Source organism: Aethalodelphis obliquidens, unplaced genomic scaffold, assembly GCF_003676395.1.
Source record: "Aethalodelphis obliquidens isolate GAN/ISIS:26980383/991018 unplaced genomic scaffold, ASM367639v1 scaffold35, whole genome shotgun sequence".
Classification (NCBI taxonomy): domain Eukaryota; kingdom Metazoa; phylum Chordata; class Mammalia; order Artiodactyla; family Delphinidae; genus Aethalodelphis; species Aethalodelphis obliquidens.
The window spans coordinates 4,631,254-4,762,835 of record NW_020837979.1 but is presented as its reverse complement, the minus strand read 5'-3'; the positions used below and the strand labels follow the sequence as shown (position 1 = coordinate 4,762,835).

At 42.8% G+C, this 131,582-nt stretch overlaps 1 protein-coding gene, 1 long non-coding RNA gene, 1 other non-coding gene and 1 pseudogene across 8 annotated transcripts; 2 read left to right on the top strand and 2 right to left on the bottom strand.

Annotated features, from left to right (window-relative positions):
* Window positions 1-36,864: 36,864 nt before the first annotated feature.
* IL1R1 (interleukin 1 receptor type 1) lies at window positions 36,865-124,046 on the top strand. 6 transcript variants are annotated; one of them, XM_027128743.1, is made up of 13 exons: window positions 36,878-37,138; window positions 90,398-90,548; window positions 93,113-93,216; window positions 96,515-96,581; window positions 103,655-103,889; window positions 103,987-104,176; window positions 104,947-105,115; window positions 106,997-107,062; window positions 111,046-111,163; window positions 111,879-112,030; window positions 120,311-120,454; window positions 121,186-121,353; window positions 121,866-124,046. In XM_027128743.1, the coding sequence occupies exons 4-13, from the start codon at window positions 96,521-96,523 to the stop codon at window positions 122,282-122,284; spliced, it is 1,722 nt and encodes a 573-aa protein (XP_026984544.1). In that variant the 5' UTR covers window positions 36,878-37,138; window positions 90,398-90,548; window positions 93,113-93,216; window positions 96,515-96,520; the 3' UTR covers window positions 122,285-124,046. The 6 variants fall into 6 exon arrangements, with proteins under 6 accessions (XP_026984548.1, XP_026984547.1, XP_026984546.1 ...); XM_027128746.1 differs by lacking the exon at window positions 93,113-93,216 and having other exon boundaries at window positions 36,872-37,138; window positions 121,186-121,373; window positions 121,866-122,021; XM_027128741.1 differs by lacking the exon at window positions 93,113-93,216 and having other exon boundaries at window positions 36,879-37,138.
* LOC113632219 (small nucleolar RNA SNORD86) lies at window positions 40,868-40,953 on the bottom strand. Its single transcript, XR_003437738.1, has one exon. It is a non-coding gene; the product is annotated as a small nucleolar RNA SNORD86 (small nucleolar RNA).
* LOC113632017 (uncharacterized) lies at window positions 56,945-63,055 on the bottom strand. Its single transcript, XR_003437618.1, has 3 exons — window positions 62,720-63,055; window positions 59,493-59,753; window positions 56,945-58,910 (listed from the first exon to the last, which is right to left on the bottom strand). It is a non-coding gene; the product is annotated as an uncharacterized LOC113632017 (long non-coding RNA).
* Window positions 67,525-68,967, top strand: LOC113632016 (protein LSM14 homolog B pseudogene; annotated as a pseudogene).
* Window positions 124,047-131,582: the final 7,536 nt, after the last annotated feature.

Below are 131,582 nucleotides of genomic sequence, written 5' to 3'. Positions count from 1 at the left end.
GTGTGTGTGTGTGTGTGTGTGTGTGTGTGTGTGTGTGTGTGTGTGTGTAATATTCCTCATTTCAGAGCTGTGGGCTGCGATGGCAGGAGGCCCCAAAGCAGGGCTCAGAGCTCTGAGCTGCAGGCATGGGGGGGACTGCAGCCCTGGCTGGCCCTGTTTCTCTCTCCCCTCCAAAGAAGGGAACTTAGCCCAGAGCCTCCTGGGGAATGTGGCCCAAGACCTCACTCGCTGGCAGCTCCTCACTTGCATTTTTTCATGTTGAAAATGGGGGGGTGACGTCCAGTTTAAGGAAAATTCCAAGAGATTTGTCTTCATTAATCATCTGAAAAATGAGTAGGGCAGCCAGCTTGTTTTTCCAAAGCTTCTTATCAGCTGGCTGGGTAATGAGGCCCTTACAGGGCCTTCCTGGTTTCCTTGGGGCGTTCACGGCCGTGTCATTTCCAGGATAGGAGGCCCAGCATGGCCCCTGAGCTGGACTCAGGGAATGGCTGTTGCTTCCAGGGCGTTTGAAGAAATGTAATGTCAGAAGAGGGTTCACTGACCTCTAAGCAAAAACAGATTTCAGGAAGGGCTCCCTTCCCTCCGAGAAAATTAAATAACAGTCAGAACTACCATTGATCGGTCATTTCGTGCCAGACCCTGTGAGATGGTTTTTATTTTTATTACTTTTAGCGATCAAGACACACATTCTATTTCAAGACAGACAAGAAACTGGAGGAAGTGATCAAAGGCTAAGTAAGCATCAGGTTATGCAAATTGATCTTATGTAGAAAACTGAGATATCTGGAGACTATGGCATTAAAATCTGCTTTTAAAATCTCTGTTTAAAGATCTGTTTTTAGTATTGTAATTGAAAAATGATGTTACCTAGAGCACTTCAGAGTTCCCAAACTGAAATATATATTTATGCATATATATATATATATATATATTAAAAGTAACACATACTTATTGCTAAACCCTTAAGAACTCAGAAGTGTACACAGGTAGAAAGAAAAGCTTCCTGTTCCTCTATGATTCTAATTTCTATCTCTATCTAGAGCTCAATTTACTTTTTTCACTGAACGGTTGATACCACGTATGAGTCCCCGCCATTTTCCTGATTAACAATACCTGATGCCTGACACTGCGTATGCGGCAACTTTGACTTTGTATCACGTGCACAGTATTTTACTATATGGCTGTGTCATAATTTATTTAACCAGTTCTCTACTGATGGCTATATCAGGAGACATTTGGCTGCAAGTATCCGAAAGTGACTCAGTTGGGCTTCGTAAAGAAAAGTATTGGCCTTTGTGGGACTTCCCTGGGGGTCCAGTGGTGAAGACTCTGTGCTTCCAATGCAGGGGGCATGGGTTTGATCCCTGGTCTGGGAAATTGGATCCCACATGCTGCGTGGTGCAGACAAAAACTTAAAAAAAAAAAGAAAAGAAAGAGTAAAAAATAAAGTGTTGGCCTTTGTAACTGAAGTCATAGAAATGGCGGCTTCAGGGTGAACTTAATCCAGTGGTTCTAGCTCCATTGGTTGCTATTTTATCATTGGCTTTTCCCTCTGATGTGCCCTCCTCTGCATGTTGGCTTTTTTTGTAGAAGGTTCTTCCCTTGTTGGTGGCAAAATAGTTATTACAGCAACACCAGGCTTTACAGTTTCATATCAGGGTTACAGAGGAGGAGAGGAAAACGCTGCCCCTCACGTGGTGAGCAAGAATTGTGCAATTCACCCTGGTCGGACCCCTTGGTGCACATGTCCCTTTTTTTTTTTAGTTTTTATTTTTTTAAATATTTATTTATTTATTTGGTTGCACCGGGTCTTAGTTGTGGCAGGCGGGCGCTCCTTAGTTGCAGCTTGTGGGCTCCTTAGTTGCGGCAGGCAGGCTCCTTAGTTGCGGCTCGCCAGCTCCTTTGTTGCGGCATGTGGGCAAGTTGTGGCATGTGATATCTTAGTTGCAGCATGCATGTGGGATCTAGTTCCCTGACCAGGGATCACACCCGGGCCTCCTGCATTGGGAGCGTGGAGTCTTATCCACTGCACAACCAGAGAAGTCTCCCACGTCCCCTTCTTTTTTTTTTTCTTTTGCGGTACGCGGGCCTCTCACTGTTGTGGCCTCTCCCATTGTGGAGCAGAGGCTCCGGACGCACAGGCTCAGCGGCCATGGCTCACGGGCCCAGATGCTCCGCGGCATGTGGGATCTTCCCAGACTGGGGCACGAACCCGTGTCCCCTGCATCGTCAGGCAGACTCTCAACCACTGCGCCACCAGGGAAGCCCTCCCATGTCCCCTTCTTGACCAATGACTGGTCAAGGGTCATCTTCCATGGAAGAGTCTGGGCCATACATCCTCCGCAATGGACCCCTAGACTCAGTCCAAATCCTTCAAAATTGCAGATGCTGTTTAAAAAACCAGCCTTGTACTGTACACACAGAGCTGTTTATTTGTGCAATGACCAGTCTGGGATAAACTCCGAGCTATAAAATTGCTGGGCAAATGGAGGGCAAGCTTTAAATTTTGCTTGCTGCTGACACTTTGTCCTCCAAAAAAGATGTCAGCAATTTACTCTTATAAGAGCTATGCCTGATTCCTTCTACCTCACTTACTTGGATATTAGGAATCTTTTAGTCTCTACCAAAACACATTCTTTTTGTATTATGCTGAGTTATATTTCTTTGGTTATTAGTAATCTTCAACATATTTTTCATGTTCATTGGCCGTCTTTCTTCTTCTGTGAACTGTTTATTCATATCCTTTGCCCAGTTTGGGCTTGGACTTGTGGATACTTGTTAATTTAGTATGAGCATTAACCCTCTGTTGGTAGTACATGTTGCAAACCTTTTCCCTAAGTTTTCATTTGTTTGTTAAACTTTATTTTTTTCCCTACGTCCCCAGGTTTTCACTTTCATGTAGCTGACGTTTTAAGTTGTTTTCCTTTACAGCCTCTGAGTTTTATATCACGCCGAGAAGTTCTTCCATTGAGGGTTATGAAAATGTCCTTCTAGATCTTCTCTCTTTTTTTTTTTTTTTTTTCATTTCAATCTCTGATTTATCTAAAATGCATTTGTTGTTAAGGGTGAGCTTAGAAGTTGGGTTTGCATCCTGGCCTGCATGACTCTCCAGCCACACTGTCCTCCCTGTCCTGGCTCCTCAGGCATACGGTTCCCCTGTTTCCCGCCTTTGCAGACCTGGCCTTCACACAGGAGTGTAACGCCAGGGACACGGACACACACACACACACACACACACTCACTCTCTCCCTCCCTCCCTCCCTCCCTCCCTCCCTCCCTCCCTCCCTCCCTCTCTCTCTCTCTCTCTCTGTCTCTTTCTCTTTCTCTCTCTCTCTCTCTCCCTCTCCCTCTCCCTCTCCCTCTCCCTCTCTCTCCCCCCGCCCCCTCACCCCAGGGCTTCACATGTCAGGACAAGACCAGGGCTTGTGTCAAAGAGCTGCTGGGAGGCTGTTTTCCCAGCCCAGGGACTGGGCAGCTCCCTTCCTGGCCAGACCTCAGCTTGAGCCAAAGGGGCTGATTGGTCTGTTTGGAAACAGCTCCTGGGACGGTGGGTCTAAAACTCCCTTTCTCCTTGGGTCTGGAATGTCATGATACCTTTTCCCTCTTGTTGTTTTTTCTAAATGTTCGTGTCTGATCCAGGCAAGCTCTGATGGGTCTCAATCTTAAGAGTGCATGAAAATCAAGCACTTGGAAAACTTAGTAAGACGCAGATTCCCGAGGCCCCATTCCTGGTGCAGTGGGTCTGCGGCCAAAGTGTAGAGACTGCATTTATTCAGTGCTGTGGTTCCCTGCACCCACCCCCCACCCCGTCCCACCAATTCACATGCTGAAATCCTAACTCCCAGAGATGCTGGTATTAGTAGGTGGGGACAGGGAAACAATTAGGTCATGAGGTGCAGGCTTCATGAATAGGATTAGTGCTCATATAAAAGAGGCCTCACAGAGCCCCCTATCCTCTTCCACAGAACCTTGGGGAAATGGCTTAAAATACTGTGCACATGAGAACAACCTTTGGGGCCCTTTCTTGGATGTCAGATGGATAAAATATTACCTCTTCAATAACCAAGGTCTGGCATCCTCTTGTCTTTCCAAGATAGGAGACAACAGTGTTCTCTTTTAAAAGCCACTGTTTGTGATCAGCAAATCTCTAAGCTCAAAGAAAAGAGGCAAAAAGCAACCCTACTTACCAGTAAAAAGCATCTTCCTGTACAGGGTTTCGTCTGCCCTTTCTCAGAAGCCCCGGAAATTGACATCAGCGATGCCCCTATTTTACGATGAGAGGATGGAGGAACAAATAGGTCGAGTGACTTATTCTTGAGGTTAAACAGCTCCTAAGTAGCTCAGTCAGTTCTTGTACCTGGTTGTACCACTTCAAACCCACATTCTTTTCGCTTCATCAGTGATGACCAGCATGTGGTCTGCAGCTTTGCGACTTAACTTCAGATTTCATTCTTGGATTTAGTTTTGACGCTTCGCAAAGAAGTTCACATCTGAAGATTTTTGCTAGCTGTCTTAGTTATCTACTGCTTTGTCATCACACCTACCCACTCGCCCCTTGCCCTGAAATCCATAAAACAACAACCGTGTTCTCTTCTGTCGTGATTTTGTGGGTTGGCTGGGATCAGGTTGGCATTCCTTTTGCTCCACGTGACATCAGCTGGGGCCATGGTCACGTGAGGGCTTCACTGGGCCGGCTGGGTTCAATATGGTCCCCTCCCATGGCTGGCATCTCAGCGAGGGCAGCTTGAAGGCGAGGGCTCACGTGGCACGCTGTGATGACAGAGTCTACCTCTGTCACCATCATCTCAGAGTCTCTCCATGTGGTCTTTCTCGCACATTCTCTCCAGCAGGGTGGCCTGTTTCTTACACAGTAACGTAGAACTCTCCAAAGTACAGAAGTGGAAGCTGCTGGATGTTTGTGAGGCACCGGCCCAGAGCTGGCACGGCATCACTTCCTGCCTCCTAGGAGTAAAGCACTCATGCCAGATGCAAGGGGAAGGAAAACAGCCACCCTTCTCGAAGGGGACAGTGACAGAGAATTTGCAGCCTTGTTTAATCCATGGCAATATCTAACAAGGAGGGACCATTTTTTCCTAGCTATTCTGCCAAGTGAAAAGGTGGGACTGGTTTTCACCATGGCTCTCGATCAAGTAAAGCCACAAAGGAAGGGATTTATCATGGAAAACATGGCCTGCTCCAGATGGTGGAATTTTTGATGTTTTTTATTTTCTTCTTTCTAAACATTTCTACATCTCATGAAGTTTTTCAATGCATCATTTTTATAATCAGAAAAAAATGCCATTTGCCATTGTATGTATGTATCTATGAATATATGTCACGATGTGCATATCCTTCATACATTTCTTTTACTCCTTTTCTGATTTGGACCTTGGCAAAGTCGGTAGTCAACGTGGATTACCTTGCACTGTCCTTAACCATGTCATGTGACCTTGCCCAAGCCCCCAGCCTCCCCAGGACTTGCAAATAAAACATGGCGGTGATAGTGGGAGTTGGACTAGATGACCTCTAACGACCCTTCCAGCTGACATAGCTTCAACTCTTTGACCTCATCCAATCCAGACAAAAACTTCTTTACTAAATCTTCTCTGTTCATCAGTTACACAAGCAAATATGTGTTCATTCAAGAAAGAGGTATGATGAGCATGTCATGACACTGGCTTTGTCCTAGACATGGTTGGCGCTGAGAGGGTCTTGGTACAGGGATCCTACACCTAGGAGCCTGTGAGTTGGTAAGGGAGATGCGGTGACACACAAAATTGTAACAGATTTTGAAAAGCACATCGATAAAGGGAGATGCAGATTTAAATGCTGCAGAAAAACCAGAGGTGAGCACCGTCTGCTTGAAGAGAAAAGACAAATTTTACCTCATTCCAAGGAGACTAGATTTCTTTGTTTTTGAAATTATTTTCTTGAAACACAACATTGTAAATCAACTCTACTTCAATAAAATTTAAAAATTGTGTTTTATTGATTTAGAGTTGATTTACAATGTGTTAATTTCTGCTGCACAGCAAAGTGATTCATTTATACGTAAATATACATTCTTGTTCATATTCTTTTCCATGATGGTTTATCACAGGATATTGAATATTGTTCCCTGTGCTCTACAGTAGACCTTGTTGTTTATCCATTCTATATATAATAGTTTGCATCTGCTAGTCCCAAATTCCCACTCCATCCCTCGCCCACCTCCCCTCCCCCTTGGCAACCACAAGTCTGTCAAGGGGACTAGATTTCTACCTGTAGGGAGCTTGTCATCTAATATATTTATGTGTGTGTACGTGTGTGTGTATATTTATATACGTATGATTTCCGAGTCCTTGATTTCAGGACACCACTAAAGCACGAATACAAACATACAAATATTACATGCAACTGGTTTGCGGAAATCACAGAACTCTAGGGTCAGAGCTGTCTGTAAAAAGAAAGATTTAATACGTACATTAGCAGAGGACTACTCAGTGTTGAACAGTTTAACTTGGATCCCTTTCCTTCTTAGCAACGTTCTCAGGGAACGCACTGACAGCGTATTCCCTGAAGAGGTCGCTAGGAAGGAGAAGGAAGTTTGTTGTCCTTGTTTTTAAACTTGCTTCTGTCACCTCTCCCACTTTCATATCTCCTCTGTTTTTCCCCTTGCCTTGAGGCTGTGACGCCACTCGCTCTGTGAGGTCGGTAGCTCCGCGTGAGTGGAGCACCTGCTGCCCCACTGTGCCTCCGGACCCACAGGCACCCCGAACCTTGCAGTCCCCCGGCGCCTGCCTGGACGCTGCTGACGGCCAGTGTGACGGGAGGCTCTGACGGTGCTTTGGGCCGGTCACTGTGACCAACCTTGTACCCTCAGTGTGTTTCTTCCAGGCATTCGATTCCAGTCTCATCCTCAGCTTCCCTTTTTTGGCTGGACTTCTGTTCAGGTTGTGGGAAGACTTAGGTCTCTCTTCTGCTTTGGCTACAGCCTGTAGGAACAGCCAGGGAACTGTCATTTCGCTATTTGGGTTTGTAGCTTCTTTTCCAAACAGTGTGCCCAACTGCATTCTCTAGTGAAGCAATTCCTTCCCTGTTACAAACCTTTGTGTTTCTATACCAAGGCGGGCTCAGCTGTCATCCAGACATTTGGGCATAAACCCCCTTTACCTGCAGTTTTCCTCTGTCTTTCCCAAATGAACGTAGCCAGTAGGGCCTGGGGCTTTTGACTGAATCCCTCTTAGGACTCAGTACGTGTGGTTGTCATAACTATAGAAAAGATGCCAACAGACTCCGAGACCGTAACGTTCCTTTAATAGAAAAGGATACGCAAATTAAAGGAGAAAATTCTATAAAGAAGGAACTAACACAGATGACTCCAAATACAGTTCTCAAGTCCTCAGCTGACCTGAGGAGATGTTCAACTGCACGTATTAATTCCAGGGTAATGTGAGGATTCTGCCAGACATGAGGAGCTCTTTGCCATTCACAAGAAGGTTTACACCCTCCTGGATCTCCTCTCACATGATGGTTGGAGACTCACTACATGCCTACCCACTCACCAGCTGCACATTTCTGGTGCAAAACCACCCTGAACATCCCTGATTGTTTACTGCAGTCCCCAGAAGTATCTTAAAGAGGTCCAGATGCCAGAGGTTCATTTTTTCACAAGGTGTGTAGAGGGTATCTTGACAGATAAGGATGGAAAGGCAGGTTAAAGACTTCAGATTTTATTGGGGAAGGCTACAGGAACCATCTACCTTTCAAGCAGCAAAGCGTGGTACCACTGGCTTTCAGAAGACCAATCTATGGGCACTGTGGACAGTGTATGACAGAGGTTCCCAACCGTGTCAGCCACGATCTGCGCCATGAAGGGATTTATCAAGCACGTCTGAAATTTAGTGTAATCTGCAGTCGTCTCTCATATCCATGAGGGATTGGTTCCAGGACCCGCCGTGGATACCAAAATTCGAGGACGCCCAGGTCCATTGGTCGGCCCTGCAGTTGCTCATCTGTGGATCCAGCCAGGCGCAGATTGTGTAGTACTGTATGTACAGTCGGCCCTCGAACAACATGAGTTTGCACTGCGCCAGTCCACTTAACACATGGATTTTTTCCAGTAAATACAACACTACATGGCCTGCAGTTGGTTGAATCCATTCATGCTGAGCCCTGGATATGGAGGGCCGACTATGGGACTTGAGTATCTGTGGTCCATGTCTGGGTCCTGGAACCAATCCCCCACATATACTGAGGGACAACTATGCTTATTAAAAAAAAATCCATGTGTATGTGGACCCGACCAGTTCAAACCCATGCTATTCAAGGGCCAAATGTAATTTCAAGTGATGTTATACTACTTTACGTATAGTATAGGAACCTTATAACACTTTTCATTTCTACCATTCTGACCTTTATACTATTAGCATCACACATTTTTTTTCCTACATGTTATAGGCCTCACAATACATTGCTATTATTTTGGCTTCAAACAATTATCTTTTAAAGAGATTTAAATAATAAAAATATTTATGTACATGGAGTAGCCATTTCTGCTGCTTTTCATTCCTTTGAGTAGTTTCAAGATTTTATTTGGTATCATTTTCCTTTTGCCTGGAGCACTTCCTTGAACACTTCATGTTCTGTAGGTCAGCTGGTGATGAATTCTTTTAGCTTCCATGTGTCTGAAAACTTCATTTCCATTTCCTTTTGGAAAGCTATTTTTGCTGAATAAAGAATTTTAGGTTGACAGTTATTTCTTTTAGTGCTTAAAACATACTGATCCAAGGTCTTCTACCCTGCATCCTTTCTAATAAGAAATCTGCTGACATGCTTATCTTTGTTCCTCTGTTCTCTGAATAGCTTTTAAAGTTTCCTCTTTAACATGGATTTTAAATAATTTTATTATGATGTGCCTTGGTGTGGTCTTTTTCATGTTTCTTGTGCTAGGGGTTTGTTGCATTTCTTGGATCTGTGGGTCTACAGTTTCCATTATATTTGGGAAATTTGGGGCCATTATTTCTTCAAATATTTTTTCTATTACCCACACTTCCACCCCTGCCCTCCCGCTTTGGCGACTACAATTACATGTGTATCTGGATGCTTTAGGTTGTTCCACAATTCATCAATGCTCTGTTCATTTTAATCCATCTTTTTCTCCCTGTTTCATTTTGGATAGTTTCTATTGTTATGTCTTAAAGTTTACCAATCTTTTTTTTTTTGCCGTGTTGAATCTGCCATTAATGCCATCCATTAAAAAAAAATAAATCTCAGATATAGTAGTTTTTAATCTCATTAAATGTGATTTGGATCTTTAAAAAGATCTTTTTTTATGTCTCTACTCAAGATGTTTGATATTTATGCAATGTAGTCATAATGATTTTTAATGTCCTGTTTATTAATTCTATAATCTGTGTTATTTCTAGGTCAGTTTTGATTGATTGGGTTTTTTCTTATTATGGGTTATATTCTCCTGCTTCTTTACATGCTTGGCAGTTTTTGATTGGATGGTAGAGATTGTGAATTTTACATTGGTGGTTAGACCTAATAGACATATATGGAATACTCAACCAAACTACAGCAAAATATACATTCTTCTCAACAGCACATGGAACATTCTCCAGGGTAGACCATATGTTAGGTCAATATATTTAAAAGGATTGAATACATACAAAGCATGTTAAAATTAAAAATCAATAAGAGAAAGAAATTTAGGAAATTCACAAATGTGTAGAATTAAACAACACACTCCTAAATAACAAATGGATCAAAGAAGAAATTAAAGGATAAATTAGAAAATACTTTAAGATAAAATGAAGACACAATATATCAAACTTAAGGGATGCAATGAAAGCAGTACATGGAAGGAAATTTAGAGATGTAAATGACTATATTTTAAAATATCCCAAATGAATAAGAGACTAGCAAAGAAGAGAAAACTAGACCTATGGCAAGCAGAAGGAAGTACATAATAAAGATTAGCATGGAAATAGATGAAATAGAAAATAGGAAAAAATCAACAAAACCAAAAGTTAGTTTCCTGAAAAGATAAACAAAATAGGTAAAACTTTAGTTAGGTTGACCAAGAAAGAGAGAAGACTTACTTTGTTAAAATCAGGAATGAAAAAGGGAACTTTACTAGTGACCCCATAGACGTAAAAAGTATTACAATATAATATTATCAACAATTCTATGCCAACAATGGTATACAATTGCCATTTGATGAAATGGGCAAATTCCTAGAAAGACATTACCAAAACTGACTCAAAAAGAAATAGACAATGAATAGGCCTATAACAAATATAGAAATTGAATTAGTAATAAAAGAACCTTCCTATGAAGCAAAGCCCAGGCCCAGATGGCATTCTACTTCCAGCAAATATTCACTTCTAGCAAACAGTTAAAAAGTAGTTAATATCAATATTTTAAAAAACTTTCCCAAAAAATAGAAAAGGAAGGAACACTTGACAATTCATTCTATGAAGCCACTATTACCCTGATACTAAAACTAGACAAAGGCATGATAAGAAAAGTAAAATAAAAATCAATATCCCTTATATGTATAGTTACAAAAATCCTCAGCAAAATACCAGAAAACCAATAGAGCAACATATAAATGGATTATATACCATGACCAAATGGGATTTATCCTAAGAACGCAAGGTTGTGTCAACATCCAAAAATCAGTCAATATAACATAACATATTAATGGAATAAAGGACAAAACCACATGGTCATCTCTATAGATGCAGACAAAGCATTTGACAAAATCCAACACCCTTTCATGATAAAATGAAAATCAACAGACTAGGAATAGAAGGGAATATCTTTAACATGAACATGTGCATCCATGAAAAGAATCACAGCTAATGTTATACTTGATGGTAAACAATGAATAGTTTTCCCCTAAGATAAGGAACAAGAGAAGGATATCTGTTATTACCACTTCTGTTCAACATTGTATTGGAGGTGCTAGCCAGAGCAATAAGATCAGACAAAGAAATAAAAGCCATTCGTGTTGGAAAGGAAAAGTAAAACTATCTATTAACAGATAACATGTTTTTGTATATAAAAATTTTTAGAGAATCCACAACAATATTAAAACTAATAAGCAAGTTCATCAAGGTTGTAAGAAACAAGATCATTATACACAATTAATTGTATTTTTATACATTAGCCATGAAAAATCTGAAGATGAAATTAAGAAACAATTCCATTTACAATAGTATCAAAAAAGAATACAATACTTAGTAACATTTAAAAGAAGTGCAAGATTGTACACTAAAATATAAAACATGGCTAAAAGAAATGTATGAAAACCTCAATAAATTGAAAGACATTTCATATTCATGGATCAGAAGAGTTAATATTTTTAAGAAGGCAATACTTACCAAAGCAATCTACAGATTTATCACAGTCCCTATGAAAATCCAAGTTGCCTTTGGTGCAGAAATTGAGAAGTTGATCATAAAATCCATATGGAAATGCAAGGTATCCAGAGTATCCGAAACAATCTTGGAACAAAAATACAAAGTTTAATGACTTACACTTCCCAATTTCAAAAGTTAGTACAAAGCTACAGTATTTGAGACAGTGTGGTGGTATCATAAGTCTAAACATAAAAATCAATGAAATAGAATTGAGTCCAGAAATAAGCACTTAAATTCATGGTCAATCAATTTCTACAAGAGTGCCGAGACAATCCAACAGGAAAAGGATAGTCTTCTCAACAAATGGTGCTGGGACATATGGATATCCACAAGCAAATAAAAAATGTGCACATCTACCTCACACCATATCCAAAAATCAACTCAAAAGGGATCGTAGACCTAAATGTATGGGCTAGAACTATCAAACTCCTGGAGCAAAGCATAGGTGTAAATATTTGTGGTCTTGGATTGGGCAATAGTTTCTTAGATATGACACCTAAAGCACAAGCAAAAAGAGGAAAATTGCACTTCATCAGTTGTTCTGAGGCACACTCTTTTTTTTTTTCCAGTGTCTGTGGACTTCTAAAAAAATTTTAATTTATTTTTTATATAGTAGGCTCTTATTAGTTATCTATTTTGTACATATTAGTGTATCTATGTCAATCCCAATCTCCCAATTCATCCCACCACCACCACACCACTCCCCGATGCACACTCTTAATAAAGTGAAAATAGAACCCATGGAATGGGATAAAATATTTGCAAATTATATGTCTGATAAGAAACTTGTAGCATAATATATTTTTAACTTCTTATAAGTTAGCATTATAACCCAGTTAAACAATGGGCACAGGATTTGAACTGCCATTTCTCCAAAGAAAGATATATGAATGACCAATAAGCACAGGAAAAGGTGCTCAACATTATTAGTCATTAGGGAATGTAAACCAAAATATAATAAGATACCACCTCACATCCTCTGGGATAAATAAAATAAAAAAGACAGGTAATAACAAATGTTAATGAGGAGATGGAGAAATTGGAACACGCGTTCATTGTTGGCAGAAATATAAAACGGTGCGGCCACTTTGCAAAATAGTTTGGCAGCTCTCCAAAATGTTCCACATACGGTTACCATATGACTCAGCAGCTCTACTCCCAGGTACATACTGAACAAAATTAACAACACAAAAGCCTGTACACCAGTATTCATAGCAATGTCATTCATGGTAGCTAAGAAGTGGAAACAACCCAAATGTCCGTGAACTGATGAATGGACAAACAAAATATGGTATATCCACACAGTGGAATACTACTGGGCCACTAAAAGAAATGAAGTACTATCAACACATATTACAGCATGGATGACCTTTGAAATCATTATGCTAAGTAAAAGAAGTTGGCCACAAAAGGCTGTGTATTGCATGGAATTTATATGGAATGTCTACAAAAAAAAATCCACAGAAACAAAGTAGTTTAGTGGTTACCAAGGGCTGGGGAAAAGGGGGATGGAGCGTGACGGTTAATGCACATGAGGTTTCTTTTTGGGGTGATGAAAATGATCTGAAACTGGACAGCGGTGATGGACGCCCACCTCTATGCATATACTAAAACTCACTGAATTGTACACTTTTAAAAGGAAGAATTTTATGGTGCATGAATTATCTCTCACTAAAGTTTTCTTAAAAATAGGACTGTATGAGAGTACCTGTTTCTAAATGCAGAGGCTTAAAAAACTCCTATAGAAATATGCCGAATTAGCTGAAACTGGTTGAGGTTGGGGGAGTTGGAACCACACCCAGTGGCCTACCTGGCAATCTCCCAAGAACCAAAGATGAAGTCTTCAACCCTGCAACACACCAGAGCATCTATCCATCTGGCTCCACAATGGTTTCAGCCATTTCCCTAGAGATGATCAAGTGTTCATAATAGAATAAGGATGAGGATTGAGTTAGACTAATTGTACCCAAGGACAGGAAATAACAACTCCTGCCCATTCTCGGGTCAGGGGTTTGGGAAGCACCTCAGCTCCCAGTGCGTAACCCAGCTTCCTGCCAAGGAAGAAGCCAGAGATCCTGCCACCCCTGATTAGAAGATCAGGGCTAATTAGACATGGGTGGCAACTTGGTGCTTGTGGGAAAATCACGGTGAACATGCAGGGGACTGCTACCCCGATGTTGCAATGGCCTCAGGTGGTCGTGGAATTGGGCTCACTGGCCGGGTGGCCCAGGGGTTCCTCTCTTGGTTATCTCAGTGGCTGTAACACAACTTCCCTGCCAGTCACTCATCGTTATTAACGGCCCATTTGCCTGCGACATTGGGAGTCTTCAAAACAGAGAAAGTGTAGTACCGTCTTTTTTCTTTCTTTCTTTTCTTTTTTTTTTTTTGGCCGTGCTTTGCAGCATGCGGGATCTTATTTCCCTGACCAGGGATGGAACCTAAGCCCCCTGCATGGAGTGCACGGAGTCTTAACCACTGGACCACCATCTTTAAAGAAGCGGAGATGTGGGTCACAGATTGCTCCAATCAGTGATTCTCACACTCGAGCCTGCCTCAGAGACACTGGCAGGCACAGAATGCTAGGGCCCGCCTCCGGGGTTTCTGAATTAGTAGATGTGGGACAGACACCTTACCACTTTGCCAGCCACGCACACACCTTTTTCTTTCCCTTCCTCCCTTTTCTTCTTTAAATTTCCTTCCATTTCTTTTTGGCTTTATAACTGATCTTTGTCTCCATTTCCCCATCGTGCACGTTGCCTTCGCGACCTTTTAAATCGAATCCTTTCATTTAAATGTTACTTCTGGAAAATGTCTTTTTATGTGGCCCATTTTGCGCACAAGAGAGGAAAATATTAATCGTATCTTCTCAAAAATGATCGTCTTGTTTGTCCTGAAGCCAAGGACACATAGTGCATCTCGGGGTGCTCGGGACCAAAGGATGTTCTTTTCCCAGACATCGTTTATTTACCTGATATAAAAACTTTGGAATCAGAGTAAAGTAAAAGCAGTTTCTTGGAAATGATGCCACGATTATTCCGCACACTCAGCTAAAGTTAAGTGATAACAAGGGTGTTGGTTTTCCTGCTTTTTCCTGTTCAGACTGCTAGGACAAAAAGAACCTCTGGGAGTTTGGGGGAGAATGGATACACGCGTATACACAGCTGAGTCGCTTTGCTGTGCACCTGAAACTATCACAACATTGTTAGTCGGCTATACTCCAGTATAAAATAAAAAGTTTTTTTTAAAAAAGATGTATATTACGATAGGAAACATGAGGGCTAAGGGCCCTATTGCAGTAACCCTTTGGCCTGAATGAAATAGAGCTTGCTAATAATACCTGTACTATGCGAATCCTGAGAAAAATCTTTTGATAAATTCAATCATCACCCCCGATATATCTTTTTTTAAACAAACTTTTCATACACTAAATTAGTAAACGTACATATATGTTAAGATCCACTTAAAAAACATTCAAAAGTAATTTGGCTTTTCCCACCCAACTTAGAAATTTTTATCTCAAGAACTTTTAAAACTTCAGCTTTTTACGAAATCAACACTTTAGATTCTACATGTGTATCTCTAGTACACTATAGAGATGTTTAGGGGAAAAATAATTATCTGACAATATTAATTGTTGAAATCTATAAACACTTGTGCTTTGTTATAATACAGAGTCAAGTAGCATCTAAAGAGATTAAATATTGCTGTTTCTCTAAAAAAAAAAAAATAGAGCCTCTGGGGACAGAGTCCTAGACTTCCTTGTAAAGTTGTGGCATGGTTTTTCTCTTTCTTTCTCTTTAAATGCTTCAAGTGAGCATGCCATCAATGGGGCCTACTTCAGAGAAAGATTTAGTGCTGGGAGATGTTGCTTATAGCTGCCTGGTCAGTGCAAGTGAGAGCTAAGAGTCCGGGCTGTACGATCGACTGGGTACCTTCAGAGATGGTTAGAGTTTGTCAGTGTTTTCTAACAACTCACCACGTGTTGAAAGTGGGGCTCTGCTCGTGAAGAGCCACTTCCTCCCAGGAACTGCAGTTGAGGTTGGGGTTTGGACCTGTGCCAGTTTTGTGAGAGCACAGGAATGATGTCAGGGCACAGGAGCCCTGGGGGGCCCCTCCCCTGGGACCATGAGCTTCTGCAAGGGCCAGCACATGTCGGCTCAGGGTAGCAATTGCCGACTGTGTCTGAGGACATCTCGTCCTGCTCTGGACTCCACGATTTCTGACTACTGCATCAGGAGAGTAAGCTTCATACGCTGACTCATTTCCACACTTTTGAGAACACTTTCTTTGAGTGGGTGTTTGGAAAGAAAATGCAAATAGATGTAAGTTTCCTAGCCGTCAGCTGCTGACTCGGACTGACAGTACCTAGAATAGAATCTGTTCTTTTGGGGAGTCACCTTCTCCTCAAATGGATGCTTTGTTCCCCAAAGTGCTGGTGTATGCATACCTGGATGGAGTGACATCACCTTGTGTATAATCCTACTAGTTCCTTTTTTATAAAACAGCTGGAAGGTCTGAGTGGTCAAGGGTAACCCCTGAGTGAATCTTGACACCAGTAGGTATGGACTCTTCCATCCCAGGCTGCTCTGGTTCAGTGTCTGATGCAAGTATCAGAACAGTTCAAAAGATCTGAGCACGGTTGATGATTCATTTAAGGCCTTTCCTCAAGCACCTAAAACTATAGTTACCAGTTATCTAAAAAATCTGCAATATAGGCTAGTGCTTTGTAGAAATGGAAATATGAATATGTACTTTAGCCAAATATGAATATATTAAATTAATATAATGTTAATTACATATAATTGTATATATAATGTTATATATAATATATATATAATTATATAAATTATATATATATATATGTGTATATATATATATGAATATTTTGTTTTGACCTTACTACTTAGCTCTGTGGCCTTGGCCCAGGTCTCCTTGAGACTCTCTCAGTTTCCTTGTTGGCAAAACTAAGATTTAGTAGCTGTAACGTGAGGCTCAAATGAGAAACCTGAGCTGAAAAGCCCATTTAAATGAAGCCCAATTAAATTAAACCCAGTCTATTGATGTTACAGAAAAGTGAACTTATTACAGACAACTCAATGAGTTTTCACAAAATCAGGTTTTGGGAGTATGCTGAGATTTATTTGTCCAGGGTACTGCTGATGGGCACAGGTCATTTCTGGTTTGGGGCTACTATGTGTAGAGCTGCTCTGCGTATCTTGTCTTGTAATGAACATTACTACACTCTTCCATCGGTCATAAGCCCAGGAGTGAAATTCCTGGGTCGGAGGATATGCATATGTTTCTGGGTGGTAGCTAGTAGTAGATACTGCCTCACTGTTTCTCAAAGTGGTTTTACTCCTCTGTACTCCCAGCAGGAATGTTGGAGAGCTCCATTTGCTTGAGATCTTTATAATATTTGGTATTTTCTCTCTTTTCCACTATTCTGGTATTTTCTCTCTTTTTCACTATTCCGGTAGGTGTGTCCTTGTATCTCATTCTGGCTTAAACTGCATTTCCCTGATGGCTAATGAAGTCGAACATTTAAAAAACATATTTATTGCCATTTAAATATTCTCTTTTGTCGAGTATCTGTTCAATCGTTTGTTTGTATTTCTATTGTCATTTGTATTTTTCTTATTGACTTGCAGAGGTTTTTGATACGTTCCGGATAAGAATGCTTTGTCAGATATGTCGACTGCAAATCCGTTCTCCAGCTCTGTGGACTGGCTTTTCACTCTCCTAATGGAATGGATGAACTGATCTTGACTTATGAATATCATTTATCAATATTGTTTCTTTTTTGGTTCAAGTATTTTCTGTCGTGTTTAATGAATCTTTGTCTACTCCCAAGTCATGAAGATTTTCTTCTATGTTTTCCTTAAAAGGCTTTCTTGTTTTACCTTTCACATTTAGATCAGCAGTCTGTCTATAAATGATTTTTGCTACGGTGTTAGGTGGTGGTTTGAGGTCTGATCTTAATTTTTCCATTTGATTTGTTGAAACGATTCATTTGTAGAAAAGAACGCCGTTTTCCCACTTGACTTCAGTGTCCTGTTTGGCATAATCTAGTAACTGTGTGTGAAGGAGTCTCTTTCTGGACTGCTCGTTCTGTTGCATTGGTCAGCTTATCTACCCTTGCACTGATACAATACTGTCCTAATTGCTCTAGCGTTAAAATAAGATGATACCTAGTAGGGTAAATCCTCCAGATTTATTCTTCTTTAAGATTGTCATGGCTACCCTTTGTACTTTATATTTTCATATGAATTTTAGAATAACCTGTCAATTCTTACAAAAACCCTACAGTTTGACTAGGATTGCATTGAATTTATAAATACATTTGGGAAGAGCTGACATATTTTACATTACTGGCATATCTCATTTTATTGCACTTTGCTTTATCATGCTTCACAGATTCTGTCGTTTTTGTTTGTTTGTTTGTTTTTTTACAAATTGATGGTTTGTGGCAATTCTGCAATGAGCTAGTCTATTGGCACCATTTTTCTAACAGCGTTTGCTCACTTTGCGTCTCTGGGTCACATTTTGGTAATTATCACATTTCCAAATTTTTCCTTATTATTATATTTGTCCTGCTGATTTGTGATCAGCGATCTTTGATTACTATTGTAATTGTTTTCAGGTGCCAGTAACCGTGACCAGTTAAGCCAGTGAGCTTAATTGATAAATGTGTGTGTTCTGATTGCTCCACCGACTGGTTATTCCCACATCTCTCTCCCTCTACCCAGGCCTCCCTGTTCCCTGAGACACAGCAGTATTGAAATTAGACCGATTAATAACCCTGTATTGGCCTCTAAATGTTCAAATGAAAGGAAGACTCGCATATTTCTCACTTTAAACTATAAGCTAAACATGATTAAGCTTAACAAGGAAGGCATGTCTGAAATCTCGGCTTCTTGCGCCAGACAGCCAAGCTGTGAACGCAAAGGAAAAGTTCTTGAAGGAAAATAAAAGTGCTACTTCAGTGAACACACAAATGATAAGAAAGTGACACAGCCTTATTGCTGATACGGAGAAAGTTTTAGTGGTCCGGATAGAAGCCAGCCACAACGTTGCCTTTTGCCAAAGCCTAATCCAGAGCAAAGTCCTACCTCTCTTTGATTCTGTGAAGGCTGAGAGAGACGAGAAAGCTGCAGAAGAAAAGTCTGAAGCTAGCAGGTATGAATTTGTGAGATTTAAGGAAAGAAGCTGTAGTCACAACATCAAAGTGCGAAGTGAAACAGCAAGTTATCGAGAAGATCCAGTAAGATAATTAATGAAGGCGGCTGCATTAAACAGCAGATTTTCAGTGTAGATACAACAGCTCTATTTTGGAAGAAGATGCCATCTAGAACTTTCTTAGCTAGAGAGAAAGCTGACTTCAAAGCTTCAGAGGACAGGCTGTCTCTCTTGTTAGGGGCTAATAGAGCTGGTAAATGTAAATTGAGGCCAGTGGTCATTTGCCATTCTGAAAATCCTAGGACCCTTAAGAATTATGTTAAATTTATTCTGCCTGTGCTCTGTATATGAAACGACTAAACCTGGATGACAGTGCATCTGTTTACAACAAGGCTTACTGAATATTTTAAGCCCACTGTTGAAGCCTACGGCTCAGGAGAAAAGATTTCTTTCAAAATATTACTGCTCGTTGATAATGTACCTGGTCCCCTAAGAGCTCTGATGGAGATGTACAAAGAGATGAATGTTATTTTCATGCCTGTTAATGCAAAATCCATTCTCTAGCCCATGGATCAAGAAGTAATTTTGACTTTAAATCTTACTATTGAAGAAATACATTTCATAAGGCTATAGCTGCCACAGACAGCGATTTCCCTGATGGATGTGGGCAAAGTCAAATGAAAACTTTCTGGAAAGGATTCACCATTCTAGATGCCACTCAAAACATTCCTGATTCATGGGAAGAGGTCAAAATATCAACATTCACAGGAGTTTGGAAGAAGTTGATTCCAACCCTCATGGATGACTTTGAGGGGTTCAAGACTTCATGTCGGAAGTAACTGCAGATGTGGTGGGAATAGCAAGAGAGCTAGAATTAGTAGCTGAGCCTGAAGATGTGACTGAATTGCTGCCATCTCAGGATAAAACTTGAATTGGATGAAGAGTGGCTTTTTACGGATGAACAAAGGAGGTGGCTTCTTGAGATGGAATTTACTCCTGGTGAAGATGTGGTGAAGATTGTTGGCATGACAAAAAAGGATGAGAATAAACTTAGTTAATAAGTAGGCAGGGTTTGAGAGGATTAACTTTAATTTTAAAAGAAGTTCTACAGTGGGTAAAATGCTATCACACAGCACTGTAGGCTACGGAGAAATCATTTGTGAAAGGAAGTCAAGCTTCAGTGTCGTCTTATTTTGAGAGATTGCCGTGGCCACCTCAACCTTCAGCAACAACCCCCCTGAGCAGTCAGCAGCCACCGACATCCAGGCCAGACCCTCCACCAGCAAAAAGATTACCGCTCGTTGAAGGCTCAGATGGCGGTTAGCATTTTTTAGCAATAAAGTTAAGGTATGTGTATTGATTTTTAGACGTAATGCTATTGCATAATCACACTTAATAGACTAAAGTATAGTGTAAACATAACTTTAATATACACTGGGAAACAAAAAAATTCGTGTGACTTGCTTTATTGTAATATTTGTTTTACTGCAATGGTCTGGAACCAAACCAGCGATATCTCTGAGGTATGCCTATCCTGAGTCTATCAAGTTTTGAAGATGAAGAATATATTCTTTAATTTCTCTTGGCAAGTTTTGTGATATTTTTCACTGTGGAGAACTTACATATTTATTAGATTTGCTTTTAGGTGATTCCTATTTTTAATGAGATTATGCATGATGTCATTAAAAAATTTCATTTACTACTTATCTGTTGATCGATTATATGTAGATTTCTTTATTTTTTCTGCGGTACACGGGCCTCTCACTGTTGTGGCCTCTCCCGTTGCGGAGCACAGGCTCCGGACGCGCAGGCTCAGCGGCCATGGCTCACAGGCCCAGCCGCTCCGCGGCATGTGGGATCCTCCCGGACCGGGGCACGAACCCGTGTCCCCTGCATCGGCAGGCGGACTCTCAACCACTGCGCCACCAGGGAAGCCCTATGTGTAGATTTTTGAGTATGTCTCACAGGTTTCATATGCTCTTTTTTTTTAATTTATGCATTAGTTTAGATATTTCCTGTTAAAATTGTCTGCCATTTCACTAACCCTCTGCTCTGCTGTGTTTAATCAGTTGTTAACTCATCAATTACATTTTTTATTTCAACTATTATAGTTTTTCGTTTTAGACTGTCTTTTGGATTGCCTTTTATAGATTCCCGTTCTTTGTTGCTATACTTTATCCTTTTACCTACTTAGCCCATATTTTTCTCCATCTTTTGATATTAATCATAGTTGTTTTATAGTCCTCATCTGCTAACCATAATTTCTTGACCATCTGTGAGTTGATTCTACTGTCTGGTTTTTTTCTTGACTCTTGGTCCTCTTGCCTTTTCAGTAAGTTTTTATTTTTGCCAGACAGTTGTGCATAAGAGGCTCAGATAATGTTATTATTTATCAAGAGTGTTCCCTCTTTTTTTCTGTTAGGCAGATGAAATGTGTAAGCTCAATCCAGTCAGATTCGCAGCTTCAGAGACAGGTTGGACCCTGGTCTAACCCTGTGTCACGGTTGAGGCTTTTCTGGGCTTTTTGTAGAAAGCCTTAGGAGTCTCTGTTTCCCTAGTCCTGAAAAATTGTGAGACATCCACATATGTTCCCCAGAGACTCACAGCCCTACTTGCCAGTGTTCAGTCCTCAGAGATGAAAAATCTGACAGATGTCTTGAGGGGAAAATGGGTTATGAGCATGAGACAGGCCTTGTCTGTCTGGGAGGTTTTGCCTTGTAATTACTTCAAGACTTCAGGGGATTTCTCTCTGCATTTGAGAAGTTTTCAGCCTTCTTTCCCAGCTACCTACCCTACCCAGGCCTCAGGAGATGTTTTATTTGGCAAACTGTCATGTGTGTGAGAGTCCTCAAATTTCTAATCTGGACGAGTTGTCATATGTAACGATGAAAAACTTTGCTGGTTTCTCTTTCCCCAGCAGCGTCCTCTGTCTGAGCCCAGCTCAGTTCTCAGCTTGCATTCAGAATTGGTAGATGTCAGAGAAAAAATGGCTGGCAATTATGAGTTTATATTGTAATTGTTCTCTGTTCTCCGAAAGTCTTCCTACTCCTTATTGCTTTCACAGCTCTCTGATCCTTTTAAAAATACAGCTTCTTAAATTTATTCATATTTATCCAGTGATTACAGCAAGATCTAGTGTACCTTTTATCTAGTATATCTTCCCCAGAAGTAGAAGTTCTTGACAATCTAATCTTGATATTCATTTCCCAACTGGTTATATGAACCCATGTTTCTCAGGGTTCCTTAAACAAAGTTTTTTTTTTTTTTTGGTGTTCCTTATTCATTTCTTCATTAATGAGATAAAAAACAATCTGGCCTGTGCTAAAAATAACACTGAAAATTCTACGTTGCACACCACATACGAAGTCAGATAACAGAGCATGAGGAAGCATGTTTGCAATACTAGTTCCTCTAGAAGTGGAGCTCTTGTTCATTAGATGTGGAGCTTAACTGCACATCGGGGTGGTTGAGAGGGAAGAATGGGAGGCTAAAGTCCAAGTGAAGGCCTGCGAGAGTATAGGGTGGAGAGAGTTGGGGTCCAAGGCAAGATGGTTTTCCACTCAATCATCCCCAGTTCCAGGACTATGATTTTTTTTGCCGGCAAAGAGTATCTTGTCAATAGGCTTGTATTTATTCACAATCAAGTGAAATTTTGCTAAGATGCACTTCGAAAAGGAAACTGAGCCCAGAAAGGGAGATAACTTTATACTTAAAGCAAAGCTCCATAGAGATGTTGCCTAGAATGAGCGCATTTTGGAATGAGAGCAGTTTTGAAACGAGAGACTGAGTATTAATTGGTTTCCACCTTTTGTTTACTAAGAGATTGATGAGAAAATGATATTTGGTGTGATGGACTTATTTGTGATTCAAGTAACTTGAGGTAGAAACTTTGTCTGGATGTAGGGTCCTGTGGTTCAAACTGCCCAGCGTGGGTGGTGGTTAAAGGTGGTGGTGGCGGGCAGTGAGCGGAAGGTCAAGTGAAAAAGAAAAAAGAGCCATCATTTTACAAGACAGAAAAGAAAACAGCACCAGTCTAACTTATCTTATTGATGAAGTGAGCACACCCTGTAAAACCCTCGTGCAACACAACAAGATGAACAAACAACACACATAAAGCCTCGCGCAAGGTAATGCACGCTCTACGTAGGGCAGTTGATCAACTCCAGTTTTGCCACCCGGTTACCTAGAAAAAGGTATTAAGTGATCACTACCAAAATTTTAGAAAGTTCTGATGACCAACAAAGATCTACCGTATGGCACAGAAAACTGTTCTCAATATTTTGTAATAACCTATAATAGAAAAGAATCTGAAAAAAATATATATATTATATATATATAAGTGAGTAACTTTGCTCTACACTTGAAACCAACACAACATTGTAAATCAACTATCCTTTAGTTGCTTTCAAAAAAACGTTTTTCAATATTTCAAAAAAATAATTTTTGTAAAAGTAAAAGAAAGAAAGTTCTGTGTTGCTGGATATTGAATTTAGGAAATGACAGTATGCATAACTACATCAGAGATAAGAATATATGAGTTGGCCCCATAAATGTGGATCACTGTGTCTGTGTGTGAGGAGACGCTACATTTATACTAAAATGATTAAGGTGACACAATTTTTACACTTGATTGATTTCCAAAGAAATCAATCTACAAGCCCAGCAGTGGAGCTATATAGAAGCATATTTCCTAGGATAAATACTTTATTTCGCGAAGTGATAGCAGACAGTTCTCTGATACGCACACACTAACACAGAGATACAAATAGATCAATGGAATAGAATAGAGAGTCAAAAACAGAGGTACACACATATGGAAAACTGATATCTGACAAAGTTTAAAAAGGCAATGGAGACAGGATAGTTTTTTCAACAAATCATGCTGAAACAATTCCACATCCATATGCAAAATAAAAGCACACCCCCCAAAAATCTTTTGATCCATATTTCACTCCATCCACAAAAAATGTCTCAAAATGGATAATAGAACTAAATGTAAAACCTAAAATGATAAAACTGTTAGAAGAAAATGTAAGAGAAAACGTTGATGATCTTGGGTTAGGCAAAGATATATGTGCAAAAGCTTTGGAGTTTCACTGGGTCCCATTTGTTTATTTTTGTTTTTATTTCCATTTCTCTAGGAGGTGGGTCAAAAAGGACCTTGCTGTGATTTATGTCATAGAGCGTTCTGCCTATGTTTTCCTCTAAGAGTTTGATAATGTCTGGCCTTACATTTAGGTCTTTAATCCATTTTGAGTTTATTTTGTGTATGGTGTTAGGGAGTGTTCTAATTTCATACTTTTACATGTACCTGTCCAGTTTTCCCAGCACCACTTACTGAAGAGGCTGTCTTTTCTCCACTGTATATTTTTGCCTCCTTTATCAAAGATAAGGTGACCATATGTGTGTGGGTTTATCTCTGGACTTTGTATCCTGTTCCATTGATCTATATTTCTGTTTTTGTGCCAGTACCATACTGTCTTGATTACTGTAGCTTTGTAGCATAGTCTGAGGTCAGGGAGCCTGATTCCTCCAGCTCCATTTTTCGTTCTCAAGATTGATTTGGCTATTTGGGGTCTTTTGTGTTTCCATACAAATTGTGAAAGTTTTTGTTCTAGTTCTGTGAAAAATGCCATTGGTAGTTTGATAGGGATTGCATTGAATCTGTAGATTACTTTGGGTAGTAGAGTCATTTTCACAATGTTGATTCTTCCAATCTAAGAACATGGTATATCTCTCCAACTATTTGTATCGTCTTTAATTTCTTTCATCAGTGTCTTATAGTTTTCTGCATACAGGTCCTTTGTCTCCTTAGGTAGGTTTATTCCTAGATATTTTATTCTTTTTGTTGCAATGGTAAATGGGAGTGTTTTCTTGATTTCACTTTCAGATTTTTCATCATTAGTGTATAAGAATGCCAGAGATTTCTGTGCATTAATTTTGTATCCTGCTACTTTACCAAATTCATTGATTAGCTCTAGTAGTTTTCTGGTAGCAACTTAAAAGCTTTTGCACAGCAAAGGAAACCGTAAACAAGACCAAAAGACAACCCTCAGAATGGGAGAAAATATTTGCAAATGAAGCAACCGACAAAGGATTAATCTCCAAAATTTACAAGCAGCTCAATAACAAAAAAACAAACAACCCAATCCAAAAATGGGCAGAAGACCTAAAAAGACATTTCTCCAAAGAAGATATACAGATTGCCAACAAACACATGAAAAAATGCTCAACATCATTAATTATTAGAGAAATGCAAATCAAAAATACAATGAGATATCAGCTAACACTGGTCAGAATGGCCATCAACAAAAAATCTAGAAACAATAAATGCTGGAGAGGGTGTGGAGAAAAGGGAACACTCTTGAACTATTGGTGGGAATGTAAATTGATACAGCCACTATGGAGAACAGTATGGAGGTTCCTTAAAAAACCACAAATAGAACTGCCATACGACTCAGCAATCCCACTACAGGGCATATACCCTGAGAAAACCATAATTCAAAAAGAGTCATGTACCACAGTGTTCACTGCAGCTCTATTTACAATAGCCAGGACATGGAAGCAACCTAAGTGCCCATCAACAGATGAATGGATAAAGAAGATGTGGCACATATATACAATGGAATATTACTCAGCCATAAAAAGAAACGAAATTGAGTTATTTGTAGTGAGGTGGATGGACCTAGAGTCTGTCATACAGAGTGAAGTAAGTCAGAAAGAGAAAAACAAATACCGTATGCTAACACATATATATGGAATCTAAGAAAAAAAAAGGTCATGAAGTACCTAGGGGTAAGACGGGAATAAAGACACAGACCTACTAGAGCATGGACTTGAGGATATGGGGAGGGTGAAGGGTAAGCTGTGACAAAGTGAGAGAGTGGCATGGACATATATACACTACCAAACGTAAAATAGATAGCTAGTGGGAAGCAGCCGCATAGCACAGGGAGATCAGCTCGGTGCTTTGTGACCACCTAGAGGGGTGAGATAGGGCAGGTGGGAGGGAGGGAGATGCAAGAGGGAAGACTTCTGGGGATATATGTATATGTATAGCTGATTCACTTTGTTATAAAGCAGAAACTAACACACCATTGTAAAGCAATTATACTCCAATAAAGATGTTAAAAGAAAAGATATATGTGACTAAAGCACAATCCATAAAAAAAACGTTGATAAAAAATTAAATTTAAAAAAATCTCCTGCTCTTCTGAAGACACTCAAGAGAATGAAAAGACAAGCCACAGGAAACATTTACCAATCTTATACCTGGTAAAGGACTGGAATATACAGAGAACCCTCAGGATATACAGTAAGAAAACAAACTATCTAATTTAAAAATGGGCAAATGATTTAAACAGATGCTTCATCCAGGAAGATGTATGAACGGAAAATAAGCACATGACAAGATGCTTAACATCATTAGTGCTCAGGGAAAAATCTGTTATAATGGCCAAAATGAAAAAGACTAACCATACCAAGTGTTGGTGAGAATGTGGCGGACAAGGAACTCTCAAATAGTGCTGGTGGGCATGTGAAATGGTACAAACACTTCGGGAAACAATTTGATAGTTTCCCCCAAAGTTCAAAATATACCTACTATCTGATACAGACATTTTACTCCAAAGTGTTTACCCAAGAGAAATGGAAGCCCACAAAGATTGTATACAAATGTCCAGAGCAGTTTTACTTGTAATAGACCTAAAATGGAAACTCTCCAAATGTCCAGCAACAAGTGAATGTGTGAACAGTGAGTGGTACATCCATACAATGAAATACCACTCAGCACTAAAAAGGAACCAAGTATCCATACATACTACAGTATAGATGAATCTTAAAATAATTATGCAGAGTGAAAAAAGACAGACAAAATGAGCATACATTGTATGAGTCCATTCACATACAATTCTAGAAAATGCAGACTAATCAATGCTAACAGAAAGGCAGATCAGTGGTGGTCCGGGAGGGGCAGAAGGGATGAGTTGCAAAATGTTGTGAGAAAATTTTAGTGGTGATGGGTATATTCATTCTTTTGATTGTGGTGATGATCTCACACGCTTACACATATGTCAAAACTTATCGAGTTTTCCACTTCACAGCTGTTTCCCAAGAGTTTAACCTTTGAACTTTATCCTCTCCCTCCACCACAGCGTCCTTTCTTATTGCTACCTCATGAATCAGGTATTTCCTCTGAAAGTCACATATGTACAGTTCTTGCACAGTAGTAGTGATGATGCCATTTTTTATAGTAATAATGGGGGAAAAACGCCCAACCCGACTTCTGTTGCGGTAGAAAGAGTTTGCAGTGATGACAAAGAATGCGGGAAAGGAAGCTGACTTCTCCACTAGGGAGAAAAATTCCACTCGTTTATATTGCTAACCCTAACCCAATAAATTCTGTTTTATGACATTTCACTACAACAGAGTTTTCTTTTTTCTTTAAAATCAAGAAGACAAGAGAGAAGCAATGATTATGTTTTCATTTTTAAATTATGAAATATTTGAAATTTTTAATGGAATAGAAGTAACATATAAAGGAGTTAAGCTAAAAAACCTGCACCCTTAGCAGGTCAATTCTGCTCACAGCCACTTGTCCAGAACTAGTTGGCCCCAAGCATACCACAAGGGAAGTGGTAAAATTTGGGGGGCACGTACACATTTAATAAGCGTGCATTGCCTCTGCCTTGTCATCTCAGTGTGGGCCTCTTTCTGGGCCCTTTATTCTGTTCCTGGTCTGCTTGTATATCCTCACACCAATTCTTTAATTGCTATAGCTTTATAATAAGTTTTGATAGTTGCTTTATGCAAGTGCCCTGATCTGATTTCCTTTCCCAGTATTTAAGAAAAGCTAGTTTTGGTCCTATCTCTTCAATTTATTTAAAATGAGCCTATAAATTTCCATTAAAACTCCTGTAGGATTAAATCATTAATTCTATTAATAAGTTTGGAGAAGATTGAAATCTTTGCGATTACTGTTTCTCTATCAATTTACTTCAGTTTTCTTTAAGGTTTTCCATTAAAGTTATATGATATTTTTCTACAAAGGTATTGCTTGTATTTTTGCCAGATTTATTCCTAGGTCCTTATAATTTTTGTTGCTAATATTTTACATGTACAGAAATACAACTCATTTTTGGATAGTAGTCTTATAACCAAGAGAGTAATCTTATTTATTGCTTGAAAAATTGGAGAAGTCACCCAGAATATCATTTAGGCAAAGTGTTTTCTTTGTAGAAACAGTTTATTATGTGGATTAATATTGCATGGAACTATTCAGATTTTCTATTTTTTTCTCTAGTCGGTTTTGATAAATCATATTTTTCTTGGAATTTATTCCTTTCATCTAAATTTTCAGGTTTATTGGCTTGAAGTGGTTCTTGGTATTCTCTTATTTTTAGTTCTTGCCATATATATGTATCCCTGTTCATTCCTTCATTCCTAATAGTTTATGAAGTTTCTTTTCTTTCATCAGGATTGCTACAGGCCTGTCAATTTTATTAGTCTTTTTTTTTTTTTTGGCCTGTGTGAGAGCCTTGCTGATCTGCTGTACTTTATTCTGCTTTCCATGTCATTAATGTCTGTTCTCGTATTTAATATTTTCTTCTTTTCCTTTCTTTAAATTTTTCTGTGTTCTTTTCCTAATTTCTTAAGTAGGGTGCTGAGCTCATTAATTTTAACCCTTTTTCTAATATATGATCTTAAAGCTAAAAGTGCTCCCTTATATACTGTTAGTTTTTTTGTATACTGTTAGTTTTGATATGTAGTTTTTAAAAAGTATAATTTAATTTTAAAGTGTAATATAATTTAATAATATAAATATAATTTAATTTAGAAGTGTATGTTTACATTTCTGAATATGTGAGTGTCTTTGTTATTCTCTCTAATTTAATTGCACTGTAGTAAGAGAATAGGGTCTGTGTCTGATACCAATAATTTGAAATTTGTTCTAAACTTGTGGCCTAATTTCAGAGTCAATTTTAATAAATAGTGCATGTGTCTTTCTTTTAGTCAGCCTGAATATTTTTAACATTCTTTTACCCCTTACTATGTTTTGATTTCCTTTCAGTTGTTTAAAACATGTATATATTTGCTTTATAGTCTATATTTGATCATTCAGTATTTGAAGGTTTTCTTTTGTCAGCCTGGTTCTCTTGTTTTTTTGGGTTTTTTTCTGTGAATGCTTAAAAGCTTATGTACTTGTATGTTTTAAAATTTTTGATTGTGAAATCATGTTTGTTTGACAACAATCAGTGAAAATTTTTTGAGGTCCATTTCTAGTGTCTTCCTCCAGGGAGTATTTATATTTCCCTCAGCCAGGAGACTTAGGACTCCTTTAAATTGCCTTATGGCTTTTCAGAACATATAAAAGTGTGTAAAATCAGGCTCTAACCCCTCACAAAGGTGTGCCAGGAGGCATGTATTTTCATGGGAGGTGATAATTCTTTGTCAACCTTCACTTAGAGACAAGACTGAGACAACCAGTTTTCTCTGCTCTTTGTCTCTGGGGTTGTCTTTTATGAGTTCATACTTCTAGAAAGTTTTTATCCTTTCTGTGTTCTGTCTTTAAGTGTGAGATGCTTTTAATCTTACTCTTCATTCCATGTGGTTTAAATTTTTTTCCTCAGTCTATTAGCAGACGGGTTCCTGAGTCCATTTGGTGGAAATCCCTGGTCACTAGCTTTTGATATAAGCCACTAAATACATCAATATTTGCATATAGGCATATAATTTATATTATATATGATTATATATATAATTTCAACCTTCTAGCATATAAAATGTTATGATGACTGAACAAATAGTTTCTTTTCTTTCCACCTCTTTAGAAGAAAGATTTTTAAGGCAAAATCAAGCCACTATTCATTGGCTATTTAAAGAACCAAATGTGAAGAAACAATGAAAGTAAAAGAGTTATGATGCCTGTATGGACAGGGTGAGGGGGTTAATAATTGTGCTGGGTGATGAGACTTATGGGGACATGTGAGTGTGGAGTGAGTCTGTGGGGGGAGCTGGAAGGGGTGCTCAGGTAGCCGAGTTGATTTTGTGCTGGTCCCCCGTACCCTGCTAACATTGGACATACATCTCCCGCGTCCTCAGGATAGGATTCTGGCCCACATCCTGCTGTCTTTGACTGCAGGGTTCCAGAAAGCAGGGTTTTCAGAGCTGTATCCTCAGGCCAGTGCAGTACTTGACACCAGTTTGCAATAGAGGAATGTTGAACAACCACAGGGTGGAGTGCCCAGGGGACAGGTGAACTTGTCCTGAGCTGGGACAGGAGCCCGGGCTGGAGATGCAATAGCACCCATCTTCCCGGAGGGGGAGGGTTGAGGCAAAGAGGTGGGAGAAGAGCCTCAGTTGACTTGGCAGGTGTGATTCCTGAGGAGTCGTGGTAGCTGGAAGTTAGGAGGAAGATGAGGATTCAGAACACGGAAGAAATGTTCAGAGAGGGAGACATAAACCCGGCGTAGAAGGAGATTGTTCACTGGGTCAAACGTTCCCAAAAGCAAATTTTGTTTTAGTTGTATTTATGCAGCACATTGGTTTGTTTTGTTTTTTTGTTTTATAAATTTATTTATTTATTTATTTATTTAGGGCGGTGTTGGGTCTTCGTTTCTGTGCGAGGGCTTTCTCCAGTTGCGGCGAGCGGGGGCCCCTCTTCATCGCGGCGCGCGAACCTCTCACTGCCGTGGGCTCTCCCGTTGCGGAGCACAGGCTCCAGACGCACAGGCTCAGTAGTTGTGGCGCACGGGCTTAGCCGCTCCGCGGCATGTGGGATCTTCCCTTTGTTAACCCATAACTATGTTTAGAGCTTTTTATTTTTATGATTTCTAGAATTGAAACAATATTTGCAGTAAGCTGGAAAGTTAATGTTTTTTGCTCATGAAATCTTCATCTAGGAGGATATAGGTCTAATAAACATGGGAAATGATGCTTTCTGGCTACACACACACACACACACACGCACACCTCCCAACGCATTTGATGATAAAGGCTGTTAAATTTAAGTGAATCAGCATGCTCTGTTGATTTCCTTGCACTGGATGCAGCGGTGTTTGTGGGCCATTTGAGCGTCAGCTACAGAAGGGGCAAGCGCATCTGCGTGTTCCATTAGTAGTTACTGAGTCTGTAATGTATCCTATAGATTTTTAGAGTTTCTATTAGAAAGAATGCATACCTTTGGTAAAATATCTATAGCATGCAGAAAAATATAACAAAGAAATCGACCCTGTATTATCAACAGTTCCTTCCTTTCCAAACAACCACTGTGGGTGCCATGGATGTGTTGTCCATCCAGACTTTTATTTTTAAATTTTTTCTTTATTTTTTCTTTAAGTATAGTTAATTTACAATGTGTTAGTTTCAAATGTACAGCCAAGTGATTCAGTTATACATGTGTGTGTGTATATATATGTGTGTGTATATATATATATATATATATATATATACACACACACACATATATATTATTTTTCAGATTCTTTTCCATTATAGTTTATTATAAAATACTAAGTAGAGTTCCCTGTGCTATACAGTAGGTCCTTTTTGGTTATCTATTTTATATATAGTAGTGTGTATATGTTAATCCCAAACTCATAATTTATCCCTCCCCCCATTTCCTCTCATCCAGACTTTTCAAATGTAGTGTGTGGATACAGTCATTTTTCTTTTTAAATGTAAAATGAAAGCAATAGAGTCAAGACTGTGAAAAAGGGGTAATGTGTCAGAATAGGAGGTGATATGCAGTACCTGGCACTAAAAACGATAGTGATAAAAGCCATGTAATAGCATAAAAAACCACTTGTGATGTAATGTTAAATCAGAAGAGATTACAAAGACATATGTGCCAAAAAAGAAGAGAGTAGATGGAAATATTCCAAAATGCCAACAGTGATGGGAATTTGGCTGCAAGATCATGAAGAATGTTTAAGTCTTTTCTTTTTTCCTTCTTATCTTCTGTATCATGGTTATATTTTTCATGACAAAATATTTTAAAAATCTGTACTAATTGGAATGTTTCGAACCTTCCTACAAACTTAGTGACACTAGTTATCTTGTGTCAAAGAACAACCAAAGACAGTGTTTTCATGTAAAATTTAATGGCACAGTAAGTTGGGCACATTTATTGGACTGTTACACATATTTAGAACTTGACACATAGTAATATATCATCTTACCTTATTAAAAAACAATGACTTCCTCATTCACTGAAAGAGCTGAAAACCTCACCCAAAGTTCACAGATATATACAGTGAGGCACTGTGAACAGAGTAACCAAGAAAGGTGTTGAAGTTTGCAGACCTGAATTCTAGTTTTGGATTTGTCCCTACTGGCCCTGGTTTCCTGTTTCAACATCTCTGCGGTAGGGTCTATGGTAGGGTCCCTTGGCCTGATGGCTTCCAGGTGTACAGATATCAATCCCCTCGACCTATGGGCAGGGTGGAGGGCTTGGGTGGTCTTCTCTGGCCAAGAGCAGCCCTTGTTCTCATTTTCTCTGAGTGCCATGGTGGGAGAACATTTGGAAAACATTGCTCTGGAGGACAATCTCGAGAGTGACCGCCCTCCTTGTATGAGAAGTTATGCTTCTACCAGGGCAGCTGAATTCGCAGTCTCCCATCACACTTAGGGTTCACAGAGGACATCTTAGTCAATTGAGACCCTAACATTTGTTTGGTTGTGTCCTCCGCCCATGCTTTTGCTTTTTGTGTGCCTTGTCCTGTACTTACAAAATGAGGTTTGGGAAGTAAGAACAGGACTTTAGATTTGCCTCTGTTACATTTCCTATTGTTAGATTTGGCCATGGCTCCATCCTCATGGAATCTTTTGGGATCCTGATTTGCTCACTCCGTGAATTCAAAGTCCATTTTAAGTGCTGGTCTCCCATCATGTGGTGAGCTGTGCCCGCATGTTGTAGAACTCACTCTGCAGCTCCCAATTCCCTTCCCAATCTCTGGCTTGGGTTTGTGGCCCTCTGTTGTCCTGCACTCATGACCCCTGGAAATATTACCACTTCCACACTCTCTGGGGATTTTTTGCCCATGCTCACTTGGTAATTTTTTTTGGCTTCAGATTTCTGTTTTGCTTTTTAATCCTGAATTTGCTTTTTTTGGCGGGGGGTGAATATATCCCTTCCAACCACCCTTACCTCCTCTACTCTTGATTTGCTGTAGCTGGAGGGTGACCGTGAACTTGTCCACATCCATCCTAGCTGCCACTTTCCTGGGAGGGAACAAGTATGGCACCCGAGGTTGTCCACTGGTGACCACTCTTCACATTAACCTATTTGTCATGGAGTATGGGCGTTTAGGAAGGTGTCCAACTCTACTAAGTGTATTCGTCATCTTGCTCACAAGAAAGAGGTTTGAAATGCTTTCGTGAAATCCTGATTCATTAAATTCGCAGTATTCTGCCTAATCTCCACCTCTCTAACCCCATCAAATACAAGATTAAATGAGCTTCACCAGACTTGGTTCATTCTCAGTCACTTCACGCTTTCTCTTAGTGATCATGGCTTCATTAAGTGCTAAAGACAATCACTGTAATAATTCATCTAGAATCTTTCCTGTTCACTAATCTGTGCTTGCACAGCCCCTCAGACCCAGTGATGGATGTGGGAGCTGTCTGGAGGTAGGCAGTATTAAGGGTTAAGTATTAAGTATTCTCCTAAGAGGCTTGGAAGGAAGCTGGAAGACAGAGTGTGACTTAGTGGTCTGGGAGAGTCATGGAGATGATCTGGTCTGTTTATGTGTCATTGCCTGGAACAGGAGTGGAATCAGCCAGATCCCCCCGGGGCATAACCACAAAGGTCACAAGGCAGCCATTGTGTATAGCATGTTAACTCTTCAGCTGAAAGGGATAAGGGTTAAACTAACAAAATGTGCCCCTGCAAGGCACTTCAGAGAACATTTAGATCAGTGCTCCTCAAGCTTTACCGCTCACACGGGTCACGTGGGGAATCTTATTAAAATGCTGATTCTGGGGCTTCCCTGGTGGCGCAGTGGTTGAGAGTCCGCCTGCTGATGCGGGGGACACGGGTTCGTGCCCCGGTCCGGGAAGTTCCCACATGCCGCGGAGCGGCTGGGCCTGTGAGCCATGGCCGCTGAGCCTGCGCACCCGGAGCCTGTGCTCCATGGCGGGGGAGGCCACAGCAGTGAGAGACCCGCGTACCGCAAAAAAAAAAAAAAAAAAAATGCTGATTCTGATTCAGTCGTTCTGGGGTGGGGCCTGAGAGTCTGCATTTCTAGTGCATTCCTTGATGATGTCTCTGGACTGTGGCCACACTTTGTGTAGCAAGGATTTAGATTATACTGTATGTTTTTCCAGATGTAGAAACTGAAGTGCAGAGAGGTGAAATGGTTTCCCCAAAGCCACATCCATGAAGTTAGAGCAGCCTCTTTTATCCAGGTCTCCTGGGGCCCAGGTCAGTGTCTAACTACAAAATTAATTACCAAATTGCTGGACCTAGTAAAGCAGGGTTTACCACCCTTTCTTAAGGACCCGTAGTATGTGACAGTACAGGCAAGGTCAGATTCCAGGCATGGACATGCTTGCCTGAAGGCACACACACATGCACACACATGCACACATATGCACATGCATGCACACACACACACGTTGTATGTGCTTTGCATTCTCCTTTCTCATTGATTATGATGTGTAGGAAACACATGGATTAAGGAAACACATGGAGAAATGGGTTACAGTCATATAAAAGATATTCTTAAATGCAGATCCATTCTGAATGTGTAAACTTTTCCATAAAAATCTTACGGGAAAATATGTGAGCTATTTCTGACCTATTAAATATAAATACAGATGTTTCGGAGCTCTGCAAAGACCATGTCGCTGATAAAATCGCGTCATAATGACGTCTTCTGAGAGTTTCCATGGTAAAAGCTGCGGGCTTGGCTCAGTGAGTGCTGTGCTCCAGACTTTGTAAAGGACCTTGGAGTTTGGCGATTTTCCATGAACTTCTGGTACTGAATTTTTATTGCCAACTCTGACAATTTGTTTTCCCTGAACTCTGTCGGGGGGGACTAAGCAACTGACAAAACCCAGGCAGGAGTGTGTGTGTGCATGTGTGTGCATGTGTGTCTCCTTGTTGAGAAGTGGGAAAGAGGAAGGGAGACATCTGGAGTGGAAAAGAGGGTCAGAAAAATCCTGGAAACAAAATCTTTCCTCTCCACTAAATGTTCAGTAAGGATAAACTGATTAGGGAAAACTTGGGAAAACAAACTCCTGTTTTGGGGCAAATACCTAGGGTGGGTTAAGCCTGCTGGTATCTTGTCCATGGCCTCCCTATCAAGTGGGTAGGAAGTTTCTTGGGGACAAAAGCTGGGTCTTCCTGATCTTTTGTTGTTGTTCTTCCAAAGAGCATTGAGAGGGTCTTGCCTTCAGTGGAAGCCAGAAACATCTCTTCAGTGAAATATCATTCACCTTCCAGCATGAGTAGCACCTGGCCAGCAACGTGGGCGGTGCTAGTGTGTTTCTAAGGATCGAACAGCTCAGATCAGCAAGGCTGCCCCTGGAGCTGGGTGTGGGTTAGGCTCCAGCGGCCTCCGCTACTCCACGTTGGAGGAAGGGTGGAAAGTTCCCCCGGCCCCCCGACCTTTGAGGGTATCTCAGCTTTTTCAGTGAGGTTATTTCTGTAGCAGTCTGTTGACACACCAGATGGCCTAGGCCTGAATAGTCACATGTAGGTAGGTTAAAAATGTCAGCAAAACCTCTACAGGAATGTTGCCTTAACCTCAAGACCATTCTGCTCATTCTTAATGTTGAAAGTCCTGTCTACCACTCAGGTGGAAACATTTGATCTCTCAATTAAAGCCCATTAGTCTCCCAATTAGTCACAGCTACTTATAATCATTTAGCATTGGAAACCATTCCGGGAGGCCCTCTGGAAAGGATACCGGGAAGGGTGAGGAAATTGCACTCCCCCTGAGGACATACTCCCTGTTCACAAATATTGATAAATAGCACAGGTCCCTGGAAAGACTCAAAGAGCAAGGCCAGGTTGGGTTCCACCCGGGCTCCACCCTGCCTGGCTGAGGGAATCTTGGGGAAAGTACTTACCTTTTCCATGCCTCCATTGCCTTATCTGTAAAATGGGCTTAAAGAATTTAAAGTTCCTGGAAAAACGCCTGATACATAATAAGTGCCCGCCCTTGCTGTCTGTGTTGTTATCATGGAGAGAAGACTTGGATTCAGAGCACGGAGCATCACGCCAGGATGCAGTAGGGGGTGTGCATGAGTGAACGGTGGTGAAGACCGGAAGTGCGGGGAGGGGGACGAAGAGGAGGGGGACGGAGTGTTGTGCGTGTTGTGACATCACGTTCAAGAGGAGAAGGGGAGACGGGGCAGGGTGGTGGCTGCAGAGCACGTGCAAACACAGATTTGAACGTTGTCTTCTGGAGAGAGTGGTGGCCCATCCAGGTTGGCGCGGGGGGTTCTTTTAAAGGGCAGTGGGACAAGGTGGAAAGGCATGCGGAGGTAGCTGCAGGAGGGCCTTGGGTGCCAGGAGAGGAGCTTTGGCCATTTTGGTCCTTGCACTGCAGACTTTGAGTACAGCTCTGATAGGCGGTGCCCGTGCTCTGTTGAGAACATGAATCTGGATGCCGGGTGCGGGAGGGGCCGTGAGAGAGAAACAGAAGAGGGATGCGGCAGCACAGTCCCTCGGGGATGGATCAGGCCGCCGCGAGTGGAAGCCAGAAGCTCGGGCTACATTTCCCCGAATCCTCCCTGCCCGGATGGATTTTGAGCCCAGGGGTGACTCTTGGGTCTCCTCGCCTCCAGGATGCTGAGAAGAGATCCCTGCAGTGTCCCCAGGGCACATGGCAGGGGCGGTGGGCACAGTAGGAGGAGGCCCTGCGTCTGAAACATGCAAAGACCTGAATGAAAGGTCCTGCAGCATCGCCGGGAGCTCCCATCCGTGGGTGTCATTACAAGAGGCTTGGGAGGTTGGCAGAAGAGCGAGGGCATAGGAGACCCCAGGCCTGGCCTGGACTGGTCCAGATTCTGATAACAGGAACTGTGACAGACGAGCTGTCTGTGGGCCAGCCTTGCCCAGGTTTATGGCTCAGTCATTTGAGAAGAGAGACACAGCCTGTGAACTGTTAGGAGTGAATGCTCAGTGGAGAGCGTGGTATTTCGAAAGGGCTTGGCACGTTTTCTGAATGTTTCTGGCTGCCTGCCGGGCTCAGAGTTTCCTGTTTCTAGTTCCCCACATGTGTCACAGCTGAGGATTAAAGCCCTAAGAGGCATCACCGGAGCCCACTTTCTCCTTTCTCTCAGCCTCTGCACAGCTGGGTCTCCTGACAAGCTTTGAGGCGTCCCTCTCCTACGTACAGACCAGACCCAAAGCTCTTTGGGAAAGAAAAGTGCAATTAGCAACTCCATCCAGGACTGACTTCTAAATGCACTTTTGTTTTTAATAACCACCGTCAACTCAGCGGGCTCCAACCAGGGACAGAAATCCTGCGGGCTGACCCTGACTTACCACCTCCCTTGGGGCCAGCCGTTCCCAAAGCCTCCAACCATAAGGAAAGGGGACGGTAAGATGATTGATTTGCACTTTGGTTTTCGTTTCTGTATTTTTTTCCCCTCCTTTTCCCTTTGTTTACTTATACACTGATGAATTATTTAAGAGGGGCCAATGGAATCTGATAAAACTGACAATGTCATGCTGTTTGTTTAGACAAGATGTGAAGGATTTCTTGGAGTTATGTGGCCCTGTGGCCATATTTAACCCTAAGTGTGTCTGTGAGCCCTATTAAAAGATCACCTATGATTACATATGTTTTATTCCATGGAAGATTAACTATGAAATATGTGGGAGATATATTTTATGACTATATACTACCTATAAGGCATCAATAGTTATGTGTCTTTTGGTAAATCACGAGGTTTAACCAAAGGATGTTGTAAAGTTCTTTTAAAATGCTGTAGTAGATGTTAGAATTAAGACATTTTATGACTTTCCTTCATGCTTCTACAGTTCTAGAGGGGCATAACCTGGGCCTGTGTTTGGCTGACGGCATTGCATTGCTATAAACAGATATCACCGATTGCATTTAAAATTATAATATATTGTTTTAGCAAGATTTGTGCATGCTTCCTTCCATAAGAGCTTACAATGGAATCTTTTTTTTTAATGTCTTTATTGGAGTATAATTGCTTTACAGTGATGTGTTAGTTTCTGCTTTATAACAAAGTAAATTAGCTATACATATAACATATACCCCCATATCCCCTCCCTCCCTCCCTCCTAATCCCACCCCTCTAGTTGGTCACAAAGCACCGAGCTGATCTCCCTGTGCTATGAGGCTGCTTCCCACTAGCTATCTGTTTTACATTTGGTAGTGTATATATGTCCATGCCACTCTCACTTCATCCCAGCTTACCCTTCCCTCTCCCAGTGTCCTCAAGTCCGTTCCCTATGTCTGTATCTTTATTCCTGTCTTGGCCCTAGGTTCTTCAGAACATTTTTTTTTTTTTTTAGATTCCATATATATGTGTTAGCATACGGTATTTGTTTTTCTCTTTCTGACTTACTTCACTCTGTATGACAGACTCTAGGTCCATCCACCTCACTACAAATAACTCAATTTCGTTTCTTTTTATGGCTGAGTAATATTCCATTGTATATATGTGCCACATCTTCTTTATCCATTCATCTGTTGATGGGCACTTAGGTTGCTTCCATGTCCTGGCTATTGTAAATAGAGCTGCAGTGAACATTGTGGTACATGACTCTTTCTGAATTATGGTTTTCTCAGGGTATATGTCCAGTAGTGGGATTGCTAGGTCATATGGTAGTTCTATTTGTAGTTTTCTAAGGAACCTCCATACTGTTCTCCATAGTGGCTGTATCAATTTACATTCCCACCAACAGTGCAAGAGGGTTCCCTTTTCTCCACACCCTCTCCAGCATTTATTGTTTCTAGATTTTTTGATGATGGCCATTCTTACTGGTGTGAGGTGATACCTCATTGTATTTTTGATTTGCATTTCTCTAATGATTAATGATGTTGAGCATTCTTTCATGTGTTTGTTGGCAATCTGTATATCTTCTTTGGAGAAATGTCTATTTAGGTCTTCTGCCCATTTTTGGATTGGGTTGTTTGTTTTTTTGATATTGAAGCTGCATTAGCTGCTTGTATATTTTGGAGATTAATCCTTTGTCAATTGCTTCATTTGCAAATATTTTCTCCCATTCTGAGGGTTGTCTTTTTGTCTTGCTTGTGTTTTCCTTTGCTGTGCAAAAGCTTTTAAGTTTCTTTAGGTCCATTTATTTTTGTTTTTATTTCCATTTCTCTAGGAGGTGGGTCAAAAAGGATCTTGCTGTGATTTATGTCATAGAGTGTTCTGCCTATGTTTTCCTCTAAGAGTTTTATAGTACCTGGCCTTACATTTAGGTCTTTAATCCATTTTGAGTTTATTTTTGTGTATGGTGTTAGGGAGTGTTCTAATTTCATTCTTTTACATGTAGCTGTCCAGTTTTCCCAGCACCACTTACTGAAGAGGCTGTCTTTTCTCCATTGTATATTCTTGCCTTCTTTATAGAAAATAAGGTGACTATATGTACATGAGTTTATCTCTGGGTTTTGTATCCTGTTCCATTGATCTATATTTCTGTTTTTGTGCCAGTACCATACTGTCTTGATTACTGTAGCTTTGTAGTATAGTCTGAAGTCAGGGAGCCTGATTCTTCCAGCTCCATTTTTCTTCCTCAAGATTGCTTTGGCTATTCGGGGTCTTTTGTATTTCCATACAAATTGTAAATTTTTTGTTCCAGCTCTGTGAAAAATGCCATTGGTAGTTTGATGGGGATTGCATTGAATCTGTAGATTGCTTTGGGTAGTATATTCATTTTGACAATGTTGATTCTTCCAATCCAAGAACATGTTATATCTCTCCATCTGTTTGTATCATCTTTAATTTCTTTCATCAGTGTCTTATAGTTTTCTGCATACAGGTCTTTTGTCTCTTTGGGTAGGTTTATTCCTAGGTATTTTATTCTTTTTGTTGCAATGATAAATGGGGGTGTTTCCTAATTTCTCTTTCAGATTTTTCATCATTAGTGCATAGGAATGCCAGAGATTTCTGTGCATTAATTTTGTATCCTGCTACTTTGCCAAGTTTATTGATTAGCTCTAGTAGTTTTCTGGTAGCATCTTTAGGATTCTCTGTGTATAGTACCATGTCATCTGCAAACAGTGACAGCTTTAATTCTTCTTTTCCGATTTGGATTCCTTTTATTTCTTTTTCCTCTCTGATTTCTGTGGCTAAAACTTCCAAAATTATGTTGAATAATTGTGGTGAGAGTGGACAACCTTGTCTTGTTCCTGATCTTAGAGGGAATGGTTTCAGTTTTTCACCACTGAGAACGATGTTGGCTGTGGGTTTGTCATATATGGCCTTTATTATGTTGAGGTAAGTTCCCTGTACACTTACTTTCTGGAGGGTTTTTATCATAAATGGGTGTTGAATTTTTTCGAAAGCTTAAACCATTAGCCAGACTCATCAAGAAAAAAAGGGAGTAGACTCAAATCAATAGAATTAGAAATGAAAAAGGGGAAGTAACAACTGACACTGCAGAAATACAAAGGATCATGAGAGATTACTACAAGCAACTCTATGCCAGTAAAATGGACAACCTGGAAGAAATGAACAAATTCTTAGAAAAGCACAACCTTTTGAGACTGAACCAGCAAGAAATAGAAAATATAAACAGACCAATCACAAGCACTGAAATTGAGACTGTGATTAAAAATCTTCCAACAAACAAAAGCCCACGACCAGATAGCTTCAGAGGTGAATTCTATCAAACATTTGGAGAAGAGCTAACACCTATCCTTCTCAAACTCTTCCAAAATATAGCAGAGGGAGGAACACTCCCAAACTCATTCTACGAGGCCACCATCACCCTGATACCAAAACCAGACAAAGATGTCACAAAGAAAGAAAACTACAGGCCAATATCACTGATGAACATAGATGTAAAAATCCTCAACAGAATACTAGCAAACAGAATCCAACAGCACAATAAAAGGATCATACACCACAATCAAGTGGGGTTTATCCCAGGAATGCAAGGATTCTTCAATATAAGCAAATCAGTCAATGTCATACACCATATTAACAAACTGAAGGAGAAAAACCATATGATCATCTCAGTAGATGCAATCTACTCTTAAATGCTTGAGCATGGTTGCTGTTGTTGCTGTTTGTTTTTATTTTTATTAGGCTCTGGAAACTTACTCCCTTTGCTGGGCCTAGGGAATCACTCAGACACTAGGACTGGCCATCACCCCCAGAGCAGAGGCCTGTATAGCTCAGGGAGCCCTGGTTAGCCTTCACTGTTTTGAGCATGCTTCTTCAGAGGTTTTGAAAATGTTACATCTGGAATTGCAAGGAAGATTCTAGGCTCTCAGGGTTTGGTCAACATTGCCTTGTATTTCTTATTGGACACCCTTGACCTCTCTGTGTCCTATAATAATGTTGTTGTGTGAAAGAATAAGAAAATGGGACAGAATCTGAGATATTAAAGAAAGGAAGGAAGAAAACAAAAATGAGGTTAAGCATTCAATTCAATTCAACTTAAAACTTCCTCTTGCTCTTATGCCAGATGTGACTTTGCACTGTGGGTGTGAGGGTGTGAAGGGCTGGATGGTGGGAAGGACATTTCAAAAGGTGCAGTGAGTGACTAGCTGGTTTGGTGAATCACCATGTCCACCCACAGGCAACTGGAGGCCACCATGTGTGTGCTGGGGGCCGGGGGGAAATCTGTGCTCACTGAAAACGTGTGGATAGTTGGGGAAAGGGAGGAGACATACCATCTGGAAGGAGTAGGGACACTTCTCAAGATGAATTTGATCTTCTTAATAGTGATGATGAATTTTATTTTATTTTTATTTATTTATTTAAAAATGTATTTTTTAGAGTTTCTTCAACATTTATTCCAATTTGCTTTATATTATTATACTTCTAATAGTTTTTCACAGTTATTTAAATTTAAAAGTTAACTTATAAATTAGTGCATTTTATTTTTAAAAAAATTTTTATTGGAGTATAGTTGATTTCATGTTGTGTTAGTTTCAGGTGTACAGCAGAGTGAATCAGTTATACATATATCCACTCTTTTTTAGATTCTTTTCCTATACAGGTCATTACAGAGTGTTGAGTAGAGTTCCCTGTGCTATACGGTAGGTTCTTATTATCTATTTTATATATAGTAGTGTGTATATGTCAGTCTCAATCTCCCAGCTTATCCCTCTCCCCTCCTTCCCCCCAGTAACCATAAGTTTGTTTTCTACATCTGTGGCTCTATTTCTGCTTTGTAAATAAGTTCATTTGTTACCTTTTTTTAGATTACACATATAAGTGATATCATATGATAAAAATGTATTTTTTATTGAAGTGTTGTTGATTTAGAATGTTTCAGGTGTACAGCAGAGTGGTTCAGTTATACACATATATCTATTCTTTTTAAGTTTCTTTTCCATTATTGGTTATTACAAGATATCCAGTATAGTTCTCTGTGCTGTACGGTAGGGCCTTGTTGATTATCTATTTTATATGTAGTAGTGTGTATCTGTTAATCCCAAATTCCCAGTTTATCTCTCCTCCCCCACCACCTTTCCCCTTTGGTAACCATAAGGTTTTTTTTCTATATAAGTCTGTTTCTGTTTTGTAAATAAGTTCATTTGTATCATTTTTTTTAAGATTCCACATATAAGTGATACCATATAATATTTGTCTTTCTCTGTCTGACTTTACACAGTATGATAATCTCTAGGTCCATCCATGTTGCTGCAAATGGCATTATTTCATTCTTTTCTTATGGCTACATAATGTTCCATTGTATAAATATACCACATCTTCTTTATCCTTTCATCTGTCGATGAATAGTGATGAATTCTGAAAGATGCTTATGGCCTGTCTCTACTCAACATTCAGTTGTGTTTTTTTTTAATTTATTTATTATTTTTGGCTGCATTGGGTCTTCGTTGCTGTGCACGGGCTTTCTCTAGTTGCAGTGAGCGGGGGCTACTCCTTAGTGCGCTGAGCGGGCTTCTCATAGCAGTGGCTTCTCTTGTTGTGGAGCATGGGCTCTAGGCACGTGGACTTCAGTAGTTGTGGCGCGTGGGCTTCAGTAGTTGTGGTTCAAGCGCTCTAGAGAGCAGGCTCAGTGGTTGTGGCACGTGGGCTTAGTTGCTCTGCGGCATGTGGGATCCTCCCGGACCAGGGCTCGAACCCGTGTCCCCTGCATTGGCAGGCGGACTCCCAACCACTGCACCACCAGGGAAGTCCCCACATTCAGTTTTTAATCTTTAACCTACAAACCCTTTGGGGCTCTGTTAACTTGCTGAGGAGAGAAACTCCACAGGCGAGGTCACGGAGTGGCTATGATCCACTTCTGAAATATAGCCTTTAAAAACGTACATAGACAGAACATGCTCATGGTCAAAAATAAAATTAAAAAAGAATACATAGAGGGCTTCCCTGGTGGCGCAGTGGTTGAGAGTCTGCCTGCCGATGCAGGGGACACGGGTTTGTGCCCCGGTCTGGGAAGATCCCACATGCCGTGGAGCGGCTGGGCCCATGAGCCATGGCCGCTGAGCCTGCACGTCTGGAGCCTGTGCTCCGCAACGGGAGAGGCCACAACAGTGAGAGGCCCGCGTACCACACACACAAAAAGAATACATAGAGATAAATGAAAAAGGTGAAACATAAAAACCTAACATTGTGAGATAAATACTGTTAGTGTTTTGGTGGGTATGGTTTTCTCTGAACACATTTACATTTTTGACAAAACATGCTTGTACTGTACATGATGTTTTATCACCTGCTTTTCCCTTTCAGCAATATGCTGTGAGCGTTTTACCATGCTAATGTATTTCTTCCTACAAAAGCTTTTTAATCACATTACACAGATGATTTGTTAAATCATGTTGGTATATTTGATGTTTTTCTTTTCTATTTTTAACATTCCCCAAACTAACATTCCTATAGGGAAACCTATGCCTCTCTTCCTGATTATTTCCTTGGAATAAATTCCCAGAGGTCAAAGGGCACGAGCATATTTGAAGGTCTTGCTTCTGTTACTAAATTTTTCTAGGAAAGCACTAGTCATGTATACTCCCTCCAGCACTGTATGGACACCCTTTTCTCACACTTTCACCAGCATTGGGTTTTTCACCTTTTTTTTTTCTAAAGTGTACTAATCTGGTAACTGGCCAAGAGTATTTTGTTGTCTTAATTTGCTTCAAGGACACTTTTTGTGAAACCTTCTGGCTTCCCATTCTGCCCCTTTAGGTTCAGCTTCTTGTCTTTTTTTGGTTACATTATCAAACCAATCCTCTCTCACAGTAACTTTTGCCAACCTAATTTCTGAGGCCTTTGACCTCATTTGATGTCTCTCAGCAAGTCCGCCCAGAGCGTGTGGGAGTCAAATGCTTTTGCTCTGACTTTTTATTTACCGTTTGAACAACTGAGCGCAAACCTCAGTGTTTATGATTTGATCTCCTTTTATCTCTACAATTTAGAGGTAAAAGGACTGACTTTCCACTCCATCACATGATCCTACTGGGAAGATAAAGAGAAAAGCTAGAGGAATGTTCTTTAAATAGAAAGAAAGTAAAAATACCAAATGGTACTACTACTAGTGTTAATATGAAGTTTACTTATATTATAGCCTTACCTTCTAGAGCATCTAGTTTTGGGAGAGCTGCGTGCTGACATTTTGACAATGTCTTCTAATTCTAAACTTGGAAGGTTGTGCGTGTTACAACATGTTTCTTGGTTCCTAGATTCAGTAGCACGTGGACATACTTTAGATTAAAAACAGGTTTTATTTTGTTGCTTCTTTATCTCACCTGCACGTGGGATAATATGCCATTCTTCTCATGTTGCATTTTCACCATCCACTTGCTTTACTCTGATCCCCAGTGAGAGCCTCTGAAAGGTAGGGGCTGGTTTTATGTGTTTTTCTCTCTCCTGGGCCTGGTTTGGGGTCTGACACCCTGTGGGGGCTTGACGAACGTTTCTCGCATGAGTCAGTGGAAGGGAGCTAGGAACGTTTTTACCCAACTCTGCAGGGAAATGAACATCCCCAAAAGGAATTACAGAGGATTTAAAAATGGAGCTTTATCTGGGACATATTGATTGTTTTCTTGGTTTAGTTTAGTGTGGGTTGGTTTCTCTTTCTACTGAGTAAGACTTTAAAGCTCTTAATGGATGTTAAGCAAATGAATACAAACCCAGGGTAGACTCAGGAAAACGGAGATCGCGGCTTTTGTAAGTGCGAGTCCCATGGACTTGGAATGTATGGAAAGCTTTGCAGGAGGTACAGAGTTTCACTCTGACCCTCAGCTCAGTGGTCGGTTGTTAATATTGGGATCAAATGAACATTTCGCAATCGTTTGAACCTGGTATTGAGTAAGTAATGATGATGGCAAATAACCAACAGAGCACTTTCTACATGTGAGACCTGGTTCTAAGTGCCCTGTGTACGAGGTAGTCTTTATTATTATCTTACTTTGCAGACTAAGAAATGTAAGTGCAGGGACATGATTTGCCTAAAGTCACATCAGTACTTAGTGCACGACTGGGCTTCATGACACGGTCTCTAGCGAGAATAAAAACACATAGCTTGCGTGCTTTTGAATAGATGACACACAGTTTAAAAGGCTTTAAAAAGGTTATTCAGCGAAGTCTTTCCCTCTTTCTCACCAATAGGTTGATAGTTAATAGTTTCTTCCACCTCTTTGACACTGTGTTAGTCAGGGTTCTCTCTCTGGAGAACCAATAGGAGATTGATATATATGTAGATATGTAGGTATCGATATAGCTATATCAGTCTCCTCTTGGTTATATATGTGTCTATCTGTCTATATGTATCTGTCTAGGAATAGACTTATTATAAGGTGTGGATTGGCTTATGCCATCATGGAGGCTTGAGAAGTCCCAGGATCTGCCATCTACAAGCTGTAGACCAAGGAAAGCAGATGGTGTAGTTAGAAGGTTGAGAGTTAGAGAGCAGTGGTGTAGACACCTGTCTCGTCTGAAGGCCTAAGAACCAGGAGTGCCAAGGGCCGGAGAAGACCGACATCCTCACTCAAGTTGTCAGGCAGAGTTCATTCAACCTTCCTCTGCCTTTTTGCTCTATTTAGGCCCCCAAAGGATTGGATGGAGCCCATCCACACTGGGGAGGGCCATTTGCTTTACTCAGTTCACCAATTCACGTGCTAATCTCTTCCAGACACACCCTCACAGACACACCAGCTATCTGGGCATCCCATGGTCCAGTTCAGTTGACCCATAAAATTAATCATCACACATGCCAGTGATGTACACTCATCTGTACCTGGTTCCAAATCTGCGTCTAACGAGCTGCTTTTTTAACCTTTTGCTGACTAATAAGTTGTTCGCAGACTTCTGCTATTACAACCAATGTTGCAATGAATAACAAACAGCCATGCCTGTGTCGTTTTGCAGAAGTGCTAGCAAGCGTATTTGTTGGCTAAATTCCTAGAAGTGGCACTGCTGGCTCAGAGGCTTGTGTGCGTTTGTGATTTGCCCACCCACCTCCCATCAGGTTATAACAGTTAACAACTCTGCCAGGAATGTTTGAGAAAATGTTTCTCTACACGTATGTCGACACAGTATGCTACCAAACTGTGTTTTGTTTTTTGTTGTTTTTATTTTCTAGCTTTGGTGATCTTATAGGGGGAAGAGGTTAACTCTGTGTGTTTTCGAATTTTTCATATCTCATATCATTGCTGAGGGGTTTTTTTAGACTATTTTTTTATTTTTTAAAATTTTTATTGGAATATAGTTGATTTACAATGTTGTATTAGTTTCAGGCATACAGCAAAGTGAATCAGTTATACACATACATGTATCCATTCTTTTTTAGATTCTTTGCCCATATAGGTCATTGCAGAGTATTGAGAAGAGTTCCCTGTGCTATAGAGTAGGTCCTTATTAGTTATCTATTTTATGTATAGTAATATGTATATGTCAAGCCCAATCTCCTAATTTATCCACTCCCCCTTATCTCCTGGTAACCATAAGTTTGTTTTCTACATCCATGACACTACTTCTGTCCTGTAAATAAGTTCATTTTTACCCTTTCTTTAAGATTCCACATATAAACGATATCATATGTTTGTCTTTCTGTGTCTGACTTACTTCACTCAGTATGACAATCTCTAGGTCCATCCATGTTGCTGCAAATGGCAATATTCCATTCTTTTTTATGGCTGAGTAATATTCCATTGTATACATGTACCACATCTTCTTTATCCATTCCTCTGTTGATGGACATTTAGGTTGCTTCCATGTCCTGGCTATTGTAAATAGAGTTGCAATGAACACTGACGTGTGTGTATCTTTTTGAATTATGGTTTTCTCCTGGTATATGCCCAGGAGTGGGATTGCTGGGTCATATGGTAGTTCTATTTAGACTTTATTTTTTAAGAGCAGTTTTAAGTTTACAGAAAAATTGAGAGGAAGGTACGGATATTTCCCATATACCCCCTGCTCCACATGTGTATAACCTGCTCCATTAGCAGTATGCCCCACTCCCCAGAGGGATACATTCGGTACAACTGATGAACCTACACTGACACGTCATTATCACCCAAAGTCCATAGCTTACCTTAGGGTTCACTCTTGGTGTGGTACATTCTGTGTGTTTAGACAAATATAGAATGACGTGTATGCATCATTATGGTATCATACAGAGTATTTTCACTGCCCTAAAGGTCCTCTGTGCTCTGCCTGTTCATCCCTCCTCCCCCCCGCCCCCTGGCAACTACCGATCTTTTTATTGTCTCTATAATTTCACCTGTTCAGAATGTCATATAATTGGAATCATACATTATGCAGCCTTTTCAGATTGGCTTCTTTCCCTTAGTATTATTCATTGAAGGTTTCATCATGTCTTGTCATGGCTTGATAGCTCATTTCTCTTTAGCACTGAATAATATTCCATTGTCTGGATGGACCACTGGTGATTCATCCATTCCCCTGCTGAATGGTTTCTTGGTTGCTTCCAAGTTTGGACAGTTATTAATAAAGCTTCTATAAACATCCATGTGCAGGTTTTTGTGTGGATATAAGTTTTCGACTCCTTTGGGTAAATACCAAGGAGAGTGATTGCAGGATCGTACTGCAAGAGTATGTTTAGTTTGGTGAGAAACTGTCAGACTGTCTTCCAAAGTGGCTGCACTGTTTTGCACCCCCTCCAGCAGTGAATGAGGGTCCCTGGTGCTACACATCTTTGACAGCATCTGCCGTCAGTGTTGTGGATTTTGGCCATTCTAATAGGTGTGTAGTGGCATTGAGATTGTTTTAAAACCGGCTGTGATCATGACGATTGTTTTCTGAGCCTCGTGGGTGTCCAGCCATGGGATGCTGCAGTAGGGCAGGGCACACAGAGGGGCCGGGCAGTAGCCCAAGTCGAGTGTGTGATGAGCGTCGTGAAAGACACAGATGGCTGCTGAGACAGTGGCTAAGGGGCTGGGTCTACGTTACCTGGTGATGGGGGGTCCTTGTGAGGAGGCGTGAGGTCTGAGGCAGAGGGAACAGCGGCATTTGAGCCCGGGGTGGGGGGGCAGGAGAATGGGGCCAGATCACGGTGGTGTAGACAGAGATGGGTTCATGGTAAGGAGCTTGGGTTTTATTCTGAACTTCCCAGTCACAGGCTGGGGAGATGGTGCCAGAGTGTGTACAGTCTTACCTCCCAGACCACAAGTGCTCACCTGTGTGATATTAGGGAAGCCCAATCCCTGTGCCCGAGCACTGGGGGCCGTCGTTGTATTTACCAGGAGAGATGGTGGCAGGGCGGACATGTCCCAGCACGCAGGACACTGTGCTGTCTCGCCCAGCCCTGGCTTCCTGGGTGTGTGACAAGCGACAGGTGCTTTGCCTGAACGTGGCCGTGGAGACATTCCACAGGCACGCACTCTGCCTCTCCCAGGAATGAAACGAGGTGTACAAAGGGCATTCTCGCTCGTCCCCTCACGCTTTGCGAAATTAACTGAGGGTTCTGAGAAATGATTCATGAGCGTCCAGTCCGGGCTGAGCCCCGTGCTCGGTGCTTCCGGTGCCGAGAGGAGTCGGAGGATGGGAAAACACAGAGGAAGAAAGTGAGCAGCGGCTTCTTACTTTCTTACTTACAGTTTCGAGACAGAATTAACATCAATGATCAAAAGGCAGGCGGAGGGGGCAGCAGAGAGGCCCAGGCGCTTCTGGTTCCAGATGAGAACCCCGGCCTTGCAGACCACTGCGGGGGCCTGTTTGGTGCTGGGGGGTCCATGGGGCTGGAGCTTCTCATGTCCTTCTCTGTAGGTGCAGGTAGGGTGTTCCTTCTATGTTTAGAGATGAAGAATCAAGAGCTTTCCTCAAGGCCACGGGGTGGGCCAAGGGTGGAGCTGGGACTAGCCCCTGATTCTGAGCTCTCTGAGGATGCTCTCCAGGCATCCCCAAATGGAGCAAAATTCCTCAGCCTCATCGCTGGGGAAGGCCTGGAGGAGAGGCGCTCTCTCTGCCCCGCATCCTCTTTCACTTTGGCCCCTCTGGTTCCAGTATCATGGGGCAGCTTGGCTTCCGAGCCTGTAGCACTGGCAGAGCCCTGCAGAAGGGCTGGGCCACACCCTCACGTGCCTGATGGTTCAGGCTGTAAGCCCAGAGTTGCTTCTATCTTGGGAAGGAACATAGGGGACCGAGGTCAAGTATTGTTGGTCGGGCTCTCAGGCCCCTATCTAGGGCACAACTGGTGATTAGAGTGGGGATTAGCGCGTGTGCGTGCGTGTGTGTGCGTAGGTGGTGTGTCTGGATGAAGGCTTCAGGACCTGCTGGCCCAGAAGATGTGTTCAGGGTTGCAGGTTTCCATGGAGATAGGACCACCTGGGCAGGAAGTGGGACAGCTGTGAGATCAGTTAACACCTCAGCTAGCTTTGCTTCCTGGTCCAGGGAGAAGAGGGCAGGCAGGGTTTGCTCTGGAGGAGAAGGGATTCCACAGATGAGTTCCAGATGCTCAACTCAGACAGAGTGGCCCAATCCAACACAACATGGGGTGGGGTTGGGACTTGTCTAGTGGTAATGATAAGGAGGTAAAAGAGGCACAGCCAAAGGGATACTTACAAAGGAAAAGCCCAGAAAACATATTTAGAAAACTTGAACGGGGCTTCCCTGGTGGCGCAGTGGTTGAGAGTCCGCCTGCCGATGCGGGGCACACGGGTTCGTGCCCCGGTCCGGGAAGTTCCCACATGCCACGGAGCGGCTGGGCCCGTGAGCCATGGCCACTGAGCCTGCACGTCCTGAGCCCGTGCTCCGCAGCGGGAGAGGCCACAGCAGTGAGAGGCCCGCGTACCGCAAAACAAAACAAAGACAAAACTTGAACGGCATCTGTGCTAATTGTAATTAAAATAAACATTTCAGGATTCATAGATTTTTAGGCTCTTGGTTTTCCGATATCTGTGTTCAATCTGTTCATGACAATGACTAAAATTTCAGTGAGAGTATTAGCAAGTTTGACGTCTGAAGGCTTCAGACATTCTCCGAATCAATGAACAAATGAATGATGATGTTGCTATAGAACTAGGCGATGGCGTGATTGTGTCTTTTGTGGAGGTTTGCCTTTTTTGTCACTTGAGGGGAAATTATTGGAAGTGGACACACTTATACATTATCCTCTTTTTTCTGAAGATGCTGAACTTCCTGGCTGAGGTAAGCAGTGTTGGTTTGTTTGACTGTATCCACTCAGCCACTTACGCCAACGATATATTCCAACATGGCTGCAAACCCAACACATTCCACAGCCGTGAGTATGACCCCAGAGGTTGATGTGGTTTCCCTCGTTCAATTCCTGGACTTAGTGAGAGGGCAGAACTTGACTGGAAATCATGGGACAACTTTTCTCAGATCATTTATTACCTGGATTTCAATTGCTGGTTCTTTGACCACATCGCTCTGGGCAGATCTGCCGCTGTCCTGAATGAACCAGGGTCAGCTGTCATCTGGCTCCTCCTGGCGGCGTCTGGGTGCTTTACAGACATTACCTGTGCTCTGTGCAGAGGTTTTGCTGTTTTCAATTTGTCCCAAAGGAAGATGGGGGGCAGAGCTAGCAGATTTAGGCAGGTACCATCTCCAGATGGTGGCAGATGAATGACAGAGGCAGGATTTGAACCTGGGTCAGTTGGGCTCCCAAACCTCTTCACGTTTCACTGTGCTGATATGATAACGGGACCCAAAGAAGGGAAGTGCTAGTCGATGAATAATTCTTTTTGAGATGTATTTGAACTCATATTTCTATGAGTGCCGAAGCTTTCAGAGTTCGTTCACGGGAGGAACATGATTAAGGCTCCCTTCTACCATTTCTTATGGGAATTTATCATCCAAGCTGGCACCTGGTACCTGTAAGCTAGTTTTTAAAGAAGGCGTTCTGTACAAGGGTTATTTTCCAGCCTCTGAAATGATCTGTAGATAATATTTAAGCTACAACCAATACAATACATATTATAAAGTAAAAATTCAACTATAATAGGAACTCAACAGATATTTCTCTGGAAGGATTAAACATACCCTGCCTGAAATAGGTGGGAGAAACCTGGTTTCACAGATTGTATCATCTATCTGTTAATGAATGATCTGTACATCAATAAAAGAACAGATAACAAATGTTAATGAGTATGTGAAGAAAAGGGAACCTTTGTGCACTGTTGGTGGGAAAGTAAATTGGTGCAGCCACTTTGGAAAACAGTGTGGAGGTTCCTCAAAAAATTAAAAAATAGAGCTACCATATGATCCAGCAATGCCACTTCTGGGTATATATCCAAAGGAAATGAAATCAGTATCTTAAAGAGATACCTACACTTCCATGTTCATTGCAGCATTATTCATAATAGCCAAGATATGGAAATAATCTAAGTGTTTGTCAACAGATGAATGGATAAAGATGTGGTACATACTGGACATACAATAGAATACTATTCAGCCATGAGAAAGGAAACCCTGCCTTTTACAAGAACATGGAAGAAACTTCAGGGTATTAAGCTAAGGGAGATAAGCCAGACAGAGGAAGACAAATACTGTACGATATCACTTATATGTGGAATCAAAAAAAGCTGAACTCAGAGAATCAGAGAGTAGAGTGGCGTTTGCAGGGGCTGGGGAGTGAGGGAAATGGGGAGATGTTGGTCAAGGTACAAACTTCCGGTTATAAGAATAACAAGTTTGGGGATCTAATGTTCCGAATGGTGACTGTAGCTAATATATTGTATTACATACTTGAAAGTCACTAAGAGAGTAGATCTTAAATGCTCTCACCACAAAAAAAAGAAGTGGTAATTATGTGATGGGATGGAGGTATTAGCTAACACTATGGTGGTCATATCTGACAGTATAAAAATATATCAAATCAACACGTTGTACACCTTAAACTTACACAATGTTATATGTCAATTATATTTCAATTAATCTGGGAAACAAACAAACAAAATAATAACCTGTTAAACAATATGCAAAAAGTCACAGCATTTCTTTCCTGGGGAGAAAATATATGATTCTAGCCAGGGGTGATAGAATGGGTTCTTTGACTTGTTGATTTAAAAAATCTCATGTGATACTTGCCATGACAACCTCTTTTGAACAAATTTCCCTCAAGGTTTAAGCACTTCTCTAGAATATCGCAGTGGTTTGCTGAGCTGACTCATAGGGAGAAGGAGAGGTTACATTTTTGCAATTGTAATAATGTGGGAAATTACACCCCACATCACTCAGCACACTTGAATATTTCTCATCAACCTCGAATTCTGAGATTTATTTAACTGCAAGATCAGAGTTCTAGATTTTCTTTCCCAGTTGAAATGTTTAAGAAATTTAGGTAATGTGACATAATATATAAAAACTAGGTTCATAGGAAAGTGAAAAATGCTGGGAGGGTGGCGGAGGAGGGGTGGTGGAGACAGACACTTCCTTTAGTCTGGAACTGATGTCCGGATCATGAATTATTGTTCCAGGGAAACCTGCTGTGTGTGAGTAAACCCCTGAAGTTGGACTCTCTTCCTCTGCCTGGCCCCTGTCGGCCCAGTCGGTGTAGAAAATGGTGTTGCTGCGTTAGGGGACCCACTCAGCTATGTACAGGTACATACTATGATCAGCCTGTGATCTGGGCCAGCCTTTGTCGATCTTGACCGCACGTTGGAATCACCTGGGGAGCCTTAAGAACTACCAGGTACCCGGGCCCCACCCCCCAGACGTTCTGATGGCATAGATCTGAGATGCAGCAGACCTGGGCAGAGGGATTTTTTAAAAACTCTCCGGGGGCAGGTGTTATAATGTGGCCTGAGAATCACTGACCCGGGAAATAGACAGCCGTAATTTCCATAATTTACCCAAGTCAACGAGAAGCTGGCTAGAACAAGGCTGTCCTGAGTGATTGCCACATCCCTCTGCTGGGGGAATTTAGGTCCATTTCCCAGAATACTTTGTTCCTGAACATGGTCACAGGTTCTCTGTCCCGTCCGTGTGGTTTGAATTTTCTAAGGGACAGTGGGTGTAAGTAGTGTAAACGGAGCCGCTGTCATTTATTCGGCTAAGATTTAAACATCTGCTCTGCTCAAGCTACGGTGAGTAAGGGAAAGAGCTTACCTTTCGGCATGTGATGAGTATCAGGGAGAGAAGAACTCAGCCCTACGGAGTCCGGGGTGCTGGTGCCACCAGGGACGGGGAGGTGAAGCCAAGGGCTCAGAGGAGGTAGAGATAGTCACCCGTTTCCCCTGGTTGGAGGGGTGGGAAAACCCTAGAACGCCCTCTGAAAGGAGCATACAGTAGTGAGGCTGGGCCTGGAGGACGAAGGAGGAAGAAGGATAACTGTCTGGGCAGAGGGAATGAGGGAACAATGGCGAAACTGGCAAGGAGGCTGCTTTGCGATTTGACCTCGGCCAAGAAGCATCGAGGCAAGGAGGGGAACTTGTCAGAAAGATGGAGTCAGGGAGGCCAGGCGGGTCTGGAATGAGAGCCAGTGGTCTGGGCTTCATCCAGGGGAGTGGGAGCCCTGCGGGACTGGGTTCTGACTGCCAAAGCCCAAGCAAAGGGCAAGTAGGGGCTGGCCTAGCACTATTTATCCAGCTAATGTGGGTGCTTTGAAAGAAAAGTCTGTGTTGGTCTAACCATCTCATTTGACAAAGTGGGAAAAACACCCACGTAGGCTCCACACGTCAGTTGTGTGTCCACAGGGTGGGTTCAGACTTTTCCTGATTGCTGCCTTATTCATCTCTCCTTCTCTCTGGCTTTGAGCACTACTTCCTTTCTTCTTCCCCAGTCCTCCTTCTGAGGGGGAAATTGAAGAGCCTCCCACACATATAATCTTGTTGCCTCAAGCAGTGACAGTGAAACTCTGAGTATAAAAAGATTCTCTGGTCATTAAGAGGCCTGATGGTTCGCACGGTATTTACTTCATTCTTGGCCACGTTGACTCTTAAGTAAATACGGTAACTGCTTGTTTAAAAATTCTTTTCACAATACAATAATAACATTGAAAGGTCAACCAGGTTTTGGCTCAGATGGCCAACATGCTTCTGCCAGAGATGTTTCTGGATTAATTTTATTGCTTCTAAATGTTCTTCAATGCATTTTGAGAATTTTATTTATGAGAAAGTGCTGTTAGTGGTTCTGTCTAAAAGGGGAGAGGAGGGAGAGCGATTTCCCTATAATTGAGATCACTTTGTCTAAGTCTGATTTTGAATTATCTCAGAGGTAGAACAGATTGGTGGTTACCAGAGGCAGGGGGCGGGGAGGGGTGAAATGGGTGAAGGGGTCAAAATGTGCAAAGTTCCAGTTATAAAATAAATAAGTCCTAGGATGTAATATACAGCACGATAACCATAGTAACTGTGGGTGGTGATGGTGGTTCACTAAACTTATTGTGATCATTTCAAAGTATATACAAATATCCAATCATTATGTTGTACACCCGAAACTAACATGTCAATCATATTTCAGTTTAAGAAGCATTTATTTGCATTGTGTTGGACACATTAGAGGATTCCTCCCCTCCCCTCCAGCACACACACACACACAGAAGGAGGATGTTTATGGTCCTGAAAACTCTCGGGTTCACTTTTTCTCCCATTGGCAGAAAAGGGTGAAATCACGTTAGCAGACTTGCTGCGCTGGGTCCTAGTGTTTTCTGTATGACAGGGCTAACATTTTTCTAGATAAACTTTGCATGTCTGTAGTTTCTCGGTTCTATTTCTTACTGTTCTCACATTAATTCATAACCCCATTGCAATAAGTGTTTGACCTAGTTTGAAAGAATCTGGTCATAAAGGAGGAAGGAAAAAGTCACTTCTTAAAGGTAAGGCTTGTTTATGTGCGAATCTTAGATGTGTGACACAGTCGGGAGGTAAAATACTGAAAGGTCTTAGTTTTCAATGTTGGGCAGTGTTGTCTCATAGCTGCACCTTTTCTCATCAAACCGCAGGTCCAGTTTTGGACTGGGAAGGCATCCTTACTCCAGGCTTGAAACTGTAACATGTCCCCTACCTATCTTGGGGGACCAAAATTAGCAGCAGAAAGCACCTACTATGTGCCAGCTACAGCAATAAGCACTTTACCTGTATGTTCACCGTCCTGGTCAGGCGGGCTCTGGTTTCCCCATGTGACGGATGGGGAACTGAGGCTGATGAAGCACCATTGGGATGGGTAGAGCTGGAGGCTCCCTGAGCCTCTCCTGTCTATGGGTTACTGTTGCTCGCGGCATCCCTGGCACATGCATTAGCGATGCTCCCACCACACACACTCGTGGCATCCCCGGCACACGCGTTAGTGGCATCCCCGGCACACACATTTGTGGCTTAGCTCTCCTGTTGACATAGCAAAGTAAAGTACCTGCATACGTTACTGTTAGTTACCTCCAACTCTCAGATCTCTGAACAGCTGTCAACGTTTCACTTGTCACTTCTGCACTCACAGAGCCACCTTTGATTCTCCATCCTAACTTTCACCTGGCATGTTCCCTGCTTCTTTCTTTGTTTAGGTGAATCTCACCTTGTTCCAAAAAGGACTTGAGGCAGCTTGTTTAAATGTTTGTCCAAGTCTGTATGGCCCCTTGGGGATGTGTGAAATAACGCTTGTGTGCGGGGGACACTGCTGGGCAGAAAACATTTACTCTGAGCACTTGAGCTTCAAGAGTTAATCTCATTTATTCGACCTTGAGAAAGTGCTAAAACTGCTACCTCCTGGGAGTTTTTCATTACAATCGTGGTAAAGAATATGTTTGGAAAGTATCAAGAAAAGAAACATATGTATATATATATTCCTTTAAAGCTATACAATATATACTGTATATATGTGTATACACACACACACACACACACACACACACACATTCTTTTAAAATTGCTCAGAATAAGTATACAGCTCAGCTGGGACCAAAGAAGCGTTTATCAGAGGGTAATGGTAAAAGCTGTAACTTCGTGCCGTAGTGAGATTGGAACTTTCTTTCAATCATTCAAGAATATCTAGTTAAAACATAAGCTCCTTACTGCACTTCAAAGATACGCCTTTGACCACAGAGGGTTTTTCCTCTCAAAACACTTTGTGCTGTCGCGCAAAACGGGGACATTCACTATGGAAGCCAAATTGCACTTCCTTTGATCCGCTGTAAGTTAGAAAATAAATTTCATCCTGTCGGCAGGTTATTGTTTTAAACGTCACTGCATCAGACTAACTTCTGGACAGAAACCCCGATGACACAGTTGCACAATGTGACTGTAACCTTTACTGAAGCACCAGGTGTTGAGAGACACACAGGTACACCTGGTGCCAGGTGGCCCTCTCGGCCCTGCAGGAACAGAGTCTAGAGCATCTTAAAGAAATTACATCATGAGAGCAGACCCCGAGCTCTTGATTGTAAACAGCTCTCATGGTCATAAATCCCTCCTCAGAGCCTGCGGGGGGCGCCTGCAGGAGCTTGGGACCCCCAAGTGTTGTCCTGAAGTGTCTTACCCGGGACCCCCCACCCCCACCCCACCCAGGTCTTAAGGCTTTCGTTCCGTTCACCACCTCCATGTGGGCGTATTTTGCCTGGTTGCTTGGCCCCATCAGCCTGCATCTCTGTCCTGGAGGCTTTAATGTGAAACGTGAAAACATTTCAGCACGGAGACTTGGATGCGTGTGTTGGGTCAGCACGTGTGTTGTGCGTGGCAGGTATTGTGTTTGCCGTGTGTATGTTGTGTGAGTGCGTGGTTTTGCGTATGTGGTATGTTGTGTGACTTTTCTGTGTGTGTTGTGTGAGGGTGTATTGTCTGCTGTATGTGTGTATTTTCTGTGTGTGCTGTGTAGGCCGTGTGTGCTTTGTGAATGTCTTGTGTGTTGTGTGAGTGCCCAGCGCCAGGCATGCATTTCACTGGGTGCTCGGTAAACATTTATTAAATGAAGGAAAGGACACAGTTCCTGCCCCGCGAAGCCCATGGTGCAAACTCACAGGCTGGGCTGTCAGGTCCTCGAGGACACGGCCTACCTCGTGTTCCTCCTTCTGTCCTCAGCGTCCTTCAGAGGGAGGCGACGCTGGCATACGCAAGTGTAGGGGCGCCGGTGGGGATGGATATTGTGTAACTGGACATGGTTTTGCTCTCAGGCCCAGACTCCTTGAGGCAGACACTTATTTTCCAGGTTCGCGTCTCACATCCCGTGGAAGTCCCTTCTTTATTACGGTCACAGTGTACTATCGGTTCACCCCCTGCGGAATGTAGGCTCGACGGTAGGGCTTTTGTGTGATGCGTTCTCGTATCTGTCCCAAGTAGCTAGAACATTGCCCGGCAGGTAGTGTGTGCTCTGTAAATATTTACTGAATGAATACATGCCAGGATTAATGAGTTCCAGCATACTCGGTCCAGGTCAAGGTTTTTAGCCCAGGGCAGGCATGACTGTGTCCGTCACTGAGTTTATTTTAAATCTCAGTAACTCTTAGGACCTGGCCTTTCAGGGCAACCCCTCCGGCTGCCACTGGCCCTCTCCCTTATGTTGGTGTGGCATCTGCAGGGGTTGTGGAGAGGTCCCAGCCTGCCCCCCTCAAGGGGAGTTGCCTCATCCTGCCGGGTCAGGTGGTAGCCCCCGTCCTTGGGTCCCTGTGGCCTCCTGTGTCAGCTGTGGTGTGACAGGTCTCACTGGGTGTGGGCCATGAAGCTGTTCAGTGCCAACAGCCGTGGGCCTTGCCATTGCGCCAGATGTGAGGCTCCTGGACTCCAGCTTCCTGGTCCCAGGAGCCCTTGGTCGCTTCTCCCACTCTGCTGGTGCCCCCGGGCTCTGGGATCCTTCTGTGCCTGGCTGGAAGCCGGGTCTCACTCTGCGCCCACCTTTCTGGGGCAGTTGCCACCTCCCGGGCTCCCCCGGGGGAGGAAGCCACGAGCCCAGTGACCGTAGGTTTCTACCCCTGCTTCCAGACTTGACCGTCAGAGCCCAGCTCTTGCTTCGTCCGTTTTCTCTTTCTGCGGCTCTTCCCATTGGCCACAGGCCGTGCCCTCCTGGGCTGGGTGGAAGCCCTCCCTGTTCTAGTCCAGCCCAGCTCACTCTCTGGTGTGTGGGTCCACTCTTCCCCTCTGACTCTTGAGAAGTAAAGCCCAGTTTGAGGAGCTCCAATTAAATCCCTCTTGTCTCTCGGCAAAGCCTGGCACATTTTCCACCACATTTTAAGATACATCTTGCAATAGATGATAGGTCATAGTTACTTGTCAGCATTTTCTTTCTTCCTTTCCTACTGCACCTATGACAATTAAGGACACTTGGCATAGGCAATTGTCTGGCCATGGCCTTAAACTCTACTCTGGAGTTTTAAGACAAGCAGTACCTTCTTCGTTCTAGCCTCCGTCTTCTTCTCCCCAAGGTAATGGATGCCTCTCCTGCAAAGGTAGGAAGCTATCAGGCAACCAGAAACAATTAAAGGGTGACCCAGAAGAATATACATTGTTTAATACTTTCAAGAAATATAATTCCCAGTACGAAAGATCACCCTTTTAATCGGTATAAATGGCATTAGACCACCTTCATGCGATAGGCTGGCTTCCATGCTGTATCCTGGAATACAGCTAAAGAGAAAAAAGAGCCTGGGGCTGCCGTGGAGTAAGACGCACGGACCCCTGGATAAATGCGACAGTGCTGTGCACCAGTCACAGCCGCTGAGAAGTGCTGATGCAGAGTGGGGATGAAGGTCCCCAAGACGGACGCCATTAAACACTGGACCCAGCCTTCTGTCTGATTCCTTGGTCATTAAGAACACTTCTGATGCGATTGTGGTTTCCCAATGTGTCCTTCCTGGAAGAAGAAAACGTGCTGTCAGTAAGTAATAATAGCTTGTCCCTCTGGAAGTTATAGGTTTTATTTTAAGCTAAACAGTCAGAGTTCCTTTCTGGACTGACACATCTGCCTCACAAGAACAGTATGCGTGTGAGACACCACAAAACCTGAATTCCTGAGTCTGCACAATGAGAGCCAGGCCCGAGGGCCCAGTGGATCCAGAGGTGAAGGCCGTCTTTCAGGACACTTTGGGGTTAGCTGGACGTCCTCTTTAGGAACAGGTTAACCTCAAACAGTGCCTTTCTTGGCAAACTTCTATACTTAGGTCAGAGCTTTCTATGTCAGTTCTCTCTCTGTCTCTGTCTCACACACGCAGACACACACATACACACAATAATGAACGAGTGGACATGAAGTAGAGAGGGACCAAACTGTGTAATAACCACCAAATCTGAGAAAAAATTCACTGTGAAGAGTGAGATGCACTCAGGTAGATGTTGGTGATAACAAGCGATAGGACTTGGCAATGGCAAGAACCATGAGCTTGTTGAAATGAGCTGCCTTTGCTCAAGCAAAAAAAAAAGAGAAATTGTAGCCAACCTTCAGGGGTGCCACCTAGCTTCCGCAACAGCCTGGGAGGTTGCCCGGCAGAGCCTGAGGGGTCTTTCTCTCTTCTTATCTCCACTTCTTGCTTCTCTCTTTCTATGAAAACTGCCTTTCTTTGCATCTCTGGTTCATATAGAGGAAAACATAGCCGCCCCGCGTGTCCCAGATGAATTTCTAAGCAGAATAGCACCTTCTTTGTGTTGACTCCAACCGAGACTCATAGGATGTGTTGTGTTTCAGGTTGGATGCAAAGTTCTGGGGAGAGAGAAAGTGAATGCTCTAGCTTTGGGCCTAGCAAACGCTCTTGGCCCAGCCAGCCATGGCCCAGGGTATCATCCCTTCATCCCTAGGGCCACATCTATAGACGGGAAGTGGCGGAACAGGGAAGTTGGTTCCCTTTCCTGAGAAATAGGTGTACACTGACTAGACACCAACCCAAAGACATTATATAAATGGAGCAAGGCTGAATGCGGCCTTGAGTTAAGTATTCGAGTACATTCAGTCTGTTTCCTTAAGGTGACGCTGCATTCCAATCCAGGGTGTGTCGATTCAGAAGATAACCTAGTAAAACGCCAAATTTCATCAGTCAAAGATATTTAACCTCAGACATTCCAATGCCGTGCTATTCTTATTATATGTAAAATTGTATTTATATCTTATTGGGAAAAGCATCATCAGCCCCACTTTGAGAAGCAAGCTGAGTTTTCTCATAAATGCATTTAGCTTTTTCATAATGACGTATTCCCAGAATGCTAGGCTTAAAACAAATTTGAGTAAATCAGAGCAGAAGATACCATAAATGTTAATGGCAAATGAAAAGGCTGGGGGGAACACTTATGAAGTATATCAATACTTTACGTATACACAATGATAAAACGTTACAGTTTAAAATAAGGTACGTTGATACAATTCCAAGAAAATATAAAAATACAGGTAGTATCTCATATGGGTCTTTCTTGGTGCATGGAGAGCAAGGAATGAGACTTGGAAGAGATTGTAGAGGGAGATGAAGAATAAGAAGGAGAGGAAGAGGGGGCAAAGGATGGAAAGAGGAAGGGGGAGAGGAAAGTCCATCTAAGTAAAGCACTCAGATGGCAACGCCCACGGCTGAGGCAGGAGAAGTTTAGCTGAGGATGGAGAGGAGGATGGCGGAATGGCCACCCTTATAGCTTTGGAGGATGATGACTGGGAGGGTATCCTGGAGGCTCCTCCTCGGCTACTCCCCAGCCATCTAGAACCCACCGATCATTTAGCAGGTGCCATCTTTCCTCTGCAGAACAACTTGGTAGGAAAACCACACTAGAGGATTTTCTCTTGCAACTTCCCTCATTACCTCTGCATGAAGAATAATTCTCAGCTGGGATCTAGTCTGGTACAAACAATATCTCCTTTCCCCCTTGGTCACAGGTCTTGGTAACCTTCTTATTGTTTCTTGGACCGAGGGCTTCCCCAGGCATTGAAGGGAAGAGTTTCTGAGGTGCATTGACAGCAGTCACATTTAGCAGCCAGAGTGTACACTGTGGCACACAGGTGAGGGGTAGGAGGAAGGGAGATGCTTAGAAAGGAGACGCGCTAAACGCTAAGAGCTTCTAGCCCCACTGTGGCACTTATTGCCCAGCAGGGTCAGCCGGTGTGGTTATGTCAAGCCCTCCTTGTGGTCTTGACTGTAAACTGTCAAAGCAGAGTTGCCATGAATAAAACCAAGTTCTAAAAAGAAAGCTCGCACTATCTGTGCTTCAAAAGGAAAGCTGAGCGAAGCTGAGAGGGTCTCCTTGGGGACCCGTCCATGAAAATAGACCTCTTTTGTGATGCTTGAGACACTACAAGCACCTGGTTTGTACTGGAAGACTGGTTGGAATTTGAACTGGTTCTACTGGGAGACATTACTGGATAGGTCACACACCTGGATGACGAAGGGGATCAAGTCAATGGTAAACAGGCCAACAACAAGGACGAGCCAAAGAAAATAGTGTTTCTCCTCCAACTAGTAGCTTTGTTCCAAGGGATGAGTTAAGAGGTTTATAACCATTTTTTAAAATTGAAGTATCATTAATTTACAGTGTTGTGTTAGTTTCAGGTATACAGCAAAGTGATTCATTTATACATATATTATCTCTTCTTTGCCAGATTATTTTCCATTTTGTGTTATTAGAAGGTACTAAATATAGTTCCCTGGACTATACAGTAGGACCTTGTTGTTTATTTATTTTGTATATAGAAGTGTGTATGTGTGAATCCCAACCTCCTAATTTATCCCCCCACCCCTTCCCACTATCCCCTTTGGAAACCATGAGTTTGTTTTCTATGTCTGAGTCTATTTCTATTTGGTTAATAAGTTTATTTGTATCAAGTTTTTTAGATTCCACATATAAATGATATCACATGATTTTTGTCTTTGGCTTACTTAGTACGGTAATCTCTAGGTCCGTCCGTATTGCTGAACATGGCATTATTTCATTCGTTTTTTATGGCTGAGTGGTGGTTTGTTTTGAGGGATGAGTTAAGAGGTTTGGATCAGTGGTTCTTGGCTTCAACAGACTTGATGCTCCTTTCCTTAATGCGTATTTTATAACATTCTTTTTACAAACTTATAATGAAATTCACTGATAACGTATTCTATCTCTACATGACATTAAACACGTAGCTATATTACACTAAGCATAATGTGAAGGAGAAATGAAAGCTATTCCACGTTCAGTTCAACATGGACATTTGTGGGCACCACTGAACAGGGAGACAGAAGCCGTCAGGTGTGCAGATACGCACAGACAAGTCTGTAACGTGGTAGCCGCAAAGCCAGATGGAGATAGTCTGTCCCTCTCTGGAGCTTCAGATCTCATGCGTGGTGGGGCCATCAGTGACTTTTCCCATGATGAAAAATATTTTTTTTAATTTCAGGAAGAAAAGTTCTACTTCCCCTCAATTTTCATGACAACTGCATTTCTGCAAAATTCAATAGGTAGTAAAACTGCACAAAAATACTTCCTGTTTCTATGAAAAACAGAGTTAGGTTCCAGGCTCGGGTTTTACCTACATTCAGGTTGTGTGGGATGTTTGAAAAGTTGGTAGGATGGGGGGCAGTTTGTTGTGCAGTGATGTCCTGGGTGTTGCAGAACCTCTAGAAGCCCCAGCTTCTGTCCACTAAACAAGGCACCCTCCCCAACACAGGCCAACCGAAGTACCTCCACCTCCACTTAAAACTCCCCTGGGCCATGTCCTACCTCTCTGGAGGTCTCAGAGTCTCGTAGTCATGGCTTGGAAGGGTCCTTAGTGGTCTTCTCGGCTTGCTGGTTACCAAGGGTTGGTCTGGGGAGCAGTTGGTAGCTCTTAAGACATACAGATAACCAGGCACCACCTGTAGAGATTCCACTCAGGAGGCAGGACTCTAGAATGTCCAGGAGACTCTGGTGCACAGCCAGGTTTGGCACCTCCTGACCCAGGTATCCCTCGCTCTTATTCACGGGGTCCCCTTCCCATATCTGGGGTCAGTGGCTGCCCAGCCTGGGCTTGAAGGTGCCATGCTTCAGTAAATAGCATCAAGAGAGTCACTTCTCTTCCCAGCCCACTTGTCAGCCCAGGAGGCAAGCCAGGATTGGAGCAGCTGGTCTGATGCACACGTTCCTCCTCTGGGCCTTTGCCTGCAGCAGCCCTGGAGATGGTGATTCAGACTTCAGCTTTCTCTGCTCTGCTCATTCCCCCACTGAATCAAGGGTGAGAAACACTTTGCTCCAGGTCTCCATCCTTTGAAGTCCCATTGGCTGAGTCAGCTCCCCGGCTACCTTTAGAAGGATCCAATACAGAAAAGTTGTCCTAAAACTCAAGACCTGTACATTCATGGACAGTGCCCGGTGAGACAAAACAAAGAGAGCTGAAGAGTCCTATCAGGGCTGTGAAAAAGAGCTGGACAAGCAAGACAAAGTGTTGTTAAGTGGAAGGGATGAAAAATACTGAAATCAAGCACAAGAGTTTTCAAAGTGCAGAGTTAAATGATTGGTTCATTTATTCATCTTACATAATGCAAAATGCATCTACTACATATCAGGCTTTCTTCTAGATAATGATAGTACGACAGTGAATAAAACAGACCACATACTAGTAGAAGTAGAAGTAGAAGTAGATGGTTAATAAACAAGATCATGACGAATATGTACAGTAAGTTAGATGGTGACATGCTGTGAAGCACCAGTAGGGACTTCAGTAGGGTAGGAACGTGCGTGCATGTGTGTGCCTGTGTGTGTGCACACGTGTGCACGTGACATCTTATGGCTTGGGATATCTATTTGGCAACGAGGAGGGGAATTTCTTTGACAGTGGTGATTGGGAGTTTAGTTGTGTAGGAAGAACGGGAAAGAGAGATTGCAGTTGTTAAGACAGGAAATGATTCAAGTTTGGGTAAAGTTTTTTAACAATGAGAAATGAAGAGAAACAGAACCACTTTAGCATGGCAATAATTACATTTCTGGGTTTGCGTAAGGGATGTTGAGAAACTTCTGGTTGCAAACCAACGTTTTGTTTCCCTGAAGCCCTTCGCAGTCTTGGAGTACTGTTTAGATTTCGGTTCCTTAGAGTTCTTCATGATATGGACTAAATTCACCGTCCTATCCCACGGAGACCAAGCTGTTTGTGCATCTCACACCTGATTACTTTAGACTGGAGTATTTGTGCAGAAAAACCCTGCTTCTTAGATGTGGTTTTGATTGGTGTCTTTGGAATGAGGGCCTTATCAGCTGTGGTGTATATACTAGTGTATATAGTCTTTTTGCCAGAAATATTGACCCACCCTTTACCAGAAATATCCCTATCCCAAAATATCACATTAGGAGTTTATGGCTAATAATGCTTCAGTAATATTTGCTTATTTGTATAATATTCGGTTAAAAACACTCTCAGGCATATTCATTACCTGTAAGTCTCTCAGTAACTCTGTGGTTATCAGGGCAGGAATGTTATACCCTTTCCACAGATTCAAGGAGGCTGAGCGAGTTACCCAAGTGTGTATGACAAATAATGATCCTCTGTACTGTTGACTATGTATGTGTCAGACAGTGTTTAAATGCTTTTTACATATTAACTCATTCAGTCCTCACACACAGCTCAGTAAAGTGGAGACTGTTTATAACATCATTTTACCATCAAGGAAACAGACACAGAGAAGCTATGACTGGCTCAGCCACACACAGCTTGGATATGGTGGAGCTCAGAACCACCAGTGTCTACACTCCGAACCACCAGGCTATACTCCTTTTGTTCTGGAAAGCAGATCTCCCAGCTGCTACCTATTTTAGGGAGTTTTTAACTTCACACACAACATCACCACAACGGTGACAAATGTTGGAGCAGTAAAGGGCAGCAGTGTGGATGGGAAAGACCAACAGTTTTGGAGAGTGACCTGAGCTCCAGTTCATTTGGTTATTTTGCAGTTGGGTGAGTTCCTTAAGCTCCCTAGAATGTCTGATTCTGTCTGTGAAATAAGGGGATAGTGATACCGCTCACAGCATGGTGAGCATTCGATGGGTGTCCTATTAAAGCATCTAACTTACTGTCGGACGTGTAATAGGTGCTTACTGCTTGTACATTTCCTTCCTACATGAAGGATCGTCACTAGGCTTGGGTCAGAGGAACAGTTAGGGACACGGTAGCGAAGTAAACTGTAAATGGTGCTGGCTGTTTTGCATAGCCTTTGAGAAACTCAGGGTGGGACTTGTGTAACCTAAGAGAGCAAGCAGCTCAGGTCGCGGTGGTGAGCGAGGGCACGGTTCCTCATGGGTGAGGCTTAGAGGGGCTGCTCTTCAGTGAAATATCATTTCAAAGTCTGGGTAACAGGTGAAGCAGCTGGTGCGGGGGTGATTCTCCCTTCTGACCTCTTGATCTGCCCTTGGTCCTTGCTTCTGGGAAGATGCTTCCCTGAACTTCATGGTGGTCTCCATAGGGCTGCCCAAGCTTTAGGTAGAACAGAAGTTCTCAACTTTTAATTTAAGGACCCCTTTCACTCTTCAAAATTATTGAGAACTCTAAAGATTTATTTACGGGGGTTAACTATTGATATTGACAGCGTTAGAAGTGAACACAAATTTTAAAATGAATTTTTATTGATCATTCAAAAATAATAACTTATTACCTGTTCACATAAGTAACATCTCTTTTATAAAATAATTAGATTTTTGGGCTTCCCTGGTGGCGCAGTGGTTGGGAGTCCGCCTGCCGACGCAGGGGACATGGGTTCGTGCCCCGGTCCGGGAAGATCCCACACGCCGCGGAGCGGCTGGGCCCGTGAGCCATGGCCACTGAGCCTGCGCGTCTGGAGCCTGTGCTCCGCAACGGGAGAGGCCACAGCAGTGAGAGGCCCGCGTACCGCAAAAAAAAAAAAAAAAAAAATTAGGTTTTTAAAACAAATAGAAAAAATAGACTTTTTTCTGGTATTATTTTACATTGTTTACATTGTTCTGGAAATCTCTTTATATCTGGCTCAACAGGAGACAGATGAATTCTCATGTCTGCATCTGCATTCAGTCTTTGAGGTATTATACATCACGTAGCTTTTTGCGAGAGAATTTGTGTGGAAAAGGCACAGATCATCTTTGAATTAGTATCAAAGTAGTTTTGACCTTATGGACCCCTTGGAAGAGTCTCAGGGACCTTTGAGGACCACTAATGTAGAATATCTTTTTCTCTTTAAACATCTTTTTTCAACATTCTTACAATTTCTTCTCAACGCCTCCCTCCTGATGCCTGTATTCAAGTGATCATGATGGATAATAATTCTTCCTTCAGCATTCTTGGCTTTGGCAAGACTGGAGATAGTCGATTCAGAGGTCTCCCTCCTTCTCTCCCTCCTTCCCTCTCTCCTTTCCTCTTCTCTTCCCTTCCTATCCTCCTTCCTTGCTTCACAACCTGGGGAGTTTTTCTGGTGCCTCCCGACTGGTCTCTGTGCCTCTAGAACCTGACAGTTGCCAGGTTGTGTTTTGCTTGACATCATTCACAGTCTACTTCCTTCCTCAAAATTCTTGGTCTTGTCTGACATTTATTAATTCTGGCTTTTGTTTTATAAATATTTCAAAAATGTTTCCAACCCCAAATTTTTTTGAGATGTGTAAAGAATTTGTGGCATGTTCATGGCAGAGGGTAATATCTGCGAACTTCAGAAACTATGCGGCAGAATTCTGCTGCCAGCCAAGACTGAGTCACTGGGCCTGGATTTTCTTTCTCACCAGAGACAACAACGAAAAGCACTCCATAAAATACATGAAACCAGAGGTTTTAAAATACTGGACATCAGCCAGTGAAGGACAGTGGTCCCTGAGAGGAAAACAAATGAGGTGGACCTTATGAATGCTCTTGGTCACCAACTGAGAGAATTTTCAGGCCATGGAGGGTGTCCAGCCAATTCCCTGGGGAAGGGTCCAGGCAGAGTTCGCCAACTTCCTGAATGGGTGTGATGGAGCTGAGAGCCAAGGGAGACCAAGGTGGCTACAGTTCACAGAAAGGATGCCAGAGGAGAGGGAGCTGGAGCAAGAGAGAACTTCAGATCTGCAGAGGGCCCCCTTTGAGAATCAGCAGAGGGCTGCACGCCGTCGCTCTCTGTCTGGTCCCCGCGCAGGCCCTCGGGCATCCCGTACTTGGGCAACGAGATCAGCCTCATCTCCAAGGCGCAGATCCGCTACGAGGGCATTCTCTACACCGTCGACACGGACAACTCCACGGTGGCGCTCGCCCAAGTGAGGTCCTTTGGTACTGAAGACTGTCCCACAGATAGGCCTGCCCCCCCTAGAGAGGAAGTTTATGAGTACATCATCTTCCGGGGAAGTGACATCAAAGACATTACTGTGGGGCTTCCGTGGTGGCGCAGTGGTTGAGAGTCCGCCTGCCGATGCAGGGGACACGGGTTCATGCCCCGGTCCGGGAAGATGCTGCGGAGCGGCTGGGCCCGTGAGCCATGGCCGCTGAGTCTGCACATCCGGAGCCTGTGCTCCACAACGGGAGAGACCACAGCAGTGAGAGGCCCGCATACCGCAAAAAAAAAAAAAGACATTATTGTGTGCGAACCTCCGAAAGCTCAGCACACGCTCCCTGCTATTGTTCAGTCTTCCCTGGGCTCGGCCTCCTCCTTTCAGACACACGTGCCTTCCAGCCCCTTCCGAGGGATGCCGCCCTACAGCCAGCTGGCCGCCAGCTCCCTGCTCAGCCAGCAGCATACCGCTTCCTTGGGTTTAGGAGCTGGCTTTCCGGCTGTCTCAGTCAGCAAGAGCCCCATGGTGGAGCAGAGGCTGTCCAGACTGGTTCTCTTGATAACCTGAACACCGAAAAGCTGTTACCTGGCAAGGGCACCGCGGGGATGCAGCTCAACGGGTGCCCAGCCCCCCCAAGCAGCAAGGCTGCCAGCGATGTAGCTCAGCCGGCAGCTGGGCAGACTCAAGGGCAGGTGAACGATGAGAACAGAAGACCTCAGAGGAGGCGATCGGGGGACAGACGAACAAGGAATGGCTCCAGAGGGCAAAGCCGTCCAACTACCGTCAAGGAAAACACAATCAAGTTTGAAGGCGACTTTGACTTTGAGAGTGCAAATGCCCAGTTCAACCGAGAGGAGCTGGACGAAGAATTTAAGAAGAAACTGAATTTTAAAGACGACAAAGCTGAGAAAGGGGAGGAGAAGGACCTGGCGGTGGTGACCCAGAGTGACGAGGCCCCTGCCTGAGGAGGACCACCTGGGGCCCAACTGCTACGATGACAAATCCAAGTCCTTCTTTGACAACATTTCCTCCGAGCTCAAGACCAGTTCCAGGCGGACGACGTGGGCTGAAGAGAGGAGGCTCAACAATGAGACCTTCGGGGTGTCGGGAAGGTTTCTTTGTGGCCGTAGTTTCCGGGGTGAATTTCGAGGGGGCAGGGACAACGGTGCAACCCGTCGTAACCCGACTTCCAAAGAGCTGGGACTGGCCGGGTGTAAGGAGGCAGCTGAAGGCTCTTGCTGAAGCGGCACAGACGCCAGACTGTGTCTACGAGGATGCTGGAAAACGCTGCACTTACTGCGGGAGTCGTGGGTCACTTTGTTTACTGAGTTTGGAAAATTCCCATGCTACTGCTTATGTTTTGGACTGAACTGAACGTGGACGTGGTCTGAGTTACAACCACTTTTTTGGGGGGGACGCGTATATGGGAAACCTCTTTGAGGTGTCTTGGCCTATTTTTCCTTTTTAGTTGTGCACAGCCCGACGCTAAGGTTTTGGTATTTTGCAGAAAGGTTTCTAGAGCGAAAGCGTGATCCTCACTTTGTGACCTTTTTTGGACAACTTGGAATTTTTAACGTGGAACCAAGTCCCATTTGGCAAATGTGGCAGCCAATCGCATCTCTGTAATCCAACCGGCCTCTGGTGCTGCTGGCCTGGTACCCACTGCCACAGGCGGGGCCTAGGAGCCAGGCATGGCCAGCATGGGGGCATGGAAAGTGGGGTGTCCCACGATCATGTTGTAGAAGCAAACCAGACGACCCTGACATCCCGAGCGGCGACGTCAAGGTAGAGCGCTGGCAGAGGGCTGGCGGGGTCGGGGTTGCTGGGGGCGTAGGATGGGGCCCTGAACAGGAGGGAGCTGGGAGCTGTCACTTGGAGTGTGGCTTCCGTAAGAATCCGGGCTGGGGGTGAGCGCCTAGGACAAGCTCCTCTGCGGCGTCCCTCTCCCTCCTGCCCTCTCCCTGCCAGTCCCTGACCCAGGCCAGTCAGCGTTGGACTCTGGCCTAACACTGTTCCGTGTCTCATCCACTTGGAAATGAGCCAGTCTTTTTTTTTTTTTTTTGCAAGGTCGGTTGACCGAGAACATATTTCCTCTCCATTGTAAATAGTTCTGTGTTTTTGTTTTACTGGTGGGTGGAGGGAGGGTGGGGAATATAAATTTGTGGCATGAGCAAAGGGATCAGACCTTCAGTAGAAGCGTGCGTCCCTCTGACAGGGCATTGTGGTGAGCATAAGCGCCTTGGTAACTAAATCCCTTTAAGTAGGCGGAACGGTTTTAGTTCTGTGTCGATTAAGTTACTGTAAAAGCTTAGGTTTATTTTTGTAGGAATTAATGGCTAAGAATTAGAACATAGCAACGCGGCTGCTCTGTTGGAGCAATGTAAACTTGTAATTATAAACAAACATGCAAACCTTTAAAACTCTCTTCTTCTCTGCTCTGAAAATAAATAATCTTGTTGACTCTGTTAAAGAAAAAAAAAAAAGAATCAGCAGAGTACCAATCTGCACATGTATGTGAGGAAATTACCTGAGGCCAGAAAAAGTACCGCTCTGAAAGGATTAGATGGTGCAGAAGGCCAGGAATAATTTCTATTCCTACCACCCAGGCTGGAAAACCTAATTTGCAGGCATTTGGTAGAGGACTAAGAAGGATCATGCTTCAGCAGTGGGGCAAAATGAACCCTAGACCCAATGCTGCTGTGCTCCTGCCTAACAAGGCACAAAGCAGCACCCCAAATCCTCAAACATTTCCAAGAACTCAAATGCATCCCAGAACACAAAAATACCCAGTGTCCAACAAGTCAAAATCCAGAATGTTTGGCATCCAGTAAAAAAAATTCACCAGGTATACAAAGAAGTAGGAAAATAATGAGGAGAGAGATCAGTCAAAACCAGCTAAGAACTAACACAGGTGTTAGAATTAGCAGACGAGGACCTTAAAGCAGCTTTTTATAACTGTATTCCATATGTTCGAAGAAGTAAGTAGTGGATTGGAAGATATGAGAAAGAAAGACCCACCTCTAACATCTAGAGATGAAACCTACCATGCCTGAGACGAAAATATACTGGATGAGATTAACTGCAGGTTAGACACTGAAGAGAATAGATGAATACATTTAAAGACACAGCGATAGAAACTATCAAAGTGAAACAGAGGGGAAACAAACAAAAGAACAGAGCATCAGTGAACTTGGAACAGTTTCAAGGAGCCAAATACACATGTAACTGAAGTCCCCCAAAGGAAGGGAGTAACAGACGAAATATTTGAAATTAGTGACCAGAATGTTTCCAAATTAGATGAAAATGATAAACCCATAGATCCAAGAACCCCAACAAACACAAAGAAAAATAGCGTTTCATCGTAACCAAATTGCTTAAAGCCAGTGATAAAGAATAAAATCTTAATAAAAGATTAAAGATTAAATTAAAATTAATTAAATTTTATTAAAATCTTAATAAAAGCCAGAGAATAAACACACTTGCAGAGGAATGAGGACGACAAAATGGCAGATTTCTTACAGAAACCATGCAGACTAGCAGACTTTGGAGCCTTATTTATAAAGTACTGAAAGGAAAAAAAAAAACAAAAACCCTGTCAGCGTAGAATTCTATACACACTGAAAATATCTTTCAAAAACAAAGTTAAACTGTTTCGAACATAAAAGGCTGAATTCATCACCAGAAGATCTGAACTACAGAAACATTAAAGGAAATCCTTTAGGCAGAAGGAAAATGATGAAAGATAGAGATATGGATCTATTCAGAGGAATAAAGACCATGGGAAATGGCAATGGAATTATTACTTAAACTTCTTTAGAAGAAAATGGACTGTTTAAACAAAATAATAATAGTACAGTGCAAGGTTTATAACATATGTAAAAGCAAAATGAGTGACAAAAATAGCACAAAGGCCAGGCAGGGAGAAATGGAAATGTAGTATCGTAAAGAGAAATTTTCATCACAAAATGTCTATTTAAAAAAGCAGAGGGGGCTTCCCTGGTGGCGCAGTGGTTGGGAGTCCGCCTGCCGACGCAGGGGACGTGGGTTCGTGCCCCGGTCCGGGAAGATCCCACATGCCGTGGAGTGGCTGGGCCCATGAGCCATGGCCGCTCAGCCTGCACGTCCGGAGCCTGTGCTCCGTAACGGGAGAGGCCACAGCAGTGAGGCTGTGTACAGCAAAAAAAAAAAAAGCAGAGAAGTGTCAAATCATAACTTCAGCTTCCACTTTCAGGAACTAGAAGAAGAAACATTACACCCAAAGCGAGCAGAAGATAAGAAATAATAAAGAACAAAGCAGAAAGCAATTAAGTAGAAAACAGAAATACAGTAGAGAAAATCAATGACACTAAAGCTAATACTTTGAGATCAGTAAAACTGATAAAGCTCTAGCCAGAATGATTAAGAATAAAAGATAGAAGACAGAAATATCAATAGCAGAAATTAGGTGATATCACTGCACTACAGTAAAAATATTAAAATGATAATAAAATACTAGGAACAAAATTATGCAAAAAATATTGACACTTAGATGAAATGGACAAATTCTTTGACACAAACTACCAACCTCACTCAAGAAGCCGGAGATAACTTGAATAGCCCTCTATCTATTAAAGAAATTGAATTTGCAGTTAGAAATCTTTCCACATAGAAAACTTGAGGTTTAAATAATTTCCCTGGTAAATTCTACCAAACACGTTAGGAAGAAATAATATCAGTTCTGCATAAACTCTTCCAAAAAATTGAAGGGGAGTAAATATTTCCCAACTCACAAGTTCGTCCCAACTCTAAGAAGCTAGTATTACTTTGGAATAAAAACCGAAGTGAGAGAGTGACTTGGACATATATACACTACCAAATGTAAAATAGATAGCTAGTGGGAAGCAGCCGCATCGCACAGGGAGATCAGCTCGGTGCTTTGTGCCCGCCTAGAGGGGTGGGATAGGGAGGGTGGGAGGGAGACGCAAGAGGGAGGGGATATGCAGATATATGTATATGTATATCTGATTCACTTTGTTATACAGCAGAAACTAACACAACATTGTAAAGCAATTATACTCCAATAAAGATGTTAAAAAATAAAAACACCTTAAAAAATATACCAGCACAAGAAAAGAGAGCTATAGATCAATATTCCTCATGAACACAGATATAAAAGTTTTAAACAAAATAAAATCTAATCCAACAATGTATAAAAAGGCTAATACACCATGGCCAAGCAGGCTTTATCCCAGGAATGCAAGGTTGGCTTAGTATTGGAAGATCAAGAAATGTAATTCACCATATTAATAAAACTAAAATAGAAAAACCATTTATCATCTCAACAGATGCATAGAAATCATTTAACAAAACCCAATGTCTATTCCTGATAAAAATAATCCAAAAATGAGGAGTACAAGTATACTTCCTCAGCCTGATGAAGGGCATCTATGGAAGATCTGTAGTTAACATCATATCTGATGGTAGAATACTGAAAGCTTTCCCCTAAGATCAGGAACAAAGCAAGAATATCCACTTTCCTCATTTCTATTCAACATTGTACTAAAGGATGTAAAAGGTCAAGTAAAAGAAACAAAAGGCATCCAGACTGGAAAAGAAGAAGTAAAACTATATTTGCAGATACCATGGTGGTCTATATAGAAAAGCCTATGGAATCTATTTTAAAATCTACTAGAACTAATAAGCGAGTTCTGTGGGCCACAAGATCGATGTACAAATATCAGTTGTATTTCCATACACTAGCGTTGAAGATCCAGGATTGGCATTTAAAAGCAATACCCTCTACAGTAGGATCAACAGTATGAAAACTTTGAGATAAAATAGAAGACTTACAAGACCAGCATGTGAGGTGGTAGCCGTGGGAGGCTGTCCTTCCCTTGAGCCCATGGTGGGCAAGGCACTGCTCTTGTCTTCTGTCCCTGCTCCCTGCCCTCCCTGGCTTATGCCGCTCTCTCTGCAGAGACTTTTTCAAGATCTTTCCCAAATCACTGGCTTTTCCCGGGTCTTTCAGGTACGTAGTTCACTTCTTCTATACATGGAGCAGGGAAAGCGGAAAAAGCACTTAATCCTTTTCCAGCCATCACCAGTTCATTCCCGAGATACTTTCCTTTTCATGAAACAGCATGGGGAAAGAAAACTCTCATCCCAGGAAACTTAGGACTTTCCTCTGCATTCAAAACAGGATGCCCTGGGACCCCTTCTTCCTGCTCTTAGGAAAGCCTGGGTTCTAGGTGGGCACCTTCTCTCAGACTGTTTCTCTGTGTCATTATTCCCATGGCCAGGTTGAGTTGGGCAACACCAAGTTACTTGATAAACACATGGTTAATATGTCAAAGCAACAGGAAAGCACTGTAAGTGATTATTATTTCTTAGAGAATAACAGAAAGGAATGACAAAAATATAGAGTGTGGTAAGACTTTTCAATTTCGTTTACTAGCATACTTGCATTTAAAATCTTTGGCCTTTTTATGTTCTGCTGCTGATTTTATGATCCTGTGACTAGGGACTACAGTGTTGCCTCTGCTAGAATTCATTGCGGCGCAGTAGAAGTATGGAGTGATACTTGCTGTAAAAACTCTACACCCTCCTCCTTAGCTGGTCTGTTGACTACTTCTGACATTCAGGGTATTGCTATGGTTGATGTGAGTGTTTTGGGACAGGGGGTGGAGGGATTCCCTTCCTCCCCCAAAAAATACATGGTTTTGTATTTTTTATTTCTCTAGTAAATATAAAATCTTATATTTACTATAAATACTTATATTTACTAGAGAAATAAAAAAATATAGATTGGAAATGATTATGGGCAAAGCATTATAATGATGAATGTCAAGTAGTTATAACAGTATACAAACTGAGAACATGAAATATAGAGGGAAGGTGTGAAGAGGTAGGGTTGAGCTGAGCCATGAAAGGCAGTCTAAATGATGACCTGGCTGATTGAGAGGAAAGACGGACGTATGAAGAGGTTTCTTGCTCAGGTATAGATTTAAAATGAGCAGATTGTCTATTTTGGATGAAAACCAGCTGGCCAGAGAAGGAGCCCCTATTCCAGAGGCCTTGAATTGTCTAGGCTTTAGAGCAGCAATGTCCAATGGAATATTTTGCAGAGATGGGAACGTTCTATGACTGTGCTGTTCAATATGGCAGCCACTAATGATGTGAGGCTACTGAGCTCCTGAAATGTGGCTAGTACATCTGGGCAACTGGATTTTTAATGTTATTCAATTTTTAACTATTAAAACAGCTTCATGTTTCTAGAGGCTACACGTATTGGATAGCACAGATCTAGAGGAATATGAGAGGGAATCTTTAGTCCTGAGAGCCCATGCAGAAGTCACACTCAAGGGATCTTCTGTGTCTCCTGCCCAGAACTGGTACCAGGTCTGGATCCTGAATCTTTTATGCCGTTATTGGGAGATTGGGATCTTAGGCTTCTACTACTGTCACTCTCAGAAAGACTCAAGGCTCAGTGACATTGGCCTCCTCTGAGGACAATACCAGCTATGTTCTTGACCATAGGCTGAGCTCATCAGCGGGTCTAACCATCCCAGAGTTGGGATAGCTCAGCATCCACCATCAAGGCTCTCAATTCAGTGACTTACTAGTAAGGATGCAAGAGGCAAAGAAGGAATCAGTGGTACCAGGGCCTCCTCCCCCACCCCTTGGACACAGCTCTCCTCCTGCCTCAGGGGAACAGTGATTATTATTGGAGTAGCCCACCAGCTGCCGGGTTATTGCCAAATTGTTTGTTCTGAGGAAAGACAAGAGCAATGAATAGGCGAGTGTTAATACAATCTTTGGATATTAGAGAAATGGTTCAACAGCTCTGGCGCTCCTGAGTCTGCCCAGATTTTCTTTCTGCTTCTACTGTCAGAAGTCGTGGCCTGCTCTCACTCTCGCAAGTACCTTTGCTGGCAGAGGCTTACTTCCCACGGGTCACACTATTTCTTGGAAAACCATTAAAGGACAATGCTAGAAACTAAATCATTCTTGCAGTTAGCATTTGCAAAGTACATGGTTACCTCTTTTACCCAAGATGGTATATGTAAAGCTAAACCTATCTGACTATCTCATAACTCTCATTTTTCCTTTATTTGCTGGTGAGACGGTCATCATCTTAAGGAACCCTGTAACTGGGTAGTGTTCAGAGGTGATGCTGGAGAAGGGAGATAGGCATCATTTTAATTCATAGAGACTTTGCATGCTGGGCTGACTCTACATGGTGCAGGATGGGCCATGGAGAATCATAACACATTCCTGAGTGTGGTCATTGCTTTGCCTGTCTGTCATTGTGCTACAAACTCAGTGACTTAAACAACAGCGTGTTATTATCTCTCACGGTTCTGTGGGTTGATGGGACTCAGCTGGGTGGTTCTCCTTTGGGGCCTTTCCTGTGGATGCAGTCAGAGAGCAGCTGACTAGGGTGACTGGCTTAACATCCAAGATGGCGCTCCCATGGCTGGGGTGGGTTCTGGCTGTCAGCTGGGGCTGTGGACTGGGGTGCGTCCATGTGGCCTTTATGAAGCTTAGTGTTTCTAATAGTGTGGCCGTCTCAGGAGAGTCATACTTCTTACCAGGTAGCTTTGGGCACCAGGAGTGAGTGCTCCAAGAGTCCCAGAGAGAAGCTGAAAGGTGTTTGATGATCTTGCCTCAGAAATTGCAATTCCACCTTATCCTATTGGTTGGCATTGGTTAAGTCACTGGTTCGGGGGGGGCCAGAGTCAAGGGGAGGGACTCTGACTTCGCCCCTTAATTAGAGGAGTGAAGAATTTGCAGCCATCTTTAATGTACTATAGTGATCCTATTAAAAGGGAACCACTTCGAGAAATGAAATTGGCAGTTATATTCAGGAAGTATCAAAGAGTTGAGAGGCTGCAACATGAAAATCTGGATTTTGGAAGGTGCTTGGGGAAGAGGGAAAGTGACAAAATTTAAGGATGAATTATAGAAATTTGCGGAGCACCAGTGGTGGTGGAACCACGTAGAATTACCAGGAAAGACTGTTAGATTTAAAACTGTGTTTAAGGAAAGCAGTACTTTTGTTACATAGCTTGCACCTGACTAAGCACAAAGGTTTCAATTGGCCCTGCTTGGATGACGTGGGAAGCTGGTGATGGCTGCCTTTTGGATGGGGATGGATGATTTGGTCATTGGTGCCTTCAGTGTTCTGTTTTGAAGCAATCATCAAATCAAAGACAGCTGGTAGAAAAGAAAAGGCCTGCCAGTCTGGTTCTGTTAGGTTACTAACAGTTCTTGGAAGTTACTAAGTCTATCGGCCTCTGGAACTTGCTGTGCACTTTCTGTGTTAACATGGGAAAAACCGGGTACAAGGAGCCTCTGTGGTCATTTGCCTTCATTGAACAAGATGAGAGCTGTAGTTGGAACTAAGGCTTGGCAGGGCAATGTCTATCTTTTCTTCTTCATAAAAGAGGTTAAGAAATAGTTTATTGTCCGTGGAAGTCTTATGATAGTTTATACTTTCTCCCCAGCTCTCCTCTCTAGTTCACACGTGGCTGTCTGATTGGTAGAGGTCTTACAAAATCAGAGGAACTTGGGCAGAAAGATGATCACAGAAGCCCACACAAGACTGCATAGAGAACGATTAAAACTGCGAAGTATTACATGGAAAGAGACATAGGTTTAAAAAGTGATTATTTGGAGCTCAGTGGATGGAAAATGTGTGAAAGGAGCAAAAAACTAGGCCATAGAAGGAAGTCCATCTAGGACAGTGGTTTTTAAATCTATCTCAGGGAAAGCTGTGGTTCTGTGAGCAGTTACTGGCAGTTCCATAAATAACAAAAAGATAGGCGTAGCCAGAGTCACAGAGGCGCAAATGTAATTGAAAAAAAAATTTCCCACAACTGAAGTCAACTTAGCTCATGAATCCTCATTTCCATCTGAGGCCAGAAGAAAATCTTGCCAATGCAGAGTTGTTTAGTCTCTGCTGGGTCAAGGATCCGTCTCTTTGGGGAAACAGCACAATCTATTCAGAATTTTCCCTCTTCAAGTGGCTTTTTTTTCTCTGGACAGTAACTGGGGCTCTTCAGGGGTGGTGGAGATGGAGGTATGGACTGCTTGAGGCTTGTCCTGGCATCTGGATACGGCTTCTGCCTGCTGGCCAGTCCTCTGGACTTATAGCCCTCAGCTGAGATCCTGCTTGCCCTACTGGTCCCCAACTGCAACGGCTCATCTCAGTCCGTCTGAAGCCCCCTTGGAGGGTCTGGGACTCTGAACATTCGAGGATACACTGGACTTAGTGAGGCAGCCTGGCCCCAGGTTCGGGCAGTTCCGCTGTCGGGCTGCCCCTCGGAACAGGCCATGCTGGACCCCGGACTTTGCCATGACATGGGCGGTGTCCAGGGCTACGCCAAGGGGAGCCCAGGGATGCCTCTCTCTTCCAGGGTCCCCTCAGTCTCTTCTCTTGGGAGGAGGCTAAGGTGTCTCTTGTTTGGCGGTGGTGGAGAATGGGGGTGCTGGACCCCCTCTCAGTGACCTTCCAGGGTCAGTAAACACCAGGTGTCTCCCCTCTGCTTTCCTTCTCACCTGCTGGTTAACTCTGCTTCTTTGGGTGGGAAAAATACCTTTCATTCTTGACATGACCGTACCTCCTTCTGAACTCGATGGTTTATGATATAAACTCAAGGCTCAGAGTTCTCCAGCACTTTGGCTTTGGGGATTCAAGGAAACAATCACACAAATGCTCCCTCTTTAAAGCTGCCAAAGCTAGTGGGAATGTTTATAATGGACAGTCCTTCAAAGCGTCATGCCTCATAGGCCGTGGGGAATGCCTTGTGTTTCAGATCACCAGAGCATGCTGTACTGGTCAGTGGGGTGCTATTTCGTGTGCATATTAGCTATTCCTCCAAGGAGGGTCATGTGATCTGAGCAGCTTGACAGGTCGGGGAGAGGCTGAAAATCCTCAGGGATATGGTCTCTCTTAAGGAAGGGGGCCCGGGGTGGCACACGGTCAGGTCTCCCAAAAGATAAGTTTCAGAGGTGGGAGGGTAGTGAGGGACACACACTCCAGGAGGGGTCCCGAGGCTCTGGGTGTTATTTCTGTTCCTCGTACGGTTTTGTCGAACACACCTGTCCTCATGTTCATGAAGTGGTCTCTGAACTGAAGCACACACCCGCACCCAGAGCACTTGTGCGGTGCTGAGACCAGAGCAGAGAGTGATGTAGGGTGACAGTCTCCACCCCGTGAAGACCCTCCAACCCAGGGTGGAGTGAGGCAGGTGGACACACCTGTTACCTAGGAGAGGAAACAGAGGGAGGAGAATCCAGGGAAGGTGGTCATCATCGCTTTGTGAGGGAGGAGATGAATTCATGGTCCCAGTAGAGCAGTGGCTATAGGTGGGAAGGTCAGGTCTTCAGATCCCATCCCTATAACGGGGGGGTGTTTGAGGGTCCCACCTGGGTTTAGGGGCCCCGGTGTCTAGTGGAACAGCTGGGGTAGGGGTAGGTGGGAAGCATCGAGAACATAAAAGAAAAATAAAAGGAAAGTATAATTTTTTACTTCTACATTATTGCACAAATCAATTTTTCTTTCTACTTGTGAACTATTCAGAAATCTTCATTGTATAAATAGTAAGACAGTTTATCGCTTGTGAGATAGTTTTGCGGTGTCGAACTGTGTTAGTTTCATTCATTGCCACTCGGACACACTCACTGAAGTATTTTCAGGTGGAGGATACAGAGGGAGGGCATCACTGTAGGAGCTTGGACGCACACTTGTTCACAATCCTGCGTGCGCGTTGGAATCATCTGGGAGGTTTAAAAACCCTGAGGTTTGGGCCTCAGCTGCAGAGTTTCTGAAGGGACTGATCTGAGCGTTGGGAGGTCCAGATGCCCTCGGTGATTCTAACATGTGGGCCAGGTTTAGAGAACGGCCACCTAAACAGGAATAAACTAAGAGATGGGACATGTGATGAGTTCTCATAATACTATGTCACCAGCCCCAGATGTGAACCAGTTCCTCTGAGAAAAAGGAACCATACATGTTCTAGAACCAGCTAAAATAAAAAGTGAGAAAATGTCATTCGAGGTCGCAAGGCAGCATTAGGGCAGAGGCGCTGTTGCTGCTGTATCGTTTATGCTTTTTTCCATCGCAGAATTATCTGGGGCAGCTGAGGCCCAGGTTATCTCAATTCTTGAGTTTCTTGGATATCAAGGGATGGGTTAGGGAAAGGAGTGCCTGCCCAGCCTGGAAGGGATACAGGAAGGGGTGGTGTGTTCTATTAGAAAGGAAACAATCATCATTTACTCAGTGTCTCCTGGAAGGATGGCCTAGGTGGTTCTCAAAACAAGCTGGGGTCCAGTCACTTGCTGGAGGTACGGACTGGAAGGGGAAGGGCCGCTTGGAGCCAAGCGCGCGCTGCCAGGACCCCAGCATCCTCCCCTCCCCCCACCCCCCAGAGGTCTAGGTGTGACCCATTCACTGCATTCCTCTGAGTTCAAAACGAACCGGTGGGGTAAGTAGGTTTTCAGCTTAAAAGCACACGAGGTCTGGCCAATAAGTCTGGTATCAAGACTGTACCACTTGCACTGCTGCTTGCCCATTCAGGCGCTTAACTGTAACAATAAAAGTAGCAGGTGATTCGTGTAGTATCAACTCCGCGCCTGGCCCAGGTTTACAGCATTAAATCCTTTAATAGCCCCAACCGCTGCACGAGGTGCGTGCTGTTAAAATCCCTTTCGCAGAAGAGGAAACGGAGGTTCGCAGAAGTTCCGACTCGACCAAGTTCACAAAGCTCCGGAGGCTGGCCGCCGGTCAGGCTCGGGGACAGAAGTGTGAGTGTCGCTGGAGCCTGGGAGCCCGGCGGGTCGGCAGCTCCGTTGGAAGTCGTGCCCAGGGACCCCGCCGTGGAGGGGGGCAACCGACTGGCGAGGTCTCGGTGAGTCGCTCCATCTCAGTCCGGGGGGAGCGCGCAACAGCCGTCCGGGGCCCCTCGCGGGGACGCCAGGGGCACCGGAAGGGGCTGGCGGTCTTCCCGTCTCCCGAGTGGGGCGGGGTGGGAGCCGTCCGCCCCCGCGGAGCCCGAGCCGGAGCCAGAGCCGCGCCCGCGCTTCCCGGGCGCGAGGGCGGAGCCGGTTGGGGCGCACAGCCCGGCCCGGAGCGCGGGGATGTGATTCTCGCCCGGCTCCCAGGGTGCCCCCGCCCGGCCGGCCTCCCCGCTCGCCGCCCGCGGGGCGCCCAGGTAGGAGGACGCTGGGGCGCGGGCACGGAATTCGGGGGGGGGGGGTTGGGGGGGGGGGGCGGGGGGAGCGACTGTGGCCTTGGCACCTTCGCGGAGTCCCCTTTCCCTGTGCAGCGCGCAGAAAGCGTCCTTTCTGTTACTCTTGGTTGTCAGTTTGTTGTGTAAGAAGGTGATGGTAGTTTGATTTGTGGGTTTATTTTTATTTTTTTTGGTGGGGGGTTTGTTTTTATTCCTGTGTGAAGCGGGAGTAAAAGTTGTTCAAATCTGTCTTTGGGGAACTTGGCAATCTTTCTGGAGGGTTGTTCTAGGGTGTGTCTGTAAATTGCATCCAGGCGTTTTAATCCGGCCAAATTCAACTGATTTGGGAGTGGCCCTCTTTGGGGTTTAGGCTCAAAAGTGTTGTCTTCTCGAGAAGATAAGGTATGAATTCCCTAAACACAGTGGGGAAGGGTGCCTTGTGGCCCCTTCAGATGAAGGATGATGCTGGGTGGTGTAGCTACGGACACCAGGAAGACACTCATTCACAACAGGCACGTCCGGCACTTTACAGTTTATAAGGCCCTTTACACTTTTTTTTGACTTCACATCTTTTTATTTGAAAGTATTTTGTATTTGATTTGTGTTACCAACACCCTAAGTAAGTTTCTAATGTAAAGACAAGTTTGAAAAGGTACATTATTACATAGGAAGGGAGCTTTAAAAAGATACGGACCAATCCTGAAAGTAGCATGGCATGGAGTAGTTATTTGACACTACCTAGTTTAGCACGTTGTCCATTTTATCCATATATATTATTTATAAGGTGCCCCAAATAGAAGGTTTAAAATTAGGTTAGTAATTATTTGTTTTAATATTTCACATTTATTTAATGAAAAAGTAGTTACATTAGATGTCTTTGTGTGTGTTTAGGTACATTTGCACATCTGCATGTGTCTGGAACTATTATATGTGTATATACGTGTATAAAGTTCCTGACACAAACCTGAATTCTAGGTGTCAACGCTCCACTTTTTAAATAGGAAGAACCCGGGGCTTGGAGCGAATATAGCGCCACAGAATGACGATTCCAGTCGGGACCTGCGGGACTCCAGAAGCTTCTAAACCGCACCACTTTCTTCTTGCACGCCTGGGGGTCACATCCACTCAGTGTGGTCACGCACTGTCCAGTTCTTTTAGATTTACTTAAAAGACAGATGTGGAAACAGATAGAACTGGGGTCTAACTGGTGAATAGGGAGATCCCATTTCTGAGCTCACATCTAGCCAGTGGCTGGGAATCCAGTGTGGCCTCGCCTGACCCGGAGGATAGAACTGGGGGGACGCCCGACTGCAGCCCCCAGGGGGCTTGGCTGCTCTGCCTGAAGCAGAAACCAGCACATCGGGGGCCTGCAGGTCCGCTCTCTGCTAGGAGCCTCCGGGTTTGGGAGCCTCCTCGAAGCCCCTTTCCACTTTCTGCTCTTCTATCCTCCCAGCAGTCTTGTGAGAGACATGCAGTTATCACCCTCATGCTCCGGCGGAGGAAGCAGAAGCTTAAACGGGGTGGTTAACTTGTTGGAGGGCTGGCATCCGGAAGGAGACAGAGGCCTCTGGACTCCACACCCTATGGCTTCTACTTTATGGCGTGATCGTTCCCAGTGGTCCTACCTTCCAGGGCTTCTGGAAGGTGGATGTGCAAAATGGGACTCTGGGACCGTTAAGAAAATGAGGAGAACTACGGGTGGTGCTGGGGAAGGCGGCTACCATTTCCCCACCCAGTCTGCTATGCAGCTACAGGCATCTTTTTCTCTCTGGACTCCTTTCAGTTTCTTATCTAGTATATCCTAGTTAGTATTTCATTTAATATTCTGTATTCGTATCCTACCTTAAGTTTTGTGCTAGACAAAAACGTGGGGCCTTTGGGATGGGATTTGATGGAGAAGGGGTGTGGCCGTTGTGTGGGAGCCCTGATTTATTGTGTCTTATTTGGCTGGGTGCCATTCTGCTGTGTGTGGAGCATCTCGCGCACCTGAATGTCCTCAGGGGGCCTCCCTGAGGTTCCAGGAAGGATTGACCTGAATTCTCACGTGAACTTGGCAGAGGCCGGAAAAACCCTCCCTGTTTCTAATAGGCTCTGCGGGGCCCTTTGTGGGCTTTCTTTTATGGCTCTGAAACACGCAGCATCTTGAGTAATTCCTTCACTGTTGCTGAAACACTATTTAATTTTAGATTCACTTAACAAATGTTTATTGGAGGTCTACTGTGTGCCGGGGACTGTTCCATGTACTGAGGATAGAGCAGTGAACAAGGTAGATGCAAATTCCTGTCCTCTAATGGATGGGAGTCCTCTGGGTGAAGTCACAGGACATTGGAGGTCTCTCTGCATAATGAGGTTCTTGGAACTTTGCCCCCTTGGACAAAGTGTGGGGAAACGGACTGCCCTCAGGCAGGACGTCGGTTGATATACTCTGGCTCAGCCATGGCCTTGGACCAGGACAGATGGAGAGCCTGTGACTGGGATGCATCGGTGGGAGGTGTGTCCACCTGGACGTAGGTAGAGAGGTTGTGGAGAGAACATGTCATTGATCCAAGTGGCGAAGCTGGACAATTGCAGTGAAGCTACCATAGCATAGCGGGTAGGGGAGCGCAGAGGTTATTATTATTGTGGTACATGATGGACTCAGTGTGCACTTGTCGCTTTGAAGGACAGAAATCATCAGGGGCTCTGCCCCGTGATGCTCCCCATTTGCTGCTGTCAAACTTGCTTGCGTCTTCCTCCCTTGGAGGTTGTCAGGTGGGCCGACAGGATCTGCACTGTCAGCAGCTTTGCTCCCTCTCTGCACCCACCCGCCCCATTGCCTGCCGGGGCCCCAGGCAGCGCTGCTGCAGCCTCCTGGCCGTGGCGCGCGGGAGCTTGTAGAGTGATCGCCCTAAGTGTGGGAAGGGGCTGGGTTCCTCGAGGCCGCGGGTCGCCGGCGTACCTTTGGATTCGGCGCTGGCCCCTTTTTTATGCGTGCGGCAGAGTAACAGAGACAAGTTTTTCATTCCTACCTGTTCTGGAAAGGATTTGTAAGATGCTATGAGTTAACAGTGGGAAGAAAGTAAAACAAGAATGGAGACAAAGAGGAGTCTAGAAATGTATAAAAGGTAAAGCTTGATGACCTATGTGCTTGTTTTTATTGGAGTTGACTTACAATAAGTCAGGTGTATAGCAAAGTGATTCCGTTATTCATATATATTCTTTTTCATAGTATTTCCCATTATGGGTTATTACAAGATACTGAATATTGTTCCCTCTCCTTGTTGTTTAACTGTTTTATACATAGTAGTTGTGTATCTTGTAAGGTGACCCAAGCGGGGCTGCAGGGGCGGAGGAAAGCACAGTGCCCGTCCCTGCTGGCTCCTCTGCACCCCCCGGGGCCCTCCCACTGCTGCCGGACCGACGGCAGAGCAAACTAACGAGCATCTCGGGGTGCGCCCGGGCCCTGGTGTTTCTAAAGCCCCCAGGGTGGTTCTAGCGAGTAGCCAAGGCCGACAGCAACAACACACTTTCCTGCAGGCAGTGGGAGAGGGGACACCTGGCAGAGAACAGCTGCACGTGTCTTCGAGATGAAAAGGAAGTCCTCAGGGGATGCAGAAGCATTCCTGGTAGAGAGAAGAGGGAACTCTCTCCTGAAGGTCCCCGTTTAAGAGGTACAAAGAGCGAGTTTCAGGGCATCTCTTGAGCGACCCCCGCTAAAAGTGCAGTTTGGTGCATTTCAGCGGGACTCAGGGTGCCGTGGATGGGGGTGGAGGAGCATCTTGGCATGCCGGGCTCTGCGCCTCTGGCTTCCCGAACCAGAGAACGCATGGATCCCTGAAAATACAGCCGATGGCTCCTGACCAAGAGTCAAATTCAGAGGTAGCTGCTGTCGCTTTATTTTTTTATATATATATATTTAACATCTTTATTGGAGTATAGTTGCTTTACAATGGTGTGTTCGTTTCTGCTTTATAACAAAGTGAATCAGTTATACATATACATATGTTCCCATATCTCTTCCCTCTTGCGTCTCCCTCCCTCCCACCCCTCCAGGCGGTCACAAAGCACCAAGCTGATCTCCCTGTGCTATGCGGCTCCTTCCCACTAGCTAGCTATTTTATGTTTGGTAGTGTATATGTGTCCATGCCACTCTCTCACTTCGTCTCAGCTTCCCCTTCTCCCTCTCCATATCCTCAAGTCCATTCCCTATGTCTGCGTCTTTATTCCCATCTTACCCCTAGGTTCTTCATGACCTTTTTTTTCCCTTAGATTCCATATATATGTGCTAGCATACCTAAGTGTCCATCGACAGACGAATGGATAAAGAAGATGTGGCACATATATACGATGGAATATTACTCAGCCATAAAAAGAAACGAAATTGAGTTATTTGTAGGGGATGGACCTAGAGTCTGTCGTACAGAGTGAAGTAAGTCAGAAAGAGAAACAAATACCGGATGCTGTCACTCTAGACCAGTGCTTGTCACCTCATTCGAAACCCAGCACCCCCTCTGAATGCGAATATGGTAAATACCCTTTTACAATTCCAAAATGATACAATAAAACTTACCTACAACATAACTTCCAAATAATCAATAGAATAGTAGATGTAAAGAAGTAAAGTAATTTGGGTTAAAATGGTGTGTTCTGGTGTGCGAATGCTTGGGCAGAGCCCCACCAGGACTTGTGGGGTCAGCGGTGCTTTATGCAGACCGAGCGTGAGGATATGGGGCGCTGCCCATGATGAGGTCTGACTCCTGATCAAGGTCTAAGTGGAGGTCAAAGGCCAGTCCTCCCTCTGTTATCACAGTGGTTGCATCCCCCGGAAAATTCAGGGGGATGCAACTGTGCCAACAAAATATATATTATCTAAGTGGAGCGTGGAGTGGGGTGCTAGGCTCCCAAAGCGGTAAACGATGCTGCTGTCGCCACGAATGTCTGCAGGACCCTGGAAGCCAAGGAGAATGAGGGACAGGTCTTCGCTGGGTAGGGCCGTTCCCGGTGTGTAGCGTCCATTGTCTCCGCCACTAAATGGCTACCCAAAGGGTCCCCTTCCCCACAGTTTGCAAAATGTGCTCCCTCAGGGGAAATGCTGGCCCCATGGAGAACCACTGCTTTCACTGCATCACTAGGTGGTAAGCGATGAAAACGCCAATGCAGGTGTGCACCCTGAAATAGCAGGGCACTCACAGTAGCAGGTGTGAGCTGGCCAGTGGGGGCATGCGCGTGAACCGTCAGAGGGTCGCAGAGGAGGTGATAGAAATCAGACTGGTGAGGGCCGCATGCAGCAGGGTGGGGGGGTGGGGTGAGTGCTCAGAGATACCCGGGAACTTTAGGAGGGATGGAAACAGTCTATATCCCAGTGGAGGTGCTCCTGGTATATACAGTTGGCACAGTTTCTGGAACTGTACACTTAAGATTTGTGTGTTTCATCATACGCATGCTTTACTTCAATTAAGAAAACCCCACAAGAGTGAAAACACTGGGAGATTCTTGTAGAGACTGTCTGGTCCTCTGAGACTCACCTGTAGTCGCCACTCTGAGAAGTGGGACTTCTCAGCCGACGAGAAGGCAGTGCTCGGGGCATTCTGTCGCTCACAGTTGACTTTTTGCAAGTCCTGTGTGGCCGGACTCAGTTCAGAGCCTTTGGCAAGTGTCTGCACTGGGGCCGTGCTTCAGGATGAGATTCTGGAAGGGGCAAGGCAGTGCGCTTAAAAGGGCACCAGGGATGGAGACCAGAGTCACTCCCATCACCGGGTCTGGTTTCTCTTGTCCAGGAGCCCAAGGAAGGCAAAGTGGAGACCTTGTCAAACTCCAGCCTAGCGGTCAAGCCCACTCCTGTCTGTAGCCCTCTTGTGATGGTAATCACTCCCTCTCTGCCTCATTTTCCCCTTTGCCCTTAAAACCCACGTGACACCACCAATCTGGTGGCTTTGAGCCGTGTAAGAGCTGAATAACTTAGATTTCCTAGCAACATCGGAAACCTCTGTGGCTGTTTTTACTTTATCTTCATGTCCTGTACGTGATACCCTTATGATGAAAAAAAAAAAAGCAACTTTCCTTGCCCCGTTTGGGTAAATAAGTCAAATAGTTCTGTGAGCTAGGCTTTGGATCTGTCCCCCAAGAGGAAAATCACCAACATTTCAGGGTTTTTTGGATTTTCTGAGAGGATAAGTGTTCCTTTTCCCTCTGTGGTGGGAGTGGTTTTGTATGCTCAGAGTCGTGGAAAGCTTTTTCTCGGGGGAAGATCCGTGACAGCCATGCCGACCACATAGTCAGGGTTTAGGATGTCTGTGTGTTTTTCATCTCTGCAGAATGGGAACAGTCATCATGTCATGTTGGGGGGCACACCGTGGCGACCATCAGGTGGTCACGTTCACGTTCTCCTTCCCCGTATGGAGCCGTCCTGGGGCCCCGTCCATCCTCGGGGCTGGGCTGCTCTGTGTGTCTGGGCTGGTGGGTGTGAGTCTGTGGGACCCCAGTGCTTCTGTTTCTCGTGGTTGGGACGGAATGGAGATGACCGTGGTGCTTCCGTAAGATAGTGCCTTGCCGAGCTTACCTCCAAAATGCTCCTCTTGGGAAGCGAAGAGTAGACGCTCAACCCAGCACTCCACAGTATCACCTTAAGAGAGAGTTCTTTGCCTCATGTTTTATCTCTTGGAGACCTTTCTTTCCTCTTCATGACATAGCCCTGCATCCTCTAATATAAAAATGATAGCTCCCCCTAGAAAAGCTTCAGGGAGAATCCTTACCTCTGGAAGATGGGCTCTGAGATCCCTGGCCGTCTGCAGCTTCTCTGGGCGGGTATTCGTGGCTCTAGTTTAAAAAAACAAGGACTTGTGTAAGCACAGAATTCTAAAGTATTTCCCACCATCGTGTAGTTCCCTGGCTTTATAAGTTCCGAAAAGTGACATTTTTGGTCTGAATAACATCGACCGTTTTATAGCTGGTTGAATGCTTGTAACAGGTGAACATCATAATTACGAACTTCATTTTAATACCGTCATCCATTCCCTGTGCACGTTTCCACTGATTTTCAATAGAACACGTGGGTGGTGCCATTTCACGAGCTGAAGGACCTGCCTTACAGCCCTTGCTTTCCCCAGGGGCTCATCCACTGTGCCTTCTTAGTTATAGGTGAATCAGTTGGAACGTCATTCTCTGAATAGTTTCCCATGATGTCCGATATACACGGAGGCCACGTTGATTAATGTTTGGGATGAGAAGTTGTAGGAAATAATGCCGTCCGTGTCTTTACGCGGCGCTCAGTGTGGAGAGTGAGTAGGCGTGAGGTGGAAACGTGGAAAGTACCGTTAGGATTTCCTTTTATATTTAGGAGGCGGGGCTCTGCTACTTAAGGTCCCTGGAAGAGGATGGGGCCCCTAGTGTTGTCATGTCTCTCCTTGGGTTTCTCCAGAAACTTCCCTTAGACCTGGCAGGAGAGATCCCACCCAGGCCCTGTACTTTGGAGGGTTCTGTTCTGTTTCTCAGAGCCGGCTGCTGGCCTCGGCATGGCTAGGAGTCTGTAGGGCCAAGAGGATGGTCCAGGGGCCCAAGAGCCCTGGAATTCCCTGCCCAGATAACCTGGACTTGGATTCCAGGGCGTGTGCAACCCCCTTTCCTGGGTTGTCCACTGGGGACTCCACTGCCTGAGGGCCTCCCTGGTCTGCAGAGTGGCCAGGGCCAGACGGGAGGATGTCTGCCTGTATGCACACTCAGGGCCCTCACAGTACGGGATGGAGCTGGGGGCAGGCCGGGGAGTCAGGCTTGGAGGTTACTGTAGATAGAAACTGCTCAAGCCCCACTGGGCACTGCCCCCTGTAGACCCTGTGGGGGACGGTGCAGCCCGGACCCTGGGCCCACGCAACAGTGTGTCTTCATGCATTGGGGTGCATCTGCTGTGCGCCACCTCAGTCCTCTGCGTGGCTTCTGTCCTGGAAGGCAAGAGTCACAGAGAGGGGGAATTCCTCAGAAACACGAAGGAAATTCCTCAGAAACAAGAAGGAAATTCCTCAAGAATAGGAAGGCCTTACTAGATGCTCTGTGGCCACAAACTGGGAGCACATGCCCTGCCCCGCCCTTCACGGGGGCTCTGGGACTTGTGGAAATCCCTCGGGTTCTTAGGACAGCACCCCACCCCCATGTCTCTTTTCCTTTGTCTGCACTGGGTGTGGAACTTCTTGCAGTGACAGGAAGGCGCTATGGATAAAGTCAGTCCTTCCCGGAAGGGGGGTTTTGGTTGGGGCCAATACACTCACTGTAAATTCTGATGCTTAATCTCTGTTCTTATAAATGAGCTCACGTTGAAGTTTCTCATTCTGGGTCTAGGAGGAAATGGCTCTATGCCTCACATTTGTACTTTCACTTTGTCTTTAATAAGCCACTAGCTTTCTATGTATGTTCCATGTACCACATAGGCATGCTGTGATGTACTAGTTTCCAAACGGTATCACCAAAAGGCAATGGGAGCTGGGCTTGGGGAGCTCCCAAGGGCTCGCTTTTGCAGCGAGCGTCGTAGAAAGTCGCGCCTTGTGTTTCCACTCCACGGTGCACTGTCGTGAGCGGGCCAGGCTGCTGGAGGTGGGGTGAGTAGCCGAGGCCTGTTGACCCAGGCCCCCCACGACGGCCCTGGGTCGGGCAGCGGGGTACCTCAGTGCACTGCTGCACCCCTGCACATCAGCTGGAAGCTGCTATGGAGAGGATGTTAGCAAGTCTGGGAAACTTCATACGTGGCATAGGCATCACTGCATCGAGGCAGGAAAGTGGTTAGAGGGCTGTGGGGTGTCCTTCCCTGCAGAAGGTTTCCTGGACCTTCCAAACAAATCTGGTCCGCTTGCCCATCCACCCCTCCCCCAGTCTGTTAATTTCTCCCAGACGTCGTCCACGGGACTGCCATCAGCTGCGGTCATTCTGGGCCACACGGCTGGAGGTGGGGAGGGCCCTTTGCTGGGCCTGCAGACGGGAATATCTGGGAGGCTTGTCTTTGATCTTGTGTCCTGTTATGATTCATGATGGCGAGCTCTGACACCTTGATGGGACGCCCTGTACTTTCTCTTAAGTCCAAAGTGAATAACAAGGGTGGCAATTAGCACATTTAGTCTAAGAAGAATGTTTGGCGTTGAATTAGGCTGTTTTATCCACTGGGCATTAAAAGGCCTTATAAGCTTCTCAGAGGCCTAAGGAAATGATTCAGACCTGAGAAAAAAATATGACACTCCAAAACACTAAAAGGAAGCTGCAAAACCAGGGAATGAATGGTGAAACTTCTAGAGGATGTCACAGTAGGGCATTCCCAGCTCAGCTTTTTAGAAGTTATCTTAAGTTATGTAATTTGGAATGCCAGTGTGTTAATATGCTTGGTGCAAAGGAAGAGTGAAGATTCTGAGGGGATGACTGTTACTAAACAGGGCCTGGAAGGTTTTCCTGGCATCTGGTGTGTTTCCCTGAGCATTATTCTCCAGGTGCGTTAAGTGGCCAGGTGCGTTAAGAGGTGGTTTGACTCATCCCTGTGTGCAGCAAAGTGCCAGGTGTGTGCGTTTAATCAAAACGAACTAGAGGTTGTCATATAGATGCTATAGATACTACGTATAAAATAGATAACTAATGAGAGCCTACTGGATAGCACAGGGAGCTCTACTCAGTGCTCTATGCTGACCTACATGGAAAGGAAATGCAAAAGAGGCGATATATGTTTACGTAGAGCTGATGTACTTTGCTGTACAGCAGAAACTAACACAACATTGTAAAGCAACTTTACGCCAATAAAAATTTAAAACAAAACAAAACTAGGGGTTGTCAGCCTCCGTATTCTTCACCCCTGACTTGATTTTCTCAAAGGACTGTGGAACACGTGCTCTTTAAACAGGTGACTCACCTTTGTAAGCCTGTTTTGTTTCGTTGGACCCCGTGAGATCCGTGTGGTGGTCGGGGACTTGACGTTCCTTGTTCCAGCTCATGCCTGTGTGTGCATTTCCTTCCCCAGGTAGATGCGCCCCCTGAAGATGGTGACTCCTTCCTAGGGAGCAGGTCACTTCCTACGAGACAAGGCCTCCTCCACAGTTACTGGGCTGATTCACCCCAGGGGCCCGCCGGCCTCTTCTCGTCAACAGCTGAAGTCCTCCACCCTGTTTCAGGTAGTTCTGGACTATTTCCCATTGTATACAAAATAGTTTGGTTTTGGCGGTACATTTTTCTTTGGGACATCTCTGACTTCTGAAGGGGTCTGTGAAGCCATTAAGAAGCACTGCTGGGCTTCTCTGGTGGCGCAGTGGTTGAGAGTCCGCCTGCCGATGCAGGGGACGCGGGTTCGTGCCCCGGTCCGGGAAGATCCCACATGCCGCGGAGCGGCTGGGCCCGTGAGCCAGGGCCGCTGCGCCTGCGCGCCCGGAGCCTGTGCTCCGCAGCGGGAGAGGCCACAGCAGTGAGAGGCCCGCGTACAAAAAAAAAAAAAAAAAAAAGCACTGCTCACCCGGTTTCTCAGGGTTGCCTCCCCCTCAGCTTCAGCTGTGACCATGTGACGGTGGCTCCCAGTGCAGGTCTGAGCTGCCTCAATTCCAGATCGTCCCGGGTTCCATGCCCACGTCACTGAATTTCCACCTCACAATCGAATTCTTGATTTCTGTTACATGGTCTCAGGAGACCCAGGCCGGTGGTGCCGTGGGCGACACCCCCAGGCATCTCCTCGGCTGTGTGGGTGCCGGAACCTTCCCTCCTCACCTGCCCTGCCCTTGCTGGTCCCACCTGAGGGAATCAGGGCCTGTGGGTCCCAGACCCCTTCTCTGGCTTGCCTCTGAGTGGGACTCAGATATGCCCCCTTCCGTCTGTCTGTCACTGCTGGCTGCTCACGCCTGCATCCCTGCTCATCTACAGCCCTTCCCCAGACACGTCTCCCGTTTATATTCCACATGAGTGCCAACATTTCCTTAAAAGATGAAAATCGGATTGCGTACCACTCTGTGGCTTAAAACCATTACGTGATTGTCTTGCCACCTACAAATGGCAGTCCCAGCTGCTCAGCAAGGCTCTTCGTGTCCTGGGCACTTTCCATCTCTCCAGCTTTGCCTCTCGGCACCTCACTTTTTTTTTTTGGCCGCACCCAGCACGTGAGATCTTGGTTCCCCGACCAGGGATCGAACCTGCGCTCCCTGCAGTGGAAGCGCAGAGTCTCAACCACTGGACCGCCAGGGAATTCCCGGCGCCTCACCTTTGACTTATGCTCCGGAACATGATGAATCTCCCCCATGCTCTCCCCACCGTGAGGCTCACCTGGTCCAGAAGCCCTCCTGCAGGGCGCGTTAGGCCCTGTCTTCCCTCCTACCTGGGGCATCTCTCTCCCCATGGACAGTCAGTCCCGCATTGTGGTGTAACTCTGCAGACATGTCCACTCTCCCTGCTGGCTGGGGAGCTCCTCGAGCCCCTGGGTCATTGTTCCTAGTTTTGTTCCCAGGACCAAGTGTACACACAGGCATGTAGTAGATCTTCAACATACAGTTGTTGGTTTGGCAGCAAATGAATAAAGAAATGAATGGATACCTGAGAACATTTTACCAAAACTTACATCTCTCCTCAGAGCGTGGGGTGACTTACGATAACTAATTCAGAGTGTGACCATTTGCCAATGTTCTAAACCCTTCACGTGTGACAACTCACTTAATCACAGCCTTCAAGGACAAATACTGTTATCATCATCCCCATTTTGTCCAAAGGGGGAACTGCGACACAGAGGCTGAACTTTTATCCAGTGTGCCATTGATGGCTATGTGGGATGTATTGCGTGATCACGTGTGGCTGACGGCTGAATTGTGACCGTCTTGAAGAGCGGGTTCTTGTTTTACATTTCACTTTATTTATTTTGAATTTTAAAAATTATTTTTGTCCCTGGCACTAGCATATACAGCCTGCTATACAGGCTGTATATGTTGGTATACAGCAGAACACAAATGTCGTTGAGGGATTTTCTGATTTGCCCAGCCTTTCAAGGACTAGCAGGGTGAAGGCTAGTCAGGTTTGGCTTCACCCTTGGAATTTTGTATTGTTTTGGGACATACGGGGGGTTTTGTTCAATTTTTTGTTTAGTTTGGCCTTGGATGGTACGTCTTTACCTGCTTCCTCTACACTGTCCGCACTCATGGGACTCTTAACCCCCATCCCATGGCCTGGAGCCAAACCCCTTGCCCTAGGATCCTGGAGACTGACAGGGATTCAGAAGGTCCCCTTGCTGAGGGGAAGGGGCTTCTCTCACCCCCCCTGCTTTTTTCCCAGAGCAGTTCCAGGGCAGGCGAAGTAAAACCTGGACCCCTGGGGCCGGGCTCCTGCATTCTATGGACTATTAGATAGGAAGGGGTCTATAGTCACCCAGCCCATTGCCAACTGTGCAGACGAGGAAACCGAGGCTCAGGAGGAATTGTGTCCAAGGTCGCACCGTCCTTGGACTTGCAATTCTTAAACGTTGTTGGCCCACAATTAATTTGGAATTACATCTCCAGACACACTCTGTATGAATTCAACCTGGCACCTTCCTTGTCTTCTCCCCCGCCCACTCATCGAACAAGCCAGAGCTTGTGACTAAATGAACGAACACCTGGCAGAGTTCAGTTGATTTTGTGGTGTCTTTAATAAACTAATGTGAGTAATGGATTGGCCTGGAACAGGTAATCGGGAAATGTTTTAACCCTTTATTTACTTCCTTCTATCATAGAAATTTAAAACACACCTCCTCAGGGTTACAGAAATAGTTAATAAGCCAGACTGCAAGACGTCAAAGCCTCCCATCTTATTTAATAATCTGAATACAGGTTCAAGGTAAATATGATAATAATACTCTTAACCTAGACTAATTTGGGAGAAGGCTAATTTACGTGAGTAAAACGTCAGAATTACAGGATACTTAAGGAATGTTGTCTCGTGGCTCTGAGGTAGGTTTTAAGGCTTGAATCAGGTATAGGGATCACTGCACTCATGCTGGGGGTAAACTGAGGAGAATGCGGATGGGGGTGTCTCTCACGCTTAGATTGTCTTCTTTTTCCCTGCATTTGCAGGCACACCTTGGAGATACTGTGGGTTTGGTTCTAGACCACCACAGTAAAGCTTATATTGCAATAAAGTGAGTCACACGAAATTTTTGTTTCCCAGTGCATATAAAAGTTATGTTTACACTATACTGCGGTGTGTTAAATGAGTAATAACGTTATGTCCAAGAAAGCAATGTACATACCTTCACTAAAAAATACTTCATTGCTAAAAAATGCTCACGGTCATCTGAGCCTTCAGCGAGTCATCATCTTTGTGCTGGTGGAGGGTCTGGCCTGGATGTCGGTGGCTGCTGACTGCTCAGGGTGGTGGTTGTTGAAGGTTGAGGTGGCCACGGCAATCTCAAAGTAAGACGACACTGAAATTTGCCACACTGATTGGCTCTTCCTTTTGCCTGGACACTTAGAGGCCATTGTAGGGTTGTTAGTTGGCCTGATTTCAATAGTGTTGTGTCTCAGGGACTAGGGAGGCCCAAGGAGAGAGCTGGGGGTACAGCCAGATGGTGGAGCAGTCAGAACACACACACTATTTATCAGTTAAGTTTGCTGTCTCATATGGATGTGGTTCGTGGTGCCCCCAAAACACATTACAGCCGTAACATCAAAGATCCCTCATCACAGAATAACGTAAACATGAGAGTAACGAAAAAGTTTGAAATATTTTGAGAATTACCAAAATGTGACCCAGAGACATGAAGCGAGTGGGCGCTGTTGGAAAAATGGTGCCGCTGGACCTGCTCAATGCAGGGGCGCCACAAGTCTTCCATTTGCTAAAAAACACAGTATCTGCAAAGTGCAGTGAAGCGAAGCGCAATAAAACGAGGTATGCCTGTATTTAAAAAACACACTGCCCCTTTTTTTTATACCTTTTAATACCACTTCTTAAGTAGAACATTTTCCAGCTAATATTCAAATGATTGCATGTTATTAGAATCTGGGTTTGTGATGTCTTAGTTAAAATATTTTGTTTGCAATTAACTTACGGCTACAGAAAAGAATATAGGCAAATTTCATTTCATAGGTAAAATGAAAAGGACAGCGTTTTTTTGAAGCATGAAATTATGCGGTCTGCCCTGGACATTGCCCCTGAGGTCGGGTCGAGGGGATAGCTGTTTCTTTAGTTCATTTTTTCACTCATTCTGTGAGCACTTATCAAGGGCTTCTGAGTTCCCAGCACAGTTCTGGAAGCTGTGAGTGCAGTGATAGGCGGGTCATGGTTCTTGCCCACATGAGGCTCCCTGTCCTAGGGTAACTGCAGTGAAAAGTGCGAAGGCATTAACACAGGTTGCCGCAGGGGCCCAGAGAGAGACGGTCTGGCCAGGCAAGGGTTCTGGGGGCTCCCTGGAGCTGGTGGGAGGAGGGTGACCCCGGCTGAGACCTGCTGGGTGGGGAGGTACCTTCACCACCAGGTGAAGGGTGGAGGGAATAGCAAAGGCAAGGGCTCTGAGGTTGGAGAACTGGGCAAGGTGAAGGCTGACGTATGAACTGGGCATGGGGAGAGGAAGGTGGAGGGTTGAGCAGTCAGGGCCTCAGCACAGAGGACCCGTGTGCTTTGCTGAGGGGTGCGGACTGTTTGGGGTGCACTGGGGAGCCGGTGAAGGCGCTTTGAACCGATCACTTGGTAACTATGAGTTTGTGAGATCCCTGGATTGAATAGAAGCAGTAAGTCCATAGGCAGAGAGACTGATAAGGAGCTAGTTGGCATAATTAATCCAGGAAGGAGCCGGTGATTGTTGAGCTAAAGAGGCATCAGCAGTGGGTATGAGTGAACCGGGCTGGTCTGGTGATCTCCGGAGCCGGACTGTTCAGGGCTGGTGAGAACAGCTCTGGGGATGGCGGGTGTCAGGGTCACTGAGCCTGGGTCGCTCGTTGGGTGGGTGGGAGTGTGGCAGTGCTGTCCCCGTCACTAAGGTGGGGAGCATGGCTGGTGCAGAGAATGAGTTTGGTTTGAGGCCTGTGGAATACTAGGAATTCATAGGTTGTTGAATAGACTTGTGCATAAGTTCACTGGAAGCACGAGATTGGAATTTATTGCATGTAGTTGTAAGGTCCCCCTTCAGGAGCACTGAACGGGAACGTTCAAAAAGGTAAAGGGGGCCGTACTGAACATTAACTTAATTTGGGCCTGAGAAGTTTAGAAAGGTAGGCAAAATGGAGTGCTTTTTTCCTTTTTCAATTGATATGATTTTAGGGATATTTTATGGATAAAGCCACAGGCGTGCTTTCCTTCCAGCACCAGCCAAATGCCTCATCTGATTACGCCCCCTGCCAAGTACATGGACAGAGTGTTAGGGAATTGAAATGCTAGGTTACCAGGACCTCAGTTTACTATGTAGCCCTATGGCTGATCAATACCTGTTGTAGCTGCTCCTATGTTAGTGTGGCTTCTAGACCACTCGGAGGAGCTGTGGAGGTTTTGTTTATATTTTTGGTTTTCTTTGTGATAAGATGAATACATGCTTATTATAGAAATTTTAGATAAAAAGCCCCAGAGAAGGGGCAAACCAACCAACCACAAGAAGCAACCCAATTTTGATATACTGTTATTATTTCTTGTAGTCTTTCTGGTGCATTTCCATGCAGCTCTACCATTTCGTACAAACGGTTTAGTGTCTTACCTTATAAAGCGAAGGTGTGAGCTTTCGCAGGATCTAGAAGTATGGGGAGACTTTGCAAGTGGGTCCTGGCAGTGGGTACATTCCAGTTGGGGAACACATCCATGTAAGTAGAGGCAAGATGGTTTAGGGTCTAGTGGGTAGTCTATTTTGGGTGTAGCATAGATTAGATTTGGGGGAAATTTAAATGGAAATGAACGTTGGGACAGTTGATGGAAGTTTTGTTAATCTTAAGTTGTGTGAGTTCGTCCCCAGTTCTGTTAAAAATCTTCATTCCCCTTTTCCCCAGTTTGCGTCCAGAAGCATGATCACATTAAGTGATGTAGGGAGACTAACCCATCAGTGTGACTTGCGGGTAAGGGTGGGACCAGGGGGGGAGTCCGTGTGTGTAGTTTTAGAGATGTTTGGGGGAATAGTAACATTTAAAATTTTTCTTTCATTCCTCTGTTTCTCCAGGAGAATATGAAAGTATTATTCAGGCTTGTTTGTTTCATAGCTCTACTGACTTCTTCTCTGGAGGCTGGTGAGTTAAGCATTTCCTTGTGTTCCTGTCTGCTAAGAAAATCTGTTATTTAGAATACATGAAGTACCTTGCTGAACAGAGTCATTTTTCTTACGTGTGTCTGTGGATGCCCAAGTCACAGAACTGTATTGCTGGATGTCCTTTCAAGATCTTTACTTTTCATTCTCTCGTTTATACACATCGGGAAACTGAAGCCCAGTGAGGTTAAGAGCCCAAGGTCATGCAGCTCGTTTCAGAGCAAAAGCTATAGTCCACGTCACCAGTGTCTAGTCCAGGCCTCTTCCCACTTGGTTGCTGCTTGAAGAGTGTAATACGGGAGATCCTGGCTTTCATTCAGAAGAGGTGTTAAACGCAGTCTTTATGAACCACAGCTGGCAGTTCTGTGTTTTCTCCATTCATTCATTCTTTCTCTTCCCCTCTCCCTCTCCCGCTGCGAACGTATTTAGCTCCTGCCGTGCGCCAGGCACTAGCTGCTGGGGCTACAGTGGTGAGTAATCCAGACAGAAATATCTGCCTGGGGTTTACATTCCAGTGGGGGAGAGAGACAGTACATTACATAAGTAAAGATATATTGTGTCACATGGCGATAAGTGTGGAGAGGAAAAGAAGCAGAAAAGTAAAGTATTCACATTGGGGATTTTTTGATAGTGTGGCCAGAAAAGGCCTCACTGAGAAGTTGACTTTTGAGTTGAACCTGATGGAGCGGGAGGAGGGAGCTATATAGAGATCAGGTTGGGGGTGGGGAAACATTCTAGGCAGCACGTGCCAAGGCCCTGAGGCCGGGAGTACTGGCATGTTCCAGGGGCTGAAATCTGCTGTGGCTGGAGCAGAGGGAATGGTGAGGGATGTGGTACAGGGTGAGGTCATTCAGGGAATGGGGGGCGGTGGAGGTCTGACTGTGTAGAGAGAACCTTGTAGACCTCTCTAAGGATCTTGGCTTGTACTCTGAGGTGGGAAGACTGTGTAGGTTCCCTGTTTAAAACCAGAGAGGTGATCTAACTTTCCTTTCTGTTTTTTTTGGCCATGCCGTGCGGCTTGTGGGATCTTAGTTCCCCGACCAAGGATCGAACCCGGGCCCTCGGCAGTGAAAGTGTGCAGTCCTAACCACTGGACCGCCAGGGAGTTTCCATATTTTAAAGGCTCATTCTGGTTCTTATTACTGTGAACAGATCCTAGGGAGGCAAAGGGAGAAACAGAGAGGCCAGTTAGGAGGCCGTTACGGCGATCCAGGCAAGCTATGATGGTAACTTATTCAAGGGTGACAAGGAGAAGTGAGTCGTCAGAGTCTGGATATACTTTGAGGACAGAGCCAGCAGGATTTGCAGACAGATTGGATGTGGGTGTGAGAAACATAGAAGAATCAAGGATGACTAAGGGTTTCAGCCCAAGCGCGTGTAAAGTGGAGTTGCCGTTGATGGGAGGGGGGAAGGTCACGTGTTCAGACTGAACATGTTAAAGTTGGCTGTCCGTTAGATGTCTAAGTAGGGATGTTGACTAAGCAGGCTGGAGCCAGGGGTTGGAAGTATAAAATTGGAGACCTTGGCAAGCAGCTGCTATTAGAACCCTGAGACTAGATGGGTCTACCTGGGGAGTGAGTGTGGTTAGAAAAGAACAGAACTTCAAGGAGTGACCCCTGCAGCCCTCCAGGGATGGGCGATCAGGCTGCCATTCATCCAAGAACCAGTGAGAGACTGGCCTGAAGGTAGGAGGAGAACCAGACGAATGTCCTGAAAGCCAAGTGAAGAACGTGTTTCAGGGATGAGAATAACACGTGTCCAGTGCAGACGTGCCAAGTAAGCTGACGTCCGAGAGTTGTCGATTTGATTCAGCAACTTAAAAGTCATAGGTGACTTTGATCAGAGCAGTTTTGATGGAGTGGTGGAGCAAACCCCAGATAAACAGGAGAGTGTGTTGAGCTGAGACCTTAAGGTTTACTCTTTTATCACTGTTATCATTGCTACTGTTACTCCTCAGAGCTAAATACTTACCAGTCCTCCATCGGTGCAGGTACCTTGCTGAGTGCCTAGCCACTTTTATTTCCATTTCTGTTTTTAAATAGCTTTATTGAGGTTATAATAGACATACAATAAACCACACGTTTAAGGTATACAATTTGATGTGTTGACATACATATCCACCCCTGAAACCGTCATCACAAGATAATATTGAATTGAGTATTAATTGGTTTGGAGAGAACGGGGCAGCTCAACAATATCAAGTCTTCTGATCCATGAACAAAGTATAGACGTCTTCATTTTTTTAGATCTCTTAAAATTTATTTAAATAAATTTATTTTGTAATTTTCATTGGATCAGTCTGATGCATCCTTTGTCACATTTATCCTAAATTATTCATATCTTGATGCTATTGTAAAAGGCATTTAAAAAAATCCAGTTTCTGATTGTTCTTAGGTAATATAGACACACACATTCAAATTTGCATATTCATATTGTATCCTACAACTTACAAACCCTGTAGGTCTTCGGTAGATTTCCTAGCATATTCTGTATAGAGAATCATGTTGTCTGCAAATAGAGACATTTTACTTTTCTCTTCAATCCGTATGCCATTTCTTTTTCTTGCCTAATGCACTAATTAGATCTGCCAATACAACGTTGAATAGAAGTGGTTAGAGTGGACATTCTTACCTTGTTTCTAATCTTGTATATGATAGCTGTAAGGTTTTTATAGCTGTCCTTTATTAGCTTTAGGAAGTTCCCTTCTATTCCTAGTTTTGTTTTATTGTGGTTTTTTGGGGGGGGATGTTGTGTACATCAATGCACTGTCCTTTTTTGATATATTGTAGCATTCAATTTGCTAAGATATTTTAAAGAAATTTTGCATCTATGTTCACGATGAAGACTGTTTTGTGGTTTTCTTTTCTTGGAATGTCTTTGTTTGGTTTTGGAATTAGAATAATACTGACCTCTAGAGTGAACTGGGAAGTGTTACTGACTCTTCAGTTTTCTAGAAGAGTGTGTGTAAAACTGATGTTGGTCCTTCTATGGATATGCCAGTGAAGCCATCTAGGCCTGAAATTTTTTTTGTTGTTGGGAGGTTTTTAACTACACTTTCCGTTTCTTTAATACCTGTAGGGCTATTCAGGTTATCTGTTTCTTCTTCAGGCAGATTTTATAGTCTGTACTTTCAAGGAATTTGCCCATTTCATTTAAGTTGTTGAATTTATTGGCATTAGGCTGTTCATAATATTTCCTCATTACTCTTTTAAAATCATTTTAATGAGAGATGTCACCTCTCTTTTTTTCCTGATCAGTATGGCAGGAGATTTATCCATTTTATTGATTTTTCTGAAAGAACTAGCTTTTGGTATCTTTGATTTTTTTTCTCTATTGTTTTTGTTCTCCATTTCATTGGTTTTTCTCCTGGATCTATTACTATCCTCTGCTTACTTAGGGTGTAATTTTTTAAAAAATTTCTTAAATGGAATCCGAAGTCATAACTTGAGATCTTTTTTTTTCTTATACAGACATTTAGTGCTATCAATTTTCCTCTAAGTATTGTTTCCTTTTCATGCCGTATGTTTTGATATGTTGTGTTTTCTTTATCATTCAGGTCAAAAGACTCATCTCCTAATCTCCTCCTTTATTTCTTCTTTTTTTTAAAATTGATTTATTTATTTTTGGCTGCGTTGGGTCTTTGTTGCTGTGCTTGGGCTTTCTCTAGTTGTGGCGAGCAGGGACTACTCTTCACTGTGGTGCACGGGCTTCTCATTGCGGCGGCTTCTCTTGTTGCGGAGCACAGGATTTAGGCATGCGGGCTTCAGTAGTTGTGGCACGTGGGCTCCGTAGTTGTGGCTCACAGGCTCTAGAGCACAGGTTCAGTAGTTGTGGTGCATGGGCTTAGCTGTCCCGAGGCATGTGGTATCTTCCCGGACCAGGGCTCGAACCCGTGTCCCCTGCATTGGCAGGTGGATTCTTAACCACTGTGCCACCAGGGAAGTCCCCTTTATTTCTTCTTTGATGCATGGGTGATTTTTTTGTTTGTTGGTTGGTTGGGTTTTTTTCAGCTTTTAAATACATGGGTGAATTACTAGATATTTTTCTGTTACTGATTTCTAATTTAATTTCATTGTCAAGAGAGAACATACTTTGAATTCTTTTAAATTTGTTGACTGTTGGGTTATAAGCAGGAATATAGTATATCTTGGTAAGTTCTTTTGTGTGCAGTTAAAAAGAATGTGTATTCTGCTGTTGTTGGGTAGGAGTCTTTGTAAATATTGATTATGCCAAATTGGTTGATAGTGTTGTTCAAATCTTCTATATCATTACTGATTTTCTGTCTAATTGTTGTACTTGTTCTACCAATTATTATGAGGAGACTGTTGAAATCTCAGACTATAATTGTGGGTTTCTCTATTTCTTTTTGCAATTCTATCAGTTTTTGCTTCATGTATTTTGAAGCACTGTCAGTAGGTGAGTAAATGTCTAGGATTACTGTGTACCTCCTGACAAATTACTCCTTTATCATAATTTCATGACTCTTTTTAATCCCTGTTAATATTTTTCACTGTAAAATCTACTTTGACTGATAATAATAAACATTCAAACTTTCTTTTGATTAGTGTTAACATGATATTTCTCTCCCCTCCCCGTTTTTACTTTTAACATATTTGTGTCTTTACACTTAAAGTGTGTTTATGTGTGAGTTCGTGTGTATGTTAGCATATAGTTGGATCCTTCTTTCTTTATCCAGTCTGACTATCTCTGCCTTTCAACTGGGTTGTTTAGACCATGAAAAAAATATGATAATATGTTCGGGTTTTATTTTAGGATCTTGTTTTATTTTCACCTTGTACCATTAATTCTTTGTTATGTGTTTTCTCTTTTCTGCTGCCTTTTGGATTGAGGATTTTCATGATTTATTTTGTCTTCTGGGTTGGCTTATATTAATAACTTAAAAAATAACTACTCTAGTGCTTATGGTATCCATCTATGACTTATCACTGTTTACCTTCAGGTGATACTATACCAATTCACAAATAGTATAAAAAACTTAAAACAGTATATACCTGCTTCTCCCTTCCTGAACTTTGCCTTATTGTTTCCATACATTTTACTTCTTTATATGTTATAAATCTCAAAAGACATTATGTTTGCTTTAAATATTCCGTTGTTTTTAAAGAGACTTAAATAATAAGAAAATTATTTTATGATCACCCAGGTAGTAAACATTTCTGGTGCTATTTATTCGTTTATGTAGATTCATTTTTCATCCGATGCTATTTTCTTTCTTTCTATAGGACTTCCTTACATGTTTTGGCAGTACAGGTGTATGGGTGATAATTTTTGTAGCTTTTATAAATATGAAAAAGTCTTTATTTTGCCTCTATTTCTGAAAGGTACTTTCCCTGGATATAGAATTCTAGGTAGATGATGTTTTTCCTTTTAGTACTTATCTTTATTCTGCCCTCTTCTGGCTTGTATTGTTTCTGGTGAGAAGACTGCATCATTTTTGTCTTTGTTTGGTGTGCTTTTCTTCATGCTTCTTATGCTTGGGTTTTATTGTGATTTGGGGGTCTGTGGCTACATCATTTTCATAAAATCGTGAAAAATTTCAACTTGTATTTCTTCAACTATTTTTCCTGTTCAACCCACCTCTCCTGTTCTTCAGGGATTCTTACTACATGTATTGAAGTTGTCCTGCAGCTAACTAGAATCCTGTTTATTTCATTCTGTTATTTTTCTCTCTCTGTTTAGTTTTGAAGAGTTTCTAATGCTATATCTTGTAGTTCACTAAGCTTTTCTTCCTGCAGTGTCAAACCTGCCATTAATCACATCCATTTTTTTTTTTTTTTAAAGCCAGCATTGTAGTTTTCATCTCTAGGGGTTTGATTTAGGATTTTTAAAATAATCTCTTTCATTTCTCTACTCAACATGCTTGAACTGGCCCCTTGAACAAGGGGAACACAGTGATAATAACTATTTTAATTTTTTCCATCTATTCTATTATCTGTGTCATTTATGGGTCAGTTTTGATATGACTGATGTTTTTTCTCTTTATTATGCTGCCTCTTTGCATGCCTAGTAATCTTTGATTGGATGCTAGATATTGTAGATTTTACCATGTTGGGCATTGGGTATTTTTTTTATTACTAAAAACGTTCTTGAGCTTTGTTCTTTTACAGGGTTGTTACTTGGAAATAGTTGATCCTTTTAGGTCTTGCTTTTAAGCTTTGTAAGTCAGGAGCAGAACAAGGTTTATTCTAGGCCTAACTTGCTCCATCTACTGAGACAAAACCCTTCTGGGTTCTCCACCTGGTGCCCCATGACTGATAAGATTGTCCATTCTGGCTGTTGAGAAGAGCCACCATTCCCGGCATGTGTGCGCTCCGGGTATCATCCACTCTAATTCTTGTGGCAATTTTCACTCTGGCCTTGGGGAGCTTTCTTTCATGCTTCTGCTAATTGATACTCAGCTGAAAACTTGAGGGAGATCCTGTAGACCTCCAAAGCTTGCTTACTCTCTGTGTGCAGCTGTAATCTCGCTGGTACTCTGCCCTCCACTCTCTTGGTTGACCTGGATTCCCTGCTCCATCTCCTCAACTCAAGAGAGAACACTGGGTTTTGCCTGCATTTCCTCCCAGCAATGTCATGGCCTAGAATTGCTCTCTACACAGTAATTTGGGAAAACCCTAGGGCTCGCCTCCTTTGTGTCCTTCATTCCCTGACGTTCGATGTCTTGAACATTGTTATTTCATATACTTTCTGCATTTTTTAGTTGTTCAGGTGGGAGGGTAAATAACGGTTATTCCATCTTTTTACTGAAGCAGCCATCTTTTCCTGCTATCGTATCCCCAAGTTTTAGCTGAGTAAAGAGGGGAGGAGAGAGGTTAAATAACTTGCTCAAGGACACAAGTAGTAAGTGACATCCTGGATTTGACTAGAAATCTTTTAGACTTCCAAGATGATTCTCTTAATCATAAGGCTACTGACACTCTCACGTATAACACAAATTAATGTATTTAATAGTTGGTGTGTTTATATTTAGATATTACATTAAGAAACATTGACTAATTTCTTATAGAAATGACTTTCCCTTTCTCCCTTTTAAAGATAAATGTGTGGAACGTGAAGAGGAAGTTATTTTAGTTTCGTCTGCACATGAAATTGATGCTCGTTCATGTCCTCTTATCCTAAGTGAACACAAAGGCCCTATAATTTGGTATAAAAATGACAGCAAGACACCTGTATCTACCGAAAGAGACTCCAGGATTCATCAGCACAAAGATAAACTTTGGTTTGTTCCTGCTGAAGTAGAGGATTCAGGATATTACTACTGTGCAGTGAGGTAAGAAAGGAATTAGTATGTTACAAACGTGCGTTGTATGTACCTGCAATAGTTAAGGACAAAAATCTTCTAATAAACCTATTTTGATTTATTTTAGCAATTCAACTTACTGCCTCAAAACTAAAATAGCTGCAGAGTTTGTACAGCATGAGCCTAACTTGTGTTACAATTCACAAGCCGTCTTTACACAGAGACTACTGATTCCAGGAGATGGACAACTTGTATGTCCTTATTTGGATTTTTTCAGAGATGAAAACAATGAGTTACCCCAAATACAGTGGTATAAGGTAATTTTTTATTACATATGGCATTCTACTCATCTAGCAAATAAAATAGTTTTCTATCACAGACAATAGGATGAATCTGCAAAGCGCTTTTTCCTTTGGCATGTTATTTTGCCTTTGAGTGGTGAAATTTAATAGGATGTTTTTAAAAGGTTTTAAGACTGTACACATTTAATTTGCAGCTTAATTAAATAGACGTCATTTTTGTTTAATAAGGTAGAGCTGAGAAAAGTATAGTAGGCATAAAAGATGTTTAAAGATAAGGATGATTATAAATGTAGGGTTTTTAAGAAATAACTATTTGTTACAAAGATACTATTTTGTGTTTTATTACAAACATTAAGTGGTCCTTGGATAACCTAGTGGTTCCTCTAACTGTCTGAAAGGCGATTGGCCAGCACTCCATGGAATACATCATATTCTGGTATCTTTGATCTACCTGGCTTGTTGGAGCTTACATGGAGAGTCATCTTGTAGAGGTTAAAAAATACAAAATAATATCAGTGAAGAATGGAAGCATAGCATTACTAAGCAGCTATGGTGTTAGCATTCTTTCTTCAAATGTGTTTCTCTTGCAGAGTAAGTTTGTCTTCACTTGTCTTCAAAGTGCAAGCCTCATAGGCATAAAAATGTAAATCCTGGGAATGTAATTATGACTTTGCAAAAAAATGCAATATTAAAACTTGTATGCAAGGAACCTTTCTATTCGTATACGTACGAATATAAATATGAATTATTGGTTTTCAATACGTCCTTCCTCTCCCTCTGTTTAGGACTGCAAACCTCTACTTCTTGACAATACAAACTTTGTTGGAATAACAAATAAACTCATCATCACGAACGTGACTACGGCGCATAATGGGCACTATACGTGTCATGCATCCTACGCACACTTGGGAAAGCAGTATCATGTCACCCGGGCGATAAAACTCATTACTCTAGGTGAGTCAGAGCTCCAATCCTAGGATTTTAAATCCAGGAAGGCCCAGAGACCATAACTCTAATATCACCTTCACTGTCTATGGAGGGACTAAATCCAAGAGAAGCTTGATGACTTGCCAGAGGTCACCTGGCTTTAGTTTAGTTTTTGTTGTTACGTGCTATGTACGTGTTTCTCATTCCTACTTCAGAGGCAGTGCTGATCAAACAGACAAGGATGAGCTATGTGTTCCAGCTGAACTCGGAGCACGTTCTTTGGCCTGGCTAGAGCTGCTTCTCCAGAGGGTTCTCTGGAGAGGCACTGGAGGAACGACAGTTCTGAGATCCCTCACTTGGGCAGTCTGAGTGTCTAGCCATCACTGGCGTGATGGATGGATGCTAATGAACTGTGGCACAAGTTACACTCTTGTTAGATCTCTGTTAGTCCAGTCGCTTAACTTCTCTGAGGCTGTTTGCTCCTCTGTAAGAAAATTCAAGCTTCCAAGCTTGCTGCAAAAGCGAGAGATCAAGTGTGCTCAGCTTGCGGTCCTGTGCCTGGGGCCAAACAGATGAGAAATGAGTAGGTACATGATGATTATTCTTGTTAGTTTTCCGGAGGCTTCTATTAACCATATTTCATATTAAAAACTACAACAAAATAAAACCAAGGCACTCCTACAAGTTACCCGGGGATGGGCAGAATGCTCAACCTTTCTGTAAGTACCAGGGTTTTCTAAGCTTCCAGTAAGATAAGAATAGAGTTCGTTTAACCAGGACTTTGAAAGTCAAAGCAGTCTCTATCAGTCATTACTCTGGAGCAACAGGGATAAACAGGGCCTCTCCCAGGTAAACCCAGATTATGATCACTTTTCAGAGAGCTATGTTTTCTCAATTCTACAATAATTCATTTTTTCTTCAAAGGTTAATTTTATTGTCTCAGAATCAATTCCTTCCCTACATCCTACAAGCATCAATGACTCGTAAATTTCAGGAGTCCTTGAATCACAACCGTCTGAGTTCCTGAGCAGCCCCTCTCTGGTCATTGTGTAGCTGATTTGTTTTCCTTGGGGTACTGCAACCAGACCAGCAGACCAAATTTTAGGGAAAACAGGCACTACAGAGTTTTAAAAATAGGCCAAATGGGTTTTAAATACTTTCTGCCATCCTTTCTGATCCCTTAGAATCCCGTAGAAATAATATACTTAATCAGATGTGAGGTTGTATTTTGTTTTCTTCTAAAGGTGGATTTAGAAATATTTATTGGGCATCTACTATGTTTCAGGCACTGTTCTAGGTATACATTAGGGAACAAAGGAGACAGTATCCTGCCCTGATGGAGCTAACATTTTTCTTTTTGACTGTGGCAGAATAAATACTGGGCATTCAAATTCATAGTTTCTCAGGCTTGGCCCAGATAGGTCAGATTAATTTCTGGAGCTCCTTAGTATTTTTATGCTTATTTTAATAAATTATGCCAAAATGTTTGGCATTCTTCAATAATGGTGGCTTTCACTCTTGGGTCATTGTGAAAATTACTAAGTACAAGCACGTCTACCAATAGATGGCCTTCTGGTTAATAAGTCCCTTTCCACAACGACTCGTTTTTCCTGATTTGCATGAAGAGGGGCACTTGTCTGGAGCCCCAGGGCCTGGTGAGGTGTGGGGTTTTTTTTTTGCAGCACCAAACTCTGGGTTCAGAAGGGCCAACTCTGTGGGTTCTGCTGTGGTCTCTGTGTCAGCCTCCTACCTTCACCTCTGGCCTTCTGTTTCCTGCTATATATGCTTTGGCCAGTAGAGGGAATATCGGGCAGATGCCTTGTAGTATATTTTTGGTAGATTTTGCCAAGTGTGGTCATCACTTGAGATTCTGGTCTATGAGAGACCTTATGGATGTTTTTCTTTCAGTGAAATCCAGGAACAAGAGACCTGAGATTGTGAGTCCAGCTAATGAGACGATAGAAGTGGTCTTGGGTAAGTGGGCTACAATCAGGATATGCTGAAATCAGTAGTTGTTGCACTCGAGATTAAGATAAAACTGTACCTTTCCTGCACACAACCTAAGCACACAACCTAAGCTGTTTAGTGGATATATATCTAAAGTTAAAGGGAAAGTGGCACAGATTACGTCTTAAATGTTTCTTTGGATTTCTTGCCTCTTACGGCAAACATCTAGCCATGTCTGATTGGCCCACCCTTACTTTCCTATGGACGCTTATTACTGGTGAAGCCATCAGCCAAAGACCAAGTTCAGGGACTTCCCTGGCCATCCAGCGGTTAAGACTTCGCCTTCTAATGTAGGGGGTGCGGGTTCGATCCCGGGTTGGGGAACTAAGATCCTACATGCCTCGCGGCCAGGAGACCAAAACATAAAACAGAAGCAACTTCAATGAAGACTTTAAAAGCAGTCCACATCAAAAAAATCTTAAAAAAAAAAAAAAAGAAAAGACCAAGTTCAGTAGGCCTAGGAATAGGAAATGTAACTTACTTGGCGCAGGATGGAGTTCTTACGATCAGAGTTAAGCTTTTAGGTAGAAGAATAGGACTACAGGCCAAAAAGACAGTTATTCTAGAAAATTATTTTTCCAAGTTAGTGATAATGTTCATTTTAAGAATAAAGATGTAACACGATAAGCATTCAGATCTAAGCTATGCAATATGATAGCCACTAGGCATGTGTGGCTACATACATGTAAATTTAAGGAAATTTATTTAGTTTAATTAAAAATTAGTCCCTCAGTCAAGGGCTGAAGAGTGACATGTGATTAGTGACTACGTATGAGACAGCACAACTACAGAACATTTTTGCCAACGCTGAAAGTTCTGTTGGAAACCACCGGTCCAAACATAAAAACAGATTTTTGTATCAGAGGATCAAAAATGAGGCTGGCATATAGAATTCTGTAATAGTAACTGCATGAAGACAAAGAGCAATTGTACAGAGATTAGAAGGTAAAATGTGTGACCTCTGAATTCTGTACTTGGCCAAGTTGTTCTTCGTGGTGGAAAGTAATATAAAGACATTCATAGATGTAAACAAAGATGTGAAAATTTTAAATATTGTCCCGTAAAATCCAGAGCAGTGTTTCAACCCTTTTTTCCCCATCATTGCTCCCCTGTAGCGCCTAACAAGCCATTTTTTCCCTCATACTCGTTAGTTGCTCAGGTATTTAATACCCAGATGTGCACTGTGGCACTTTGAAAGGCCACACACCACTGCAATAGCTAAGCTTCTCTTGCTCTCCTCGCCAAGACACACATTTCACCCTGTTGAGAAAGCATGCTCGAGGAATGTACACTTAGAGCTCTAAAGCCTAGATTGGATCTACAAGTCTAAGAAGTTCACATTAGGAAATAATAATTTTCATATACCACATTGATCAGAGGCCTGATCACCGTGGCATATGAGTATCCTATAATCAGACATTTATTTGATAAGATTTCATATTAATTACCAATAAAATGACTTAGAAAAATAGGAATTGAGGGATACTTTCTGCACTTAATAACATCAATTCAAACCAATCGTCACCAACATTTTTAATGGTGAAACACTATATAGTGTTAAACCTTCTACAGGTCTAGGCCTTGACGTGTTCCAGAAGTGCCCACTAATGCAAAGATAAAAGAACCAAGGCATGCTGACTGTAGGGGAGAAAAGAACTGTATTATTTTCAGATCATATAATGATGTACCTACAAATATTATTGTATTGACCAGATATAAAATTAATATTCTAAAATATTAGACTTATTTAGCAAAAACCAAGAAAATGGGAAAAGAGATCCTATTTGCAACAGTAAATGCCATAGACATGTCTATAAGATAGCTTAGCAAAACCTTTAAAAATTATATTGGATTTATAAGGAAGAAAAAACCAACCAAACAAAACCCCCACAAATTCTGACCTATAAATCTCAAAAAACTGGGAGATTTAAAGCATACATTCTTAAAGGGATGGGGAGATGTTGTCGGCAATGGGGAGAAAATTGGTTCTTAGGAGGTGAAAAAATCTCAATCAGTAGACATAGTGTAGATCTGTGGTATTAAAAATTCATGGAGAGTTAGGCAACTGGGATAAAAAAATCCAAAAAAGCTCCAAAGGGAGCAATAAAAACAATCTCTCAAGAAACACAAATTTAAGAAAAACTGTAATAAGGATGTGTGTTTTTCCTATATGAAAAACTGGAAATTGTAAAGATATGGACTCTCAACAGTAAGTTACAGTTTTAATGGAATTCCAATAAAAATATGAATGGGCTTAAAAATTGTCAAGTGATACTGAAATTCACCTGGGAGAATAAAATGCTGAGATTACTAAGATAATACTGAGAAGAGAAGCTAAATGATATATTTACCCTAAAACTGCCAATAATTAAGAGTGTGGTACCCCTGGCGCCAGTATACACATTCAGATCAACCTAGAAAGTCCCAAATAATTATTTTATCATTCTTACGTAACTGAGGAAGAGATTTATTATTCAGTAAGAGATTCTGGAATTATCAGTCAACTATTTGGATAAAAACATTAAGTTAAAGCTTTCTCTCATACCATACCCAAGTTATATTCTAGACAGATTAAAGAACTAAAACACTCAAACTACAGCAATGCAAACATCATATATACCTGAAAGAAAAAAGTACATGGAATATTTTCCTGATTTGATGGTAGAGAGCTTTTCAACAACAAAAAAAAATACTGAAGACGTAGTATAAAACAATTGTAAATTTGGCCAAATAATAAAAATATATACACTAAAGAATTTCCATAAACAGTAACAAAATGAAAACAAGCTCTGAAAGATATTTGCGGTAGTTTTCATGTATGATAAAGAGTTACTATCCTTGATAATTAAAGAGCTTCCATGCATCATAAGGTTAATAATATGAGAATGCAGCTTAGTAATGGCCATTAGGAATAATAAGCAATTCTTTTCTTAAAAATTTATTTGTTCTATTTATTTTTGGCTGCGTTGGGTCTTCGTTGCTTTGCGTGGGCTTTTCTCTAGTTGCAGAGAGCAGGGGCTACTCTTCCTTGCGGTGCACAGGCTTCTCACTGCGGTGGCTTCTCTTGTTGTGCAGCACCGGCTCTAGGCACACGGGCTTCAGTAGTTGTGGCACATGGGCTCTAGAGCACAGGCTCAGTAGTTGTGGCGCACAGGCTTAGTTACTCCGCGGCATGTGGGATCTTCCCGGATCCTGCATTGGCAGGTGGATTCTTAACTACTGTGCCACCAGGGAAGCCCATAACAAGCAATTCTTAAAAGAAGGGCAAATGAATACTAATTCACCATGAGCTCAAGAAATGCAGATGAAAATTTAAATGGAATTTTTTTCTTCTCTCAATTGGCAATGACTAACCAAAAACACTTGGTATCTGGGGCTTTCGGGGATAAATGACTCTTGCATACACTGCTGGACAGAGTGCAGACTGGTGTAGTCTCCCTTGGGACAGGGCGTTTGGCTTTTAAAAGTATGTCTCTCTTTTAACTCAATTCTTCCAGATTTTTATTCAGAGTAATACTTCAGGATGTGTACAATGTTGACGTACAGGAACATTCATTGGAATGTTAATCATAATAATGGAAAATTAGAAACATTATGTTTAGCAATAGGAAAGGAATTCATCATAGTATGTCTGTATGATGGAATAGTAAACTGTCATGAAATAGCCTATTTTGGAAGGCTAATCACGTGAGCCGAAATTCTCAATGTACAATAATTACAAATAGTAGACAACGACACCCCATTTTAAAAACTGCATACGTACACAGAAAGGTAAGGAATGAGCTACGTAAAGTTACTAATAGTGCTTATCTCTCGGTGGTGGATATAAGGGCAATTTCTTCTTTTTGCTTTCCTGTAATTTAAAATTTTTGTTCAACAGTCATTTATTAATCTAGATAGATCAGGTGAAAGTCCATTAATGTTATGATTCAAAATCCATTCCTTTGCAGGATCCTGGCTCCAACTCATCTGCAATGTTACCGGCCAGTTAAGTAACTTTGTCTACTGGAGGTGGAATGGGTCAGGAATTAAGGAATATGAGCCTATGATGATGGAAGAGTTTACATAGTAAGTATGCCAAGAGCCAGACATTTTGGTATTAAATTCCATGTCATACGTTATATAACCGTTATGATTGAATCTAGTGGCCGTGATCGAGTTGGTCATTGATTGGTCCTTAACCCTTTGCTGCCCATATTGAGTTTTGCTAAGCTCAGTAGGATTCATAAGATCTTGTCCAATGAAGGTGACGATACATGTCATTATGGTACAAATTCCAGACCCCTTGGAAGGCTTTCTCTTAAATTCAGTTAAAAATGTTGCAGCATTCCCATGAAGCAATTGTCCTGAATTATCCTTCATGTCATTCCATTTTTAAAGTAGTTTAGAAAAGACTCATTAATTGTGGCCAAGAATCAGGCACTCCCCTGCTCAGGTCTCTGATGGCGTCCTATTACTTCTTAGCATCACCTGCAAACCCTTTCCCATCTGTCCCAATCTACCCTTGTTTCATATATTCTTCGTGCCCCATGGAGACCAGAATGCCTAGGTCCCCATTTTCCTTCTTGGAAGCTGGTCATTTTAATTTTATTTCTCTGTGCTACTGAGTCTTTTACTAACAGTGGTCTTAGGGCTATGAAACATCAGATCAGTCTTGCTAAAAGCCTGATTCTTATACCTGTGCTTAGGGCTGGTGATTATTTCTGCTGTAACGATAAACCAGGGATGCTTATCGTATCTATAATTGATGCCATTTATACAATTTTGTTACTCTTTTGAACAGCGTGCAGAATCCTTTAAACAAAAGAAAGAGTGCGGTCATCGCACGGCTTAATATTACAGCAGTGGAAAGTAAATTTTTTCTACATCCATTTATCTGTTTAGCCAAGAATACAGAAGGAAGGAGTACAGCATATATCCAATTAATACATCCAGGTAAACAACACAGCTGTTTATTTGAAATGCAATTTTGTTTTCCTGTAGTAAGATTTCATGACCTTGAGGTTTACAATGCTATTTCCTCTGCCCAGAATGCTCTTAGATTCCTCTTAACCTGGGGACTGCCGTTCCTTTTTCACTTCCCAGCTGAACTATATCTTCTTCTAGGAGGTTGTGCTGTCCTGCTGCCTACTCTTAACCCCTCTCTCTGCCCCGTAGAGCCTCTGCTATGCATGTCCATATCTATCTTAGTTTTCTTTACTTGAATATAAATTCTGTGATGTTGCAGATAATTACTAATCGTTCTATTTCCAGAGCTAATAGCAACTTAAGTCTGGTCATCCTCGGTACCTAATGAATAGTTTTAGGTAAAGCACTACATGATGAATGCACAGGGGAAGCCTAAATATCCACTTTCCAGACAGGATGTCAGAAGTTACTGATTTTCATGAATTCTGTAATCAAACACAATATTGGCAGTATTTGTGTTTCTGCTCACTGATTCATTTTTCTGCCTCACTTATTCTGCCATTGATCCCTTCTACTGTATTTTTCATTTAAAGTTATGGTATTCAACTCTGGTTGCCTCTATATTTTCTAACTTTGTGTTCAGAACGTCTTATAGCTTTTTGCTCTGTGCATCCATTCTTTCCCCAAGTTCTTGGATCATCTTTACGATCATTATATTGAACTCTTTCTTGGGTAGATTGCCTGTCTCCACTTCATTTAGTTGTTTTGCTGGGGTTTTAGCTTGTTCTTTCGTCTGGAATGTATTCCTTTGCTGTCTCATTTTGTTAACTTTCTATTTGTATTTTTATGTATATGGAAGATTAGTTATGTTTCTTGGTCTTGGAGAAGTGGCCCTCTGTAGGGGATGTCCTGTGTGTCAGTATACTCCCCTCTTGCTACCCAGTGGCCTGGGACCAGCTGGTCCCAGGGTAGCTTCTGACCTGTTTGTGTACTCAGTTCCACAGGCTGTGGGATGATAGTTTTCTTGCTTCTGGGGGGTGAGGCTGGTTTAGGGGCTTATGCAGGCTTCCTGGTAGGAGGGGCCAGTGCCTGACCACTGGTGGGTGCTGCTGGGGCTTGGCCCTCTGGGGGGCAGGGCCGTGTCAAGGGGAACATCTAGAGCTGGCTGTGGGCTCAGGAAGTCTTTAGGCAGCCTGTCTGCTGATGGGTGGGGCTGTGCTCCTGCCCTGGGTGGTCGTTTGGCCTGATGCAGCCCAGCACTGGAGCCTACAGGCTGTTGCAGGAGGCCAGGTCTTGGTGCCAAAGACCCAAGCAAGATATCTGCCTCTATCAAGAGTTCACGCAGATGAACACTCCCAGATATGTCTGCCACCAGCTTTTATGATCCCAGAGAGAGCCACAGCTGCCGCCTGCCCAGCAGACCCTCCAAACCAGCAGGTAATGACTCCTATGGAGTCACTGCTTTTGCCCTGGGTTTTGGTGTGCACAAGACCTTGTGTGCCCTCCAAGAGTGGAATCTCTTTCCCCCAGTCCTGCGGAGCTCCTGCAGTGAAGCCCCATGGGCCTTCAAAGCCAAATGCTCTGGGGGCTCTTCCTCCTGATGCCAGACTCCTAGGTCAGGGAGCCTGATGTGGGGCTCAGAGTTCTCATGCCTGTGGGAGAACTTCTGCAATATAATTATTCTCCAGTTTGTGGGTTGCCCACCCGGGTGGTATGGGATTTGATTATATTGCGAGTGTGCCCCTCATACCATCTCATCATGATTTCTTCTTTAATTCCTTGGATGTAGAATGTCATTTTTGGTAGGTTCCACTCTTTTATAGATGGTGGTTCAGCAGTTAGTTGTGATTTTGGTGTGCTCGTGAGAGGAGGGGAACTCAAGGTCCTTCTACTCTGCCATCAAAGGCTTCAGTGATTCCTGATGGCCTACTGGATATTTCAAGCCTCTTACAGACTCCTTCAAGTGTTATTCAGCTTTCTCCCCCTCCTCATTTCACTGATACTCTGCAGCATTTGCCAACTCTCCTTAAAATTCTACTCTTTGCTTCTTGTACTTTCTCTTACTTCATTGTACCCTTATTTCCTTTGCTGTCTCCTTTTCTTTTTCATTGCACTAAAATTATTTTCCTCACAATTTCACCATTAGAGTTCCTTATTTGCTCCATTAATAGTCTGTAAAATTGGTCTTGAGACCACTTATTTTCAGAATCATATAGGTTGCTTTTAAAAGTTCAGACTTATCAACCTACATGGGGCTGCAAAGTTAGATTAGGAAGACCCAGTGGTGGAAGCCACTGCTAAAGAACAGAAAAAAGAATGAGAACTATGAGGACAGTTTACAAGACCTTGGGGACAATGTCAAATGCACCAATTATAGGGGTCCCAGAAGGAGAAGAGAGAGAGAAAGGACCTGAGAAAATAATTGAAGAGATAATAGCTGAAATTTTCCCTAACATGGGAAAGTAAACAGTCACCCAATTCCAGGAAGCACAGAGAGTCCCATACAGGATTAAAATCAAGGAGGAACATGCTGAGACACATAGTAATCAAACTGACAAAAATTAATGATAAAATATTAAAAGCAAGAAGGGAAAAGCAGAAAATAACATACAAGGGAAACCACATAAGCTTATCAGTTGGTTTTTCATCAGAAACTCTGTAGGCCAGAAGGGAGTGGCACTGTATTTTTACAATGATGTAATGGAAAAACCTACCACCAAGAATAATCTACACAGCAAGTTTATTCTTCAGATTTGATGGAGAAATCAAAAGCTTTACAGATAAGTAAAAGCTAAAAGAATTCAGTACCACCAAGCCAGCTTTACAAAACATGCTAAAGGAACTTCTATAAGCAGAAAAGGAAAGGCCACAACTAGAAACAAGAAAATTATGTAACGGGAAAGCTTACCAGTAAAGGAAAACATACAGTAAAGGCAGGAAATCATAGACACACAAAGATATGAAAACCAGTAATCATGAGGAGAGTACAAATGCAGGATATTTAAAATGCATTTGAAATTAAGAGATCAGCAACTTAATACAACAATGTATATATATAGCCTGCTATACCAAGACCTCATGTTAACCACAAACCAAAAATCTACAATAGATATACACATAAAAAAGGAAACTAACACTAGAGGTAGTCATCAAATCACAAGAGAAGAGAACAAAAGAGGAAAAGAAAAAAAAAAGTCCTACCAAAACAAATCCAGAACAATGAACAAAATGGCAATAAGAACATACAGACTGGCTGAATGGATACAAAAACAAGACCCATCTATACATATATCATCTACCAGAGACCCACTTCAGATCTAGAGATATATACAGACTGAAACTGAGGGAATGGAAAAAGATATACCATGCAAATGGAAATCAAAAGAAAGCTGGTGTAGCAATTCTCATATCAGACAAAATAGACTTTAAATTAAAGACTGTTACAAGAGACAAAGAAGGACACTACATAATGATCAAGGGATCAATCCAAGAAGAAGATTTAACAATTGTAACTATATATGCACCTAGCATAGAAGGAGCACCTCTATATCTAAGGAGAATGTTATCAGCTATAAAAGGAGAAATTGACAGGCAATAATAGTGGGGGACTTTAACACCCTACTTACATCAATGGACAGATCATCCAGACTGAGCATCAATCAGGAAACTCAGGCTTTACATGGCACAGTAGACCAGATGGACTTAATTATAAGAGCATTCCGTCTGAAAGCAGGGAATACACATTCTTTTCAAGTGCATATGGAACATTCTCCAGGATAGATCACATGTTGGGCCACAAAGCAAGCCTTGGTAAATTTAAGAAAATGGAAATCATATCAAGCATCCTTTCCAACCACAACACTGAGATTAGAAATCAACTACAAGAAAAAAACTGCAAAAACCACAAATATGTGGAGGCTATATAATATGCTACTAAAGAACCAATGGATCACCTGAAGAAATCAAAGAGGAAATAAGAAAAAAAACCCCTAGAGACAAATGAAAAAAACATGTCCATCCAAAACCTCTGGGATGCAGCAAAGGCAGTTCTAAAAGGGGAGTTTATAGTGATACAATCTTAGGAAACAAGAAAAATCTCAAATAACCTAATCTAATACCTAAAGTAACTACAGGAAGAAGAACAAACAAAACCCAAAGTTAGTAGAAGGAAAGAAATCATAAAGATCAGAACAGAAGTAAAGAAAATTGATAAACCTTTAGCCAGACTCATCAAGAAAAAAGGGAGATGGCCCAAAGTAATAAAATTAGAAACAAAAAAAGTTACAACTGACACTGCAGAAATACAGTGTCATAAGAGGATCATAAGAGACTACAACAACTAGCTATATGCCAATAAGATGGACAACCTAGAGGAAGGAACACTTCCAAATGCATTCTATGAGGCCCCCATCACACTGATACCAAAACCAGACAAAGATGCCACAAAAAAAGAACATTACAGGTCAATATCAGTGATGAATATAAATGCAAACATCCTCAAAAAATACTAGCAAACCAAATCCAACAATACATTAAAAGGACACCATGATCAAATGGGATTTATCCCAGGGATGCAAGGGTTTTTCAGTATCCACAAATCAATCAGTGTGATACACCACATTAACAAATTGAAGAATAAAAACCATATGATCATCTCAATAGAGGCAGAAGAAGCTTTTGACAAAATTCAACACCCATTTATGATAAAAACTCTCCAGAAAGTGGGCATAGAGGGAACATAATAAAAGTCATATATGACAAACCCACAGCTAACATTATAATCAACACTGAAAAGCTGAAAGCATTTCCTCTAAGATTTCCTCAGGAACAGTACAAGGATGCCCGCTCTTGCCACTTTTATTCAACTTAATTTTAGGATTCCTAGAGCAATCAGAGAAGAAAAAGAAATAAAAGGAAACCAAATTGGAAAAGAGGCAAAACTGTCACTGTTTGCAGATGACATGATACTGTACATAGAAAATGCTGAAGATGCTACCAGAAAACTACTAGAGCTCATCAGTGAATTTGGTAAAGTTGCAGGATAGAAAATACACAGAAATCTCTTGCATTTCTATACACTAACAATAGATCAGAAACAAATTAAGGAAACAATGCCATTTATCATCACATCAAAAAGAATAAAACACCTAGGAATAAACGTACCTAAGGAGGCAAAAGAACTGTACCCCGAAAACTATCAGACACTGATGAAAGAATTTGAAAATGACACAAACAGATGGAAAGATATACCATGTCCTTAGATTGGAAGAATCAATATTTTCAAACTGACTGTACTACTCCAGGTAATCTACAGATTCAATGAAATCCCTATCAAACTACCAATGGCATTTTTCACAGAACTAGAACAAAAAATTTTTAAATCTCTATGGAAACAGAAAAGACCCTGAATAGCCAGAGCAATCTTGAGAAAGAAAAACAGCTGGAGGAATCAGGCTCTCTGGCTTCAGACTATACTGAAAAGCTACAATCATCAAAACAGTATGGTACTGTCACAAAAACAGAAATATAGATCAATGGAACAGGATAGAAAGCCCAGAAATAAACCCACACACCTGTGGTCAATTAAACAAAGGAAGCAATAATATACAGTGGAGAAAAGACAATCTCATCAATAAGTGGTGCTGGGAAAACTGGACAGCTACATGTAAAAGAACATTCTTTAACACCCTATACAAAAATAAACTCAAAATGGATTAAAAACCTAAATGTAAGGCCAGATACTATAAAACTCCTAGAGGAAAATATAGGCAGAACATTCTTTGACATAAATCACAGCAATATTTTTCCCGATCCATCTTCTAGATGCCAATAAAAGCAAAACCAAATGAGACCTAAGTAAACTTTAAAAGCTTTTGCACAGCAAATGAAACCATAAACAAAGTGAGAAGATGACCTATAGAACTGGAGAAGTTATTTGCAAATGATGCCTCTGACAAGGGATTAATCTCCAAAATACACAAATAGTCATACAACTCAATAATAACAAAAAAACCCAATCAGAAAATGTGCAGAAGACCTAAATAGACATTTTTCCAAAGAAGACGTACAGATAGCCAACAGGCACATGAAAAAATGCTCAACATCACTAATTATTAGAGAAATCAAAACTACAATGAGGTGTCACCTCATTCTTGTCAAAATGGCCATCATCAAAACATCTACAAATAATAAATGCTGGAGAGGGAATGGAGAAAAGGGAACCCTCATATGCTGTTGGTAAGATTGAAAATTGGTACAGCCACTATAGAGAACAGTATGGTGGTTCCTTAGAAAACTAAAAATAGAGTTACCATATGATCCTGCAATCCCACTTCTGGGCATATATCCAGAGAAAACTATGATTCAAAAAGATACATGCACCCCAATGTTCCTAACAGCACTATTTAACAATGGAAGCAACCTAAATGTCTATCAACAGATGAATGGATAAAGAAGATGTGGTATATATTTGCGATAAAATGTTACTCTGCCATAAATAGAATAATTCCATTTGTATCAACATGGATAGACCTAGAGATTATCATACTAAGTGAAGTAGACCAAACAGAGAAAGACAAATATATGTTATCGCTTATATGTGGAATCTAAAAAAAAAAAAGATACAAATGAACTTGTTTACAAAACAGAAATAGACACACAGACATAGCAAACAAACTTATGGTTCCCAAAGTTGGAAGAGGAGGGGGGGATAAATTAGGAGTTGGGGATTAACATATATATACTAATATATATAAAATAGATAACCAACAAGAACATATTGTATAGCACAAGGAACTATATTCAATATTTTGTAATAACCTATAAGGGGAAAAAATCTGAAAAACATATATATATATATATATATATATATATACACACACATCTAACTGAATTATATATTTTATTTGTATATATAACTGAATCACTTTGCTGTACACCTGAAACTAACATGACATTATAAGTCAGCTATACTCCAATAAAAAAATCTTAAAGTGTTTGTGAAATATTTTAAGGTAATTTGTAGTTGAATTAAAATACGGTATTTATGAACGTGTACATGGAAGAAAATCTAAAAGAACGTATGGACAAACTATTAGAATTAATAGCTAAATGAATTTAGCACGATCACTAGTGTATATGTTTATATATAGTATTTCTATGTATTTCTGCAAATACCAACAACAAATAGAAATTAAGTTTAAAAAATAACATTTACAGTAGCATCTAAAACTATCAAATATTCAGTATATAGGAATAAATCCAGCAACAGCTGTTCAAAATCTGTGATACAAACTAAAAATACATTATCGAGATAAATTAAAGACCTAATAGATGGAGGGATATACAATATCCATGGATTGAAAGACTGAAATACTCAGTATTATAAATATGTTAGTTCCCTTCAAATTAATCTACAGATTCAAAACAGTTCCAATCAAAATCTCAGCAATATTTGTACAGGTGTGGGTGGGCATTTGTGTGGGCATGTTGTTGTGGGCACGTTTATCCTAAAGGTCATATTGGAAATGTAAAGGGCCAAGACTAGTCAAGGTGGTCTTGAATAAAAACAACAAATCGCAAAGATTTACACTTCAGATATCATGATCTTGTACAAAGCTACAGTAATTAAGACTGTAAATGTGAACTATCAGTTGGGCCAATAGGATATTGATCTATCTTGAGTTCCACTTCATAGCCAGTTCAACTGCAGATGGATCAATGACTGAAATTGGAAAAGCAACATAACAGAGCTTTCTGGATGCCTCCTTGGCCCTTGGCATTTAGAAGGCTCCTTCTTTCTCTCCTCTCCTCTCCCTTACCTCTCCGCATGAACTCCTCTGCAGTCATCAGATGAATAACTAGCATGTGAAGCTGGGAGGATGTGGAAGTGTGAAACACTGTCTGGCATCCCTAAACCCTTTTCTCCTTTCCTCCTGTCTTCAGCTTGCTCCACCTGACTCTCCTACTTTTGTAGAACTTTTGTAGGTTCTTGAGTGACTCTGACTTTACTCATAGTCCTATGGAGTGCTCTATCCTATGGTCTTTGGTATTTTTTCTATGTTATTACATACGACTTATGTGAAGATTGAATACAATGCACCTTAGTTTTATACAGTATCCATTCTCAATGCCTTTGTACATTAGTATTCATTAATAAAAGATGATAATGAATGGGTTAATACTGTCTGGGATTTGGGATTACAGGCCAATCCCAAATATGGTTTCTCTGGGATGATAATGTTTAATTTGCTATGCTCAATTTTTAAATTCTTTGGGTTCTAATATTTTTTCCCCTCTTTTCTGTAGTCCCTGACTTCCAGACGCCCACAATTGGTATATTTGTCATGTTAACATTGGTAATTACATGCTCTGTTTTCATCTATAAAGTCTTCAAGGTTGACATTGTGCTTTGGTACAGAGATTCTTTCTATGATTTTCTCCCCAAAAAAGGTACAATTTTGTATTCTATGCAGTATTTTCTTGTTGGGATAGTTAAGAGATGTAAAAGCTAACTAAGAGGGGTTTTATTTAAATTTTAAAATGAAATGTGGCATATACAAAATAACATAATTATACATAATTATAGTTTCTTAACCAAATAGACTGAATAGTATTATTTTCTAAGTTACTGCTCTGGTGTTCATCATGGTGGGATAAACAGGCATTTAGAGCATCTGCTGATAAATCCAGTTATTCAGAAGCTGTGGTTGAGGACTTGCTCTGTGCTGGGTAGAACACAGATCACCCCATGATTTGCCATCAAATGGAAGAAATGATGTAATTTTCAGGCATCAGGGAAGCACTCTCTCTTTTGTTTAAACCTCACAGAAAACTAATACTACACTAATATATAAAAGGAAGAATGGATAGCATTCAGGGCTTAGACGTTTGGGGAAGATGAGAACAGTGAGATAAGGGTAGTTCCATACTGAGGGGTAAAGAATGTTTGCATATGAGGGGACCATCGAATAATATAAGAAGAACTTTGTAGTAAAACAGAATAAATGTAAACTTGTAAGAAGATGAACACTTTAAAAAGGCATTATACTTTTGGTGTTGTTGCTTCATACCATTGCACACAAAATTAATAATTCACTATGAAATGCATGTTTGCGATACTGACTTTACCAAATCTCATTTTTTTTTCTTTTGGTTCTAAATATATTGCATTTTCTCTTTAGCTTCAGATGGAAAGACGTATGATGCGTACATACTATGTCCAAAGACCCCTGGGGAAGGGTCCACCTCTAACTCAGATATTTTTGTGTTTAAAGTCTTACCTGAGGTCTTGGAAAAACAGTGTGGATATAAGCTCTTCATCAGTGGCCGAGATGACTATGTTGGGGAAAGTATGTATGCAGTGGAAAAAGTAATAGTCTTGTAAAACTAATTTAATTACTAAACTTGGGTTCCCTCTTTCTGGGTGTACATATCTGACAATTTTAAGAGCCTCTTAAGTGGTGCATGATGACGACTTTCATATTAAATGCAAAGTGTTTACTTTTCTCATATTCTTTTGGGGCAACAATTAACTAAGTTTTATTTCATTTTGGAAAACGTAACTAGTTAGATCCAGTAGTTACTTTACAGCTGATGGTAAAATAGGAGTGATATAGATCCAGTGGTTTAACAAGAAAGTTTATAAATTTCTACTTAAAGTACTCTGACCCCTGCTCACCTTTTGTGGGTCAGTTTTTGATCTATTCTATAAAATGAGAAACTCCTTCAATCTTAGGTAAGGCAAGAAAAAAAGAGCATTAGGAGACATAGGCCATGGGGTGGGAAGAACCTTGAGGGGTTTTGGTTCTGGAGGGAATGATTGTAAGTTGAAAGTTTACTTGCTGTGCTCCGTGTTTTTCAGGCATTGTGGAGGTTGCTAATGAAACCATAAAGAAAAGCAGAAGACTGATTATCATTTTGGCCCGAGAAATATCAGGATTCTGCTGGCTGGGGAATTCATCTGAAGAGCAGATAGCCATGTACAATGCTCTCATTCAGGAAGGAATTAAAGTTGTCCTGCTGGAGCTAGAGAAAATCCCAGACTATGAGAAAATGCCAGAATCCATTAAATTCATTAAGCAGAAACAGGGGGCCATACGCTGGTCAGGGGACATTAGAGAAGGGTCGCAGACTACGAACTCGAGGTTCTGGAAGAAGGTCAGGTACCACATGCCGGTCCAGCGGCAGCCGCCTTCAGCCAAGCACAAGCTGCTGTCCCCGGCCACTCAGCGGGACTCTAAGGAGAAACGGCCACTGGAGGTCCACGTGCCCCTCGGGTAGCAGAGAAGCTTGGTCAAGAGTTCCTTGGTGATTCCTGTCTTCAGGCATTGCAGGCAGGGCTGGGCCTCACTGACTTGTACAGTCATACCACACACCTGTGTAGTCCCTTATCCCTGAGGTCACCTAGAATTGGATTGTTAAGGGAGCAGTAAGTGGTGACAGTTGCCCTGTGGCCAGGGCAACTCAGAGCAGAGGGCTTGGGAAGTCCTTTAACAAGGCAGCAGATGCCCTGTCTGAATGTTTGAACTGCTGAGAAAAGGCACTGAGGCGGCAAACGAGGAATGAACGTGCAGGAAATCCCTTCTATAGACAGCTTTAGGAAGTCACCCACAGTCTGAGGGCAGGGCTGTGGCCCAGTCTGGGGACAGCAGGGTCACTGGTCCTCGAGCGGTTCTCTTGGACATTGCTGCAGGCACAGTGAGACCCGTACTTCCCAGGGAAATTAGACGCATTCTTGGAGAACTTTCCATTTGCCTTGCATTTCCCATACCCCTTGACGGCTGGCAGTCACTTTCCAAAGATGGAATTTTACTTCACAGACCTTTAAAACTGTCATTTCAATGAACAAAGGAATTCTCCAGTATTAGAAGGGTTTGCAATAACCTTAGCTTTCTGCAGGAGAGAGAGAATTTCAAGAGCAAGAGTTGCAAAGAATTGATCCACCTCTTAATGCCTTCCCCCTGGAATGACCATTCGGTTCCACCTTATTCTTCTGCATTTTACTTGACTCGTACCTTCTTTGGAAGGACAACTTCCAAGTCACCTCCTCCTTATACTCTGTCATACACACACGGCCCCAGATGAACCATCTTTCCCACAATGCTGCTGTGATCTCATCCTGTCCTTACTAGAATACTTCCACCGGCTCCTCCTGGTTCAGGAGCTAAAGCCCATGTTCTCCCACTTAGCATCTCACCACCCCAACACAGCTGGACCCTCTTGGTCCTGCTCTGCGAATCCCAAGTTGTGCACCTTCATACCTGCCCCCAGTGCCCCTCCATCTCTGCCTCTCCTTCCTGTCTCCTCACATTTTCTCCAGCTGACCAGAATTTTACTGAAACTCAAAATTTACTCCAAGTCACTTCCTCCAAGAGATCTCCCCAAGAAACTGCCCTAAGGCACTTGCTCTCTTTTTCTCAGTCTGATTGTACTTATTGTTGGCTGTCACTTTATGGGAAGTCTGTTCTGTCTCCAGCTAAGGAGCCCTGCTCTCTGCAGGAGAGGTGTGGGTGTGTCTCTTTGTCAGAGGTGCCTTCAGAAGTAATTTGCACATATAACAGATTTGTGTAGTGCTTTATTGTTTAAAAATGTCCGCAGATTATCTTATTTAATTTTTGAAAATCTCTTAAGGTTTCCTCTACCCTCTTTCCTTTCAGGCCTTCCCCATTAATTAGATTTTACTGCGCTATCTGATGGTAAATTTTTTGTTTGTTCTGGTCAGCCTAACTGTTTAAGTTTGCAAATGCAATGAAGTGTTTCATTTCCAGTTGTTAAAACTGGCTTAGCAGAATTTTTATTTTCCCCCTTCTGCCTCTATTTTATTTGCAATGAAAGAAAGGGTATTGAGCCATTTTTTCAATGATATTTTTTGTAAATTATATTTGTACTGGTTAATGATGAAGGGTTTTTTAAAAACTTGTTTGTATAATTCTGTAGCAGATACCAAATATTTTTATATAGTAAGATGCCAGATTCATGTACAGCACCTATCATTGATCAATGGACTGTATTTATTTTCCAATAAAATTGTCAAAACCTGGTATTGACCGTTCTCCTTCAAATCTGTTTCTTTGCCGGTCCTCTCCTGAGTTTACCTGCACACTCCCAGGTCCCATAGAGAGTGAGGACACTCTGCCTGGGGAGGTCAGAGACCATTAGCTAACCAATGAGGGCTGATTCCCCTTTGTAGCCTCAGCTGTACTCCATCTGTTTGCTTGCTCCTAAAATGGATTAAAATGTGAGTCTTCTTATTAACCCTTTACCAGTCCAAAAACTGATAAGGGTAACTATTGTATAGACTTTTACATTTTCACCAGAAGGCCAAGACCCAGCTCTGCCCACCAGTGGGCAGACACTGGCCCCTCCCACCCAGAAGCATGAACAAGCCTCTAGACGAGCCTCACCCACCAGGGGGCAGACAACAGATGCAAGAAGACTACAGTCCTGCAGCCTGTGGATATGAGTCCCCAAGCACAGGTCAGAACCTACTCTGGGACCAGCTGATCCCTGGCCCTTGGGTGAAGAAAGGGAGTGTACTGATGGGACACATAGGACATTCCCTACAGAGGTCCACTTCTCCAAGTTTGAGAAACATAACTAACCTTCCACATACATAAAAATGCAAACAAATTTAGATGAAATAAGAAGGCAGAGAAATATATTCCAGATGAAGGAACAAGATAAAACCCCAGAAGGACAACTAAGTGAAGTGGAGATATGAGAAGTAGTTCAGAGTACTGATCATAAAGATGACCCAAGAACACGGGAAAAGAACAGATGCACAGAGTGAGAAGCTACAAGAAGTTTTTAACAAAGAGTTAGAACGTATAGAGACAACCAGAGCTGAAGAATACAAAAACTGAAATGAAAAATGCACTAGAAGAAATCTAGAGCAGAATAAATGAGGCAGAAAAACAGTAAGTGAGCTGGAAGACAGAGGGGTGGAAATCACTGCCACAGAACAGAAAAATGAAAAGAAATGAGGACAGTCTAAGAGACTTCTGGAACAAGGTCAAATGCACCAACATTTGCATTATAGAGGTCCCAGAAGAGGAGAGAGAGAAAGGGCCTGACAAAATATTTGAAGAGATAATAGCTGAAAACCTTCCAAACCTGGGAAAGGAAACAGTCACCCAAGCCCAGGAAGCACAGAGAGTCCCATACAGGATTAACCAAAGGAGGAACACTCCAAGACACATAGTAATCAATTGAACAAAAATTGATAAAGGAAAAATATTAACAGCAACAAAGTAACATATAAAGGAATCCCCATAGGGCTTCAGCTAATTTTTCAGCAGAAATTCTATGCCAGAAAGGAACAGCATAATATACTGAAAGGGATGGAAGGGAAAAACCTACAACAAAAATACTCTACCCAGCAAGGTTCTCATTCAGATTTGACAGAGAAATCAAAAGATTTACAAACAAGCAAAAGCTAAAAGAATTTAGCATCACCAAAGCAGCTTTACAACAAAATGCTAAAGGAACTTTTGTAAGCAGAAAAGGCCATAACTAGAAATGAGACAATTAATGAAATGGGAAAGTTGCCTGGTAAAGGCAAACAAACAGTAAAGGTAGGGAGTCATCCACACACAAATATGATATGAAAAACAGTAAATGTGAGAGGAGAGTACAAATGCTGGATATTTAAAATACATTTGATACACACTACTATGTATAAAATAGATAACAATTGAGGACCTACTGTATAGCACAGGGAATTCTACTCAGTACTCTGTAATGACCTATATGGGAAAAGAATCTAAAAGAGTGGATATATGTATAACTGATTCACTTTGCTGTACAGCAGAAACTAACACAACATTGTAAATCAACTATACTCCAATAAAAATTAAAGAAAATAAAATGCATTTAAAATTAAGAAGTGAGTAACTTAAAACAATCATGTATATACAGAGATTGCTATACTGAAAACTCATGGTAACCACAAACCCAAAATCTATAATAGATATACACACAAAAAAGAAAAAGGAATCCAAACACAACACTAAAGATTATCAACAAATCACAAGAGAGCAAAAGAGGAAAGGAAAAATAAGACTTACAAAAACAAATCCAAAACAGTTAACAAAATGGCAATAAAAAATACATATTGATAATGACCTTAAATGTAAACAGATTAAATGCTCCAACCAAAAGACAGACTGGCTGACTGGATACAAAAACAAGACCTGTATTTATACTGCCTACAAGAGACCCAATTAAGATCTAGAGATGTATACAGACTGAAGGTGAGGAGATAGAAAAAGGTATTCCAAGCAAATGGGAAACAAAAGAAAGCTGGAGTAGCAATACTTATATCAGACAAAATAGACTTTAAAATAAAGACTGTTACAAGAGACAAAGAAGGACACTACATAATGATCAAGGGATCAATCCAAGAAGAGGATTTAACAATTGTAAATATATATGCACCCAACATAGGAGCACCTTAATATATAAGGGAAATGTTACCAGACATAAAAGGAGAAATTGACCGTAGGGCACTAACAGTGGGGGACTTTAGAATCCCACTTACATCAATGGATGGAACATCCAGACTGAATATCAATAAGGAAACTGAGGCCTTAAATGACACAGTAGACCAGATGGACTTAACTGATAATTATTGAGCATTCCATCTGAAAGCAGCAGAATAAACATGCTTTTCAAGTGCACATGGAACTTGTCCAGGATAGATCACACGTTGGGCCACAAAGCAAGCCTTGGTAAATTTAAGAAAACTGAAATCATATCAAGCATCATTTCTGACCACAACACTATGAGGTTAGAAATCAACTACAAGAAAAAAAAAAACTGCAAAAATCACAAACACGTGGAGGCTAAATAATATTCTACTGAAGAACCAGTGGACCACTGAAGAAATCAAAGAGAAAACTCAGAAAAAGCTAGAAACAAATAAAAACAAAAACGTGTTGATCCAAAATCTTTGGGAAGCAGCAAAAGCGGTTCTAAGAGGGAAGTTTATAGCAATACAATCTTACCTCAGGAAACAAGAAAAGTCTCCAACAACCTAACCTTACACATAAAGTGACTATACAAAGACGAACAGGCGGAGATCACCTTCCTCCGCACAGATACACCAGAAATACATCTACACGTGGAACAACTCCTACAGAACACCTACTGAACGCTGGCAGAAGACCTCAGACCTCCCAAAAGGCAAGAAAGCCCCCATGTACCTGGGTAGGGCAAAAGAAAAAAGAATAAACAGAGACAAAAGGATAGGGACAGGACCTGCACCAGTGGGAGGGAGCTGTGAAGGAGCAAAGGTTTCCACACACTAGGAAGCCCCTTCGCGGGTGGAGACTGTGGGTGGCGGAGGGGGAAGCTTTGGAGCCGCGGAGGAGAGTGCAGCCACAGGGGTGCGGAGGGCAAAGCGGAGAGATTCCCGCACAGAGGATCAGGGCCGACCAGCACTCACCAGCCAGAGAGGCTTGTCTGCTCCCCTGCTGGGGCGGGCAGGGCTGGGAGTTGAGGGTTGGGCTTCGGTCGGAGCGCCGGGAGAGGACTGGGGTTGGCAGGATGAACAGAGCCTACAGGGGGTTAGTGCGCCACGGCTAGCCGGGAGGGAATCCAGGAAAAAGTCTGGACCTACCGAAGAGGCAAGAGACTTTCTCTTCCCTGTTTCCTGGTGCGTGAGGAGAGGGGATTAAGAGTGCTGCTTAAAGGAGCTCCAGAGATGGGCGCGAGCCGCGGCTAACAGCACGGACCCCAGAGACGGGCATGAGACGCTAAGGCTGCTGCTGCGGCCACCAAGAAGCCCGTGTGCGAGCACAGGTCACTATCCACACCCCACTTCCGGGGAGCCTGTGCAGCCCGCCACTGCCAGGGTCCCGGGATCCAGGGACAACTCCCCCAGGAGAACGCACATCACGCCTCAGGCTAGTGCAATGTCACACCAGCCTCTGCCACAGCAGGCTCGCCCCGCACTCCGTGCCCCTCCCTCCCCCCCCGGCCTGAGTGAGCCAGAGCCCCGGAATCAGCGGCTCTTTTAACCCCATCCTGTCTGAGCGAAGAATAGATGCCCTCTGGCGACCTACATGCACAGACGGGGCCAAATCCAAAGCTGAGCCCCTGGGAGCTGTGAGAACAAAGAAGAGAAAGGGAAATCTCTCCCAGCAGCCTCAAAAGCAGCAGATTAAAGCTCCACAATCAACTTGATGTACCCTGCATCTGTGGAATACATGAACAGACAACGAATCATCCCAAACTAAGGAGGTGGACTTCAAGAGCAAGATTTATGATTTTTTTCCTTTTCCTCTTTTTGTGAGTGTGTATCTGTATACTTCTGTGTGAGATTTTGTCTGTATAGCTTTGCTTCCACCATTTGTCCTAGGGTTCTACCCGTCCGTTTTTTTGTTTTCGTTTGGTTTTTAATTATTTTTTCTTAATTATTATTTTATTTTAATAACTTTATTATATTTTATCTTACTTTATCTTCTTTCTTTCTTTTTTCCTTCCCTCCCTCCCCCTGCCTCCCTCCCTCCCTCCTCCTCCCTCCCTCCTCCCTCCCTCCTTTCTTTCTTTCTTTCTTCTAATTCTTTCTTTCTACTTTTTCTCCCTTGTATTCTGAGCCGTGTGGATGAAAGGCTCTTGGTGCTCCAGCCAGGAGTCAGTGCTGTGCCTCTGAGGTGGGAGAGCCAACTTCAAGACACTGGTCCACAAGAGACGTCCCAGCTCCACATATCAAATGGTGAAAATCTCCCAGAGATCTCCATCTCAACACCAGCACCTAGCTTCACTCAACGACCAGCAAGCTACAATGCTGGACATCCTATGCCAAACAACTAGCAAGACAGGAACACAAACCCACCCATTAGAAGAGAGGCTGCCTGAAATCATAATAAGTCCCCAGACACCCCAAAACACACCACCAGACATGGACCTGCCCACCAGAAAGACAAGATCCAGCCTCATCCACCAGAACACAGGCACTAGTTGCTTCCACCAGGAAGCCTACACAACCCACTGAACCAACCTTAGCCACTGGAGACAGACACCAAAAACAATGGGAACTACAAACCTGCAGCCTGCAAAAAGGAGACCCCAAACACAGTAAGATAAGCAAAATGAGAAGACAGAAAAACACACAGCAGATGAAGGAGCAAGATAAAAACCCACCAGACCTAACAAATGAAGAGGAAATAGGCAGTCTAACTGAAAAAAATTCAGAATAATGATAGTAAAGATGATCCAAAATCTTGGAAATAGAATAGACAAAATGCAAGAAACATTTAACAAGGACCTAGAAGAACTAAAGATGAAACAAGCAATGATAAACAACACAATAAATGAAATTAAAAATACTCTAGATGGGATCAATAGCAAATAACTGAGGCAGAAGAACAGATAAGTGACCTGGAAGATAAAATAGTAGAAATAACTACTGCAGAGCAAACTAAAGAAAAAAGAATGAAAAGAACTGAGGACAGTCTCAGAGACCTCTGGGACAACACTAAATGCACCAACATTCGAATTATAGGGGTTCCAGAAGAAGAACAGAAAAAGAAAGGGAATGAGAAAATATTTGGAGAGATTATAGTGAAAAACTTCACTAATATGGGAAAGGAAATAGTTAATCAAATCCAGGAAGCACAGAGAGTCCCATACAGGATAAATCCAAGGAGAAATACACCAAGACACATATTAATCAAACTGTCAAAAATTAAATACAAAGAAAACATATTAAAAGCAGCAAGGGAAAAACAACAAATAACACACAAGGGAATCCCCATAAGGTTAACAGCTGATCTTTCAGCAGAAACTCTGCAAGCCAGAAGGGACTGGCAGGACATATTTAAAGTGATGAAGGAGAAAAACCTGCAACCAAGATTACTCTACCCAGCAAGGATCTCATTCAGATTTGATGGAGAAATTAAATCCTTTACAGACAAGCAAAAGTTGAGAGAGTTCAGCACCACCAAACCAGCTTTACAACACTGCTAAAGGAACTTCTCTAGACAAGAAACACAAGAGAAGGAAAAGACCTACAATAACGAACCCAAAACAATTAAGAAAATGGGAATAGGAACATACATATCAATAATTACCTTAAATGTAAATGGACTAAATGCTCCCACCAAAAGACACAGATTGGCTGAATGGATACAAAAACATGACCCATATATATGCTGTCTAAAAGAGACCCATTTCAGACCTAGAGACACATACAGACTGAAAGTGAGGGGATGGAAAAAGATATTTCATGCAAATGGAAACCAAAAGAAAGCTGGAGTAGCAATTCTCATATCAGACAAAATAGACTTTACAATAAAGACTATTAGAAGAGACAAAGAAGGACACTACATAATGATGAAGGGATCGATCCAAGAAGAAGATATAACAACTGTAAATATTTATGCACCCAACATAGGAGCACCTCAATACATAAGGCAAATGCTAACAGCCATAAAAGGGGAAATCGACAGTAACATATTCATAGTAGGGGACTTTAACACCCCACTTTCACCAATGGACAGATCACCCAAAATGAAAATAAGGAAACACAAGCTTTAAATGATACATTAAACAAGATGGACTTAATTGATATTTATAGGACCTTCCATCCAAAAACAACAGAATACACATTTTTCTCAAGTGCTCATGGAACATTCTCCAGGATAGATCATGTCTTGGGTCACAAATTTAGCCTTGGTAAATTTAAGAAAATTGAAATTGTATCAAGTATCTTTTCCGACAACAACACTGTGAGACTAGATATCAATTACGGGAAAAGATCCGTAAAAAATACAAACACGAGAGAGCAGGAAGATGGCGGAAGAGTAAGACGCGGAGATCACCTTCCTCCCCACAGATACACCAGAAATACATCTACACGTGGAACAACTCCTACAAAACACCTACTGAACGCTGGCAGAAGACCTCAGACCTCCCAAAAGGCAAGAAACTCCCCACGTACCTGGGTAGGGCAAAAGAAAAAAGAATAAACAGAGACAAAAGGATAGGGACAGCACCTGCACCAGTGGGAGGGAGCTGTGAAGGAGGAAAAGTTTCCACACACTAGGAAGCCCCTTCGCGGGCGGAGACTGCGGGAGGCGGAGGGGGGAGCTTCGAAGCCGCGGAGGAGTGCACAGCAACAGGGGTGCGGAGGGCAAAGCGGGGAGATTCCTGCACAGAGGATCGGTGCCGACTGGCACTCACCAGCCCGAGAGGCTTGTCTGCTCACCCGCCGGGGCGGGCGGGGCTGCGAGCTGAGGCTCTGAGGCTCGGGTTTCGGTTTCGGATGGAGCGCAGGGAGAGGACTGGGGTTGGCGGCTTGAACATAGCCTGAAGGGGTTAGTGCACCACGGCTAGACGGGAGGGAGTCCGGGGAAAAGTCTGCACCTGCCGAAGAGGCAAGAGACTTTTTCTTCCCTCTTTGTTTCCTGGTGCGTGAGGAGAGGGGTTCAAGAACGCTGCTTAAAGGAACTCCAGAGACGGGCGCGAGTCGTGGCTAAAAGCGCGGACCCCAGAGACGGGCGCGAGCCGCGGCTGAAAGCGCGGACCCCAGAGACGGGCGCGAGCCGCGGCTAAAAGCGCGGACTCCAGAGACGGG

Excerpts from the sequence above, each read along its gene's own strand:
- IL1R1 (XM_027128743.1), top strand. The coding sequence starts at position 96,521 with ATGAAAGTATTATTCAGGCTTGTTTGTTTCATAGCTCTACTGACTTCT. Across the intron at positions 96,582-103,654 it reads GACTTCTTCTCTGGAGGCTG|ATAAATGTGTGGAACGTGAA; the intron begins GTGAGTTAAGCA and ends TCCCTTTTAAAG. Across the intron at positions 105,116-106,996 it reads GATAAAACTCATTACTCTAG|TGAAATCCAGGAACAAGAGA; the intron begins GTGAGTCAGAGC and ends TTTTTCTTTCAG.